At 31.8% G+C, this 136,100-nt stretch overlaps 3 protein-coding genes and 1 long non-coding RNA gene across 4 annotated transcripts; 1 reads left to right on the top strand and 3 right to left on the bottom strand.

Annotated features, from left to right (window-relative positions):
- Positions 1-21,828: 21,828 nt before the first annotated feature.
- On the bottom strand, positions 21,829-30,871 carry LOC143081983 (uncharacterized). The gene is made up of 5 exons (XR_012980194.1): positions 30,794-30,871; positions 27,781-28,057; positions 26,659-26,891; positions 26,192-26,408; positions 21,829-23,990 (listed from the first exon to the last, which is right to left on the bottom strand). It is a non-coding gene; the product is annotated as an uncharacterized LOC143081983 (long non-coding RNA).
- Positions 30,872-49,937: 19,066 nt separating this feature from the next.
- LOC143083728 (retinol dehydrogenase 7-like) lies at positions 49,938-57,949 on the bottom strand. Its single transcript, XM_076260014.1, has 6 exons — positions 57,537-57,949; positions 55,334-55,460; positions 54,346-54,431; positions 53,167-53,349; positions 51,766-51,903; positions 49,938-51,025 (listed from the first exon to the last, which is right to left on the bottom strand). Exons 1-6 carry the CDS (start codon positions 57,838-57,840, stop codon positions 50,691-50,693), a joined length of 1,173 nt encoding a protein of 390 aa, XP_076116129.1. The 5' UTR covers positions 57,841-57,949; the 3' UTR covers positions 49,938-50,690.
- An 82-nt stretch (positions 57,950-58,031) lies between these two features.
- On the top strand, positions 58,032-123,674 carry LOC143083727 (ER membrane protein complex subunit 10-like). The gene is made up of 7 exons (XM_076260013.1): positions 58,032-58,129; positions 62,731-62,788; positions 65,781-65,896; positions 66,650-66,745; positions 69,557-69,738; positions 75,454-75,550; positions 122,712-123,674. The coding sequence occupies exons 1-7, from the start codon at positions 58,061-58,063 to the stop codon at positions 122,799-122,801; spliced, it is 708 nt and encodes a 235-aa protein (XP_076116128.1). The 5' UTR covers positions 58,032-58,060; the 3' UTR covers positions 122,802-123,674.
- LOC143083726 (galanin receptor 2b-like) lies at positions 114,026-116,079 on the bottom strand. Its single transcript, XM_076260012.1, has one exon. It carries the CDS (start codon positions 115,571-115,573, stop codon positions 114,068-114,070), a length of 1,506 nt encoding a protein of 501 aa, XP_076116127.1. The 5' UTR covers positions 115,574-116,079; the 3' UTR covers positions 114,026-114,067.
- Positions 123,675-136,100: the final 12,426 nt, after the last annotated feature.

The raw sequence follows: 136,100 nt of genomic DNA, 5'->3' as shown, positions 1-136,100 counted from the left end.
AATGATGTTAAAAAATATTTAATTAGAAACCGAATTCATTTTTTCAAAGTACATAAATTGTACCTCTCCTTAACACCCCTAATTTCAGATAAAGATTTTTAAAACTCATTTAGAGACGTACGATGATGTCCCTTATAAAATTCTTTTATAATGATAAGATATGAATGTTAAAATATGAATACAAGCCAATTCTAAATATAAAAAGGGTTAATAAATCACTCAATATAGGTTTTTAGAAAGAAAAAAACACCTTTTTATTGGGATTATGATCATAGAAACTGATCAATAAAATGGTGTAACCGCCTGTGACACTGTTTTGAAGAAGTTATACACTTTCACAACATTTTATCAAACAGCACTTTTATCATTTATTAAAATGGTCATTTAAAGAATATGATTACAAATGCATTATTTCCAAACATCCGAAGGGTCGAGGACTGTAATGGACCGGGGCTGGTAAAACATCTGATGCATGAAAATGGTATGTTATATATAGATACCACAACTGCAATAAGTGTGTTACGATATTTCTCCACTCGAAATTTCAATATTTAAAGCGCGAGGCTTGCCGAGCTCTATCATAATTAAAATTTAACTGTTAAGAGTGGAGAAATATCGTAATACACGAGTAACAGTGGTGGAATCTGTTTCTCTACTGGTTTTATCCTTCCTTTTCAAAGATTTGAATAAAGTTGTTTACTTTTGAGGTGAAATCATCAGACTTGGTCGTTTTTTTCATGACGTCACAATAAGAAAATTCAGAAGAAAACAAGAAAATTTAAAGTCACAATTAAATTTCAACCAATCATTTGCCGAGAACAGATTTTTCACTAGTGAGGGAAAATATTTTTCTCACACTGGTCAGGAAATGTGAAAATAGCCCAAAAATAAGAGAAAATCTTTTTATCATTTTACTTTGATAAATATAATTATATAAGAATCATTATCTGAGTAAATCGCACTAACGCAATCAATTATGTAAGTCAATAACATTGATAGTTTTCAATATATAGATTTTAACTCCGGATCTAGTGTAATACGATTCTTTTCTATTCTACTGAAGATAGCATGTCGTGCCATACTACATTTTTAGAGACATGTCTTTTACTATATTGATTTGAACGGTATTTAATTTTAATTGGTGGTAACATTACCATTTACAGCGTTGCTTATTCAATTTACCATACACATTTAGTTTGCTGATTGGATGTAATTGAATATTTTAACTGGTTATATCAGATACATACAGTTATAAAGTCTTTAATTAACTGAAAAACGTTTTCGGTTGAAAGGATTTAAAGGTATATTTTCACAGGTTGTATTATTACAATTTATAAAGTCGCTTATATCCTATCCAACATTTATTTTGTTGAATGAATTTAAATGTTACGTTAAAATGTTTATCAGTTGCTATGTTTGCACATGCACTTTGAAAAACAGAATTGTAATTGTTGTTTATATAGTGCAAAAAGTTTTCTTTGTATATTTAGAAACCTAAATCACTAGATATTTCATCAATTATAAAGATCAGAACTGTATTTGTTTTTATAATTTGGATCGATAATTCATTAATCATATTATATTAATTTACTTACTTTCATATTTCTTCGTTAGTTTAAGACACGGTTTGTCGCGTTTATAATATAACAAAAATATACAGCACAGTGTCTTTTCTTAATGCGGGGTTCACACATTGCCGATTATTGCTCCCGTTTGAGATCAGACAACGATACGACACGAAAAGTGAAAAAGTCGGATTAGTATCCTCAATTATCTGGAATGTCCTGTTATTGTCTGAACGCAGTCGTTTCAGTTCGTAAAGCTGGGGTCACACATTCACGATTTTTACTGCCGTCCTTGACAGGACCATTCCCGATTAAAATTTGTCAAAAGTCTGTTCAAGATCCTGTGAATCGTGGATGGAAATTCGATTTGTATCTTTAGCCAGGTAAAATTCGACCGAGTCTGTCACGACTGCGTCCCGATTCTACCGAATGTAATCCGACAGAGATCAGATAGTGACAAGACAGTGAACCGACGCTGACGGAAGTTATCCGTTCGAAAACTGTCGGCATAATCGGGATGATCAGGTACTGTCGGAACGTAATCCTATCACGGTCCGCTCTATCGCATTGCAAACGGCTTTGTCTGGTCTCAGTCGTATTGTATTCTGTTATTGTCGAGACTTCTGCAGATCATTCCCGTTCCACAGGACACCGTCCCGAATACACAGAACATTGTTAGGAATTCGATCCGATACAGCAGAATCTGTCACGACATAGGCACGATTGTAATCCGACTAGACAAAATCGGCTGAGTTTCCCCGAATGTTACGGGACGCACCTAACTGTCGGGGTGCTTTGCCGAACTATTCGGACCCTTCCCGACCAGTAGGAATCTGTTACGAACTAAAACGACTGCGTTCAGACAATAATAGGACATTCCAGATAATTGAGGATACTAATCCGACTTTTTCACTTTTCGTGTCGTATCGCTGTCTGATCTCAAACGGAAGTAATAATCGGCAATGTGTGAACCCCGCATAACAGATTCCTTCTGGTCGGGAAGGGTCCGAATAGTTCGGCAAAGCACCCCGACAGTCAGGTGCGTCCCGTAACATTCGGGGAAACTCAGCCGATTTTGTCTAGTCGGATTACAATCGTGCCTATGTCGTGACAGATTCTGCTGTATCGGATCGAATTCCTAACAATGTTCTGTGTATTCGGGACGGTGTCCTGTGGAACGGGAATGATCTGGAGAAATTTTTCATTGCTGTTTTTCTGCCGATTGAGTCCAGATTGCATCCAGACCTTGTCGATTGCGAACCGTTTTTGCCGAAACCGTTCCGAAACAGTCCCGTTATAAATTCTAAATTCGTCAATGATACCCACGTCAGAGTCCCGACAATTACAGAACACAATACGACTGAGACCAGACAAAGCCGTTTGCAATACGATAGAGAGGACCGTGATAGGATTACGTTCCGACAGTACCTGATCATCCCGAGTATGCCGACAGTTTTCGAACGGATAACTTCCGTCAGCGTCGGTTCACTGTCTTGTCACTATCTGATCTCTGTCGGATTACATTCGGTAGAATCGGGACGCAGTCGTGACAGACTTGGTCGAATTTTACCTGGCGAAAGATACAAATCGGATTAGAAACGGATTTAGAACGGGATTATCGGGATAAATTCGCTTGGAAACGGTTGAATATCGACGCTTCCTGGACAATATCTGATTGTTGTCGTGATTAAATATTTTTTTTTACAAATTTTAATTTAAGTTTGAATTTCCATCCACGATTCATAGGATCTTGATCAGACTTTTAATAAATTTTAATCGGGAATGGTCCTGTCAAGGACGGCGGTAAAAATCGTGAATGTGTGACTCCAGCTTAATGTGAGATGTTTAAAAATGCGGTTTTTGTTATTGTTTTTTTTATTATGAGTAACTTGTCTCTACTACACATTCACTATTTTCATTTTCAATTTCAATTATCATAGATACCACAGGAACATTACAAAAAGTTTGTTATCAGTTCTTGTCAGTACTGAATCACTGATTAATAAACATTAAACATATCCTTGGTCGCATCACAATCTAACAAATTCGGCTGGAAATCAAAATAGAAAGAAGAAAAAGAATTAACAAGTGTGGTATTATCATACGATACAAATATTATAACCTTTTATTAATTCTCTTTTTCTATATGTGTGTAAAAATTTAAGAGGAAAAATTTAAAGGAGAATGAAAATAAAATTATATTCATCAAAATTATCTAACACAAGAAATTTAAAAACAAATTTTCATGGTCCAGTTATGATTATCAGTATTATTAACTATTAATTTTGATCAGAGAGTGAATCGTTTAATTGAAATTTTGTACTGCGTATGAAGAATCTTATGGATTCCTTACAACTTTCAATTTACTCAATAGTTTAAATGAACACGAAAAGCAGTCAATATATTAAAATGTAAGGTTATTGCGTTTTCAATAAATATTTACTAGTTGCTATTGAACACATGCATATTTAAAGAGAATTTAAATTAAAATAGGCCAAATATTCTTTAAAAGAAATCAAAATCAATAAAACTTTAAAAAAATTCATAAGATTCGAAATGTCATGTATTCATTTTATTTATGTGGACCAGATTTTCTTTACAAAAAATAAAATAAGTTAATGATTGTCAATGTGACAACAAAACTCAAATGACATACATGTTAGCAACTGAAGATTACCCTACGGGTTTTAACAATGTGCCAAACTTGTATCGTATAACAAATTATGAAAGGCCCTTGTATGTATAAACATAATGAAATTCAAATTAGATAACCAAAGGCCTGATTTTTTTATCCAAAAAATAATAAAAAATAAATATGAATACTATGGATTATATACTTTGAATATGATAGAAAGTTATCATTACTTTAGTATCCATTAATATAATTAATTCGTATATTTTAACAAATTTGATTGGTTTTGGGATAGTCACATGTTAAACTATATTTTCGAGATGCACGGTTATTTTTTTGAATATCTAAAAACCGATATACTTTGAGACGTCATGTAATGAATTACAGGATATTGTTTAACGTTTTAAAACACATGATATATGTGATCGATTATCTGACGAAAAAAATCTTCAAATACATAAGATGTCCAAAAAAAAAGTAAATGAAATAGCAACTAATATGTTTTTATTGTCAAGGAGACAATGTAATATCTATAAAATTCCAACAAACCTAAATGACGATTTTGATACAAATATGATCGGAAATTAATAATATAACAAATATAGCCTTTGTATGAGGTCAATACAGGATATATCGACGCAAAGAAGTATATCGACCTCGGACTTCGTCCTCGGTCAATATACATCTTTCAGGTCAATATATCTTTGTATCGACCTCATACAAAGGCTATATTTGTATAAGATTTAAATTGATATATACATATATACATTTCAGAAAAATTAAATCAGATTTAAAATTTAGATACGTTTATAAGAATATTCAATTATGACACCTTTGTCATGTTTGTGTTATATTTGTAATTTCGTACATAATTGACAAACCGGAAAATTTGACAGTTCATTGCAGCAGTATGCATTTGAAAGATGGATTAACGAGTATAATTTTATAAAGAACCATCAGTTCATAATGTAATTGCAATGCGTTAGATACCATAAACGCAATCTTCTACTGACCTGGTGTGTGTGTGTGGAAGAGGTAAACATATATAATGCTTGCAAGCATGTCCCTGCCCGTTATGTATTAGTATTTACTCTTCACCTCATCTCACCGGAAAAGTTACATTAGCGCAATATGTATAAATATCAAATTTTCACTCTATTCAAAAGAGACAACATTTTAAACTTAAAGGATATCTCATTCGAAGTTCAATAAGATCCATGTGCTCAAACAAACTTTTTTGCATTACCTCAGCAGCCAGAATGTTAAACAAAAATGCATGTTGTATCAACACATTTTCCCGTACAATGCCAAACAATAATTTTTACAAAATACTGCTAGGTCAACAGTGAATGGGAAAGCTTTTTCACTCTCCTTTTCCTGTGACATAACATAAAACCCTCAAAACAAGCCCATTAGTTAGCACTTCTGTGTTGACATGAGTTATTACTGATATGGTCATAATTATATATAACCTTATTACAAAACTTTGAATTTTTTAATGTTTGAAATACCAAGGTTTGTCTACCTCAGACATAGGTTAACTTAGCTATATTTACCGAAAGTTAAGGAATTGTTTGGCCTCAATGTTTTGTTTTAACTTTGTACTGTATTTGGCCTTTCCAAATTGTTTTGGATTCGAGCGTCACTAATGAGTCTTTTTGTAGACAAAACGTGCGTGAAGCGCAAACAGAAAATTTCAATCCTGGTATCTATGATCAGTTTATTTTCTTATTTTTAATCAACAACATGCTGGTCGAGGATATGGACATGTGGTGTTGATATAAACCAGATCAAAGTATATGATTATAATCGCTGCTTATACTGTTGAAGAAATAATACTGGTGCTTTCTATCATTTTAATATTAGTCAAAAGTAAAATCACAAAAATACTGAACTTAGAGGAAAATCAATTCAGAAAGTCCATAATCACATGGCAAAATCAAATAACAAAACGCATCAAAAACGAATGGACAAGAACTGTCATATTCCTGACTTGGTACAGGCATTTTCAAATGTAGAAAATGGTGGATTGAACCTGGTTCTATAGCGCTAACCCTCTCACTTTAATGACAATCTCATCAAATTCCGTTATATTTACATTGATGCGTTAAATAAACAGACACAATAAACAAAATAGTCAAAATATGGGTACATCAGTCATCATCGTATAACAATTTTAAAAGGGACAATTAAACAGAAAACAAAAACATCTACTTTCATTGATTTGAGTGTCTGACGTCAGAAAATTTTGTACGTCACATAAATTTGTTGTTCAATGTGCATACAAACAATTTTAAAATTTACATAGGCAATGTTAGCATACAGGGATAAAAAATCAAAAGTATGTAAGAATAAATTTCAGAAATAGACCGAGATCAATGTTCTGACGAATTTCTAAAAAAAAAAACAATTGCATATTGACAACAATCCAATGTCTACACTAATTCAATCTTTGCAAATACTTAAAAGTTTGTATAGATATAGTGAAAAGAAAAATATCAAAAAATATATTTAGAATGTTATATAAGTCAGTGTAGGAATATTCAACTGTTAGATTAACGGGATTCGATTTATTTAACAAGTTCCTGAAGTAAAATCTATCTTGATATGCATTGTAAAAAATTAGGGATTCGGTAAATAGCAAAATAAAGAGAAAAACAAATTTGAATGTTATATGCCATGAAATTAAGGGTGTTGCTTTTATTAGGATACGTAAAGAATAAAGCAGTTTAGAGGTTTTAATTTGAAAACGATCTGAAAGGTGAGGAAAAGTAATATATTTTTCCAATATTTTCAGAAAAATGAAATATGCGCATCCAGAAAAGATATTCATATAAATATAAATACCAATAAAAGTAAAGATGAATGGTAACAATAGTGACATCACTGAGAAATTGAATAGCATAACGGATATTTTTGACAAAAACATAACGTATAAAAAGCAAACATATATACTTAAAACTGGAATAATAGTATAGAAAATATGTAAAAACTTGAAGTAACCAGTAGAGAATATTAACAATCCTAGACTGTTACTTTTTCATATCCTAACACGGTTAGGTACATTAACAAAAATATAACGATCATGTATTTCAACACTATCAGTATTGACTGGGAAGGAAAACAGATGAACATTACATGCAAAAGCGTCGTCGTATGTACACCGATATACATATTTTCGAAAAAGCAATAGTGTCTCCATAGTAGTTTTTTTTACAGTTTTGCAAGAAGTATATCAAAACTTAAAACACATAAAATTGACAATAGGTGAAATATATATAAAAGTGGAAAGGAACCTTGTTTATTGTCTGCATTGGTTTGGTTAACGGCTAAAATATTGTACTGGATAAAATTGAAATCACTTTGTGAAGTTCTATTTGGATAATTGAATAAGATACAGGCAGTGGCAGTATCCATGTAATATGAATTGTTAAAAACATCATTATTTTCATAGCTTGAAAAAACGTAAAAAGGAACTAGACAAAGAAATATGACTAGAAGGAATGTTATGATTGACATTATAACTAGAACCCACATACTCCTTTTTGCTGCATGCATTGTATACATATCGAGGAAGCGTTTTACTTTGTACGAGCTTCGATTGAAGGCAACATCATTTGGCAGGTAACCGCTCGTGTTATAAAATAAGGGGTTAGCACCTCTTCCTAAAAGCATTTGTACATATTCTATGCTGTCATCTTCACTTTTAATCTTTGCAGCAGCATGAAGAAGTGTGTTACCTTTACTATCAGGTATATCAATTTTTTTTCACAACTTTACAATTGAAAATAATAAGAAAAGAAAATTCATACATGTAACATAGATTAACGAAATGACAGAGAGTTGCCAGTTCTTCATATTATCATGAACTTCTGTCACGAAATCATCGTCTTCATGTGAATGCCTTTCATTTTTAAATGTCTTGATGGATTCTTTACTGAACAGGTCTTTTGTACAATGGCTCTGTTTGAATAGAAAGCTAGCAATCCGTTTATTGCTGGCAAAATGAAAAGGTGTTTTTCCATCAAGGTCAACTAAATGAGCATCTGCACCTTTTCTCATTAGAAAATCCACAACTTCATATTTACACAAAGCAGATGCTAGATGAGGAGGAGTCCAGCCAAGTTTATCTCTAGTATTAATGGCATATATTATATCGGTAAACTTAAGAGTTTTCACAATACTTTGATGTAGGTTTTGACAGCATTTTATTGCATTTTCAATTATAATATCCATTATTGCGACGTCATTATTGTGTGCAGCAAAATGGAATACCGACCATTCGTTGTTTGAAACCAGTTTTATGCTTTCACTCCGTAGCAAATGTTTTGTTTTATGAATGTTTGAGTTATATACAGCTTCATGTAGTGGATTTTGCTTTGAATCTTTTTCAACAAAAAATGCAAGAATTTTCATATTCTTATATATTATTGCGTAAAAAAGCGGCGATTTCCTTTTAATAGTCTATAAAATTCATTCCTACTTCATTTCCTATCAAAAACTCAATTAATTCAGTATTTCTTTCATTTTTTATTAAATACTTTAAGGCATATTGACTCCCTGGAGACTTCACATCAGCACCTGATTCAAACATTTGTTTAATTATTTCTTTGCATCCGCTTAATAAAAAACAGAGGGAAGAGAGAATTATCTGCGCGAACAATCTTCTTTGTTGCTTTTTCGACATAGTTTTCCAAAAATAGTGAAAGAATTTATGGCACCCTGTGCATACGATCAAGTGAAGAAATGTTTGTTTCAGAAGGAAACACTACTAAGGTCGTTTCAACTCCATGTCTTATTACAGGAGTATAAAATCTCAAATCTGAAGCGTTTTCACAAGAGAATTCCGAATTCATGAGCTTCTGTTTTGTTATTATATGACCACTTTCGATTAATTTAATCATAACTTTTAAAAATTTGGCATGTCTGATTGGTTGACTCCATAGAATATGTAAAGAAAATCCTTTCTTGAGTTCGGCAATAAATCGGCTGGCTAAATAAAAGTAGAATTCCTTTTCTAAAACTATAACATTTTGGTCTTCGTTAACATTTGGCGAAATAACCCTTACTCGTTCCACAAGAAAGTTATTATCACAACATTCTAAAAGTACACTTGTATTTACTTTTGAGAAATGAAAACTTATTGCTTCTAGAAAAAAATCATGTAAAAACTTGATTTTTTTAAAAGACATGTTTACATAAACACCTTCAACAGAATGCAGACTGTCAAGTAATGTTTGTCTTGAAATATTTCGATGTAGGCCACATGCTTCGGCAATCATGCCTAGAATTCGTCCGCTCTTGTCGTGTTTCTCTCTTGAGTCTTCAGAAACAGAAAAGATATCTGTACTTAACTTCCCCGAATAAATCATGCACATAACTAATGAACAATATACTTTTTTGTTTCGTTTATGTAATTTTGCAATTTCATCATTTACATAACTTAGAGGCTTTCTAAAGAAACTGGATTTTCGTTTAAACAGTCCATCACTTGTTATAAAAATATGACATAAGAGTGGGAAGGCAAAGTTCGCTTTACAGCATTCTTTGCACACCTCGTCGCTAAGATCATTTTTTCTACCAGTGCAATTCAAATGATTTTTCAAAATTGACATTTTCTCCTCGAGAAGAAGACAGTTGTCTTCATGGTCTACATCTATGATAGAAGCTTTGTGACTCAAACACGTTTTGGCTGTCTTGAATTTTGTATCAATAGCCACAACTTTTCGTAATGTGCAAATTAGTTTCGCATTATTATCAATAAATATGGTCGTTAGTTTCGAATCTAGTCTTTCCCATTGATTAACATACGATCCATTTACTGAATATTTTCCAACTGCATCGTCTATCACAAAGATTTGTTTTGTTTCTTTACATCTATATTCCAATATTTGTCCAGCTGATTCCACTGGAACAACATCGTAACCGTATGTAATCCATCTTAAGGCTACATTTCGAGCAGTTGCAGATTTCCCAGAGCCTGATTGCCCAATAAGACGACAATATTGTCAGATTCTAACATATCGTATACCAGTTTTCCTGCTCTAGTGAAGAAAAATGGTTTGTCGTCTATTCTCCATTTGTTGATTAACTCATGAATGTTATCTAAAAATATTGAATTATAATTACTAGCCATAATTATGAGCATCGAGGACACAAAATCCCAAAAAGGTTTACCAAATATGGTTACTTAAGTTAATAGATGCCTGGGATAAGCAAATCCTTAGTTTTTCGAAAAAATCAGAGTTTTTTAATAGGAAATTTATTAAAATAACCATATAATTGAAATTCATGTCAACACCGAAGTGCAGACTACTGGGCTGGTGATACGTATACCCTCGGGGACGAAACGTCCACCAGCAGTGGTATCGACCCAGTGGTGTATATAGTTATCAAAGGTACCAGGATTATAATTTTTTACGCAAGAAAATAGTAACGTATTTTTGGAACACATAAGTTCATACATAGTTTATTTCATATTGCTAAATATTGAGTTATCAATGTTGTGATTTACTAAATTTGCGATTTACTACCTGTCTGATGTCTTTTGTTTAATTTTCGACGACTTGTCTTTTTTGATTGTCTTGATAATTTCTTAGTTTCCATTCAATTAATGTGTCGCTCTGTATTTTTGTTGTTAAACGAACGTAAGGTACCTCGATTACATGTTTTTTTTAATTTTAGAATTCAATATTAAATAGTCTTGCATAATAATTAAATCATACAGTTCAGATGCACAAAATGTTTAAAATAATACCTGAAATGTTTTTTGGCAAGTGTCAGATGCACAATATGTTTAAAATAATACCTGAAATATTTTTTGGCAAGTGACCATCCTTATAAAAGTGAAAGTCACTTTGAACATTCTCTAGTTGAAGTTCAGTTCTTTGGAGATCCCCTTCAACCAGTATGAAGTCTCGTTTAACAGCTTCGATCTCTGTCATTAAGCAAGTAACATTTACACCATTCCGCGAACCACCCAAGTCGCAATGCAAAATTTCCATAATTGCATTCGGACAATGCCCACCATTACAGAATGTTATTGCCTGAAATAGATAGCAAAATTCTATCTTATAGCACTAAGCAAAAATATTAAGAAAGTATTTCAGCGCAAACGAGTTATCCGATCTTATCGCATATGTCCAAAGTCCAAAATGATATACGCTTTTGAAATATCATTCCATTCGTAACAACTAAAAGAAGTATATACAAACCTCGCTGATTGTTTTCCACTTATCCTGGAAGTCCAAGGTGTTCAATTTGTTTTCAGTTGAATGTGCTATCTCATTTCGATAGTACTTTATTCTTGAAAGGTAGGCACCTGGCGTTGTCTCATTGATAGGTAAATTATTCAAACCCGGATGCAGGTTGATATATCCCTGGTAATGATATATTTCGCAGTAAACACACCATCAAGGTTACGTCAAAATCTGCCGAAGAAGAAGCTAGAAAATAAGACGCCCTGTGTAATATAAGTGGTTCTTTGTTTAGTTTAATTGATTGGTGGTGTATAAACACTCTATATAACCATTGTTTTAATTTGTTGAGTAAATCTGAGGAATAATGTGAGCCGATGAGCTCCTGCCATAACACTGGATATCCGTTGCAAAAATTAAACTAGCAGTACAACTAGTCATATCCGTTATACAAATGTATAGTAACATTCCTTTTGACTTTATCAAACAAGAAGTATAATGGGTCTAAACAATAAGCCTACGAACATATTTCAGACAGCAATTAACGACAACCATTGAATAAACTATTAAATTAGGTACCAGGGATTTTTTTAATGCAGAGGCATTTTAATTTTTAAAAGGTGATAGGCGTATTTAATCGACCTTGTTTAAACTATTCAACTTATGTAATACTCGATCAATCTGAAATTTATAAAAATAAGAATAAACTATTTATGCATATTGTGATTCATGTTTAAATTTACTTGGATTAACCAAACGAGGTCACATTAGGTATAAACAGACACAAATGGAGATAAATAAAATCAAAATAGCCATTTGCATAGTGATAAGGTTTTGGCTAACACAAAATCAATATTTATATGATTGAATGATTTGAATATACCAGTTGTACGAATTTTAGTATTTACCATTAGATCCAGTTGCTACGATAGGACATCTTAGTGGCTATAGTGTGCCAGGTATTCTCTGCAATATATCAAGCTGGGCTGAATTGATAACTCGTCTGTTAACAAGATAAACAATTGTCGTGGAGTTTTGGTTGATTGTGGTGGCCAGGCTAGTAGGTGGTATTAGACCGTCAAAGTACATACGAAGTGCATCTGGTACAACCCTGACATTAAGCATGCAAAATTTCCAGTAATTCTTTTCCTCAACAGTTAGTTTGAGTGTAGACACGGCCATTTTTCTGAGATAAGTTTAATAAATTCTGGTTTCAGTTGCAAATTAAAAGAAAGTTGAATACAAAAATATAAATTTTCAAGTAAGTTAATCTTGTCATTTGCAAATGACTTTAATTGATTTCAAAAGATTTATTTCGTTAAAAATCGGCTATCAACTAATTTCTAACCATTGAAGCAATCTACAAGTTAAATTATTAGAAGAAATAAAAAATACTCCTTTAAGATATTTAAATGTATTTCCCCTTAGTATATGGATTACTGATTGTAATAGCTCATTGATTTTTTTCAAGAATTATTTGGTATTCATCTCTATCATAACGGAAAGGGTTGAAACATGTACAAGATTCATCCCTAATCAAAACATGCATGATCTTGGTACAACGCCTTTTATATAAATGCCTTAGGTTACGGGAAAATTTCCACACGACCTCTATTCAAACATTGAAGTGACCTCAGGTGCTCAATACAAGTGTCCCTCATAAATAACAGAATTTTAGTTTTTCGGGTATCTGTTGATTTTTCAGGATTTAATTGTCAGTATTTTTCATCCTACTAGCTTAAGGAGGTTCGGGCCTATTCGAAGTTTCTATCAGAAGTGCCGTATTCTTTGTTATTTTATTCTTTACAGAAAGTGAATCAAATTGGTCGAAAAAATAGGGGGTCACGGACCATTTAAGCTGAACATTTTACTTTTAAACAGGTTTGTAAAAGGGATCATTTTCAATGAAATGATAGGGAAAATAGAGGTGTTGACATATTTTTTATCGAAATATCAAAAAAACGTTCTATGACACTTGGTCCAAAACTATAATATAAAAAGCTGAAATATAGCCTCAAAGATTGAAGAAATAAAAAACATAGGTCATCGATAAGGGAATTTGTTTTTTCAAAATGGGTGAAATGTCATTTTGACCCTTTAACAAATAGGGATAATAACGAAAATATGCTATTAGTGACATAACTATATTGATTTAACATTTCTAATCAATCAAATATTTAAAAAAAATTATATCGAATTTACGACAAATACTTTTGAAATTCATGCGTGAAATTATGCGCAGTCGAATAGTCCCGAGCCACCTTAATTGCAGTTTTTATTCGTACGAAACAAAATACAACAATTTCTTTCAAGTCAAACGAAAATATGATATAGAAAAATGTTGTTTCACACTTTAATAAAATAAAACGGCCTTTCATTTAATAATTATTCCTTTACCTCATACAAATCATAGAGCTTACATCTTTTTTTGAGTTACTTACGTAAGGACTATAATCTTTGACAACCACAATGAATTCACTCTTCCTTTTACCGTAGTCACTTCAGCTAGTATCTGTAGCTGAAATATGAGTCTACAACTGGCACACATATATCTAATCTGCTATAAACTGTATATGTTGAATGTCATTCAATAAAAAAACAGGCATTATAGTTTATCTTTTATCATTTCCATAGTCGTGAAAACAAATGAAATAATTCATATATAACACTTCATTCCTGAAGAACACCGCTTCTGATTTTATTGCATTTTCCAGTGCTCCCACGTCAATATTTAACACAAGTCTTTTCGTTTCTGGCCTTTTACCTTTCTATACGTGAAGGTTTGGACTTGAGTCCTTCGATACTGTATTCTTTAAATTATGTGCAATTCTATACTACTCTGAATACCTTTTGCCCAATACTCTCTTGTTTTTTATCAAATAATAGGACCCAATTATACATAATGCTTTATGTTTCTGCATAATTCTATCTTTTCTTTGATCTTTGAACGTTTTAAATTCTGAACTTTCAACTTAACTTTTAATTTTATAAACCCCACTCAGTCCCTTTTACTTAACTGATCATATTTGTACGATTAAATATTTATAAACACAAACCATGTATCCAATCGAGACACATTTCAATCACAAAAGAAATGTATATGTTTTAAATTTTCGTAATGTAAAATATAATCAATACATTTGTAAGTATATCATATGACGTACTAGCCAGTTTCAATCGATGATCGTGTATATTTTTAGACCTGCAATAGCATGCAACATATAAAAAAATATTTTTAAATGCATCTATTAATAATGCATATTAAACTCAGAATAATAAAATTAACGGTACCAATTTTCTTGCACCAGATGCGCATTTCGACAATACATGTCTCTTCAGTGATGCTCGTGGCCAACATATTTGAAATCCAAAGCTTATATAAAAGATGAAGAGCTATAATCCAAAAGGTACAAAAAGTTTAGCCAAATCCGTGAAAGGAATCAAAGCTTTGCATGAGGGAGATACATTCCTAATTTATAATAATTTCTACCATTTTGTAACAGTAAATTTTTATAACACAAAAAATCCGTATTTTCATGCCAGGACCGAAGTACTGGCTACTGGGGTGGTGATACCATCGGGGACTAATAGTCCACCAGCAGAGGCATCGACCCAGTGGTAGTAATAAAATTAACGGTACCAATTTTCTTGCACCAGATGCGCATTTCGACAATACATGTCTCTTCAGTGATGCTCGTGGCCAAAATATTTGAAATCCAAAGCTTATATAAAAGATGAAGAGCTATAATCCAAAAGGTCCAAAAAGTATAGCCAAATCCGTGAAAGGAATCAGAGCTTTGCATGAGGGAGATACATTCCTTAATTTATAATAATTTCTATCATTTTGTAACAGTAAATTTTAATAACACAAAAAATACGTATTTTCATGCCAGTACCGAAGTACTGGCTACTGGGGTGGTAATACCCTCGGGGACTTATAGTCCACCAGCAGAGGCATCGACCCAGTGGTAGTAATAAAATTAACGGTACCAATTTTCTTGCACCAGATGCGAATTTCGACAATACATGTCTCTTCAGTGATGCTCGTGGCCAAAATATTTGAAATCCAAAGCTTATATAAAAGACGAAGAGCTATAATCCAAAAGGTCCAAAAAGTATAGCCAAATCCGTGAAAGGAATCAGAGCTTTGCATGAGGGAGATACATTCCTTAATTTATAATAATTTCTATCATTTTGTAACAGTAAATTTTAATAACACAAAAAAATCCGTATTTTCATGCCAGTACCGAAGTACTGGCTACTGGGGTGGTGATACCCTCGGGGACTAATAGTCCACCAGCAGAGGCATTGACCCAGTGGTAGTAATAAAATTAACGGTACCAATTTTCTTGCACCAGATGCGCATTTCGACAATACATGTCTCTTCAGTGATGCTCGTGGCCAAAATATTTGAAATCCAAAGCTTATATAAAAGATGAAGAGCTATAAACCAAAAGGTCCAAAAAGTATAGCCAAATCCGTGAAAGGAATCAGAGCTTTGCATGAGGGAGATACATTCCTTAATTTATAATAATTTCTATCATTTTGTAACAGTAAATTTTAATAACACAAAAAAATCCGTATTTTCATGCCAGTACCGAAGTACTGGCTACTGGGGTGGTGATACCCTCGGGGACTAATAGTCCACCAGCAGAGGCATTGACCCAGTGGTAGTAATAAAATTAACGGTACCAATTTTCTTGCACCAGATGCGCATTTCGACAATACATGTCTCTTCAGTGATGCTCGTGGCCAAAATATTTGAAATCCAAAGCTTATATAAAAGATGAAGAGCTATAAACCAAAAGGTCCAAAAAGTATAGCCAAATCCGTGAAAGGAATCAGAGCTTTGCATGAGGGAGATACATTCCTTAATTTATAATAATTTCTATCATTTTGTAACAGTAAATTTTAATAACACAAAAAATCCGTATTTTCATGCCAGGACCGAAGTACTGGCTACTGGGGTGGTGATACCATCGGGGACTTATAGTCCACCAGCAGATACATCGACCCAGTGGTAGTAATAAAATTAACGGTACCAATTTTCTTGCACCAGATGCGCATTTCGACAATACATGTCTCTTCAGTGATGCTCGTGGCCAAAATATTTGAAATCCAAAGCTTATATAAAGATGAAGAGCTATAATCCGAAAGTTCCAAAAAGTATAGCCAAATCCGTGAAAGGAATCAGAGCTTTGCATGAGGGAGATACATTCCTTAATTTATAATAATTTCTATCATTTTGTAACAGTAAATTTTAATAACACAAAAATTCTGTATTTTCATGCCAGTACCGAAGTACTGGCTACTGGGGTGGTGATACCCTCAGTAATAGTCCACCAGAAGAGGCATCGACCCAGTGGTAGTAATAAAATTAACGGTACCAATTTCCTTGCACCAGATGCGCATTTCGACAATACATGTCTCTTCAGTGATGCTCGTGGCCAAAATATTTGAAATCCAAATAAGTTTGTTTATACAAGAATTATATATGTAACGCCTATGTCATGCTTTATATGATCAATGCAGAGTCTTTTACGGTTATTTAAAATGGAATAAAATGACACACTATCATAAAGTCTGCAAGTCAACAGTGTTTACAATGTTTGAACCCTTATATAATGTATACATAGTTGACATCGCGATGTATACAATGTTAAAACGATGTTGTGTTAACATCGTTTACATTGTTTGAACCCTTATATATTGTTTACATCGTTGACATCGTTAACATTGCGATGTTTACAATGTTAACACGATGTCGTGTCAACATCGTTTACATTGTTTGATCCCTTATATATTGTTTACATCGTTGACATCGTTAACATTGCGATGTATACAATGTAAATACGATGTCGTGTCAACATTGTTGACATTGTTTGAACTTTTATATATTGTTTACATCGTTGACATCGTTAACATCGTGATGTTTACAAGGTTAAAACGATGTCGTGTGAACATCGTTGACATTGTTTAAACTCTTATATATTGTTTACATCGTTGACATCGTTAACATCGCGATGTACTCAATATTAAACCGATATCTAGTCAACTTTGTTAACATTGTTTGAACTCTTATATATTGTTAACATAGTTGACATCGTTAACATAGCGATGTATACATATAAGAAGATGCGGTATAAGTTCAAATGAGACAACTTTTTATTCAAGTTACATCTTTTATAAGTATACCCCTATAGGTTTGACATTAATACGGAGTTTTGGTTTTTATCGAGTAGCAAGCTATGAAAGGCACAAAAAAAAAACACTAGTGTAAAACTATTTGAACAGGAAAAATAAAGGTCTAATGTAAAAAAAAACATGAAACCAGAAACACGTATGAACAATTCAACAAACGACAACTACTGAACGACAGATTCCTGACTAAGGACATGTGGAAACAAATGCAGTTAGTTTAACGTTTATATACGTACCATAGACTTAATATAAAATATAAACACGATTTTGACACAATATTGTTAGCATTGCTATGTGAACAATTTAAACAGAAAGGTATTTATAAAAAAAGAAGTGGTATGATTGCAAATAAGTAAAATTTCCAGCACATACATACTAACTGGAACATCTATAGATAACCGTATGGCCTTTAACATTGAGCAAAGTTTATATGGCATAGTTAACACTAAAAGACGCCGACATGAAAAATGGAAAACAATTTTAACTATATAACTAACTGTTTAACCATGTTAACTTATTTAAAAAAAAAAGAACGAAAAAAAATGTATATACAACAACAACAAGATGTTGACACTATATTGTTAACATTACGATGTATACGATGTGAACGATGTAAACAGAAAGGTGTAGACACTATATATACAATATAAAGACGATGTTGACACAATATTGTCAACATCGCGATGTATACGATGTGAACGATGTAAACAGAAAGGTATAGACTTTACATATATAAATACAATATTAACACGATGTTGACACGATATTGTCAACATCGCGATGTATACGATGTGAACGATGTAAACAGAAAGGTATAGACTCTATATATAGACGATGTTGACACAATATTGTCAACATCGCGATGTTTACGATGTGAACGATGTAAACAAAAAGGTATAGACTTTATATATATAAATACAATATAAACACGTTGTTGACACGATATTGTCAACATCGCGATGTATACGATGTGAACGATGTAAACAGAAAGGTATAGACTCTATATATATACAATATAAACACGATGTTGACACAATATTGTCAACATCGCGATGTATACGATGTGAACGATGTAAACAGAAAGGTATAGACTTTACATATATAAATACAATATTAACACGATGTTGACACGATATTGTCAACATCGCGATGTATACGATGTGAACGATGTAAACAGAAAGGTATAGACTCTATATATACACGATGTTGACACAATATTGTCAACATCGCGATGTTTACGATGTGAACGATGTAAACAAAAAGGTATAGACTTTATATATATATATATATACAATATAAACACGATGTTGATACAATATTGTCAACATCGCGATGTATACGATGTGAACGATGTAAACAGAAAGGTATAGACTCTATATATATAAATACAATATAAACACGATGTTGACACGATATTGTCAACATCGCGATGTATACGATGTGAACGATGTAAACAGAAAGGTAAAGACTCTATATATACACGATGTTGACACAATATTGTCAACATCGCGATGTATACGATGTGAACGATGTAAACAGAAAGCTATAGACTCTATATATATATACAATATAAACATGATGTCGAACCGATATTGTCAACATCCCGATGTATACGATGTGAACGATGTAAACAGAAAGGTATAGAACATATTGATAGGATACAATGTAAACACTATAACGACACTATAAAGTTGACATTGCGATGTTGACAATATCGACAAAACATCGTGCACTGGACATAGTTCATTTTGCGCGAGTACAACTGAAAAAAAATTAGTTGTCGAAATGAGCATCTGGTTAGTTAAGAATGGGACCATTAAAGTATTACAGTTATCGTGAAGTTCATACATATCATAGAATATTGTTATAATATAAATTAGTGGTGAAATAATAACCCAAAAGTCTTTTTATTTTTGTCTTTATTTATCTTTGTTGTTTGAAGAGATAATCAGTTATAATAAAATTGCCCACTTCATCATAATCATAAAAACACATCGAACATAACACATAATTAAGATAATATTTCATTCATACACGCAGTAAATAAATTATTTATATATGTACTGACGAACTAAAAGATAAATATATATATAAATTGAGAAAGGAAATGGGGAATGTGCCAAAGCGACAACAACCCGACCATAGAGTAGACAACAGCCGAAGGCCACCAATGGGTCTTCATTGTAGCGAGAAACTCCCGTACCCGGAGGCATCCTTCAGCTGGCCCATTAATTTTTTTTTATCAGGCAATGCGCTTTTCTATATATTTTATTCAGCATAGTCAGTATGGAAAGGCAAGGTATAGTGCCAAAACCAGTGAACTAAACTGGAAACAAAGCATCACTTCAACATTTTTGTTTAGCTGTATTGGATTCGCAAATAGATAGACAATAAACCACTTCTGACCACATCTATATTTCTTTTTACCTAGTAAAAATTGTTTCTCCGCTGAAAAAAAGAAGAACACCGTGCTTCGAAACCTGTAAGAAAATACTTTTCACATCATTCCTTTTTTGGCAGCAAAACTATATTCGAATGGATAATGTAAGTCCCAGTTATTAATTTTCGTGATCACAGAGGTGTTAAAATTGTATTTATATTTTGTTTACATATCGCCATATTCATATGGTTCGACCATTATCATCGTGTCGTTGACTCAAATTATAATTTGTACTTGTATCGTTCATGAATCTGTAATTAAGTAAAATTTCCTAATAACTTCTTAAGTGATAAGAAGGTCTGTTGTGAACATTATATATTTTTGCAATTTTTTCAATAGTCCTACTGCTAAAATAAAATGCAATATTTTAACTAAAAAATCTAAATAGGAAAATTGGTCAATTATGCTAAATATGACCATAATGTCAATGGGTTTCGTTTTATTCAAAAAGAAAAATCCTTCTTGGTATGTATCATAAAAAGCAATAGTTTCAATTATGAGCAAAATAAACAGAAGACAAAATTTGAAAATTATATGCCCCATACAACTTTTCATAAAAGGGAAGATATTAGTAATTATATGGAAAGTATTACGGGTTCTACAAAGACCTTGCATGTCCGTTATTTTTAGAAAAATCAAATATGCACAACTAGAAAAGACATTCATATAAATATACATACCAATAAAAGTTACGATGAATGTTGAAAAAAGTGACATCATTGAAAAATTGAACAGAGTTTCTAACATAAAGGATATTTTAGACAATAACACAACGAAAAAAAAGAGAAAAATTAAACTCAAAGCTGGAAAAATGATATAGCACATGATCTTGTAGAAAACAGTCGTCATAATATACCATCCTGCGTTGTATCTTTTGGTTAACATTACAAGTTTAGCAAACCCTAACCCGTATAGGTACATTACAAAGACAAAAACAATAAGGTCTTTAATCACTTTTCCTATTGACTGGAAAGGGAAACAGATAAACATTACACGTATAAGTGTTAACGAATGTACATAAATGTAAATGTTTTCAAAATGATATGTTTGTCTCAAAAGTAATTTTTTACCGATTGCCAGAATTATATCAAGACACAAAACACATAAAATTGTTATGAAATGAATTACATATAACAGTAGAAAGTTAGCATGCTGATTGTCTGCAGAGTTATTTTCGAGGGCTAAATTATCAAACTTGTACGAAATAAGATTAACATCACCATGTAAACTTCCATTTGAATAATCATATAAGTTACAGGTAGAAGCATCGTACGAATTGTTATTAACATCAACATTTACATTTACATAGCCAGGAGAAACGTAGATAGGAGCAAGACATAGAAATACTGCAAGAAGGAATATCAAAATTGAAATTATAACTAAAATCCACATACTTCTTTTAACTGCATTTCTTGAATATGTATCAAATAAAAATTTTACTTTATAAGGACTACGGTAGAATGAAACATCAGCTGGTAAGTCACCATTAATATTATAAAATAAGGGGTTAGCACCTCTTTTCAAAAGCATTTTTACACATACTATGATATCATCTTCATTTACCATAGTTGCAGCAGCATGAAGAGGTGTGTTACCTTTCCATTCTGGAATATCAATTTTCTTTCGAAACATTACAATAGAAAAACAGAAGAAAAGAATATTCATGAATGTTACATAGATCAACGAAAATAAGGTTGGCTCCCAGTTTTTCATATTTTCCGTATTTTCCTTCACGACATCTTCGACCACTAATGTACGCCTTTCGTCATTAACTGGATTGATGCATTCTTTAAGTGTATGTTGTTTTGCATGATTGTTTTTTTCTAATAAAGAGCGAGTTATCAGTCCATTACTAGACATATTTAATGATGTTTTTACATCGAGGTCAACGGAATGAGAAGTTGTGATTTTGTTTATAAGAAAATCAACAGCTTCGTATTTACACAAAACAATAGCGAGATGAAGAGGAGTCCATCCAATGTTGTCTCTTTTATCGACGGCAAACACAATATCAGTTTTTGAAATATTTCTATATAAAGTTTTACATCTTTTCAGTGCAGTTTTATATATAAGCTCCATCATTGGTATGTCATTATTGTATACAGCAAAATGAAACATTGACCAACCGTTATTTGAAACAAAACGTATGTTACGACTACAAAGATGATATTTTGTTTTGTGAATGTTTGAATTATAAACAGCTTCGTGCAGAGGATTTTGCTGTGAATCTTTTTCTACTAAAAACGCTTGAATTGTCAAATTCTTATTTGTTATTGCGTAATAAAGCGGAGATTTCCCATTATAGTCTTTAAAGTTCATTCCGATTCCATTTCTTCACAAAAGCTCCATTAATTCAGTATTTTGTTCATTGTTCAATAAATTTTGTAAGGCATACTGACTTGCAGGAGATTTGACATCAGCACCCGATTCCAGCATTAGTTTAATTATTTTTTTGCAACCACTCAATAATGATAGTGGGAAAATAGACTTATCTCCGCGAACATATCTATTTCGTGTCTTTTGTGACATGATTTTCCATAAATAATCAAAGAAATTATGACATCCTGCGCATATGACCCAATGAATTAATGTGTTATCTGCAGGAAAACGTACCATGGTTGTTCCAAATTGTTTTATACCATCGCTTTGTTTATTTACAGGAGCAAAAAAAGTCCCATCACAATTAGTGTGACAAGAAAGTTTCAAGAGCTTTTGCTTCGTTATTATGCGACCACAGTCAATAACATTACTCATAACTTTTATAAATCTGTCTTGTCTAATAGGTTGGCTCCATAGTATATCTGAAAAATAACCCTTCTTGAGTTCGGCAATGAATCGGCAGGCTAAATGGAAATACGATTCCTCTTCTAAAACTATAACATTTTGGTCATCATCAACATTAGGTGAAATAATCCTAATTCTTTCTCTAAGAAATTCAATATTACAGAATTCTAAAAGAATGCATATATTCACCTTTGAGAAATGAAAACTAACAGCTTCTAGAAAAGAATCATGTAAAAAATTAATATTTCCAGAACAAATTTTGATATAAACGCCTTCAACAGAAATCAAACTGTCAATTAATATCTGTCTTGAAATATTTCGATGTAAACCACACGCTTCGGAAATCATGCCTAAAATACGATCGATTTTGTCTTGTTCATCTCTAGATCTATCACAATCAGAAAATATATCTGTACTTAACTTCCCATAATAAATCATGCATATAACTAATGAACAATATGCTTCCTTATTTTGCTGATGTAATTTTGTAATCTCATCATTTAAAAAACTAAAAGGTTTTCGAAAGAAACTTGATTTGCGTTGAAACAATCCATCACTTGTTGTAAAAACATTGCATAAAAGTGGGAAGGCAAAATTAGATTTACAACATTCTCTGCATTCTTCGTCGCTAAGATCCCCTTGTCTGCCAGTGCAAGTTAAATGATTTATCAAAACTGACATTTTTTCCTCGCTTAAAAGATAATTGTTTTCATGGTCTAAATCAATAATATAAGCTTTTTCGCTCAATAGAGTTTTTGTTGCCCTGAACTTTGAATCAGTTGCCAAGACTTTTCGCAATGTACAAATTAATTTCGCATTATGATCAATAAATAATGCCTTTAGTTTCGAATCCAGTCTCTCCCACTGATATAAACACGACCCGTCTATGGAGTATTTTCCAACTGCATCGTCTATCACAAAAAATTGTTTTGTTAATTTGCATCGATAATCTAAAATTTTATCAACATATTCCACTGGAACAACATCGTAACCGCAAGAATGATATTTTAAGGCCGCATTTCGAGCAACTGCTGATTTACCTGATCCAGAATGACCAATTACCATGACAATGTTTTCAGATTCTAAAATGTCATATACCTGTTTTGTAGCTCTAGTCACAAAATAAGGTTCGTCATCTTTCCTCCATGTGTTGATTAAATCATTTATATTATCTGAAACATTAAACAATATTTGTAAACAATCCGTAAACTATTGAACATTTGTTGAATAATGTCATATTGGGGGTGAATTTGAAAAAGACTACAAACGTAGAAGCTTGTGTTTTTCGCTTTTTTGTCCATTAACTATATATAAAAACTGATGCATCGTCTCGCTACAATTATATTATTCTTCTTAATAGCTTATATAGATATAGGAAGATGTGGTGTGAGTGCCAATGAGACAACTCTCCATACAAATAACAATTTAAAAAGTAAACCATTATAGGTTAAAGTGCGGCCTTCAACATGGAGCCTTGGCTCACACCGAACAACAAGCTATAAAGGGCCCCAAAATTACTAGTGTAAAACCATTCAAACGGGAAAACCAACGGTCTAATCTATATAAACAAAACGAGAAAGCATATTTACGATGATATCATACCATTCAACATTTTCAGCATCCCCCCTTTAAAAAACAATAATATGATCAAATCAAATACCTTTATTTAAGGAAATAGATGTTTTGAATACTACTTTAATTGTAGAAATATTAAGTTCACGTCATACTCTTATTTTCAATACTTTCTTCTAACACATTATGTCAGTAAATTGTAATCATAGTTATTATATTATTGAGAGAAAACAGTGAAATAGATACTAATAAGTTAACGGTGCAACCTCTTTACAACTGACTTTTAATCTAGTGAATGCACGATTTACTTATTCAGAAATTATTTATTTTTTTGTTACCTGTTAATATTAGTCTTAACTTCGTTAACATTTCAGGTTTGTCACAAGAAGTACATTATGTTGAATACCTTTAAAGGGGCACTAGCTACAAGATATATAAAATATCAAAAATATGATTTTTATTATTCAATCATTAATGAATGTGAGAAAGTGAAATAATAATTTGCTTTTATCAGCTAAAATGGTTCAATTTTGTTAAATTAAGCTAATAAACTTTGATAATGAATTATTCACTTGCAAGTGAATAATTTGACCTCATTCAATTCTTGTGAACTCCTATTTAAACGCGTAGAAAGAGATAAAATAACGCATACATTGTCCGTGAACGAAAGAAAAGGAATGTCCCGTGGAAAGTGAAACAAAGGTAAATAATTTGATTTACTGATTCGATCCACACAAAATTATTCTTTTAAAAGTAAAAACTACCATAAACATACATTTTTAATCTATATTACAAAATTTAACAGACCTATAAAAATCCAATTGCACGAGTTGCTTAATCTATGTATATCTATGTTTATGTTTACATCGCTTATATTGTCATATACGGTCAACTCGATAGTTAATTAGATAGCGTCTTGGTTAAAATTTACACGAAACGAAGCTACATCTTATTGAGACCATGTGCTGTAAATTATTTAATTTATACTTTTGGTAGTTTAGAAAAATGTTTTACATTGTTATAAACAAAATATAAGAATTTGAGTTAAATCAGTGAACATGAATTTGGCAGCTAGTGCCCCTTTAAAGTTAACTTTAATACTGTGCTGATCTTTGAAATATCACTTTTAATTTACAATATAAAGTGATAACTATAACAAAGGTACTTATTAGTTAAAAGAGATATTTGTCTAAAAGATTTATTCTAATATGAATAATAAAATCTGAAAATGATTTTTATCATTACTTTTCAAAACAATGCCCAATATCTACAAAGCTGTGTTATTTTATTGAAAAAAAAGGTACGCATAATGGGCAGACAAATTTGTTTGAAATTGAAATCTGACTGAATAAAGGAGTTGTCTTCTTCTTGTTAAATAATGAAACTTTGCAAAGCTCTGAACAATAGCAATTTGCAAAATGATCACCAGAAGCACAAATTAAAGATTTCAAACATTGTGTACAATATCTCCCAGCTTCCCTGACAAAACGATATGGCATGCTTGCCAATGAGACAACTCACCACCAGAAACTTAGAATGTAAATGAATTAACGATTTGTTGTGTAGATCTAACATACTTTTAATCGGTTTCTCTGTACCCATAATTTATTTTAAGATGATAAGAGCACAATTAGATCACAAAATTATTAATACAGTGTAATGATGAAAAACAATTTACAGATTCAGCAATTTGAGTTTGCCTTGACACTTGTATACCGCTTTTTTTTCCAATGACGACCACATGTTCCTTTAAAAAGCGTTTTTTGTATTTAGTAGTATCTCAATTTTATTTTAAACCAACCTGAAATATTTTTTGGTATGTTCCCATCCTTGTAATAGTGAAAGTCACCTCGAATATTTTCTAGTTGTAATTCAGTTCGCTTGAGGTAATGTTTGATTTCATCGATCTCGGTAGACAAGGCTGCAACAACATCACCATTATGAGAGCCATCCAAGTCGCAATGCAAAATGTCTGTAATGTCAATAGGGCTATTTCCACCATAAACAAATTTTATTGCCTAAAAATTGCATGCAAAATTTAATTAAAAATTTCAAAATGATTATCGCAAATTGTTCTTAACATATTCATTACATTTACATTTGAAAGAAAGTTCAATAAATAATTCAAATATAAGGTTTTGGGATAATCATATGCATGTTAATAGCCTGTCTTTCAGATTCTTTGCCTGAATATATCGTTTTACCAACACAAAGAAAAATATTTAAAACACATTTTCGATAGCTCAGTTGTCTGTATAAAATACAAACCTCGCTCAATGCTTTCCATTTGTCCTGAAAATCCGAATAGTTCATGTTATGTTCAGTGGAATGTGCTATTTCATTGCGATAATACTTTATTCTTGCTAAATACGCCCCTGAACATTGATCATGAGGATAAGGGAGATTATCCCATCCTGTTACTGGTGCGGAAATCCCTGGTAATGGAATGTTCCGTAGTAAACACACCATTAAAGTCACATCAAAATGGGCTGAGGACGTATCTAAAAAGGAAACAATATGATATATTGCACATCTATTTTACCAATTATCAAATAAATGTGGAAGTGATATGAATTTCATGACATTAATTCATAAACCGCTATGGCATAATCAGCGATATTTCTAGGCACGCAAATTATGAATGTCGAAATGTAAGAGTCAAGCACTAAATGCATTCAGTCGTTAATTTTATTTTTCATTAACGTTCATTTTTAATCGGAACTCTAACATATCAAATATTTTCAGTTATTTGTCCATTCTCAATAAAATGGTGGAGAATTATTTCAATATCAAAATGAAAGTTAGAGGTAAGACATCACTTGATCATAACAAAAAAGAAGATGTGGTATGATTGCAAATGAGAAAACTATCCACAAAAGACCAAAATGACACAGACATTAACAACTATACGTCACCGTACGGCCTTCCACAATGAGCAAAGCCCATACCGCATAGTCAGCTATAAAAGGCCCCGCATGTTGTATCTACAAATGAGACATAAGGCGAGAGGACATTTTTCCAGTTTTAATGCAATACAAACATACCTGTTGATGAGGACAAGGGTAGTATATATACGATATTTTAAACACATAGTAATTGTAAAGGTACTAGATCTGATCGTTTGATAATTAATTTGTCCGATAAAGAGTGTAGTTTTTTTTTAGAATTGGGTGTTTGTCAAAGGGTCGAGTAAATATTCTTTTAAAATATTATGACAATGAAATGAGCCAAACGCATTCAAGTGTTTGTTACCACTTAAGTAACAGATGAAACATCCTGTTAAGGCTCCTAGTTTTTCTTTATTTTAATATAACTCACCAATTATACTAGACTTGGTAACAACACTTGGGAAACACGATATATAATACCAAGTTACATGAATATACATACCTGTAGATCCAATTGGTACTGGAGAGATTCTGGCTGGCCATATTGTTCCAGGTATTCTCTGAAGAATATTTAGTTGTGCAGCGTTGATAACTTTCCATGTTACAAGGTTTAGAATCGTAGATGAATATCTGTTGATTGTTGTAGCTAAGCTTGTAGGTGGTATAAGCCCGTCAAAGTAATTGCGAAGTGCATCTGGTACCACCCGTACATAAAGCATGCAAAATTTCCAGTAGTTTTTCTCCTCTACAGTTAGTCTCAGTGCAGACACTGCCATTTCCTATATAGAAAATATTAAGTCCTATATGATAGAAAGTAATGTATTGCTTATCAATAACCAGCTAGCGTAACGTTTCCCAAATTGCAACGAGTACCCAAATTGCACCTATTTAGCAAAAATAGCAGCGGCAATCTTACAAGATTTCCAAGAGACTAAACAATTTGGATTTTATGATTTGATACTATGCACGTCTTTCAACATAGGTAAAATTAGTTAGATATACACAAAACATTCATAGTATTTATCAACAGATGAAGTGTTTACTGAAAAAGCAAAATGTATGGAAACGTCACCATGTGACGTCATCAAAACGTCATATTTTTAAATAAGGAAATACAATATGTTACAAGTATCCATTTCTTAAAAATTGAAGAGTAAGCATGGACTATTATCCAATTGATCAAAATATTTGAAGAAATTAAACAAAAGCTCAGTTATTCAACTTTTGACGATGCGAATTTACACATGGATGCAACATTTGCAATTTGGGTACTTCTCATTACAGAATCATTCATGGTTTGGAGGTTACTTCAGACCAATTTTTCTATGATTCCGTATGGATTTAAAATTGTATTGGTGAAACCATATAGTAAATAATGATACATCTACAAAATAAACACATAATGAAAACTTTTGTCTGAAGCATAAATAAACATAGGTTAAAAACCCGTCAAAATAGGTGCAATTTGGGTATCCTCACGTTATGGAAACAAATATATATGGCAATATACTAAAGGTCGAATGCAACAGTGAATTAGAGGTCATATCTACAAATTACGACCAAAAGCATATTACTTATTATAACATGACGTCCTTTAAACGCTTTGAGTACACACCCGTGGTAAAATATGAATATATTGTTTGGGCTGTTCCGATCATACTCCAACGTCATATGCTTTTTTATGAATGAGCTTCCCGACTTCATAGAACCATGACGTTAAAATACAAGCAGTTTACGGGGAAATTCACGCTTGTGTAACCCAAAATCATCACAACAAGAAAACGTAAACAAACGATGCTAAAATGTGGTATAAGCCAATTTCTTTTAATACAAATATGACATATAAGTAAATTGTCATTTAAATTCATCCAAAACTATCTAAATACCTTAATGTAAATAGTTTAAGCATGTCACTGATTCAGTTTGCTCCGTTCTTTTACGCCAATTTAATAGTGCGTTTAATTATGGGAATGGCAAATATTTGCCTCCACCTAGAGCGTTTCGATCCAAAAGAATTGCCGTATTTGTCCTATTAGAATCGAAATAATTCATGGGGCGTGACTATATCGTGATTTTACCACGGGTTTTTCCTTTATGCCGATATTTTACCCCTCGCTATCGCTCAGGGTACAATATTTGTCATAACGGGCCAACCCGTGGTAAAATCACGATATTTTCAAGCCCCCATGAATTATTTCTTAAATAAAGTCGTGTGTCTTCAGATCTATTTGGATAAGGTGCCAAAGCTGGTATGCTAATATTAATGCATGTGAAAAACTGTCTATCTATAAATGCATGAAATGTTTCAAACTAGATTTTTGTATGGACAATTATTTACAATATGATTTTAATACCAATATACTTACAAAACTACGTAGTTATTTTTTGCCAAAGTATTATTGTTCATGGCCAAATACACGCAAATACACGAAAGCTAATTTTTCTGTTACAAGCTGGGTCAAAAAGCTTAACAAAAATACTATGTAATTATCTTAAAGCTGCATGGAAACTAAGATTGCAAATTATCAGTTAATATATTATCCATATCATTATAAGTTATCTCTGCATTATTTGATTTATTTAATTGTTCTCTGTATTCTGTCATCTTTGTCATATATGTATACTGTGGATTCATTTATTTTCGTGGGTACCAATTTTCGTGGTTTCCGGAAAACCTGTATATTCGTGGATATCTAATTTCGTGGTTTTGACAAAGTCTGCATACGTTCCTTAAGAATATTTGTAATTCGTTGAACATTTAAATTCGTGGTTCTCTTGTACCCACGAAATCCACGAAAATTGGTATCCAACGAATATTAATGAATCCACAGTATACCTTATATTATGCTAAAGCAATGTTGTTGCTAATGCAATAAAGATTCATTCAAAATATAAAAAAAAATAACAACAACTTTATGAGAGGTGAATTGAGAAGGTCGTCATTGTCTTACATGAACAAAAAGTTAAATATATATTAACAAGTTGAATATGGAATGATAAATCGATTGGGGTTTGCTATACTGATCTATGTAGCACTGTTTATTTGAAAATTATAACAAATAAATAATAAATAGTAAATGTTCTGCAAGATGGCACGACTGATACGAACCAACGATGCTCCTTTTCAAGTTCAGAACTACAAAATTCATACATATTAGGTTAAGGTAAATGTTTTTTTATTTAAATTGAGTGTATCGAAACATATATTTTAGTCTCAATTCATGTTTAGTCTCTATAGAATTGTTAGAAACATTTCTAGTCCGTTGTTTTTCAAATGTGCTTATTTTAATTCATTTCATATCTGACATTGTTCATGTTGTTGCACTAGTTTTGTCATCTCTTTGACTAGACACTTTCAACTTAGAAATGTCTTACACTAAACATGAAATCGAATTTTCTAATTGAATTGATGACAGTGAGCAAAATAGAATAGGATATGTTATAAAGTATCACTGTACCTACATGTTTAAACATTTGATCATTAAAAATTATCGTAAATTTAAAATGACGCTTACCTCACTTGAAATCAATTAATTGGAATCAGAATCTTGAACATATCAAAAAGTGCGTCCATTGTACAAGACATGGTTTAGAATGGCATTCGATTACATGTTCAACACAAATTGGAAGTTCAATGCGTTCTTTTCAAACTGTATATTCATCCGGAACGTCTCATATTTAATGCATTGTAGAATATACTAAATATAGTTTAAATTAACGTCATTTGAAATAAAATCAATAGAAAATTTGAACAGAATTAATGAACTGTGATAGACTGAACTTTGAGCTGACAGGTTATATCATATACGTTATCTTTTCTATCAAACATTTATTTTGTTGAATGGATTTAAATGCATATGATTCTTCAAAATAATTTCCAGTTGTTATGTAAGCACATGCACTTCACAAATTAAATATTTGTAGCTGTATAATATTTTATATAGTTCAAAATGTGTTTTCAGTCAAATCAAAATCAATAGATCTGTATTCAATTCTAAAGATCAGAACTGTCATTTTTTGAAGAAAAAAAAATGGATCGATAATTTATTGCATTAAATTACTTTTAAAGAGTTTAACAACACGCTATGTCACGATTTTATTACAAAAAAGTAAATTACAGAGTCGTATATTTATTTTTTTTAAATTTAAAACGTTCAACAAATTAAACCTTTTTAGTTTTATGTTTGTTTTAGGATGAAATACTTTCAAGCCAGAAAGTTGAAGCAAATTAGAAAATTTTAAACACTTAAAACTGCAAGTGTTAATCTTTTCAGTGTTGATTTTAATTTCAGGTTGTCATGAACATGAGAATGGTTTGGGGAATGAATGTAGGACATAAAGTGACAGGACAAAAAGTCTTAGACAAAAAGTCACGGACAAAAAGTCACAGAACAAAAGTCACAATTCATTTTCTCTGATAATTTTCTTTGAATAAAAGACGCTTATTTCTACAAAAATATTTTTGTATTTTTCTTGAACTATTGTATATAAACCAACTTTGTAAACAAAATTTATCAAAAAAATATCAAAGATGATCAAATAATTGTTAAAAAAAACATTTTTAAGTGGGTTGGCACTTAAATGGCTTCATGGTGCCAAGAACTCTTTTTTTTGCATGATTAAAATTAAATAAATCTTCATTTTTTAAGAATAATGACACATTTCCTTAATTTTAATATGAATATATGTGTTAAAAAGTAAATATTTCAAGATATTTCTCTTATATTCAAACAATTGTCAAGAGATTGTATGTAAAATTGAGAATGGAAATGGGGAGTGTGTCAAAGAGACAACAACCCGCCCAAATAAAAAACAACAGCAGAGGGTCACCAACAGGTCTTCAATGTAGCGAGAAATTCCCGCACCCGGAGGCGTCCTTCAGCTGGCCCCTAAACAAATATATACTAGTCCAGTGATAATGAACGCCATACTAATTTCCAAATTGTACACAAGAAACTAAAATTGAAATAATACAAGACTAACAAAGGCCAGAGGCTCCTGACTTGGGACAGGCGCAAAAATGCGGCGGGGTTAAACATGTTTGTGAGATCTCAACCCTCCCCCTATACCTCTAACCAATGTAGTAAAGTAAACGCATAACAATACGCACATTAAAATTCAGTTCAAGAGAAATCCGAGTCTGATGTCAGAAGAAGTAACCAAAGAAAATAAACAAAATGACAATAATACATAAATAACAACAGACTACTAGCAGTTAACTGACATGCCAGCTCCAGACTTCAACTAAACTGACTGAAAGATTATGATTTCATCATATGAACATCAGGCACAATCCTTCCCGTTAGGGGTTTAGTATCATACCATCATAACATATATGAGAAGAACATAACCCGTGTCATGCCAACAACTGTTTTTAGAATAAATGTGTTTAGTTCCGATGCAAAGACCTTATCAATGACTCAATATTAACGCCAAAATATGCAATCTTTAATGACTTGACAACAGTATCGTAATTATATCCCTTCTTAATAAGTCTATTCAAAGGTTTTGTAAGTTTCTGAGGTGAATACTGACACCTTTGTGCTTTATAAAGAATATTACCATAAAAAACTGGATGTGAAATACCTGAACGTATTAAAAGTCTGCATGTTGAGCTATATTTACGAATAATGTCTTTATACCGATGATAAAATTTAGTAAATGTTTTGACTAGTTTGTGATATCGAAAACCCTGGTGTAATAATTTTTCAGTAATACATAAATTTCTCTCGTTAAAATCTAAAACATTGTTACATACACGAGCGAATCGTACAAGTTGAGATATATAAACACCGTAAGATGGTGACAAGGGAACGTCACCATCTAAAAACGGATAATTAACGATAGGAAATGAAAAATCATCCCTTTTATCATAAATTTTAGTATTCAGCTTTCCATTAGTGATATAGATATCAAGATCGAGAAAAGGGCAGTGGTCATTGTTAGTATTAGCTTTATTTAAAGTAAGTTCAACAGGATAAATTTCATTAATATACATACTGAAGTCGTCATTATTGAGAGCCAAAATATCATCCAAATATCTAAAAGTATTATTAAATTTGTTTATCAGATGTTGTTTCGATGGGTCTTTGCTTATTTTTGTCATAAATTGTAACTCATAACAATACAAAAACAGGTCCGCAATAAGTGGTGCACAGTTAGTCCCCATTGGAATTCCGATAATCTGACGATATACGGAATTCCCAAAGCGAACAAAAATGTTATCTAGTAAAAATTCAAGGGCATATATAGTATCAAAGCATGTCCAATTAACATAGTTTTTTTGTTTATTGCTACTAAAAAATGACCTAAAAGAGTTTGAACATATATATTCACATTCTGATTTTTTGAATGCCCATTTAATTAGGTGTGTGAATTTTTTCTTAATGAGAATGTGAGGCAATGTGGTATACAGGGTAGAAAAATCAAAACTTTGAACAGATTCAAAATCACCAATATAAGCATGCAATTTATCAAGTACTTCCAACGAGTTCTTGACACTCCAAAAGTAATTTATTCCACTATTTTCGAAGGCCTTATTTGAACAATTTATTATCAGGTTTTTAATTGTACCAAGTGTGCTGGTAAGAAGAATAGACAATTTAGTAGTTGAACAATGGCTTGAAGACGAAATAAATCTATATTTGTAAGGGGTTTTGTGTAGCTTCGGAAGCCAATACATAGTTGGGACTTTCATTGTATTTGGCTATGCTTGTAAAGCGGTGCCTAAAAGTTTATGTTTGTTACAGATTTCGTTTTCTGAAAATGGAGTCAGTTGGAATGTTGGTGAATTGGTGATTTCCTTTTTCAGAACCTCAATGTAAAATTTACGTCAAACAATAATAATATTATTAGCAGCTTTATCTGCCGGGACAAAAACAAATTCCTTGGCTAGTTCTTTTAGTTTATGTTTGATACGAGAAATAGGTTTATTGTTGTAAGGGTTTATAGTAAAATGTTCTTTAAAATGTTGAATACGTATATCAACTATCTTCATTACTGAATTAAAAAAAGAGTCCAAAGATTTTTTGTCAGCTTTTTCCCGTTTTATCCATTTCATACAGTAAGTATGGAGTGAGTCGTGGATGATATGACGACACTCATTCCAATTAATAATTGACGGTGGACGATATTTAGGTCCTTTACTGAGGAATGATTTTAACTCTCGGTCTTGAACGATGTTAAGATCTCCTGTTATAACATGGGAAATGGGGCCATAAATATATTCGGAATTACTGCAATTACATGAAGTAGGTGTATTTTCACTGATATTAACATCTTTACACAATTGACTATAATTAAACACAAATTTCCGGGTAGATTTCTTGTAAATATAACAAATAAGAGGTAGCTCAGTATTGTCAAAATATCCAGGAATTTGTTCTTTAACAGAATGGTCGTTAAATATACCGGCAATATTTACAAAATCAAAGCCTTTATTGACATACCTAATTTTAATAAAATGTTTTTTATGATCTTCAGGGCGATCAATTTTGGGAAATAATTTAGAATAACAATATGCCATAATAATTTGAACAATTTCATACTTAGGACTGCTATATGAAATTGTGTTGCAATCCTCCAAAATTTTATTTAACTTATTAACCGGTAACGAACAGAGTTTTGTTAACAGATAATGTCTGCCATTGTTTTTTAAAATAGAAATTAGGTCCGAAATATTGGTATGATTGGCCCGAAATCTTCTTTGATTGCGATTTGTTCTACGACCGTGAGAACGTTTTTTACGAACAGTTTTAGAAACTATATCCAAAATGTTAACGGAATTGGTTCTAGATATATTACAAATTCCCATGATATTATCATTTAGACCGAGAGGGTAAACTGTCTGTAATTTTTTAATCCAATTTAATTCAATTATTTTCCGTGATCGTACAAACTTTGAATGCGATTCACCAGGCTGCTTATTTACTACTTCTAAAGGTTGAACTGCTAAATATTTAAAAGGATGGTTGTGCTTCTTAAGGTGTTGGTAAATGATACTTTTGAATTTATTGGGTCTTTTAAAACGATACAGATGTTCTTGAGTGCGTTTAGATAAATATCGTCCAGTTTCTCCTACGTACTGAATACCACACCCCGGTTTGTTTCATGTGAGTAAATAAATAATACTGTTTGTTTTTCAAGTTATATCAGTTTCAAAATTTAAAGAAAATGTGCGACCATTAAACGTGGACCTTACCGTATTGTTGGTTGAAAGACGGGGACATGTAAGTCATTTTTTGGCATGACACTTATCGATAGAAGAGGTAACCACGTTTTTTATTGTTAAAAATGTTAGCGATGGTAGTATTTTTAGATAACCGATTTTGAAGACTGAGACGTGTGGATACCCTTTGAACAAGTTTAGTATTTAGTAATTTTCCATTTCTAAGCTTCATAATTGTTTTGTTAGTGAATTATATAATAAAGGAGCAAAGATTGGCGTCCAGAATATGAACCAGCATACAATAATTGAAGTATATAAAATGGATAAATTGTTTGGCTAAAAATGTCAAACGCTATCAGTATTAAATAGTAGAATGGGGCTGAATATTGAAATACTACTTTTTGATAAATATTCCTAAAGTAATGAATTAGAGCAGTTCTCGCTCGGACACACACTCCATAATCTAGTATATTATATATTATGTGACTTTTTGCTCTACCAGATTTGTGACTTTATATCCTGTGACTTTCTGTCCGTTTACCTGGAGGAATATGTCAAAAATGCAACAACCCAACCAAAGATTATATAACAACCGAAGGCCACCAATGAGTTTTCAACGCAGATAGAAAATCACGCACGCAGAGGTGTTCCTCATGATCAGCTGGCCCCTAAATAAAAATGTGTGCTAGTTCCGTGAAGATGGACGTCATATAAATGATCCAAAATTTAAAAAACATATCAGTTATTTTGTAATGTCAAGTTAAATTGCACAATCTTCGCCTGAACTGTATTAAACCATCGATCATGTGTATCGACATCCACCGTTGTCGTGTCAATTTGTGATACTTTAATAAAGGATGATAACGAACGGCAATGATGATATCATGTTTTGTAACATAAAGGTTCACAAGGTAACAGACCACAAGAAGACATGTAATCATATCCGCAAACATAATTCTGACCTGCCTTTTTAATGGTGCATTTTTTCTCTCTAAGAGTAACGGCAATCACACATGTTCAGCCTTTACTTTAACCATAGCAATGATTGCACCCATCATCACCAAAACTCAAAGCTAGAAGGCTACCACAATCGAGCAGTTATGTGATGTTTTGAAGAAAAAAAAACGTTTATTGTAGTTGAAACTCTAAATATTCAAGTTTCAGGTGGTTATTACACTTTTAAGACTTGACCTGCGAATTTCATGAATGGGAAATTGGCGTCATTTGTTTTTTCCGAGTTCCATAATGAAATGACAATCTGTAATTTAACTATTGCGAGTAACTCATATACAAACAGAAGTATGGTTTGTTTCGAATGTTTTCTGTGTTTCAAATGTAGGATTTACAACAATTATTCCAGTTTCCAAATGACCTACCAATATTATGCCTTCATGATAAAAAAAAGATATTTAAACCCTCTGTAAATATCTGTTAATACTGAAGGCCAAATTCAATCAATTCTTCAAAATAAGTATTCAACCTAAAATTTGTTTTAATGATTAAAATATTGTACGAGTTCCGCAGAACCCATGCAGTGTCTCGCTTACTTTTGTTGTTAGTCGCAGGCTCAATAAAAATGGTAAAAAAACATCAAAGTTTTTCCTCTAGATACTATCTTTTGATTTCAAGGAGCTTCTGTCCTAGTTCGGTAAAATTCAAGGATAGCTTATGAATCTAATAAATAATTATTGTTTTTAAACTGCAGACTGTATGTAATGTTCACTGGAAGAATTTACTTCTGGATATTATCTTATGATCATAAACAAGCTTCTGTCCAAGTTTGGTACAAATCCAGGATATTTTGAGAAAGTTACTAAAAATTTTAAAACTTTTAACAACAAAGTGAATGTAATGTTAACTGGCAGAAAATAACAAACTTCTGTCCACGTTTGGTAAAAATCCAGGATAGTTAAGACAAGAGTGCACACGCTGAAATGTCTCGCCTTCTATACTAATCATTGATATTATGTTGATAGTCCTAAGTATAAAGCTTTATTACAACTGTCTCATAAACTTAACATTAACCAAGATAACTAAACAAAGACAAATGAACCATGAAAATGAGGTCAAGGTCAGATGAACCATGCCAGGCAGACATGTACAGCTAACAATGCTTCTATACAACATATATAGTTGACCTATTACTTATAGTTTAAGAAAAATAGACCAAAACACAAAAAAATTAACACTGTGCAATGAACCGTGAAAATGCGGTCATGGTCAAAAGAAACCTGCGCTACTGACATAAAGATCATAAAATATTTCCATACACCAAATATAGTTGACCTATGGCATATAGTATTAGATAAATAGACCAAAACTCAAAAACTTAACTTTGACCACTGAACTATGAAAATGAGGTCAAGGTCACATGACATCTGCCCGCTAGACATGTACACCTTACAATCATTCCTTAAAACAAATATAGTAGACCTATTGCATATAGTATGAAAAAAACAGACCAAAACACAAAAATTTAACTATAACCACTGAACCATGAAAATGAGGTCAAGGTCACATGTCATCTGCCCGCTAGACATGTACACCTTACAATCATTCCATACAACAAATACAGTAGACCTATTGCATATAGTATGAAAAAAACAGACCAAAACACAAAAATTTAACTATAACCACTGAACCATGAAAATGAGGTCAAGGTCAGATGACACCTGCCAGTTGGACATGTACACCTTACAGTCCTTCCATACACCGAATATACAAGCCCTATTGCTTATAGTATCTGAGATACGGACTTGACCACCAAAACTTAACCTTGTTCACTGATCCATGAAATGAGGTCGAGGTCAAGTGAAAACTGTCTGACAGACATGAGGACCTTGCAAGGTACGCACATATCAAATATAGTTATCCTATTACTTATAATAAGAGAGAATTCAACATTACAAAAAGTCTGAACTTTTTTTTCAAGTGGTCACTGAACCATGAAAATGAGGTCGAGGACATTGGACATGTGACTGACGGAAACTTCGTAAGATGAGGCATCTATATACAAAGTATGAAGCATCCAGGTCTTCCATCTTCTAAAATATAAAGCTTTTAAGAAGTTAGCTAACACCGCCGCCGCCGCCGGATCACTATCCCTATGTCGAGCTTTCTGCAACAAAAGTTGCAGGCTCGACAATAAAAACCATAATATGTTATATTTTTGAGCCAAAAATTTAAGCAGCTATTAATGATAAGAATCTAGCTCAGTGTCTTTAAAATGACACAAAACAATTTGGAACCCTAGTAATAGTGTATAGCGGGTTATTTTCGTGGGTGTAAAATTTCTCGATTTTCATTGAATAAGGTATACAAAATATTTTGGCAGTTATCATTTTGGTGGATTCAAAACTTTTGTCAATACCTTTGCATGTACACTTTTAATTTGGCAGAACTTATTTTAGAGATTTTGTTCTATCCGCAAAAATAACCCACTATGCGGTACTTATAGTTCAGTGTTGTACTACTACATTGGTTTTACTTTGTTCATTATATCTTACCAAGACATCTTGCTATGATCCACTGTATTCCTAATGCAAATGATCTCTCCTTTTGAGGCACACATCTGAAAACATATATGCAAACTTTTTTAAAAATTGTATGCTAAATCATTAAGTTTCCTTCTCTGTTCCTTTGTTACTAGGTTTTAGAGAATAAGTATTTATCCATACAAAAATACTTAATAGTACTATGAACAGTGTCAGATTGTGTTAAAGAGTATCTACTTTAAAGAAAGACAACTCTTGAAAAACAAATACAAAGAGCAGTAACTCTAGATAACAAGAGTGCACACGCTGAAATGTCTCGCCTTCTATACTAATCATTGATATTATGTTGATATACTAATCATTGATATTATGTTGATAGTCCTAAGTATAAAGCTAAGCTTTATAACAACTGTACCATAAACTTAACATTAACCAAGATAACTAAACAAAGACCAATGAACCTTGAAAATGAGGTCAAGGTCAGATGAACCATGCCAGGCAGACATGTACAGCTAACAATGCTTCTATACAACATATATAGTTGACCTATTACTTATAGTTTAAGAAAAATAGACCAAAACACAAAAACTTAACACTGTGAAGTGAAAATGAGGTCACAGTCAAATAAAACCTGCGCGACTGACATAAAGATCATAAAATATTTCCATACACCAAATATAGATGACCTATGGCATATAGTATTAGATAAAAAGACCAAAACTCAAAAACTTTACTTTGACCCCTGAACCATGAAAATGAGGTCAAGGTCACATGCCATCTGCCCGCTAGATAGGTACACCTTACAATCATTCCATACAAGAAATAAAGTAGACCTATTGCATATAGTATGAGAAAAACAGACCAAAACACAAAAATGTAACTATAACCACTGAACCATGAAAATGAGTTCAAGGTCAGATGACACCTGTCAGTTGGACATGTACACCTTACAGTCCTTCCATACACCGAATATACTAGCCCTATTGCTTGTAGTATCTGAGATATGGACTTGACCACCAAAACTTAACCTTGTTCACTGATCCATGAAATGAGGTTGAGGTCAAGTGAAAACTGTCTGACAGACATGAGGACCTTTCAAGGTACGCACATATCAAATATAGTTATCCTATTACTTATAATAAGAAAGATTTCAACATTACAAAAAATTTGAACTTTTATTTCAAATGGTCACTGAACCATGAAAATGAGGTCAAGGACATTGGACATGTGACTGACGGAAACTTCGTAAGATGAGGCATCTATATACAAAGTATGAAGCATCCAGGTCTTCCACCTTCTAAAATATAAAGCTTTTAAGAAGTTAGCTAACACCGCCGCCGCCGCCGGATCACTATCCCTATGTCGAGCTTTCTGCAACAAAAGTTGCAAGCTCGACAAAAATTATCATAATTTCAAAATCTTTAATCACAGATTGAACATTTGTGGCCACCGCCAGTACGACCACTGAATTTAAGATCGTTATGTGTTGCTTTTTCAATAAAAGTGGCAGGCTCGACAAAAAGCAGAAAGACAAAAATTAAAGACAGAAAGTCCATCATAATCAATAATCAGATTCAAAAGCTGAAACTGTTTCTCGTTTTTTATATAGATTAGACCGTTGATTTTCCCCGTTTGAATATTTCACACATATCACATCTTTTTATATCTAAAGATAAGAGATCAATTGAGCCGTGGTGTAGTGGTTAGTGCATCGGAATACTGACATAAAGGTTCCTGGTTCGATTCCATTTCCGGGATGAAAGTTTCAGGTACTGAATTTTCGGCTCTCCCTTGACACCATTTGCGAGTATAATCTTGAGGAAACGATGATAGTCCATCGGAAGTGGACGATAAATGGCTGACCCGAGTTAAAAGAGAGCCACATATCTTGCACGTTAAAGACACCCTTGTAGATTTCGAAAAAGAGCAAGCTAATGTCGCTACAAGGCAGCACTGGCCCCCGCAAAGTGGAAAGGGATTAAGATAAGTTACTAGATCGCAGTGATGAAAAAGTCAAGACATGAATAAATTAAAATCGTTCAGAATACAACTCTTTCTAAATTCTAGCAGTCTGGAAGTTGGCAAATTATAAAGAAATTTGTGCATGTAGATCTCTTCAAAAGATGAGTAAATCCTGTTTAGTAGATTATGACAATCACAACTAACTTATTAGTAAACTTGTTTTTTTTAAATGATTTCTGCGTTCACATACTCCTTGCTGATGAATTACAAATAGTACTATAGTCAGAAGTTTAGTAACTTTTAAGAACATTTGCTTTAAAATACTTGTCGTTAAATAGTCTGACAACATCCAGCTATCAAAACAGTAAACACAAACAACATTGTAAGTGCTTTGTTTATCTTTATTCCACAACACTATGATTGAAAATAACATTGTTTTCTTTTACAGTAGAAAAATAGGTCAGATTCCATTTTAAATCGTTTTTATGAGCATGGTATTAAGATTTAAAAATAACAAAAACAACAATAATAAAAAAAAAGAACAATGAGTTAAGAGATGCACCTTTTTTTAAGTCAGTTAATTACTGTTTTAATCTATAAATTACAATAATAGGTTTAAGCAATTCAGATACTAAACAACATAAAACATGATGCAATATAGATATATTGAAAAGGAAATATTTATTTTCAGCTTCAGAGTTATTTTACAATATATTATTTAACCTTATACCATTTCATTGTTTAAACAGATATCCCCTTGACATTGTCTGAGAAAAAATACAGTACTGTAAATTCAGTAATTATTGCAATGTAGTTATTATTGCAAACAAGAGTGCACATGTTGAAATGTCTCGCCTTCTATACTAATCAATGATATTATGTTGATAGTCCTAAGTATAAAGCTAAGCTTTATAACAACTGTACCATAAACTTAACATTAACCAAGATAACTAAACAAAGACCAATGAACCTTGAAAATGAGGTCAATGTCAGATAAACCATGCCAGGCAGACATGTACAGCTAACAATGCTTCTATACAACATATATAGTTGACCTATTACTTATAGTTTAAGAAAAATAGACCAAAACACAAAAACTTAACACTGTGCAATGAACCGTGAAAAAGAGGTCACAGTCAAATAAAACCTGTGCGACTGACATAAAGATCATAAAATATTTCCATACACCAAATATAGTTGACCTATAACATATAGTATTAGATAAAAAAACCAAAACTCAAAAACTTAACTTTGACCACTGAACCATGAAAATGAGGTCAAGGTCACATGCCATCTGCCCGCTAGACATGTACACCTAACAATCATTCCATACAACAAATATAGTAGACCTATTGTATATAGTATGAGAACAACTGACCAAAACACAAAAATTTAACTATAACCACTGAACCATGAAAACGAGGTCAAGGTCAGATGACACTTGCCAGTTGGACATGTACACCTTACAGTCCTTCCATACACCAAATATACTAGCCCTATTGCTTATAGTATCTGAGATATGGACTTGACCACCAAAACTTAACCTTGTTCACTGATCCATGAAATGAGGTCGAGGTCAAGTGAAAACTGTCTGACAGACATGAGGACCTTGCAAGGTAAGCACATATCAAATATAATTATCCTATAACTTATAATAAGAGAGAATTCAACATTACAAAAAATTTGAACTTTTATTTCAAGTGGTCACTGAACCATGAAAATGAGGTCAAGGACATTGGACATGTGACTGACGGAAACTTCGTAACATGAGGCATCTATATACAAAGTATGAAGCATCCAGGTCTTCCACCTTCTAAAATATAAAGCTTTTAAGAAGTTAGCTAACTCCGCCGCCGGATCACTATCCCTATGTCGAGCTTTTTGCAACAAAAATGAGTCAGGGTTATAATCGCAATAATTTCAACTCGCATTTAGAATTTTTTTATATCAAATAAACAGGATGTTTCTCAATGTCACAAAAATTAAAATTGCATTTACGTCGAAAAGGATAAAATGGCAATAATAAATGCATGCAATAATTTCTGAATTTACATTATACCTTCTGAATTATATGGATAGCACTTTAATTGCAGGATAAATTGTAAAATTGTCATTTCAATGTTAAATGTTAAAGATATTCTTTAATCTATAAACACAATCTGTATTTTAGATATACAAGATATAATATTATGTTAGTAAGCACAGTAGCACTGCATAAAGCATTTAACATACATGCATAACACAGCTGCAAGTGCTAAACAAATAATAATTATTTTTAAGACTTTCTATTAGAAAAAAACAAACTTCATTTAGAAGTATCTTAGTACATACATATAACTTATCTCCTAAGGCATTATCAATTGGAAATTGGAAGGATTAACATGTTTCATATAACTTTCATCTAGATATTCTAAATGAAATTAACTCTGAGTGCAATAATTAAATAAATAAATATGTGTTTTCTTTTCAAAACCATAACCTCTATATAAACTTATGGAAAGAATTTTAACTTTCAGAAAGTACAAAAATTAACACCATAACAATACATATTCATTAGACAAAATAAATAATGAGTGCAAATGTGTTCTCCATTCACCATTATTTCAAAAAGAAATAATGACTGGTAGAAACGTTTCATTGGAGATAAAAGTACCATATCACACTAGCCCAATTCAGACTACTACAATTGGTATATAACTGGTTTCCTGTCATTGATGAGACAATGGTCAATGGGTACCAGATTTTTTTTAACAATCTGTGGAACCTGCATAATGGAATGCACCCTAGACATTTTAAGAATCAAGCAAATTAAAAAATCTAAAAATACTCATTTTAATTGTAAAAAAAATACCCAAGTTGATATGATGACATACTGAAATGGTAAGGTTTTGATTTTGGCTGCAATAAAATAACCTTTTGTGAAACCTTGAAGATGAGTTCAAAGTCATATATCTGATGACCATATACACTTTACAACAAACAAACAGTTAAACAAAATATTGTCAATTTGTAAAATGCACTTAACATGATCACTGGAACAAGGAAATGAGGTCAAGGATAATATATCTATACTATTTTTTTTAGTCCAAATATTAGATGTTGAAGCACTTTTTTCTACATCAATTTGCTTGATAGCCCAGCATTTTTAAATACACCAAATTCACATTCATATCCATTTAATATTATATATGCAGTGTCTATTCTATTCCTACCACCAAAGAAAAATTAGAAACAAAAGATACACTTTCTGTGCACATGCACCTCATGTTTCTGACAAAAAAAATGTTGTGTATGCTTGTGACTAAAAGATAATAACTTTGTGGATTCAATACTATTCATGGCAAATCAATTTTCATTGATTACATGGAAAAAAGATAAACCACGAATTTAAATGTTCAAACAAGTACAAATTTTCTATAGCCTTTAATGTTTCTTAGGCAAACCCACATAATGTAAAATCCACAAAAAATACTTTTTTTCTTCAATCCAGGAAAATCTGATCACCACCAAAAAAATAGGTATCCACAGTATCATCATTTGAGAACATTCAAACCACAAGGACCTTACTAGACATGCTAAAGTGACCAAAATTGTCTAGGGTCAAGTTTGAATTTGTCAGTTTAGTTTAAGAACAATTTTATAATTTTTGCACTGAAAATTAACATACAAATAAGCTTTCACAGTCAATTCTCAACAAGGAACCTTAATATAATTCTGAAAGTACATTTCTGGACTTATACCAGTACAATTTTATTTCACAAATAATGTAATTTAAAATCTATCTTCCATCTCCTCTCACTGAGTAGACAGCTATACAGCCATTGACGAAGGCGACTTTGAGATTAAGAAATTGATCTACGCATAACAAATAACAAATATAAACATAAATATATATACACCCTCACTATCTGAATTAGTACACAGATAAAAAATAGAGGGTCTGGTTGGGGTTTCTAGAATAGAAAATAATTGTTAAAAGGTGCAGAATAAGAATCCAAAATAATAATTAATCAAAGAATATCTAATTGAAGAATTCGAATATCGAAAAATATTCAATGAGTGACCGAACAACATATTAACGTAGCGCATGAGTTATTTATCAGTGTTGTTTAGTCATGAGTTGAATATTATTCTATATTTGATTTGATTTAATAGTTATTCTTTTTATTACACTTGCAAATGTTTTTTATGAAATTAAAGTAAACAAGAATGTGTCCAAAGTACACTGATGCCCCACTCGCACTATCATTTTCCATGTTCAATGGACCATGAAATTGGATAAAAAATATAATTAGGCATTAAAATTAGAAAGATCATATCATAAGGAACATGTGTACTAAGTTTCAAGTTGATTGGACTTCAACTTCATCAAAAACTACCTTGACCAAAAACTTTAACCTGAAACATGCACTTTCATTTTCTATGTCCAGTGGACCGTGAAATTGGGGTCAAAAGTTTAATTTGGCTTTAAAATTAGAAAGATCATATCATAAGGAACATGTGTACTAAGTTTCAAGTTGATTGGACTTCAACTTCATCAAAAACTACCTTGACCAAAAACTTTAACCTGAAACATGCACTTTCATTTTCTATGTCCAGTGGACCGTGAAATTGGGGTCAAAAGTTTAATTTGGCTTTAAAATTAGAAAGATCATATCATAAGGAACATGTGTACTAAGTTTCAAGTTGATTGGACTTCAACTTCATCAAAAACTACCTTGACCAAAAACTTTAACCTCACTCGCACTATTATTTTCTATGTTCAGTGGACCGTGAAATTGGGGTAAAATCTCTAATTTGGCATTAAAATTAGAAAGATCATATCATAGGGAACATGTGTACCAAGTTTGAAGTTGATTGGACTTCAACTTCATCAAAAACTACTTCGACCAAAAACTTTAACCTGAAGCGGGACAGACGGACGAACGAACGGACGCATAGACCAGAAAACATAATGCCCCTCTACTATCGTAGGTGGGGCATAAAAATGTAAGGAACTATCTCTTTTTCTAGCCATTAACAATTTGTTTTGATCTTACGTAATTGACAAGGTCCTGACAACACCTAGTGTGGTGTGACGTGAGAGGAGTGAAATAACAATGTTTATTTCACATGTGAAATTATCTGTTTTTATTTCACTTGGAAATCAATGTAATTTGTATCAACCAATGTACTAATAGAGAATATTTGAGTGTTAAAAAATCAGAATTATGCAAGAAAAAGATAAAGATTAGGGAAAAATTATTCAATTTTTAAGTAAGAATAAAGCAATGAACGCCCAACCAGACCCTCATAAACAAAATAAAAAACACAATGTAAATCAACATTAGTTCAACTATTAACGAATATGACACAAAAAAGTTTGCATTGTTTGCATTGAATAAAATAAAATTGCATTGCAAGTTGGTATTTAAAAAAGCTTGTCAAATGATATGCCTTATTCTTATCGTAAACATCATGGCCTTGAAAGTGACTAAAGATTCTTAGCATGTCTAATCCTTTTCTAAACTTTTAAACATCAAAATATTATATTTTGATCATAAATATAAAAGCATAAGCACTTTCAAACATATGAATTAGTACTGAATAGCTCTTGCAAAAACATCAACAATATTTCATACATTTAACAAAATCTGAAAGATGAAAAAAATCTCATTCAAATTCAAGTGGAGAGCAAGATTTCAAACAAATCTAATCTCATACAACAAATAATCACATTTTGGCCTTTTTAAAGCAGCACTATTTACACATACATACACATTAACAAGCCAGGTAACAAAATAATAGTTTTTGAATACTTTTATAGTGCAAGATAAGAGCCGTCCAAAAATATTTGTTCATAGTACAATATGCCCTGCTCACATTGTCACCTGTCCATGTTTGGTGAACCAGAAAATATAGGTCAAAACTGTAATTCAACACCTCTTTTAAATAGGTCAACATCACAAAATTTACTTGTTTCTTATGTTTTAGAGTTGATGTGACTAAAACATTAGTCAAACAAAATTTAATCTGTAACAGGACGATCAAACAAACTTATGAATAAACTAACATGGACACATATACCAGGGCTAATTATCTTTTGCTAATATATTAGACAGGGCATAAAAAAGATGCCACAGCGTAGACAAAAAAATAAGCCAACAGAACAAATTGATAAGAGACATCTAGAGAACACCAAACAATTTTCTAGGTCACCTTACAGCAAAACCTTCTTCAAAACCTAAGTTATTTTTTTTCAAAATTTTTTGTTCATAAAAATGTATATATCACATACACATTGTACATAAATTACTTATCCTTTAAATTATAATACATCTGTATATTTACACAATTATAACTAAATAGTTGGATGAAAATGAAAACTAATATTAGGATGCTGAAAATTTTACTGTCTATAAATAATGAAAGACTATGTATTTTCAATTTATTTTTCAGAACAAGTAATCAAATTGGAACAACATTAGCACTTAAATTTTCATTTACATACAGATCACATATAGTTGCTGAAAATCTATGGAAAACAGTAAAAATAAACATTCAATCTGAATGGTTATTATCTTTTTCAAACTATATTTTTGAAGGTTTATTTTTTTTCACTCTTTTTTGGGTGAAATTGCAATGCTGAATAAGTCAAAAATTGTACATTATCCTTTATAAATCTGTTTTGATAGTAATTTGATTTCAAAAGATTCACCAAAGTCGAACAAAAACTTGTAAATATACTTACAACATATTAGAGTCTAGTTTCCCAAAAATACCACTTGCAATGTGAAATTAAATTGTTTGGATAATTTGAACACTTTTGGCGAAATTGCACAATGATAATTAAAATCTTATATCTTGCATTGTCGACATCATTAAAAGACTTCATAAGTGTATATTTCAGTCAGTACTATGATTAAAATGATAATCAGATAGTCTCATTAAGGTGGTACCTAACACTACAGGGAGATAACTCTGTAAAATCAGCTAAATTTTTTAATTACATTGTGTTGTTAAAGGAATATTAAGCTTCTCAATGATCAAAATTAGTGTTTGTCAAACTGCGATATAACCAGTGTAATTTTTCTGATAAAATGGTTGGTTCAAATTTTTGGAATTTTTTTATATTTTTGTCATAGGGTCAAAGTAAATCATTTGTCAAAATTTTATGAAAATTGAAACGAGCCAAATAAATTTCAGTGGATGTGTTGGGTACCACCTTAAATATCCAATTAAATGAAGTAAATAAAGCCATATACATGTAAAGCATTTAAAAAAATAAATGTGGAAAATTGTGATGAAAGGAGTACAAACAGGGACCATAGAAAACTGCTATGTAGGAGGAGAAAAAGAAGAGAAAAAAAATGTTACTGAAAATATACCATACAACCAAGTTTCAATGGTCAATTTCTGCTAATCTTTAAGAAAAAAACAAATACTGTGGATTTATTTTTATTCTCAGAATACCAATTTTCGTCGGTTTGTATGCAGAGACTGGCAAATCCACGAATATTCAATTTTTCTTCAAATCACGAAAATTGATACCAACGAAAATAAATGAATCCACAGTTACAAATCATAATAAAAAAATGTAAACATTCAGCTTGTTAGATTATCATTTTTAAACTTTCATCTAGAATTTTTTTTTAAACTTTTCAAGTAATATCAATGTGTAAATAGTTATGATGATTAAGCAGTGCTGTCACATTCTAAATAAAAAGATTAACAAAAATATTATGATTATGTCTTGAGCTTCCTAAATCATTCAGTTAATGCACCTCATAAAAAGCATTCATCATATAACAATTTCAGAAACACATACATGATATTCTACTGTATTTGATACATGTAAGTGAATTAACAAGTTTTTAAGAATTTTTAATATTTTTTTTTTTACTATCTAATGAACACATGTTATGCAGATCGACTGCTGAATATCAAATACAATAACATTCCATCTTATATAAGTTCATGATTATTCATTATAATTTAGATTATATACTTTACATCTAAAAACATTTAATTTCAAATTAATTAATAATGGACAAATGTTCAACAGCAGTTTTTTAATGGATCATGATATTTTGTACTCAATACCTATTTCAGAATTTTTTCTGGTTTAGATTGGGTTTTGGTTGGTATTTAAATGTACTTCTGACAGACTTCAGTCATCCAATCAGATTCAATCAAATTCTTAATTCATGCTTCATGTTGTACCAAAATATCATCAAAATTTTTATTTTTTTCAAGCATTTTCTTCAGTACATTGACAGTCATGGGTGATCTAATGCTGTCCTCTGCAGTTAAATTGATGATTGAAAAATTATTCAGTTTTAGAAATGAAATTTTACCTTTTTTTTTACAAAATTCTTCAACAACAATTTTTCACTAAAATATAACAATTTTAACTTTATGACACACATAAATTGTACATACGACTAAAGCTTGGGTGGATTTTGAAATAACCTGTCCATAGTGGGCATGCACAGACTCCCTATATTTATACCCAACTGGTTATGCCCCTACACACACACCCTCCTCCTTCTGAAAAACTTATATATATCTCTTTCTCTTTCATCATCACAGGAATCAAACCTTAAATAAACAGCTGTGCCATGAGCGCATGAAACGCCCGACGTCTTGTGTTGAAGTTTTATGCAATAATCATAAATAGTTTCTAAAGAAGTTTTAAGCAATAACCATTTATTGTTTTTGAGACACGGCGGGACATGTGAACCCCCCACCCCCACCCCCCACCCTGTTTTTTTTTTACAAATATCACTAAAATAAAATTTTGAATCAAACCAAAAAGTATACAGATCTTTAAATTAGTATAACAAAGAAGTGTGTACAGTTTCAAGCAATAATCATAAATTGTTTTTGAGATACGACTTGACATGTAAAAAAAACCCTCCCCTTTTTTACAAAATACTCAATAACACAAAAATATAAACTTTGAGTCATCACCAAAAAGTATACAGATCTTGAGATTAATATAACAAAGAAGTGTGTAAAGTTTTAAGCAATAATCATAAATCTTTTTTGAGATACATTTGTACCGCACGACATGTAAAAAAAAACCTCCCCCTTATTTACAAAATACTCAATAACTCAAAAATGAAATTTTGAATCATCACCAAAAAGTATACAGATCTTAAGATTAATATAACAAAGAAGTGTGTAAAGTTTTAAGCAATAATCATAAATCGTTTTTGAGATACAGCGCAACATGTAAAAAAAACCTCCCCCTTTTTTACAAAATACTCAAAAATGAAATTTTGAATCATCACCAAAAAGTATACAGATATTTAAGATTAATATAAATAAGAAGTGCGTAAAGTTTTAAGCAATAATCAAGAAACGTTTTTGAGATACGGTGCGACATGTGAAAAAAACCACACCCCTGTTTTAGTTACAAAGTGCCGTAACTCAAAAAGTTTAAATCTTATTTTCACCAAAAAGTATACAGATCATTTGACCATCATAAGAAACAACTATATCAAGTTTCATGAAATATGGATAGGTCGTTCTCAAGTTACGGTGCGACATATTTACGCCGGACGGACGGAAGGACAGACGGACGGACACCGACATTTGTATACCATAATACGTCCCGTCAAAATTTTGAGCGGCTTATAAAAAATTAGAAAAATAAACTTAATCTTTTGAAACTTTAAACAAAATGTGAATTCAAATTTGAGGAGATTGAAATGGACTGCCCACAATGTACAGGCAGAGATGACAAAATCTACCACAGCCTTAGTTTACCAGAAATATAACAATAATAATAAAATATAACATAATTTAATCCAGACCAGCAGGTCTTACATCTTTTGGCATTATACTAATAAGTGAAATTAATTTATCTGCCACCCACACTGGCAATAATGGATAAAGCATCATGATGAAGTCGGCTCCTGTTCCACAAGGGTAACGATTTCTTGGCCGCTTGGACAACAAGCCGCTTCTCATGGCTCTAATTACACAGGTCAGATCATCTGGGTAGCGATTAGAACCTTCAATGATGCTATCGTATATACTGTCAAAATATTTCTGTCCATACGTAACTTTTGTCTCTTCATCCATTGTATCCCATAATTCTGCTTTTCTACTGTTTATCACATGCTCTTTCATATTTTCTGGAAAACAGCATTATTTAAAATATTAATAAAGTTAAAAAAGGCAAAAATCTTCTATAATTGACTGTTTATGAAAAAAACATATATAATGTAACTTGTTAGTATATGAAATTGCATCAAATAGTGATAGTCTTTCAACTCAAAAATTTTTTGGGCTACAACTGATCTCAAGTTTTTCTTCCTTAGGTGAGATTTTAGCAGAATTACTCCCCCTTGTTTCTAATCCATATAATTGATAAATTAAACTGTGTGATTGCCAATGAGACAACTATCCAAAAAAAGACCAAATGACACAGAAATTAACAACTAAAGGTCACTGCATAGTCTTTAATAATGATCAAAGCTCAAAGTCAGTTCAAGACTCTGATAATTTGTGTTTTGTTTAACATTTAAATTTGAAGCTTACATACCCATGAATTTCTCTAAAAAAATTATATGATGTGATTAACACTAGTGTTTCAGGTAAGAGTGAAGGTTGGTACCTTTAAGATGTTTAAACTCGCTGCTTTTATTTGCAAATGTCTGAAGTCAGGACCCTGATTGCTAGCAGTTTACTTTTACAAAGTGAGACTTGGATGGAGATTTGTCTCATTGGCACTCATAGCACATCTATATTTATTTATAATTTACAGTATTGAATTCAAGATATTAAATATTAAGCTTGCAATTACAAATAATTTCAAGCAATTTAAAATATTTTGTTTGTCTACAGTAACCTTTAGTGCTTTATCAATAACTACCTGTATAAAATCCTGTCGGTTCTATTATTGATACATGTACTCCCCACTTCTTCATTTCTTGTCTAAGTGTGTCTGAGAAAGCCAGTAATGCATGTTTGGACATACTATAAGCACCATTGCCTTCCATCGTTAACCTTCCTGTAAAATTAAATTAACAGTATAAATATTTAGGAAAAAAACAAGCATTCTGCAAGTATTGCTGGGCAAAACATAGTCAGTTGCTGGTTAAAAATTGATTCTACTGGAACAAAATGCTTACTTGATCTATAACTTGTCATGGTGTAAACTATATAAAAAATATCTAGTCAATATCTTCAAGCATGAGAGAATATGTAGAAAAATTGTGATTATTTGAGTTAATTTTCTAAGTCCAAGGACCATAACTCTGCATAAAATTATTATACTGGAACAAAAATTCGAATTCCATCTGTAATGTGTCATGATTTAACAATGCACCATATATCAAATCAATATCTCTATGCATGACGAAAATAGTGTGAAAAACTGAATTGTCTGACTGACAGGCAGACAGACGGACGGAGTCCAAAACTGAAGTCCTCCCTACTTCGTTGGTAGGGGACTACTTACTAAGCACTATTTGGCAAACCAGGTCCAGCAAACTTTATACAGGGTAAGAAAAATTGAAATGTTATTTGCTCTATTGCTATTTCATTTTAAAGAAAATATTTCAATTTGTGAAAAAAAACTTTCTCAAAGATTGAGGTTTGAATCTTTTTATATTTTATTTTTTTACTTTTTACTCATTCTATCAGATTCTGTACATATATACTTTTGCATTTTCTCTCTTTACTCATTGGGTTGGCTGTCTTTTTTCTACTTGTGGCCATTATTTGTACCACATTTATACTTGACCCGAGATCACCCCAGGTTGGTGGTAGTTTAAACATATTCATTTATAGTGGATTGGGAAACAAGTTTTGCAACTTATATTAATCCCTTTCCACTTTGCGGGTGCGAGTGCTGCCTTGTAGCGGCATTAGCCTGCTCTTTTTTGAAATCTACAAGGGTGTCTTTAACGCGTAAGAGATATTGCTCTCTCTTAACACGGGTCAGCCATTTATCATCCCCTTCCGACGGACTATCATCGTTTCCTCGAGACCATACCCACAAATGGTGTCAAGGGAGAGCCGAAAATTCAGTTCCTGAAATTTTCATCCCAAACGGGAATCGAACCAGGAACCTTTGTGTTAGTAGTCCGATGGTAATGAGATCATAATAAAATCTTAGATATTGAAAATCTCAATATACATTTTTCTTTTTAGTGTGTGTTCATTTATGAAAAATTCACATCACTGTCCCCCAAATATTTCTGTTATTGTTTGTTTGTATATTGTGAAAATTACAAGAGGAGCACATGGTATATATCATCAAATAAATTACCCATTAAGCTGGAAACATTTACAATTCGTCCTTTTGATTTGCGTATAAGTGGCAGCAAGGCTTTTGTGAGTCTGATAGCACCAAACAAATTAATTTCTAAAACTTTACGGAATATGGTTTCGGATGTTGTTTCTAATTCAGAATAGTACCATACACCAGCGTTATTGACCAGTCCCCATAAACCTGTAAAATAAGTAAAAAATATAATAACCTGATATACACAATATATGTATATTGGATAATTTTATAAACTATAAAAGAATGCAATGTTACAGAGAACAAACAAGATTATTTCTGTCATATTCTTAAAAACTTCTAAACTTGACTTGAAGATATAACTGATAATGATGAATTAAGTTTCTCCCATTTTTGTATAATATTAAGGACTTCTAATCTATAACTCAAATCTAATGCACAAAAGCTCCCAAACAAGGATTCTTGTTATTCTGAAATGCAAATAAATGCATGGAGAATGAAACAGATGCAGATGTGCCTTTGGATGATAGAAAACAGACCAAAACTGATTTTTTCATTGAGTGACAATAAAGAGATATGTTGAGATACTACTGAATGATTTAGTAGTTTCTAAGATAAATGCACACAAACTATGCAATCTATAAGAGCAGCAATGAATGTATTGAAAATATAGTCAAAGTCGTTAAAAACTTCCATTTGTTGTTGATTTATTCACTGCCAGATGTGTTCTGCTCATTGTTGAATGCCCTACAGTGACCAACAGTTGTTAACTTTTATGTCATTTTGTCTTTTGGTTGAAAGGTCAAATTAGCAACCATACCACATCTTCTAATCATTGATTGATTGATGTTTAACACCACTTAAAACACTATTGTGCTATCTAGTGCAGTCAGTTTTTACTGGTGGAGGAAGCCAGCTGAGTGCCTGGAAAGAAACACCAAGCTTTGGTTGGAAAACTGACAACCCTAGTCAGTTAAGATTGGAGTCGAGTGCACCTGTCCTGTGTGGTATTTTAACTCCCAAGGTTGGAAAACTGACAACCCTAGTCAGTTAAGATTGGAGTCGAGTGCACCTTCCTTGTGTGGTATTTTAACTCCCAACCTCAGTGTTGACTGGCTAATGATACAGTAGTTTGCCTACTTAAACCACTCTGACACTGAGGCCCCATCTTTAAATTAAAGTTCTAAATTTACAGTATTATACCTTCTCCCCCTGTATGCTGTTTGACATATTCTACTGTTGTTTCAATGTCCTTCTGTGATGTAACATCTAGTTGTAATAAATGAACTCTATGAAATAGAAAAAATAAATTGATATATTATCTAAATATTTTGTAATGCATCTTTCATCAATTATGTCAATTTCATCAATTAAGTTTTATATTAAATGCATTATAATTAAAATTTCAAAATCTTTTGAAGCACTTTAGTTTTTCAACCCACTGACATATACCATGTATACAGCCTTTGCCACGTTGACAAAACAATTTTAGATTTTTCACTGTTCAATGTCATCATGGTCATGAATGCTTTTTAACTTCGATATTGATTTGGATTTATCTAGTTTCCATCTGTGTTGATCTCTTTGGCATGAAGGTCCTAAGTACGAGTCTGATTAAGGTCTTGAGTACATGTACTTTATCATAAGGTTTGTATATTTCATTGCGACTTATGGAGCAAAAGAAACTCAAATATTTTAATGCTCCATGTATTTTTAAAAGGATCGATTTATGCATTCACCCTTCAATGAAAATTCTACCCACAGGAGAAAGAGGCAACAAGATAAATATCTACATATCTACAGGTAACATGTTAAACATTATACATGTTATATGAATTGATGTCACCACAACTGCCAAATACAGTGATAAGTTTTATCTCAATTAAAATTTTTTTTTTTGTCAATGTATTATATTTCCCATTGAAACTATCCTCAACATCATGAACATGTCATTTTATTAAGTTTATACTCTTGGTATACACTTATCCTAATGGTACATGTATCATATATCTTTCTATTCTACCGTCAACCACTCATCAGTTAGGACTGACAGATTACATTTTTGTATCTGTCCATCAATTATAATGAATAAACATGATTAAAAGTACTGAATTTTAATCACAAGACATGTAGGAACAATTGTAAAATTAAATAATAATTTCAGTGGTATTTTCTAACTTGGTACAAGTACCTTCCTGAACAAGCTAACTGTAAAGACACAGCACCAGGACTATTTAAACTCAGGCATGTGGCAAACACCCTCATGCCAATACTGTCTAGTTTCTTTACTAAACTGTTACCAAAGCCACTGTCACATCCTGGAATACAAAAAAACAATCTCTATTTATATATCATGTATATTTTAGGAGATTTAAATTCAAATGTAATCATCTCCAGACCAGGAGATGATTCTTCAATGCTTTCTGTCAACTTTTTAATTGGAAATACATTGTGTATCAATTTGAAGCATAGAACATGTAGAATAAATTAAACAAGTGTGTGAAAAAATGTAATGATTGGCTTGCATGTGTGTTTATATTGCATGTATTGTGTTTAATCCATATAAATTGGTATTCAAACAAAAAGAATTTTAATTGTGAGTGAATGGCTTGTTTATAACAATTTCATGAATCTGTAATTCTTTATTAACAGTAATAAATGAATTCACCAATTTAAATGTTTAAACGTAGTGATCGGGAAGGACTTGCGCCCTGCGCCTATAGCGCATATCGACCATAAATGGTGCATAGAGTGACAAATGTAAGAGCCCACATGGCGAACGATATTTTTCACTTTGTTTCCAAATGTTTGTATATCGTCAAATGGATTTCCAATCGTGTTCCGTACCGCCATGTGTGTGTACACAACTGTGTAATGTTCCTCCAATGATAGGAGCACCTATATATTTTTGGGACGTCTCAGGTGTTTTCCTATGGTAATAGAACCGTCTTGGGTGGTTTCCTATGGTAATAGAACCGTCTCGGGTGGTTTCCTATGGTAATTATAGAACCATGCGGTTTAACTGATTACCCAAAAAACATAATTAACCATCATTCATTGTCATTCATGATATAACTTTTTATTAAAAACTTTAAATTTGTGAAATTTTGCTAGTACAGACGAGATTTATCTCTTATTATAATATTTTAAGTTAGTTTAGCTTGCTATTATTTACCCAAAAGCCTTTTTATGAAGATAGTCTCCATATAAGGCTTTAACTGTCCTTGTCATTTTTTGGTCTTTGGCTCGTTTTGACATTTTGTAAACATGACTTCAGCGAATTGCTGTGTTGTTCTATCAATTATTGATACTCTCTACTGTTATTCTTGTCATCGGGATGAAGTAATAATAATACAAGAAGTGCAGAGGAAATGCTAGAAATGTGCTCTGATATGTAACGTCTGGAATAAGTATGGTATCGACGAACACCCAAATTTAATGTACCAATTAATAAAACCATGAACATGAACAAGGCAACAGTACCAGTTTAAACATTGTAAATAAAGGTTGTCTTAAATATTGTCCGGTTTGGAAGAAGTTATGGTATCTTCATTGAAATTGAAATTACAAAATCACAGGAACAATATCCATGATATTATTTAAAATCATAAAGGTAAGTACCACCACCTCTTTGCACAAATATACTGATACTTTTTTTTTTTTTTTTTTACAGTAGTCAATTCAAATGGCCCACTCATTCATTTTGTCATTGGACAACCATTACAACATGGCCCATAATTTTTTTAAATGGCCCATTGAATTAATTTTTGGGGGGCCCTGGGCCCATAGTGAAAAAATCCTTCCAGATCACTGAACGTAATTACATATATACAAATGTATATAAGTGTATACAAATGTATATAAGTGGAGACATTACAGCATCCCAGCTACTTCCAGAGATATTGCAACATTCTTGGTTTTTGAACCGTATTTAGACTTCTATTGTCTATAGTGTTTGCTGTCTATGTTTATTCTTCTCTTTCATGTGCTTTGACAATGAAAATTTATTTTAGCATAGTTTCTTTAAGATATTAATTAAGATATAAAGATATATATGCCTCAGTGTTTTTTGTATATATTTTGTAATGTCGTAAATCTTGTAATACTTAGGTAGAATTTATATTGCTATGGATAATTCTGACAACAGCAGTAGGCATGTTATTCACCATCGAGAAGATAAATCAATATAGATTTAAGACATAACAAGTTTTAGTCAGGTTGACAGCTGAGAAATTGGCATATAACAGAATTTCGCAACTGGCTGACTTTTACCTAAATCGTGAGTTCAGTACCTTGTGTTATATAAAGGTATATAGGATTTTTTTTTCTGAGACGAGTACCTGTGATGATAATCTATAATTACATTATTTTTTAACAAAATACATTGTATCTACCTGTAACGAGTACAGCTTTATTTCCTACTGGAAGATGACTGGCAGGCAAGATAGAGTAGATAACCAGACAACACATTGCAAATGCAAACACACCGCTAGGTCCCTTAATGAAGAACTGACATAAGGGTTCTCCTAAAAACAGCACAGCTAAACTTAACACAGATCTAAATCCAAATCGAAATTCATTTGTCAAAAATTTTGACAGAACTGCCATAGCAAACAGAACAGTTACACTTGAATACAAGATAGAATAGAAAATAATGTCATCATCTAAATATTCGTCATAATCAATATTAGTATTCATGATTGAGTCAGTGGGAGAGAACTTAAAATTAAATATAATAGTCTGGAATTACGATAAAATTAGCATTATTTGGTTAAGCATATTGTTCATCCAGCATCCATTTTCAAACAATTTCCGAAACGTGTATACAACCAAAATTTTGATTGGTTTAATTATTTATAACGGTGGTAGCTGTTGGTTAAACCAAAATTTGACCTTACATGACCCTAATTCATTAAAGATGTCTGCGCCCATGGAAAATATCCTGCTGGCTCTTATTCTATTTCTGAGCACATTTATTGGTGTCATAGTGCGTAATTCTAAGCATTAAAAGTATCAGGTGTAGATACAGTATGATCCTCAAATGACATGCATTTAGTATTGTCACAATTGATATTTTGTCGTACAATCTAAGTTTTTTATTGGAAAATCATGATCAATCATCCCACATTTAATTTAAGGTTTATGTGGACATTTCGTTAAAATAGTAATAAACATAGTTTATTATATAGCCTCCTATTGGAGAGTATATTACAAAGCTGAGACAAAAATAAAAGAAGAGTGTAAATACACCCGAATATATTTTTTTTTACCTCAGTCATTTGTCAGTGTAGACAAACCTTTTATGAGGGTAATAATGCCCTTTATCGTCGGTGACATCCCATAAGTCTGACAACCATTATTCCTACAGCCCATTACTCCGACAGCCCATTACCCCGACAGCCCACTATTCCGACAGCCCATTACTCCGACTTCCCATTACCCCGACAGCCCACTATTCCGACAACCCATTACTCCGACAGCCCATTATTCCGACAATTCATTTTTCTTATGTGTATGGATAAATTTTCTCTAAAAAGACCAACTCCTTTCCCTATAATATTTGTGGTTGTCCGTTTTGATTCCAATTATTCTTTCCATGCGGGATATTTTTCTCAGTATATTGGAGTTAATACACATGCTTATTGCAACTGCTCAGTCCTTACCCTCATCCCTCTTTCGTTTTACGTGTCTGGGTATTTTATTTGTCTATATATTTCCTCGTTTGTGTGTCCACTGTCAGTCTGTGCTGTTCTAGTTCGCTGTTTATTTTTTTTGTGTCTTGATCTACCTTCTTTCACTAGATCTTCGGTTCCTCTTTCACGTATCAGGGGAGTGAGGTTTCACCACTTTTAACTACATAAATAAACATATCGGAGTTGGATAACACTACCCGCCCTCTTTGGTAGTAACACTTTCTATCCCTTGTTTCACTCATCTGAGTTTTATTTAAATTAATTTTGTCGCAGAAATAAGGGACTAATGTAGCGTCAGTCAAAATGCGAAAAACAAAGAGACAAATACATACCCAGATCCTTAAAAATAAGATGAAAAATAGGACGAAATATATATATATATATATGTGCTCAGAAAAGATGAGCAATAGGTATCATGTTCGGGATTGTGAATCCACGAAATACGGAGACAGTACACAGGACTTCCAATAGTGATCGATCAGACATAGTTTGAGAGATGACACTCAATATATTTGTAGGGATACCGATTTTATATCCCAAGCTTATTTTAAAATCTACAAAAATATGCCTCTTTTATATTGGTTGATGGAGATGCAGGAGTCAGCAGGACTGATGATTCACAACAAAACTTATTACAAAAAACAAATATGACGGACCTGAACATTTCGACAACTTCTATCTAAATATTCATAAGAAAAAATGATATCGGGTCGGTGACTGTATAATATGACATAGAAATATACAGTAAACGCATTTTGACTGCTTAAATAAACTCATAGATACCAGGACTAAATTTTGTATATATACGCCAGACGCGCTTTTCGTCTACAAAAGACTCATCGGTGACGCTCGAATCCAAAAAAGTTAAAAAAGCCAAATAAATTTTAGATGATGTAATCTGCTTTGTTGCAATAGAATTCTTTATAACAATATATGCAAATATGAACTCTCGCAAGATGTTCAAACAGGTAAATCAGAGATGATTTACATTCTAGTTTTGTTCTTCGTAATAATTAAGTTAGAAAATGACGTTATCGTTTTGCGTTACATTTCACAAGAAACAGAAGTCCAGTTATTTCCTTTTTTTTTATTAAAATGGTTTTTGTCGTTAAGTTCTAATCATTTCCGGTCATACATGAAACATGTGACTAACATGTGATCACGCCCTTACGGCCGGATATATGAAATACATGAAATACTAGGTCTAAACATTGTTTTTGTTTCCAACGGGATGTTAGCAAACATAATCTGTAGACTTGTTTCGTCTTGTTTAAAAAAGGAAAATACAATTTTCAAAAGATTGCGCTGGGGGTCTATTATTTTTTTTATGTGCATAATGTTACATACGATCTTGTGTGAAAATAAATGCCCAATGACTTGACAAAATCGATTTCAGATTTGACAGACGTTATAACACACTTCGTTTCCGGATAACGATGTAAAGGGTCCTTGGAAAATTCAATCGACATTACGTCTCTTATCATTGTGCCGATGCTCGTTGGATTGATTTTGCTTCAGCAGTAAATATTACTGGATATTTTAGTTGAATAAAGATAATTTAATAAAAAATACATGTTAATATACCGTTACACTTGGAATGTACAAAGTTGGTATCTTTGTCACAATTTTTAATTATTTTTTTTTTATTCATGTTCTGCAAACACTTTTCAGAAACGCAATAAACTTGTCAAAGGAGAAGTTAACTTTTACCATGCATGACTTGAAAGGAAGTACTTTATTGATTTTAGCCCACTTAAGTAGGTTAAAATGTGGAAACCATGTACATGTAGATGGTGTACAGGTCACAAATATCACATGGTGCCTATTTTAAAGATTTTAATTACAAGTTAAAAGTTTTTTTCTTTACTGGATTTAAAGAATTTTACATTGCCAATGATTTGGAATAAATTGTATATAACCATGATAACTGGAATTTCAAAAATTTGATAAAAATTTGATAAAAATAAAGGCATCTTTAGATGTAGTTACAACTTTTCTTGCAGTAATACACATTTTTATCACTTTTCTATCGTTATAGGAAACGAGCCCAATAGCAAATTATGGTCCATATATGTATAGTTAATATTGCTATACAAATCTATGAATATCCTTAAACTAATTTGTACAGTTATGAGCCAAGGTAGCTTTAATTGGATTTATCTTATGAAATCTGAAAGGTAATTTTATTTATCACTTCTTTAGTGCATCTAAACAGTGGTGCATTACATTTGCTCATGGTCATGCAAAGTCCATTTTCACAACACATCCTTGCACAGCCAAACTCAGTAGTCCAGTATTAAACTTAATAACTGTCCTCCAGAGTAATTGATTGAAATGAGGCAGTTGCACAATTTTTATATGAACATGATCAAGATTCTATAAGCTGAGTTTAAAGTGATAATTTTATTAAATAAAGGCAGCAGTAGTATAAGGCTGTTTGAAATTCGTAAATCGATTGAAAAGAAAATAAATCAGCGTTACAAACTTAAAATGAGGGAAACATCAAATATAAATGGAGAACAATGACACAACAGAAACGCACACAGAAACGAACTATAATAGAACAATGCCCTTATTATTATTCCTGACTTGGTACAGGACATTTTAAGAAAAAATGGTGGGTTGAACCTGGTTTTGTGGCTAGCCAAACCTTCCGCTTTTATGGCAATATAAAATATAACTGTCTGTCTTCAAAATGAATAACCTAATAGTTATATACATATCTTCATTTCTTACCAATAAGTATTAAAAAATGGTAAATGTATATTCAGTTTAATCCCTTTCCGTAACAGTTTCTTATACATGTATCTTAATAAGAGAGCCCTAAAAGTGTGGTCCTTTGCGCATGTTGCGTACAGGGTGCCCTTAAGGTAGATCATAAGTAAATGTTTTTTGAGACAGAATTTTCTTATATTTTGCTAAAATGAAGATTTAACTATGCTTTTTTTAAAAATATAATAAAAAGTGTGGGTCACCGTACTATTTTTCAAGCTATGAGTCGTTAAAAATTGCCTAAATTTGGTTAGTTTGTTCATGAAAAGCACATAAGAGTGCATAAAAAAATTCTATGAGATAGAATTTTGAAATAAATTGTGAGAAGAAAGGTTTCATAATATGTTTTAAGAAAATAAAAAGAAAAGATGGTGTCACCGAACTTGTTTTCTTGCCACAAGCAAAAATAAAAAATTTCCCTATTAGTCAAGTATAAATTTTGTACTTCAAGAGTTATCTCCCTTTAAATGGCTCATTTGAAAAAAATGGTTTTAAAAACCAAAAAGTTTTTTTATTTGTTAAAATATTTTGAATAATATAATAAATTAACAAGTTTTCTATATATTAATAAACAGTCTAACCATTAAATTGCAAATCTGTTTCCAAATTTGCTGATTTGGGCAAATAACTAGACCGATTTTTTACTGTGATTGTACAATCCAAGATAACGGTATACCATGAATCTACCTTAAAATATAGCCTATCTCACTAAGAGTGCTCTCTGAGAAAATATACCCTTCTCTTATCAAAAGCTGTAGAAAACAACTTAGCTTGATTATATTTGCTTTGAGGCCTTCCTACGTCAATGTGGGTTAAAAACTTAAAATCAAAAAATACTCACAGCATAATGCTTGATTATCTGATCTAGATACTTATTTAGTCCAAAGTAGGATAATATTGAAACATATAAAATATATTGAGTAATCTTAAAAATCATTTCATTAAATAAACAAGGTCATTTTGAACAATCTAATAATTATTTACCATGTTTACTGTAGAAAAATGGATAAAATATAGAAAGATCTTTTTCTAAATCCATCTATTAAATATAAATAGTTTCCAAACATGCCAAAATATATGTGTTAAATATGACGTTTTTTTATCAATATTTTATTTCTTTTAGACTGATGAAGAGTTTGAAGGATTGAGAACATTTACATTAGAGCACAGTTTTGACACAGGTGAGGTTAATTAAAAACAATAACCAATATAATTAGAAAATCATTAAATATTCTTATTCCAACATTCAGGAAAGGGGGATAACTCAGAAAAAATGTCTGTCTTCAAAATTTGTTCTTATTTTTCTAAGAATTATAATAACATGGACTATGCTAATCTCATTCATGTGTTATTTTGAAAATTCTGCCTACTTACAATCCCTTTAAATACTAGGGAACAACTTTAGAATTCTTTATGGCAGAATATATTGAACATAGTACATTAAGATTGTTTGCAGAGGATAGTATTATTTATAGGGAAATTAAAAAACCAGATGACACATATAAATTACAGTCTGACTTAGAAGCTGTAGGCAGATGGGAGCTGAACTGGCTCATGCATTTTCACCCTGATAAGTGCAACATTCTCAGTGTAACTAAAAAACGCAAACCTTTAGACTTCACTTATAAATTACACAATCACTCTCTAGAAAAAGTTGACTCTACAAAATAGCTCATGCATATAAAGCTCTTGTCCGACCAAAATTAGAGTACTGCTCAACAATTTGGGATCCACATCAAAAACAGCAAATTTCACAAATCGAAAAAGTTCTGAGAACAGAAGCACGCTTCTCATGCAACCGCTTCCATAACACTAGCTCAGTCACTGAAACGATGACAGACCTAAATTGGTACCACTTGAAATTAGGCATTTATGATACATACTTGTTTTCTTTTACAAAATTACTAGAACACACCCGCGAAATCGCGGGCATATACAGCTTGTGAAGTGTTGTTGGATGATTTTTTGTAAAAGATACTATGTATGGGGAATTTCATAAAAGGTACCAAAAGCCCTTTCCTTTTTTTCCAAAGTCCGATATTTGTTTCCTTTCTGTTAAATTTAATTATTTTCCTGTTTCTGGCCTCAGACCACAATTATTCTTCTCCTTTGCTACAACGCATCTTTTGGTAAAAGTCAAATTAAATTAAAAAATTTGCACCGCTTCAAACATGAAATAAATGTAGCTGCTTATATATAGACCATTATTAGTCTAATAAAATATGCTTCTAGGACAATCCATCAGTGTTTTTTTTCTTTTGAGAGCCTTATTAACATGCCAATGGTAGGATATGAATCTTGTATAAATGACTAAAACCATCTAAGGCTAATTTGAGGGAGTATCCGAGGGGTTCTGATCCAGAAATCCTGGAATTAAAATCATGAAATCCTGAGATGCAGTATTTAAAGAAATTCATATCCCGAAATCCTGAGATGCAGTATTTAAAGAAATTCATATCCCGAAATTCCGAAATCAAAAAATATATTCCCGGAACCCGTAAGGATCAATCCCCAAATCCCGAACTTAAAAACACCTGATCCCGACGTCCTGAAAAAGGTCACGGTCATGCCTCCCTCGAATGCCGGCGAATTATTTTCAATAATTGAAGGATCGCTAGAAACTTACAGAAGAAGAAGAGATACTTACTATTGTGCTTAGTAGAGTTTAGTTTTAACTTCTTGAGAATAAAATAGTACATCACTGTCATTCACTGTCAATGTCATGACTGTAGCATGCAAACAACATAATTTGATAAATATGTTTTACTGTTTCAAATTGTGACTTGGATGGAGTGTTGACTTCATGGCACTCATACCACATCTTCTTATATCTATTTAGACACATTTTCACCTAAAAAAACAGCACAAAAAAAAAGGAGAATTTCAGGGATTGTAAAACATGTAAAAAGAAATAACTTGACAGCTAAAAAGATAAATGTTGGAGCAGCATGAGGGGAGATAATCTAAAATTTGGAAAGAAATTCAAATATGATGTATTTATTTTATGTAAAGTAAAAAATACTTACACCTTCAATTTATTAAAGAACTTGTATACATATTACTTCTGCCTTCATGTAAAACCTTAATAATAAAAACATTATCAGACTAAAATAAAATTTTCACTGTGTTTTTTTACCTTTTTTTTTACCGGTAGATATTTTAAACTTTCCTATCCTTTTGTCTCTAGTTTTGAAAAATCAATAAACATATAAATCACATCATCATAGACTGTTTTGAAAAATAATAACAATATATAGCGCCTTTACATTCTCATAAAATAGTCTGGATGTCATGTTATAGGAAGATTTATCTTTCCTTTCACTTAATATTCAGCATATAATGCAATATATCAGTATACATATAGAATAACTGTGCATTGTCTCGAAATATCATTGTTATTTGTACAAGGCTTAGAAACAGGTAGAAAGCGAGGCTGTGCCGAGCATTTTTACCTGTTTCGAGCGGAGTACAAATTACATTTATATTTTGAGACAATGTATGGTTATTCTTTATATACTGCAACTCTTATAACTGTTTTATATTAAATATTTAGGGTAAAAACCATCATTTTTTAAATTTGAAGCGGACAACGTGAAATTTCCACGAACCTTATATTTTGTTGACGTCATAAATAAGACTCTACGGAAACACATTGTCAACGTCATAAACAAGGCGATATATGGTCAGTGACTGTATATCACATATGCATATATTATACGGTCAATGCAATTTGACTGCTCAAAAAGCACAGTTGCAGTATATATGTATATGTCTGCCAGTACCATTAGTTACTTGGAAACTTACATTAAAATTTTTATATACCCCTTTGTTTATATAATTTACATGTTCAATAGAATCAGCATATTTTGCATGAGCATACATGATATAACAGAAGCACAGAAATTGGACAATGATATATAGGGCCATAAAAAAAGAATATATTTGTTTTGCCTAACACCTCTAGCTACCTACCGAGAAAACAGTTGCCTACTCAAAATCTTTTATTTTCCAGATGTGAAGTTTTTTTTTCAATCAGATAGGCACTAAGACTAAAAAAACATCTGACACTTCAATTTCTCTTTTCCATAAAAGAGAAAATGCCTACCTACCTACCTATTTTTTCTACCTCTGGGTAGGGTTTGAAAAACTGAAACAGAATATTTTCATTCACAGGTTGCACTCCAGTATTTACAAAGAGGGGAACAATAGCTGTAAGATCTGTCAAAAGCAATAGAGCACACTTCTCACCAAATGCACCACTGTCTATAGAGGAAAGAAACAAATTGCAGGTAACTTAAGGATAAAGACACTAAACATTTACTATTTTTATTCAGACACCTCATTGGTCTGTACTTTACAAGGTTGGACCATAAATAGCGCTATTCTTCAGTATTGACCATTATTTACTATAACAACTTGTAAATGTAGAGGCTCGAGGTAACAAAAATTTCAGCAAAATTTGAAACATTTTTTTTTATAACAAATTAATTTCATTACACTTTTACTTGTTACTTTATGATATGGTACAAAAATCAACCAAAACAAATTAATTCAATTTGGCCCCAGATGACTTTTAAAATGTTCATATCAATGAAAAAGCTCCAATTATCTCCCTTTGTTTCAAAAATGCCATTTTTATGCCCCACCTACGATAGTAGAGGGGCATTATGTTTTCTGGTCTGTGCGTCCGTTCGTTCGTCCGTCCGTCTGTTCGTTCTTCTGTCCGTCCATCCGTTCGTTCGTCCGTCTGTCCCGCTTCAGGTTAAAGTTTTTGGTCAAGGTAGTTTTTGATGAAGCTGAAGTCCAATCAACTTGAAACTTAGTACATATGTTCCCTATGATATGATCTTTTTAATTTTAATGCCTAATTATATTTTTTACCCATTTTCACGGTCCATTGAACACGGAAAATGATAGTGCGAGTGGGGCATCCGTGTACTTTGGACACATTCTTGTTTTGCATTAAAATTGATATATTTTTTTTAACTCATCTGATTCTTGTTAATACTTTATGCAGTGCATTGCTTTATTTGTTTTTTCAGGTCTTAGCAGATAATAATGAAATATACAGACTTAGAATTTCTGTGAGAAACACTGGTAATTCTGATGAAGATTATGTTACCTCTTATACACCAGCAGTAAGTTAATAAATACACAAGTTTAATATTGTTATACAGGGTTTCCCCTGGGTCAATTATTTTTTTCGCCACCTCTTTCGCCAAAAAAATATATTTTTCGCCACTTTATTATTTTTTTCGCCAAGTAATTTTTCTTTTAAAATTTTCCTTTTTTTCCAGCCCCCCCCCCCCCCCCAAACAAGAAGTGGTTTTTACAACAAAACAAACTTATCCCTCGTGTTAGGTGTAGTCATTACATTGAAGGGTTACTCTCATGCCAACCTAACCTTTTGAATAGATTTCTTCATAACGACAGTTTTCTTTTCTAGACCATCGTAAATAAGTAAAACTATGCTTGAAACACGTGTGTCACTGAAACGACTTTAAAGTACCCACTCAAATCAATCATCTATATCAAAGTTAAATGATAAAGTTTTAAATCAGAGGCCTTTCTTGCTTTTGAAGATTTTTCTTCATAACAACAGTTTTCTTTTCTGGACTATCATTAAAAGAAGGATCGAGAGGAAGCGTCAACATTTTGCTTCAAACTCGTGCGTTGAAAGTGGTAAAATCCCTTTTGTGACATGTGACAGACACCATTTAACCATATCATTTTGTCATATAATACAATCAACACCTTTATTAATTAGTCCTTTGATGTTGATAGCTATAAATGCAATCAGCTGATTATTGATTTTCTGTCAAAATCTTAACGAGTTCAAGGTGAATTCCGAGTATTGTCTGATCGGGTAAAGTCCGAGAAACTCGAAAAAAAGTAAATAAACAAGATGGCTGAAAATAAATCGTTATATATATTTCTTTCGCCAAATTCTTTCGCCAATGACGAATTTTAATCGCCACAATTATTATTTTTTCGCAAATTGCGAAAATGGCGACCGCCAGCGGAAACCCTGTTGTTATATATATATATATATAAAGGAGATTTGTATGAATGCCAATGAGACAACTCTCCACAAGAGACCAATTGGCTTAGAAATTAACAACTATGTATGGTAAGGAATACCACTTATTCATGTCCCCAAGTTAAATTCCGCAATTTCAACCAGCTTTCATAGCCATATTGTTTAAATGATTTGGCAGTAGTTCATGTCAAAGTAAAACCTGACCCTGGATTGTGTGGAAAATATTCAACATGCCTTAAATCAGAGGTAGATTTAGGGAGGCCAGGGTGACCTCCCCCCTTTTGTGGGAAAAAAAAGTTGATTATTTAGGAAATCATAGAAGCATGACTGGAATGGTCCCCTAATTGGCAGGCAGTGGCCAAATTATGATATTCTGGATCTTATACAGTAAATTGCATATGAATTGACCCCTTTCAAAATCAAGTCTCAACGATGGTTCATCAGTGAGTTGTTTATTTCATGATTTCTAGCTTCAAGCCAGTATTCATGAAGTTTTATTTTCATGATTTTCTTTATAATTTATTATTGGACTCTGATCTTGAAATTTTAGGATTTTCAGTTTTCCTTCTGAAGGTCATTGTTCTCTCCAGGCACTCTGTCTTCTGTCACAATTAAAATCGGGCTGCCACGATATAGCAAATAGTGTTGACAGTAAAAAGACAGCAAAAATCATAAATATATCATCAGTACAACACCTCCTTTGTCATAAACAGCAGAAAGTAGTATTCTGTTGTTCAGTTTACATGAAAATATATTTTATTTGAGCTTAACCAGACGGAAACTGATAATTTTAGAATTACACTTTAAGATAAATATAAGAGGTAGAGTATTATAATTGACAAATTGCAGAATATCATATCTTAACAAAATTAATTTAGGTATTATTTTGTAGCATCCTTATCATTATGAATTTATCATATGTTCGTCTAATCATCACTTGTATCATTAGATATCTTAAAGTTCTTCATTAGAATTGCTTTATGTTTTGAAAACACATCCATTAAAATGTCATGGTTGTACTTTTCTGTTGGTATATATAGAAAGATGAAGTGTGACAAAAGGCATTATTTGGTCACTGAAAATGCAAATATTGTAAAAGTCATCAATTCTTAATATTATCTCAATTCTTTTGCTAAATGAATGTAATCATGGTAATGTTATCTTGGCATATCAGTGCAGAAATATCAATTGGTCATGGCCGTGTCAAACTTATTATGGCCATTTTATACAGAGCTTTTGGACAAATTGAATTTGAAGCACAGCCTTACCCCTAAAAAGAAAAGTGTGGTTGTACCTGTAGAAAACTATTTCTAAAGTAAAAAGATAGTACAATACATTAATTAGGCTGTTAGTTTTCTCCTTTGAATTGTTTTACATTCTCATTTTAAGGCCATTATAGCTGACTATTGGGCATGAGCTTTGCTCATTGTTGAAAGTAATACAGTGCCCTATAGTTATATGAATTATACACACTAGGCTTGACATGTTTGGTCAATGTCTTATAATGAGTAGGGGTCATGGTATGGAATGATATAGAACACAAATTTGTTTTGTACAGTGAAACCTATAATGAGTAGGGGTCATGATATGGAATGATATAGAACACAAATTTGTTTTGTACACTGAAACCTAGCTAAACCAAATCCTGCATAAACCGAAAACCTGTATAAACCAAACATGTTCCTAAGCACTGTCATATCAAATCGTGTGTGTTGTGAACCTGATAAAACCAAACATTGGTCAAAACGGAACATTGGTCAAAAATGAACAGAATCTTAAGTCCCAAAGATGTTCAGATTTAACAGGTTTCACTGTAATATATAATGAATGTTGTTTGAATATGAACACTCAAGTCTGGTTAAGTTACTATGTTTAATTTTACATTAACATGGCTGATATTTTGTTTTAGTGTGGAGTATATGAATCATCTCTATCAGACCATATATGGCTACATTTTGACCAATCAGGTGAACTTTTAGGAGTATCCATGGTTACAGAACCTTCTGAATGTCGTAATATAGAGGTCGATAGTTCAGATCTGATGCATTGGAATACAACAGTAGATATAACTCAAACAGTTCAAGGACCACAGTAAGTGATGTACAATATCTGAGGGTCTAGATGGGGGTTCTTCTATTCTATAATTTTTAAAGCTATTTTTATACGACCGCAAAAATTGAAAATATTTTGGTCGTATATTGGTTTCACGTCGTTGTCATCGTCCAAAGACATTTGGTTTTCACGCTCTAACTTTAGTAAAATTAAATAGAAATCTATGAAATTTAAACACAAGGTTTATGACCATAAAAGGAAGGTTGGGATTGATTTTGGGTGTTTTGGTCCCAACAGTTTAGGAATTAGGGGCCAAAAAGGGCCCAAATAAGCATTTTTCTTAGTGTTTGCACAATAACTTTAGTATAAGTAAACAGATATCTATGAAATTTTAAGATAAAGTCTATGACTACAAAAGGAAGGTTGGGATTGATTTTGGTAGTTTTAGACTCAAACAAATGTTATGAAACTTATGCACACAAAACACAGATCAAGTTTGAATTCTGGTGGTGTCACTTAAGTTGTTCAAGAGTTTTACAAATGGAAAAATTCAGCAATTTTTTTATTTCCGTTCTCTTACTCAAGTTTACCTCAACCAAAAGTTATGAAACTTATACACAATACTTATTACTACAAAACTCAGATCAATAACATAGTTGGGTAGCGTCACTTTTACAGTTATTTAGTTATGTCCCTTTAAAAATTTATATGATATGCAAGCATGTGCATCATCTGTGTCCTGTGGACACATTCACCATTTTTATACGACCGCAAAAATTTTAATTTTTTGGTCGTATATTGCTATCACGTTGGCGTCGTCGTCGTCGTCTGCGTTGTCGTCGTCGTCGTCGTCGTCCGAATACTTTTAGTTTTTGCACTCTAACTTTAGTAAAAGTGAATAGAAATCAATGAAATTTTAACACAAGATTTATAACCACAAAAGGAAGGTTGGGATTGATTTTGGGAGTTTTGGTTCCAACAGTTTAGGAATTAAGGGCCAAAAAAGGGCCCAAATAAGCATTATTCTTGGTTTTCGCACAATAACTTTAGTATAAGTAAATAGAAATCAATGAAATTTAAACACAAGGTTTATGACCACAAAAGGAAGGTTGGGATTGATTTTTGGAGTTGAGGTCACAACAGTTTATGAATTAGGGGCCAAAAACTGAAAAAGGGGCCCAAATAAGCATTATTTTTGGTTTTTGCACCATAACTTTAGTATAAGTAAATAGAAATCTATGAGATTTGAACACAAGGTTTATGACCATAAAAGGAAGGTTGGGTTTGATTTTGGGAGTTTTGGTCCCAACAGTTTAGTAACAAGGGGCCCAAAGGGTCCAAAATTGAACTTTGTGTGATTTCATCAAAAATTGAATAATTGGGGTTCTTTGATATGCCGAATCAAACTATGTATGTAGATTCTTAATTTTTGGTCCCGTTTTCAAATTGGTCTACATTAAGGTCCAAAGGGTCCAAAATTAATCTTAGTTTGATTTTAACAAAAATCGAATCCTTGGGGTTCTTTGATATGCTGAATTTAAAAATGTACTTAGATTTTTAATTATTGGCTTAGTTTTCAAGTTGGTCCAAATGGGGGTCCAAAATTAAACTTTGTTTGATTTCATCAAAAATTGAATAAATGGGTTCTTTGATATGCCAAATCTAACTGTGTATGTAGATTCTTAATTTTTGGTCCAGTTTTCAAATTGGTCTACATTAAGGTCTAAAGGGTCCAAAATTAAACTAAGTTTGATTTTAACAAAAATTAATTCTTGGGCTTATTTGATATGCTTTATCTAAACATGTACTTTGATTTTTGATAATGGGCCCAGTTTTCAAGTTGGTCCAAATCAGGATTCCATATCAAGTATTGTGCAATAGCAAGAAATTTTCAATTGCACAGTATTGCACAATAGCAAGAAATATCTAATTGCACAATATTGTGCAATAGCAATTAATTTTCAATTGGAGTTATCTTTCTTTGTATAGAAAAGTAGTTGATAATATGTGTTGGAAATTTGCCAGACATGACTATGATGTCATTTTCTATTTTTATTTGCCAATAACTTCACTGGAAATTTGCCAATATAAAATGTTGCTGATGAAGCTTTTTTTCCTTATCTTATCTAAAATGTTTTTAGATAATGTATGTTGGACATTTGCCAGACATGACTATGATGTCATTTTCTATTTTTATTTGCCAATAACTTTATGTAAATAACTTCATTGGAAATTTGACAATATCAAATGTTGCTGATGAAGTTTTTTTTATTGTTTTATACAATATAAACAATGTATATATATTCACTTTTACTACCAACCAATTTTTACCATTCAGTGATAACAAGCACTTTATTTTACATTTTAATATTTTATGATGTATTTAAAAGAGTAGTTATTGTTGCATACTCCATTAGAAATTTGAATTGATATCAGTTTTGGAAAAAGGGAAACGGGGATGTGAAAAAAAATGGGGGGGGGGTTAAATTTTTCTAATTTCAGATTTCATAAATAAAAAGAAAATTTCTTAAAACATTTTTTTGAGAGGATTAATATTCAACAGCATAGTGAATTGCTCAAAGGCAAAAAAATTTTTTTAAGTTCATTAGACCACATTCATTCTGTGTCAACTATTTAATTTTAGATTTAAATAAGTTTGAAGAAGAAATCTTTAATTGATTTGTAAAATCTTGACATTTGTTTTGTGTAAAAAACCCATGTAATGTCAAAAATTTGATCACAATCCAAATTCAGAGCTGTATCACGCTTGAATGTTTTGTCCATACTTGCCCCAACTGTTCAGGGTTCGACCTCTGCGGTCGTATAAAGCTGCGCCCTGCGGAGCATCTGGTTTTTATCTGCTTTTTTATTTTTTTCATTTTTTGTTTCATCATTTTGTAGTATTGGCCCATTATTCTTAATTCTGTAAACCCCATCCAGACACTCTTTTCTTCCATTTTTATACGACCGCAAAAAATGATTTTTTTTCGTATCACATTGTCCTCATCGTCGTCAGCGTCGTCCGAAGACGGATTGTGTCCGGATAATAACTTTTGAATAAGTAACAAGAAATCAATGAAATTTAAACACAATGTTTATAACCACAAATTGGGATTGATTTTGGGGGTTATGGTCCCAAAGAATTAGGAATTAGAGGCCCAAAGGGGCCAAAAACAGCATTTATCTAGTTTCAGAACAAAAAGTTGTGTATTAGTATTTCAAATCTTCTGAAATTGTACCACAATGTTTAATACCATAAGTAGAAGGTTGGGATTTATTTTAAGGGGTTATTGGGAAAACAGTCTAGGAATTAAGGGCCAAAAAGGGGTCAAAAACAAGCATTTTTCTAGTTTCAAGACAATTACTTGTGTGTAACTGTATGGATCTCTCTGACATTGTACAACAAGTTTCCATATAACACAGGAAAGGCTGGGATTCAGCTTAGGGTTAATTTTTTCGAATATGCAGGAATAAGGGGACAAAAAAGGGCCAAAAAGAAGCATTTTTCTAGTTTACAGACAATAACTTCTGTTTAAGTGTATGGATCTCTATAATATTTTACAAGAAGGTTTAATACCACTAAAGGTTCCATTCTCAATTTTATTAATACCACTAAAGGTATGTTGGGATTGATTTTGGGGGTTATGGTTCCTATAGTTTGATAAGGAATTAGGGGCCAAAAAGGGGGCCCAAAATAATCATTTTTGTAGTTTTCAAACAATAACTTATGCTTAAGTGCATGAATCTCTCTGAATTTAAATCACAGGTTTTCATACCATGAAGGGATGATTAGTATTGACTTTGGGGGGTTATGGCTCAAAATGTTTCTGACTTAGGTGCATAAAGGGGAAAAACTTGTAATTTCTGGTCAATGGACAATTTTGACAATTTAAAAGCAGTGTAAGGGAGGTAATTCTAAAACATGTAAGATACAATGTTGGGTATGTTCAGATTTACCTCCCCTACACTACTTGTATATTATGTATAAAGAAATGTCAAGTTTTGGAGTAATTGCTAAAAAAAGGGGGGTGGTAATTGTTTTCAATTTTCTTCCAATTTCTTAATTCCAAATTTTTGAAAAGTTAAAAGAAGAAATCTTTAATTGCACAATATTGCGCAATAGATTTGTAAGATCTTGACATTTGTTTTGTGTCAGAAACTCATATTATGTCAAAAATTTGATTGCAATCCAAATCTAGAGCTGTATCAAGCTTGAATGTTGTGTCCATACTTGCCCCAACTGTTCAAGGTTCGACTTCTTTGGTCGTATAAAGCTGCGCCCTGCGTAGCACCTGGTTGAGATTCTCAAACTTATCTCCCTTTGCATGGGTTTACGTGAGCTGATTTTCTTGAAAGGTGACTAAAGTATTATTTTGATTGAAAAAGTGTAAATGTTTTGATTTTAATTCAAGGGAAGCAAATATGGTATGACCTTTTTTCGACTGTGCAGGTATATGAGGATTACTGTAAATAAATGCACATTAATTTTTTCTTTTGAAAGTTGGTCGTACGTACAGCCTTTTCATTTATAATTTGTCTTTTTCATTAGTTTCTTGTTTGATCCATATTATATTTTCCACCTTTAAAGAATTATGATGTCAAAATTATCTTTGAGTAAAAGCATGACAAAAGTGTACATGGCCTTTGCATATACGTCATCAAATTTCATCAAGACAGGCGAACTGGAATGAACCTTGAAAAAATTTGATATATAAATAAATAAAACTGGAAATCTTGCCATTTACTAGTTTATTGATATTTGTAACCCTGCTCATGCTAATGACTCAGTCATTTCTGTCTGACTTCTTGAATGATTACTGTGACGACCATTAATGAACATATTCCCAATACATTTCAAGCAGTCCTTTAATGAATAATTTAAAACACTTAGGACATTGTTCATTAGTTACATTGATAAAACTGAAAACAAAACAATCATCTTATTTATGGAATATGAGATCTGATAAAATGTCTATTTATTGAAGGTCATCAACTTTTTCCAGCACTATAGTGGTAGCCTTAGGCTTCAGGATGTTCACTACTCCGTTTCAAAATACATGTAACAAGGTTTTCAAATGACTGTTCTTAAATTATAATATATATGAATAACAAAATAAGGGAACAAAAAAGCAGAAAAAAATGTAAGCCATTGAAAATATGACAGGAAATATTTCTCTCTAGATTTTTCAATATTTTAAATATTGTGGTATTTTTCAATATTATTGGCATCTTTTTTCTTTCAAAAACAATGAGGGGGATAGGACCTTTATCGGGACTCCGGGATCAGGTGTTTTTGAGCTTGGGATTTCAGGATTCAGGAATTCTTTTTTTCAAATTTCGGGATCCGGGATTTAACTTTATTTAAATTCGGGACTTCAGGATTTCGTGTTTTTAAGCCCGGGATTTCGGGATCAGGACCCCTCCTACCCCCCCTCAACAATGAAAAATAACAAGGATGCAGATTTTCAGATGTGGCTTTCTAATTATATAAATTACATGTAAGAAAATAATGGAAAAAGTAGGGCTAAGTGTGCAAATGTTTAATGGCACTACATGTATTAAACCAGAGGATTCCTGAATATCTGACAAAAAATTTGAAATAAGAGGAGCAAACATCCTTAAATTACATTAAAATGTCAAACAAAATCATAATACTTAGAAAACTATAAATATCAGGCAAGAATAGATTATAAGATCAATGAACCGTAATCCAATCAAGCAAACTGTAGATTTATTATTATTTATTTACAACAGACCTGATACTCAAACTTACATTGAGAAGTTGAAGAAAGAAGAAAGTGAGAAAAAGAAAGGACAACAGTCAGATAACAGATCCTTCTTTGCAAAATATGTAAGTAGATTTAAATTACTTTGAATCTGTTCTAGCTGATACTATTCAGTGGATTCATATGCCATTGTATTCCACATGTGAAGATCTGTTTACCCTTCCAGAGCACCTAACACAACCTCCAGTTTTTGGTTGATTTGAGTTGCTCATCCTGTGAACTATTGTATTTATTGTTTTTTTTTAGAAATGGCGTTGTCAGTTTCTTTTCTAATTATGAGTTTGAATGTCTCTCTGGTATTTTTCACTCCTCTTCTATAACCATAGCAAACATGTTCTGTGTTTTTTCCCCAATAGAACACCACCTTGAATGATGTATACCTTAAAAAAACCCAAAGTAAGCGACCCTTACATTATTTCACCTCATTAAAATACAACAACTCTTTGAGGGGTCATGAGGAGGCAAGGCTAAATTTCTGTCCTATCCAATATACCCTCATGTTCTTTGTGGCAGTCAAAATTCCTGTGACCTTCATCTCAGATGGCCTCTTTTACAGGCAAAGACCTACCTATGGTATTTATTCTTAATCTGTTCTTATCCTCAACATGCATGAAATATTTGTCACTGGATGTAATAAAACAACTCACAATCAATGAACGAATCTATTGTCAAATGATATAAAAAAAACATCTTATATTAATTAGTACTATTTTGATAATTTATCATGTTCGAAATTTCCAGTAAAATATCTTTCTAATTTTAATTGACAAAGAAAATAATCAGTGAATAATTTTAAATGTTGAAGAAATCTGCTGGGGATTGTGTTTTATATGAACATAGAATGTCAGGGAATTATCACTGGTACTTGTTCAGATTTCAAAGTGAGTGAATATTTAGTTCATGTATGCCTCTGTTGTGAGGAACAGAGGCTTTTTAAGTTATCCTAACAGTCCTACTGTCTTTCAATCTGTCCTTTCTGTCTTTCAGTCCATCCCATTTTCATTGGCAAGCTTTAGTTGAGGCATTCATGTCTTCTGACACCTTCTTCCTTTGTTTGTTTATAAATTCTTATTCAATTACATTAAAATAAGCTAATAGTAAAGAAGTAACATTTTGATTTATAAAATGGACATCCCTTTTTATGCCCCACCTACAATAGTAGAGGGGAGCATTATGTTTTCTGGTCTGTGCGTCTCTTTGTTGTTTGTCTGTCATTCTCTCCCGCTTTAGGTTCAAGATTTTGGTCAAGGTTGTTTTTGATGAAGTTGAAGTCCAATTAACTTGCAATAAAATTAACGGTACCAATTTTCTTGCACCAGATGCGCATTTCGACAATACATGTCTCTTCAGTGATGCTCGTGGCCAAAATATTTGAAATCCAAAGCTTATAAGCTTATATGCAACTTAGTACACATGTTCCCTATGATATGGTCTTTCTAATTTTAATGCCAAATTAGAGTTGTTACCCCAATTTCACAGTCCACTGAACATAAAATATGATTGTGCGAGTGGAGCATCCACATTCTTGTGATAATATGCATTAAGATGAAAGACACAGATTGTATAGACAGGATCGTACAGCTAATAAATGGGAAATGTAAGCTTTTCTTTCAGCTTTCATTATAGTGTGTTTTTTACATTAAGAAAGATACAAATATCAAAGGTATAACAATTTTAGCACAATGACCAAGTTTGAAGATAATTGATTGTGTTCTATGAAGAGCAGAAAGAATGATAAGATTGTGCCATTCATCTGGTTGGTTGGACCTCTGAAATTGGATTGAAAATTATCTGAAATAATAAAGAATTTACAATTAGTTTTAACTCTTTGATCTTGCAATGTAATCCTCCTTTTTCTTGCTAATTGAAGAATAAACGTGTATGCTATAATTGCATTAATTTTATTTTGCAAAATAACAGAAATACAGTAGATGATATTTATAAGATAAATAATATCCATAAATGCAGTAGCGATTTAAGACTCATTATAAGTGATTAGCGCTGTCTTAAGAGGATAAAAGATATAATCTTTCCTATTGTCATTTCCTTTAAATGGAGAACTCATGACAATTACAGAATTGTACAGATTAGCAACCTCATCATATTGTCATTGGCAATATATTTGCAATAAAGCTTAGTCAGCATCTATTAGGACATTTTTGTAGATATGAAATAAAAGAAGATTTGAGGTGAATGTCATTCTAAAGCCTAGTCATATATTATTATCATCTGTTAAAGCATTTTTATGCCCCACTTACGATAGTAGAGGGGCATTATGTTTTCTGGTCTGTCTGTCTGTTCGTCTGTCCGTCCGTTCGTCTGTCCGTCTGTTTGTCCCACTTCAGGTTAAAGTTTTTGGTCAAGGTAGTTTTTGATGAAGCTGAAGTCCAATCAACTTGAAACTTAGTACACATGTTCGTTATGATATGATCTTTCTTATTTTAAAACAAAATTAGACTTTTGACACCATTTTCATGGTCCACTGAACATAGAAATTAAAAGTATGAGTTTCAGGTTAAAGTTTTTGGTCAAGGTAGTTTTTGATGAAGTTAAAGTCCAATCAACTTGAAACTTAGTACACATGTTTCTTATGATATGATCTTTCATATTTTTAAACCAAATTAGACTTTTGACCCCATTTTCATGGTCCACTGAACATAGAAATTAAAAGTGTGAGTTTCAGGTTAAAGTTTTTGGTCAAGGTAGTTTTTGATGAAGCTGAAGTCCAATCAACTTGAAGCTTAGTACACATGTTCCTTATGATATGATCTTTCTTATTATTAAACAAAATTAGACTTTTGACACCATTTTCATGGTCCACTGAACATAGAAATTAAAAGTGTGAGTTTCAGGTTAAAGTTTTTGGTCAAGGTAGTTTTTGATGAAGCTGAACTCCAATCAACTTGAAACTTAGTACACATGTTCCTTATGATATGATCTTTCTTATTTTTAAACAAAATTAGACTTTTGACCCCATTTTCATGGTCCACTGAACATAGAAATTAAAAGTGTGAGTTTCAGGTTAAAGTTTTAGGTCAATGTAGTTTTTGATGAAGTTAAAGTCCAATCAACTTGAAACTTAGTACACATGTTCCTTATTAGTTAATCTTTTTACTTTTATGGCCAAATTAGATTTTTTACCCAATTTCACGATCCATTGAACATGGAAAATGATAATGCGAGTGGGGCATCCGTGTACTTAGGACACATTCTTGTTGAGTTATGAAATGAAAAGTATATCAGAGGAAACTTCATGTTGTTATTGACAATATTGTTGATAGAAAACTTAGTTAGAATCTGCTAAAGTAAATACGAAATAAAGGGAGATGTTAGTGAAATATCAATAGAAATGTATTTCTCGTTTCTTGTTTTATATAGATTAGATGTAAGTGATGACAGTAAGCTGTTTTTTATTAAGGATCTATTTCTTGATTATCTTATAAGAATTGAAAATTCTGAACAAATGCTGAAATGTATTATAATTATATATACCACCCTGGCATGCAATGGCTATATTAACTAACTAATAAGGAAATTAATAAAAGATGATATAAAAAGTCATTACATGTATCTGCTGTTGTCTGATCTATGGTCGGGTTGTTGTCTCTTTGGCACATTCCCCATTTCCATACTCAATTTTACTAATAGTTATACTAAAAACGTATTTTAATGGGCTTATGAACATAAATCAATACATCAGTTGTTTCTCTGAAAATAGAAGTTCAAATGGATCCCTTAGGCATTGCTTTATATGTTGTAGATCTAAATTTAGTTTTATAAAACCAAAAAGATTTAGTGTCCCGCTGGAGACAATAGTATACATACAGATTCAACCTTTGCAAATCATTTTTCCTCTAACACCATTTAAGCTTGTGATACATTTTTAGATTTATTTATTTTTAACTACATTTGAATCCCTAGGAAATATATTCATTCTGGTGGAAAATAGGTCATTATAGAATTCTAACTACCTGACCATATGTGAGCAAGACATATTAAACTAATTTAAACTGATAAGACAAAAAGTTTGAAACAAAAAAATAACCACATGTAGTTAACTATAAACTGAGGATCATGAACCCTACCAAAAATTGTGGGCAATTTCAGGTGCTCAAGAAAAGTAAGCAGATTTAGTGTTCCTGTTGTGTTCAAACCAGATGCTAAGAATCATTTTACTACTGACCTTAAACTATTGTTAGTTGATGCATCATTTATGTAAGAACAAAAAGGACTCATTGACCTGACATTATATATAATGATTTGAAGAATAACAAAACACATAAAGGATAGAGATAAACTGTAATTTATTAAGGATCTATTTCTTTATTATCTTATAATTATTTATATGTCTGAGATGAATTATTATTATTTATACCACCCTGGCATGCAATGGCTATATTAACAAACTAATAAGGAAATTGATTAAATAGGATATGAAAGGTAATCATCTCAACAGTATTACTAAACACATTTTTGATAGGATTTAAAAAAAAAACCCACAATACAGTTTTTATTTTTTATAACTAAGTTCAAACGGGTCCATGAGGCATTGTATTGTTGTATATTAAAAATTCAATAAAGATTCATTGTCACTCTTGAAACAATATTATTACAATGTAATACATAATTAATTTTTCAAAATCATTTTACCATCAAACACTACCTAATCCTATCTAAATATATCTACAGACTTATGGATATACCAGTTGATGGAAAATTATTCAATATAGATTAGAATACAAACTACCAGACCATATACAAGTTAGAAAGTTTACAATTCTTTTTTGTAAATTTAAATATAATATTGAGATGGAGTATGATTGCTTATAAAAAAAATCTATTCACAAGAGTTCAATTGAAGTAGTAGTAAGGAATTATAGACCACTGTTCAACATAGCATAAGATAGACTAAAATAGACCTCTAACAAAATAGGTGATAGCTTATTACAATTGCTATGTTTTTTTTTTGTAAATTACTTTGTCTTCGAAATGATAAACATATTTCTTTAAGCAGACAGAAGGCACCATTTTCAGTTCACATGTTTAATTTATTTCAACCATTGTTTTCTTTTGCAACACTCCCAACAATAGACCTATTAGCTAAATAGGCAAACAGGCTGTTAATAAACCAATTTTCAATATTTAGAAACAAAATCTCTTAAGGGTGATGTTCATGTTGAAATCTTAGAAGATAATTACAACTAAAGAATATTTTTTCGATATTTAAATGTCAAAAACGCCCAGTTCTTAAACATTTTCAAGGAAGTCTTTGTTTAGAGATATATATCCTTGACACAGAACCACCCAGTTTCTAATAAAATATGAAACATTTTACATTGATTAGATTGATCTAGTGTACAGTTATACCAATTATACAACACAAACCTGTTATTTAAATTAATTGCTCTATTAACAATGCATTATTAAGATTGGTTACTCAATATGTTAAAAGTAATTATTCCCTAAGGCCAAATGAAAAAAAAAAAGATATGGGTTTCCTATTTCCCTACCCTCCCTATTTTTAAAGGTAAAGAATAATAAATAAGCCTACCCTAAAGTTTTTTTGCAATTTTTCAGTAAGTGCTGTTTATAAAGTCAGAATGTTCCACCCATAGACTCAATATAAAAAAATCGCTACCTACTTACTCTATTTTTTTCAAAGATGTAAACACACCAATTAATGTGTTTGGCCTAAAAAAACAAACTACTTTAAAATCTATATGCACATGCTCTATCAGCATGACCAGTATTTCTGTTATTATTTTATTGTCACCTCCATCAGCACTTACTGAATTTTGCTTCCTCAGTACTCATCATCTACATACCATGTTTGGCCTTTTAAACTTTTTTATTGGAGTGTTACTGATGAGTCTTTTTTTTTTAGACAAAACACATGTCTGACATACAAAGTTCTTTTAGCCCTCAAATAAGAATGAAGACCATTTTCAGTAGAATAGCATTAAGTTAACATGGTTAACATGTTGTAGAATTGGATTATAATGGAAGAATCAGACATGGGAAATTATACTTTTGTTGGGGATATGAGTAGTTTTTCATTCTATATGAGTGCAGAAACTGCATACAAACATCATCAAATTTGAATACAGATCCGTTAGTAAAAGTTGACATGAGACATCTATATATATACAACTTTTATTATTTAAAAGTCTTGTAGTTTCTCATTTATTCTGGTATGCCAGCTGACATGCTTTGCGTTACAAAATAATAAGATTTTATCCAATGATTGTACTTAATTACTACCAATGTTATCTCATATAATCTCATTGTATCTTGTATTATCTGATGATGAAGTCTGATAATGGAAATCCAAATATATGAGAAATTATGCGCACCAAATACAACGCAATTATTATGATAGATAATATAAGAAAAAACCTAACTGGTTAATGCAAAAAGAAATAGACAGTTTTAATATACATGATATAATCATGATTTTAAATCTTACAGCTCACTATAATGGCCAATATTATTATCTTTGCAATGAGATAGACTGTTGCCTAATCCTGAGTATTCAATTTATTTTTGAGAAGACCTGTCATCGCTGATGTAGATGATATAGAACTATTTTTGTACTTTAAATCTGTTTTGTCTGAAACTGAATGACCAGCCCAGTGATTTAATATTGTAATTATAATTGATGACATAGAAGCTGGAGAAGATGTTCCTAGTGTATTAATAGGACATTGGTCTGGCTGGGAAAAGAGAAAGTTAACTTGATCATAAGTTAAAATGAATCTGATGTCAGCATCTATCAAAATAATATTGTTTAAGTTCAGGGAGCTGATTATATAGAGGTTCCTCTGCAACATAAGGTAAATTAGAATAAAAAGGAATCTAATCTGATATTATTAAGTCAGGTATATTTATCAAATATGAACATATATTAGTAGGACGTCCATTTACACTGAACTAGTACACAATTTTATTTAGGGGCCAGCTGAAATCAACCTCCTGGTGTGGAATTTAATACCTGCGTTGGAGACCCATTGGTGGTCTTCATTTATTGTCTGCTCTTTGGTAGGGTTGTTGTCTCTTTGACAATTTCCATTCTCAATTTTATGATAAGTTATTTCTTATTGAAGAATTAGCATCGATTGTGATTTTTCTGTCCCAGATACGACTCTATATATATTGCCATTGAATACAAAATTGTATCACTTTCAACCTGTAGCTCTTAAATATATATAGTTAAACATGGTTTATGTTTGTTATATTTTTACTTGAATTATTGCACTATGAGTTAGGCTGTTGGTTTTATTCTCCTTTATAACACATTCCTTTTAATCTTCTACCTATCTTCTACACTATCTTTTTAAGCAGAAACATGTATATACCAGTTCACATGCACCCTACAAAGTATGGTCAACCCGTATAGTTGAAATTTTACTTAATTTATTTTGAGTTATGGCATTAACTTATAATTAATAAAAAAACCATTGGCATAATCCTCATTGTTCACAATAAGTTGTGGCTTATGTTTAAGTTTAATTCGATCTATGAGTTTAAATGTCCCTCTGGTATCCCTTGCCCCTCGTTTAATTCAATACTTATAAGTGTGACTATACCACCTTTTTTGAACAAAATTATTACCAAACAGTTAATTTGCTGATAAAATTCTATAATCAGACATTGACTTATCATTGACATTTTAAGAAGAGTCAATATCCTTCATGCAGAACAAGTTTTAGAAACTTTAACTCATTTGATATATAAAAAATGCATGGCACGTAAATCCTAAAAATTTCAATTCTTTGTTGGAAATTGATAAAATAAATATTGCTGTCATCAAATCTTAAAATGGGAAATTTAATCAGCTAGAAATTATCACTGATATTACATACCATTTGCTGTTATATGATGCATTTCATGTAGTACTACATAAAAAATCTTTAATTTTCTAATAGGATTTAAGAGATTCAATGTATTGAATCTATTATAAGTACTGATGCACAGATAGTTTTGAGGCATATTGTTCTTTTGTGCACTTTACATTTTAAAAATAGACTATTTTGTCCGTATCTTTGCAGGCATCTTATTTTTATTTGAACAAAAATGTCTAATACTCATGTTTTTGTATTGAATATTATTTCACCATTAGATTTTGCAGGCAATTTGGCATTATATAAAAATTCAACATCATATTTTAGCTTTGGAATTTGGCTTATCATCCCAACCTCATTGGAATTATTACCTTCATTAGAAAGCAAAACAGAAAAGACTTATCATTGATGATACTACTTTCAGGATATTAATTCACTACTGTCTGAAAATATGCCAGTTTGGTCAAGTGTTATAGATGCTATTCTAATGTTGAGTTACAATTCTAAAAGTATATACTAGCTAGTATTCTTTTAAATTTGAGCATGCTTCAACAAGCTGAAATACAACCCCCATGCAGAAATAATAAGTTTTTTTTTTAATTCAAATTCTATAGGGTCCACTATCTTTTTGTTAGTTTCGTGTTACATATTTGTTAGTTTTCAATGTTGTGTTATGTGTTTTGTTGATTGTCATTTGATTGGTTTTTTTTATATTTAACGTGATATTACCTGTTTGTTTTTATGCCCCATTTATGGGCATTATGTTTTCTGGTCTGTGCGTCCGTTCGTCCGTCCGTTCGTTCGTCCGTTCGTCCGTCTGTCCCGCTTCAGGTTAAAGTTTTTGGTCAAGGTTGTTTTTGATGAAGTTGAAGTCCAATCAACTTGAAACTTAGTATACATGTGCCCTATGATATGATCTTTCTAATTTAAATGCCAAATTAGAGTTTTGACCCCAATTTTACGGTTCACTGATAGAAAATGATAGTGCAAATTTCAGGTTAAAGTTTTTGGCTTCAGGTTAAAGTTTTTGGTCAAGGTAGTTTTTGATGAAGTTGAAGTCCAATCAACTTGAAACTTAGTATACATGTGCCCTATGATATGATCTTTCTAATTTAAATGCCAAATTAGAGTTTTGACCCCAATTTTACGGTTCACTGAACATAGAAAATGATAGTGCAAATTTCAGGTTAAAGTTTTTGGCTTCAGGTTAAAGTTTTTGGTCAAGGTAGTTTTTGATGAAGTTGAAGTCCAATCAACTTGAAACTTAGTATACATGTGCCCTATGATATGATCTTTCTAATTTAAATGCCAAATTAGAGTTTTGACCCCAATTTTACGGTTCACTGAACATAGAAAATGATAGTGCAAATTTCAGGTTAAAGTTTTTGGCTTCAGGTTAAAGTTTTTGGTCAAGGTAGTTTTTGATGAAGTTGAAGTCCAATCAACTTGAAACTTAGTATACATGTGCCCTATGATATGATCTTTCTAATTTAAATGCCAAATTAGAGTTTTGACCCCAATTTTACGGTTCACTGAACATAGAAAATGACAGTGCAAATTTCAGGTTAAAGTTTTTGGTCAAGGTAGTTTTTGATAAAGTAGAAGTCCAATCAACTTGAAACTTAGTATACATGTTCCCTTTGATAAGATCATTCTAATTTTAATGCCAAATTAGAGAATTTATTCCAATTTCACAGTCCTTTAAACATAGAAAATGATAGTGTGAGTGGGGCATCCGTGTACTGTGGACACATTCTTGTTTACTTCTGAAGTTTGAATTTCCTTCTGGTAGTTATTGCCTCTATTAGTACTTAAAATATTTCTAAGTAGAGCAAACATAACATGATTAGACGAGGGTTGATTCCATTTTGTCTCATTGTTAGAGTCCTTCCTTTGGTCTTTTTTTTTCCTTTTTTTGTCCTCTCTTTTTTAATAACTGATGAAATTGGGAAAAAAACCTGTGAGTCTTTGACTTATCATTAACAGTTTTAAAATAATTAGTTGATATCTTTTATAGCAATGTTTGGAAACTGTACTAACTTTAACTCATTCAATATAAAAAAAAAAATGTATGGCAGGTTAATCCTAAAAATATCTATTCTTTATTGAAATTGATATGATAAATATTGCTGTCATCAAATCATAAAATGGAAAATTTAATCAGCCAGAAATTATCACTGATGTTGCATAACATTTTCTGATATATATTGCATTACACGTAGTACTACATAAAAAGTCTTTGATTTTACAATGTGATTGGTGATCCAACTTATTGATTCTGTTATAATTACTGATGCACAGCTTGTTTTTTTTTTGTGCACTTTACAATTCAAAAATAGACTATCCCTGTCTGTATCTTTGCAGGCATCTGATTTTTATTTGATCAAAAATGTCAGAGGACTAATACTTTTTCTTGTATATCATTTCATCGTTAGAGTTTGCAGTCAATTTGGTATTATATAAATTTCAACAGCATGTTTTAACTTCGGAATTTGGCTTATCATCTCAACCCCATTTCAATTATTACCTTCATTAGAAAGCAAAACAAAAAAAAGACTTATCATTGATGATACTACTTTCATGATATTAATTTACTACAATCTGAAAATATGCCAGTTTTTTCAAATGTAATAGATGCTTTTCTGATGTTGAGTAACAATTCAAAAGTATGAATATTATTTAATACAATTTATACTAGTAGATTTTTACAGAGCATAATTAATATGACTAGGCGCACCTGAGATCACCCCTAGTTTTTGGTGGGGTTCGTGTTGTTTATTCTTTAGTTTTGTATGTTGTGTCATGTGTACTATTGTTTTTCTGATTGTTTTTTTTTCATTTTTAGCCATGGCGTTGTCAGTTTATTTTTGATTTTTTAGTTTGACTGTCCCTCTGGTATCTTTCGTCCCTATTTTAGAGAAACCAATAATTTACATTTTTATGCCCCATTTATGGGCATTATGTTTTCTGGTCTGTGCGTCCGTTCGTCCGTCCGTTCGTTCGTCCGTTCGTCCGTCTGTCCCGCTTCAGGTTAAAGTTTTTGGTCGAGGTAGTTTTTGATGAAGTTGAAGTCTAATCAACTTGAAACTTAGTACATATGTTCTGTATGATATGATCTTTCTAATTTTAATTCCAAATTAGAGATTTAACCCCAATTTTACGGTTCACTGAACATAGAAAATGATAGTGCAAATTTCAGGTTAAACTTTTTGGCTTCAGGTTAAAGTTTTTGGTCAAGGTAGTTTTTGATGAAGTTGAAGTCCAATCAACTTGAAACTTAGTATACATGTGCCCTATGATATGATCTTTCTAATTTAAATGCCAAATTAGAGTTTTGACCCCAATTTTACGGTTCACTGAACATAGAAAATGATAGTGCAAATTTCAGGTTAAAGTTTTTGGTCAAGGTAGTTTTTGATGAAGTTGAAGTCCAATCAACTTGAAACTTAGTATACATGTGCCCTATGATATGATCTTTCTAATTTAAATGCCAAATTAGAGTTTTGACCCCAATTTTATGGTTCACTGAACATAGAAAATGATAGTGCAAATTTCAGGTTAAAGTTTTTGGCTTCAGGTTAAAGTTTTTGGTCAAGGTAGTTTTTGATGAAGTTGAAGTCCAATCAACTTGAAACTTAGTATACATGTGCCCTATGATATGATCTTTCTAATTGAAATGCCAAATTAGAGTTTTGACCCCAATTTTACAGTTCACTGAACATAGAAAATGATAGTGCAAATTTCAGGTTAAAGTTTTTGGTCAAGGTAGTTTTTGATAAAGTAGAAGTCCAATCAACTTGAAACTTAGTATACATGTTCCCTTTGATAAGATCATTCTAATTTTAATGCCAAATTAGAGAATTTATTCCAATTTCACAGTCCTTTAAACATAGAAAATGATAGTGCGAGTGGGGCATCCGTGTACTGTGGACACATTCTTGTTAAAGACTTTTGTAATAACAGATAATCTTAAATATGTCCATGCAGTGTGAATACTAAGTTTTTCGTGTTGCATTCTCAGTCTTGTTCAAGAAAACCGGTAGAGCTGAAAACAAAAGCCAAAAAAATAACAGAAAAAACTTTACTGCTCAGACATGTCAGATGCACATGTCGGTTTTAAATGTCTCTTCGATGACGACCTGTATAGGCCAAATGTTTGAAAATCCAAAACTTATTGAACAAAAATAAACAATGACAAAGAAGTTCTAAACCAAAAAGGACCCATACTATAGCTAACCCTGAACAAAGATCCAGAGCTTTGCATTAGTGAGATAAATATTATAAACTTATCCATTACAACATTTGTACAATAACATGTTTTATCATATCATCTTTTACTACAAACTGTTTGTTTTCAAAGACCAAAGTCGAAACAAGAGTAAATTAATTCCATTTTACCGTATTGATATAGTACACATATGTCTAAATCATATTAATTTCTTTAAAAAGTATGATTGGTTATTCATCTTTATTCTTTATTTGTTTAACTATGAAAGTAACTATATAAATGATCATATTTTGACGTAACACATGGTATTGGTGATGAATTTGTTTGACATTTTATGAAAACTGAAAATGAAAGGGAACAAGTAATGTTGTTTGTTGTGGCTTTTAATCAGAAACAGAATATTATTTATCAAATTTGAAATGAAATACTGTTAACTTTAAGTAGTTTCTGACAAATTTTGACGTCAATTTTCTTAACGTCAATTTTCTTAACGTATGATGTTCTCTGTTTGAAGTGTTATTTACTACTGAAAGTAAACAATTGAACATATAAAGGAGACACTTGGTGTAATGAAAATCATACTGAAAACTAACAAAAAATTTTGATTTACAAAAATACAATTCGCCAAGGTAATACATACAATTCGCCAAGGTAATACATAGTAATATGCTTTTTGGAATTGATAGAGTTTTAAAAAAAGATGTAGCGATCTTTAATAACCATTTTAAACATGGGATAGAAATAGAACAGACTATACCTCGAGAGAAGACAAGCATAAGTGCACAAAACACTGTACAAACTGAGATTCATTGAGTAATACCCATAAAGGGTGTGGAGAGAGTAAGCTGTTCCTGGACCATGAGAAGGACCTGATATGTTGCTCAATGCAAGTTATTATTATGTGAAAAGCTACATGTAGGATAAATAGGACAATGATGTAGGGGTTGTGGCTCAAAACAAGTTGTATCACTCTGCATTTCCTAACAACATAAACACCAGTTTTAATCAAGAATACTATCAATGTCATCAATATTGTAGTTGACAAAGTTGTCTACTTAGACATTTACAATATTCTTCCCACGGTCCATTTTGAAGTGTGAAAAAGGTTAGAAGTATGTTTGCATAGCCACCATATCAAATTTCTATCAGGTTCTATTACAATAAGAAAATGCTGCGCAATGTCCGGACAGAGATGACATTGCAGACAGTTAATTACTATACTCAATTCAAAGTGATCGTTGTTTCTAATGACTGTCAACACATCTCCTCCTTTATGTGTTTAATCCATATTTAATAACATGATTATGTGTATGACGTACCAGGAGCCTTGTATCCTTGATGAGTGCTTCCATCCATTGTGTTGATGGCACTGCTGATAGATTTGTTTTTTGTCCCCTAGGGTACCAGTAGCCCAGTTGTTTTGCTTATAACTGTTTTAATAGGAGCGTGTCTTGTGTAGAACAATCATACGCTTAGTCTAACTTAATTATAAACCTTGAATTATGATCAATTTGTTTTATTTACTTTCCCGAAAATTGATAAATGTATAAATTGCCTATTTGATAGGTACCCACCAACTATTTTCGTCCAGAGAATTAGAAATCAAGATCTTAACATGCTGAAATCAAAACTAAAATCAAATACATATGTGTTAATAAAGCATGTCTGAAAACTAAAACCTTGGCCAGGACAATTGCCAGTTAGCGTGACAGGTTTTTTCATTAATATGCTGACTGTTTTATATTACTGCAATATGTTCAAACGGAATTGATTGAAATAAACAACACTAAGAAATGAATTGTTTTTTCAAACCAGAAAGACAAAGTGACAGTAAAATGTCAAACTTCAATGTATAACACTCTGTTTGCAATGTTAAAAACATAGTAATTACAAAACAAACCATGCCAAGATGATTGGACTTTCATAAACCGTGGTCGCTATGGTGATTTTTATAACATACTTTAGTAGTGTAAACTAATGATTGACTTAATTTGATTTAAAACCAAAGATTAACATGACATTGTTTTGATTGACAAAAATATAAAGACATGATGAGTTGTAATATTAATAAACACTAGTCGAAGATTAGTTGTCTTTGCCAAGTTAATCCTGTTATTGTTACTTTTAACGTTATCCCCTCTTTGCCTTCCTGCATGTCCATATGTTATATTCTTCCGGGTTTTTAGAAATATGAAAAAGTTTCTCTGTTCCGACTCAAAAGTTCAAATTAAATATGAGTTCCCTATGAAACTCAGATGTGTTGTACACAATTGCAAATACATCTTGTGCTTTTAAAAAAAATTGCTTAAAGTGCAAACGTTTATAACTATACCTCAATCGTAGGTTTTATTTCCGATCGATTTCATCTGATATGTTTTGTATTGTCCTCTTGCACCTCTGTGCTAACCTAGTGTATGTTGAACTTTCATTCAATACTAAGTAAAGGAAATGTTACACATACTTCAGCACTGAATAATTTTCTAAAAATTTCCGTTTTGAAATCTTGAAATTATAAAGATACCAAGGTTTAAACCCCCTCAGGCAAATTTGTTTCATATAACTCTGTATCTGTTTTAGTTCTTATATATCCTTGTCTTTTAAATTTTCTCCTGATGAAGTTTAATTTAGAAAAGCGCTTCGGATGAATGATATTCATTATGTGTTATTTTCATTTTTTACGAATGTTAAAATGAAAGTCCGTGAAATAGGCTAGACAAAACCTGTGATCTACAAATCAACAAATGTGGACATTCATTGTTGAAGGCCGTACTGTGGCCTATAAGTGTTAACGTCTATGTCAGTTAATCTCTGGTGGATCGTACCATTCTTTGGTATTAAAACCCGTAACTTGCCTAATTGTTTTGTTCTATAATCAAGAAAAACAGGAACGCATTGTTTTTGTTGCAGAAAGCTCGACATAGGGATAGTGATCCGGCGGCGGCGGCGGCGGCGGCGGCGGTGTTAGCTAACTTCTTAAAAGCTTTATATTTTAGAAGGTGGAAGACCTGGATGCTTCATACTTTGTATATAGATGCCTCATGTTACGAAGTTTCCGTCAGTCACATGTCCAATGTCCTTGACCTCATTTTAATGGTTCAGTGACCACTTGAAAAAAAGTTCAAATTTTTTGTAATGTTGAATTCTCTCTTATTATAAGTAATAGGATAACTATATTTTATATGTGCGTACCTTGCAAGGTCCTCATGTCTGTCAGACAGTTTTCACTTGACCTCGACCTCATTTCATGGATCAGTGAACAAGGTTAAGTTTTGGTGGTCAAGTCCATATCTCAGATACTATAAGCAATAGGGCTAGTATATTCGGTGTATGGAAGGACTGTAAGGTGTACATGTCCAACTGGCAGGTGTCATCTGACCTTGACCTCATTTTCATGGTTCAATGGTTATAGTTAAATTTTTGTGTTTTGGTCTGTTTTTCTCATACTATATGCAATAGGTCTACTATATTTGTTGTATGGAATGATTGTAAGGTGTACATGTCTAGCGGGCAGATGTCATGTGACCTTGACCTCATTTTCATGGTTCAGTGGTCAATGTTAAGTTTTTGAGTTTTGGTCTTTTTATCTAATACTATATGCTATAGGTCAACTATATTTGGTGTATGGAAATATTTTATGATCTTTATTTCAGTCGCGCTGGTTTTATTTGACCGTGACCTCATTTTCACGGTTCATTGCACTGTGTTAAGTTTTTGTGTTTTGGTCTATTTTTCTTAAACTATAAGTAATAGGTCAACTATATATGTTGTATAGAAGCATTGCTAGCTGTACATGTCTGCCTGGCATGCTTCATCTGACCTTGACCTCATTTTCAAGGTTCATTGGTCTTTGTTTAGTTATCTTGGTTAATGTTAAGTTTATGTGACAGTTGTTATAAAGCTTAACTTTATACTTAGGACTATCAACATAATATCAATGATTAGTATAGAAGGCGAGACATTTCAGCGTGTGCTCTCTTGTCTTTAAAATATAAAGAAATAATCTTATATCAGATAATGACAGTAACATATCATAGTTAAAATTTAATTTCCTTTCATGTGGTTTATTTCAGTGTGTATGCATTGTTTAAGTGTCGTTTTTACAGACTCAAATCACGTCAACTTGATTGCACTTCACATATTTGATCATAAGGGTTATTTTAATCAGTCTGTTTGTTATAATGAACATGTAGGATTGACTAACTAAGAACAGATAATCCAATGAACAGAGAAAGTTAAAACATAACATTGGTATTTCTAATGATTGAACGTAAGTTACCCTATGCCTTATTGTCATCAAAGTAATGCTAATGTGATGTTTTGTTATCAAAATGTATAAAGTTTAAGGGTAGGATACACATTCTTTACATTTCTCTGCAAGTTAAAAGATACTGTTGACTATGATAACGGATGATGATTTTGCATGACATCTGTTTTATTAAATGAAAGAAAAAGGATGACCCATCCTTTTATACAACCACTGATATATTAAATCGATATTAGATAATAGTAAAGTGCGATTTTCTGTAAATGTCATTATTTGATTGAATTATTATGTCATTTTAATGGCTCTGAAAATGAATTATAGAAATCTATTTTGAAATGTTTTGATGTTTTAGCCTCCAGATGGCTGGAACCCTATAGTAGAGATGTTTTTTCGCAGTCGAATGATGCTTCGTATTTTTAGACTTGTACCAGCGTGGTGTGCAGTCTTATATTTTTAGACAAGCTTATAGAAAGGAATTTACTATTAATGTAAAACGAAAACAATTTTTTTGTTCTCCGGTATTGGTTTTAAAACGTAAAATGAAATTCTGACTCACAGAACTGTTATTTCATATGTATGTATATGTATGCATATCTAATTTATCTTATATTTCATGAAAATCATTCTAAAGAGGAGTATTCATTTGATTCGACAGGATATCAACAAGTGTAGGCATATCACTTCTCCAGGTTTAGGGTTTATTTGTTTTCTCATTATTAGATATGACATATCTTAAACTGGACGTCCTTGATATATACGAAGTATATATTTCTGTTGAAAATCAGTATCAAGTCCCTTTCCTTCATTCCATGATTACTTTTTTTGCTTATAACTGTCATAATTCTTATTTCCCATGAAAAGTGCATTCCTGTGCAAGGTTTTAGTATAGTGGCAAGCTCTCAATATATAGCCGTGAATAATTTTAAAAAGCGGTTTAAATAGAAGGAGAACAAATAACCATATGAGAATCTTGGATGTAAAACCCAACATAGTTATGTCTATATTAAATTGTTTGACAAAACCATAGAGCACATGTTTTGAAATATAATTTAATAGTTACATGTGCACATACTTAACACAAATATTATTCTCACGTGCAGTTCATGGGTACACATTAAATACATCAAACAAGTCCATTGTATGTTCTTAGTACTATCATTTACAAAAGGGTAATTTTGCTATATGTTGTTGATTGATCCCATTGTACAGAAATCATGCATTTGCTGTTTGTAGGTGTGTCCGCAACATATACATGCATTCCCAAACGACATAAAACGCAATCAATTATATTGGTTTCAATACAACCCGATTGTTTTTATGCCCCACCTACGATAGTAGAGGGGCATTATGTTTTCTGGTCTGTGCGTCCGTTCGTTCGTCCGTCCGTCCGTCCGTCCGTCCGTCTGTCCCGCTTCAGGTTAAAGTTTTTGGTCAAGGTAGTTTTTGATGAAGTTGAAGTCCAATCAACTTGAAACTTAGTATACATGTGCCCTATGATATGATCTTTCTAATTTAAATGCCAAATTAGAGTTTTGACCCCAATTTTACGGTTCACTGAACATAGAAAATGATAGTGCAAATTTCAGGTTAAAGTTTTTGGCTTCAGGTTAAAGTTTTTGGTCAAGGTAGTTTTTGATGAAGTTGAAGTCCAATCAACTTGAAACTTAGTATACATGTTCCCTTTGATAAGATCATTCTAATTTTAATGCCAAATTAGAGAATTTATTCCAATTTCACAGTCCTTTAAACATAGAAAATGATAGTGCGAGTGGGGCATCCGTGTACTGTGGACACATTCTTGTTATTTATGTAACGTGGCTGTTGTTTTTAAAAGTCATATTTTTCAAGGTATCTAACTTTTTAGAAGTATTTTTGTGATAACTTTTAGAAGAAAAACTTAGAAGTAATAGCTATTTCTTAAAGTTGTTTTGAAAATGGTCTTCATTTATCTTTATCTAATGATTACAAATATTGTGGATGGCATTTTGATGTAGAATTTGGCTTTGATAGGAGATATGAAAATACAACAAAACAAGAAACGTTATGTCTTTTTACTGCGGAAACTATTCCAGACTTGATTCTAAAAGACCTTGGGGAACGTTAGATACTGCGATTTAACATGTAATCAAGCATCCCCATCGGATTGACTTGTTAAATCGATTTGTCATTAATCTGAACAATCAGTCCTGTTTAATACGTCATTATCTCAAAAAGGATATATTTGTTAGTGTAAGACTGATTTTATACGAATATAATTGATGCTTGTCTTTTTCTGCAAATTTAATGTTTATTACATGTAAGAATTATATGGAATACAAAGGTTTATCTAACTAGCAAACAGATGACCATTACCATAACCATGATAACCAAAAGTAAAATAACAAAAATACCGAACTCCGAGAAAAAATCAAAATTGAAGTCCATGAAAATGAAAAAATCAAAAGCTCAAACACATCAAATGGATACCAACTGCCATTTCCTGACTTTTTTCTTATGTAGAAAATGGTGGATTAAATCTGGTTTTAAAGCTAGCTAAACCTCTCACTCACTTGTATGATCATGATGACAGTCACATATCGCATCGATGTGTGAACAAAACAAACAGACATAATAGGTAGAAATGACAAGAATAGGGTACATCAGTCAACATTGTTTTATAATTATGTTGACTGTATAAAACAAACAAGTATGTCAACAAAGAAAAACAAAACGACATACAGTCAAAGTACAAGTAAACAAAGTTTATTGTAGCCGTAAAAGCACTTCTAGCGTTCTGGATAATAATCCTTGTATCTTTGATAACTATTCGTGTAATATTTTAATACTACAATAGATAGCTATCGCTGCATCTTTCTGTGCTGATGATTTTTACAAATGTTTATACAATAATTCTTAAAGGTCAAAATTTAAGCCTTTGAGGTTTTCTTTTTTTTATGACGCTTTGATGTATCTATTTTTATCTTCCTAAAACGGTAGTAGTAGGAAAATGATACTGTTGTTTATTGCAAAGCAATGGGATGTACAAAGTTGTTTTCGTTTATATCAACGTCAATTAAATGTTTTGCTGGAATAATTGGCTATTGAATCGCAATTTATTTACAATGAATGCTTCATTCTGCATCATATTGATGCAATTGATTCGTTTCAAGTAGGGTTAAACCTATATCGTTTATCGTGGAGCTGAATGTTGAAAACATTGCCTGTGTCATCAAATCTTGTTATTGTTAATCTATAACATGTTTTCTAAGATTATCAAATACCAAAAAAAAAAAGGAATGGTTAATTAATGTCGCCCCTCGACAGAATCGAATGATTGTTTTGATGAGTAAAAATTAAAGTAATATTCAAATCCGAAAGATATGCAACTCATACCCTTTTTATGTTTTTCTCGTGGAACTTTGGTGTTTCACCATGAGCAAGTTGTCACGACAGCATAAGTACGTTAATGCTATTTTTTCTGTCTTTAAATTTGATATGAAAAAGAAATGAGCAACTGCTTTACCAAAAAAAAAAAAAAAAAAAAAAAAGATACTTTGCTTCGAAACAAATTTTTCAAATGTCTTTATGTGTTGGAACTAATTTTTTGGGTAAAGCTCATGTTTTCATGTATGAAATATTAATAGCCAACATGAAATATGTAAATTTTGACAGTCTTTATTAAATTATTTACAACGAGTCGTTACTTAACACAAACAATAAAGGGCTTGGTGTATGGTATAGGCATTTTTTTCAATTGGTGAACACATTTGATGTCTTGAAGATGTATTTTCTAGTTTTGTTTTCATAGACGGTTTTTACATTAATTATTGACATTATTTTCTATTCAAATAGGATATTTATCTTTTTTTTTATTTTTCGTGTCCGTTAGTTTAATAGAAATATAGTTTTTAACTAAAGTTTGTCCAGAAAAATAATCCCACCACATTCTATACATTAAAGGTGAATATATATATCATCTTAAATTATGGTGATTATTAATTGGTTTCATTGTTTTCTCACAGGGAATAGTATGGCATCGTTTCAAGTGTTGTTTTTATGATGATGAACAAAGAGTGTGTTTATATGTCGTACATATATCAGGTATAATGCATTATACACATTTTTACGCACTAGTTAATTGTTGGGTCTTAGGAAGATGAATGTAATAACAGCTCATTCTTTCTTTCTTCAATTATTGTTCATATTTACTTGTCATCATTATTTCATTTTGTAACGTATGCAAAGCCCACTATTTATGATTTATGTCTTTCAGGTTAAATGAAACGACATCTGAATATATGAAATTATGTGTTTTATATCTCTTTCGTTAACACCAGACTCACTCACAGACAAGTTGACGAAAGAAATTATAGAAAAACTTTTGTTTTCTGAATATATGACGAGGGATCACTGACTTTATTCTTGCCTATAGATTTCATCTTCCATGCTATAAATTTTTTTTTTAAACAAAAGTAGTTATTTTTCAAGCTTGTACTAGACTTAGACTTGGAGAAATGAAATAATCTTAACAACCAGAAGAAAAGACGTTTGCACTTCCGTAAATATCAACTAAATAACCGATTAGCATCGATGAAAACTTGAAAAATACAATTCAGTTACAAAAAAAACATCACAGTGAAACGAACCGTTTTCTCAATCTGTGAATTATTTTATGTGTATTTCAAAACGCTCGCACTTCGATGTTGACATATATATCAATTATATGGTCATTTTTATACCCCACGCAACGAAGTTGCGGAGGGTATAATGTTTTTGACCCGTCCGTCCGTCAGTCCGTCCGTCCGTCAGTCCGTAAGTCCTGTTTCTTGTCATCGCAACTCCTCTCAAACCACAAAACAGAATTTCACGAAACCTTTTCAGATAATAAGGACATACTATGTAGTTGTGCATATCGACGGGAAATTGCGATTCAATTTTTTTTCTAGGAGTTACGCCCCTTTGAACTTATTTACTTTAATGTACTACTGCAACAGTTTGTCATCGCAACTCCTCTCAAACCACACAACAGAATTTCACGAAACCTTTTCAGATAATAAGTACATACTATGTAGTTGTGCATATCGACGGGAAATTGCGATTCAATTTTTTTTCTAGGAGTTACGCCCTTTTGAACTTATTTACTTTAATGTATTAATGCAACAGTTTGTCATTGCAACTCCTCTCAAACCACACAACAAAATTACACGAAACCTTTTCAGATAATAAGGACATACTATGTAGTTGTGCATATCGACGGGAAATTGCGATTCAATTTTTTTTCTAGGAGTTACGCCCCTTTGAACTTATTTACTTTAATGTACTACTGCAACAGTATGTCATCGCAACTCCTCTCAAACCACACAACAGAATTTCATGAAACTTTGTAGATAATAAGGACATACTATGTAGATGTGCATATCAACAGGAAATTATGGTTCAATTTTTTTTCTAGGAGTTATGCCCCTTTGAACTTATTTGCTTCAATGTACTTCTGCAACAGTTTGTCATCTCAACTCCTCTGAAAACACACAACAGAATTTCATGAAATTTTGTAGATAATAAGGACATACTATGTATATTGACAGGAAATTATTATTCAATATTTTTTCTTATACAATTTTTTTTTCTTATACTTATTTAATTACTCCAATGACAATGTGGGGACGTGGGGTATGTGAGCGTGGTCACTAAGGTTCTTTAATATTAATTTCCTGTTTACCAAACTTTGAATTTTTCGAAAAACTAAGGATTTTTTATGCCCCAAATGTGGGCATTATGTCTTCTGGTTTGTGTGTCCGTTAGTCCGTCCGTTCGTCCGTCTGTCCCGCTTCAGGTTAAAATTATTGGTCGAGTTAGTTTTTGATGAAGTTGAATTTCCAAACAAATTGAATCTTAGTACACATGTTCCTTATAATATAATCTTTCTAATTTTAATGCCAAACTAGAGATTTCCCCCCATTTTCAAGGTCCATTGAACATTAAAAATGATAGTGCAGATGGGACATCCGTGTACTAAGGACACATTCTTGTTTATTCCAGGCATAGATTACCTTTAAAGTTAGTCGTCCTTGGCACAACTTTTTGGAATTTTGGGTCCTCAATGCTACTAATCTGAGCACCACTGATGAATCTTATGTAAATGAAACGCACGTCTGGCGTATTAAATTATAACCCTGTTACCTTTGATAAGTAATTAAGTCAACCTTATCTCAGTGGTTTTGGAATCTTAGTTCTCGGAAAAAAAGAACAAAGACCAAAAGAAAATAGCGAACATTGTATGAGGTCAACTTATCCTTAGAGAGTTGCCACCCAAGTTGAATATATGTATTTAAAAAAAGAATTAAAAGACAATGTTATCTTTAAATTTTGCCAATACCGTAGCGCTGGCTATTAGTAGTGTTCACTCTGGTTGTAACTAAAAATTACCTTTATTCACATCTTCCTATGGCATTGCGTTAAAATGTTTTAGTTCAATATACAACTTGTACAACGTTGCAGTTTTTTTAGATTTATTTATTTCAGAGGTTTGTTCTATATAATCTTACAGAAAAAAACTGATGGATAGTCTTTAGCAGAATACTAATGAATCTATGCATCTTTGTTTAGTTCATAATCAGGTAGTATCAATATATTATGAATGCCCCAACCCTCCCACAAAAATAAAAATAACGAAGTCGTCTTTACATTACTTTTTTGTTTTACTTAAATGTAAAAAATTTCTTCAAAAATGATATTTATTAATATGATAGATAATATTATATATACAAACCATTGTTTAAAAAATGAATCTACTTTGACCCGGTTTTATGACTCGCCAAGACTGGTTTCGAGAGTATCTTGCTTTACCAACCGTGGATTTTTCGTTTTAGAACTATCTGTTGGAGGTAGTCCCTGTAGAGTATTTGTCTTTTTATCAGAATCTCCTTTGACGTAACTGTCATACGTTGTACTGGTAAGTAATGGATATATTTCATTGACTTCATTACGGCCATTTTGATTGACAATTACGTTATCCTTTGAATGATTGATTGGGTATCTGGATGCTTCATATTCTTGACGTAAAATAATCATGTTTTGTGGTAATGGTTCCTCTGTATAAGAAACACTTGACTTCCGAGATATTGATATAGTAGATCTTTGATGAAAATCAGAAGACATTGTATCTCTTTTGAAAATTGCATGTTTCATGCATTGTTTTGTAGAGTAAAACACCTCTTTAAACACGTTTAAAAACTTATCACTCATTGCCATATATATTATAAAGTTAATGGCAGAGTTAAGTACTTCTAAGAAAAATGTTATATAAGATAGAAATTGTTGAAAGTTTTTCGATCTGCCTAATCGAGAATAACCTTTCCATGTTGTCTGAAGTAAGCTATTTATAGCTCCAGGTAATATGCAAATGAGGAATGCAAATGAAACAACAAGTAGCATAGTTGTTACTTTTCTTTGCTCTTGTTCCTGGTTGTGAGTTGGCTTCTTATCAGATCGCAAAGATTCTCTTTTTCTTGCTGTTCTCTTAACTGCCAACATAATCGAAATATTCAAAAGTAGAATCAGCAAAACTGGTAAAAATCTGAAAATCGAATTCATAATAATTCCATAGGTTCTGCAAAACTTTCCACTGATATCTGGATTTCTAGCAATAATTGCATATGAAGTATTGTCTTTGTTTGTATGGACAACATTATATTTGAAAATAAATGGAATGAATGCTACAATAGTAAATATGTAAATAATTGATATAGCAATACAAGTTGATTTTTTGCTGCATATAAGTTTTGCTCTCATTGGGAAATGAACAGCCACAAATCTTTCGATACTGATTAATGTAGTGATTAAAGAGGTTATCCGAGCAGTCACCAAACTTGTATACATTCCTAAGTAAGGGAAAAGATTGCTCCGAAAGTTGTTTCCATCAAATGGATCCACGTTGATGTAAATGATTATCGCAGAAAATAACACGGCATTAAGCAACAGTAGCAAATCCGAGATAGCCAACGCTAATAAGCAGTAAATGCTAGCTGTTTTCTTTTTCCAATGGCACAAAACTGATACACTTATCACATTACCAATTATTCCAAACACTGACACAGGTAGAAGTAAATATAACCCAAAAACGTTTTTAAAGATGTTTAGATTTTCGTCGGAAATAATCGAATCATATTTAGCTAGCAGTGAAACAGTAACATTATCGTCTGAACTAACTTTGCACATTTCATATTTGTTAATTTCTAATGGTTGAAGCATATGAACTGTCATATTAATTTCATATGGTCGTAATGTTTGAAATATAGTCCAATTCTCCATTGGCCTTTTATACAGCTATTAGGAGTATATATTTTTCATATGCTTTACAATTCCATCTGTCCAAATTGATCGTATACATATTAATGATTGTTATTAATTTCTAATGGTTGTAGCATATGAACTGTCAAATTGATTTCATATGGTCGTAATGGTTGAAATATAGTTCAATTCTCCATTTGCCTTTTTATACAATTATTAGTAGTATATTTCTCAAATTAATTGCATATGGTCGTTATATTTAAGATATAGTCCAATAATTCTCCTATGGCCTTTTTATACAATTATTAGAAGTATATTCCTCATATCATGCTTTACCATTCCATCTGTCCAAGTTGATCAATATATTTATGTAACAAATTAATTTCAATTGGTCGTAATGTTTAAAATCTAGTCCTATTCTCAATTGTCCTTCTATGAGAATATATTCATCATATCATACTTTACAATTCCATCTGTCCAAGGTGATCTGCAACATATTTATGTAACAAACATATCACTCTCCATTGGCCTTTTTATACAAATATTAGGAGTATATATTTCTCAAACAATGCTTTACAATTCCATCTGTCCAAGTTGTTCGTCAACATATTTATGTAACAAACATCGCACTCTCTCGTGAGAAGTTAACGTGATTTTATTGTTATGCTAATTACATCCACTGACCAGCTGCCAAGACATGAGTTTACAATTATATTTACATCAGTTATATCAATGTTTAATGGATCTAGATTATTCGCATCTTTGTAAACACGATTCACATATACTATCCCATTATAATCTCTGTAATGATGTCTTGTTTCTCCGGATTCATTTCCTTGGAGAAATTACTTTTAATCGTACTATACCACTTACAATGTTTATATTCATTTTTCCTTTTTGAAGTGAATCTCTTTGGGATTATTTCAGTTAATTATAGAATAGTTACTGATTTTAGACATTTAAACAACTCGTATTTATATTAAAGAAAAGTTCAAATTAGAATAAAAATTTATAAAACAGTTGGCATTATTCAGAAAATTGTTGAACACATTTCGGATGAGTTATTTGTTTTATTTGAAAAAGGATAAGGTGGAAAATTATAAGATATGTAGTGATATGAGACTTTAAAAGCATATTTTCAATTTGTCAAATATACCAGGAAAACTATTTAAAGGACATGAACCTCATACATAAGGGAGCAACTATTTAACTTTCTAAATATTGAATTAGGTTTGTTTATCAGTTTTAGAAATTTGTCTCAATGCAAATGTGGTTCCCGGAAGATATCTCTTTTTATTGGGAAATGGAGACAATAACCGTTATAGCAGAAAAATACAGAAAACGAAATATGCAAAACATGTCCGCTTTAAACTTTCCTTAACTAAGTAGCTAGCCTTACTCAAGTTGCTTGATTTGAAAAAAGATAAAGTTTATAAAAATGTTCAACTTGATTTACTTATTATCATTCGTATTGTGTCAAATTCTATCGCATTTGATTTCCTCGTCTGCAAAAATATGAATATTTAAATTAACCTTAGACAAATTACAATACTTTTAATGTTTTATGTTGTACTTTACACATTTTCAGTACATTCACATATATTACGATTAGGATGGAAAGGTTTAGATCTCAAAGGTCAATATCCCCCGACCCCCATGACATGTGCATACGATTGTCTGGTGTCTGGAACCTGATCATTGGTTGTCTTTGGTGTTCATACTACAGTTGTTTATCCTTTTGGAAGGTATATGTGCTGATAGAAGATATTAGTTACTCTGTCAAATGTATCTAAAAATGTTCCATGCTCTTTTTGGTTTGGCATTTGTTTTATTATCAAGGCATTAATATCTGCCGCTAGAAGCCAGCTAGTTATTCGCAACTTCTTGCTAGTCGGCTCAATTGGTAGATATTAGAATGTATGATTATATGGTCATTATGTACATCGTTCACCGATTTCTCATTAAATGCTTTCCAACTTATTTGTTTAACGTATCCGCACTAAGAGTAATCGATGTGTCACGTTTTATTGTATAGCAATATAATATTTCCCACAGAAAGTAACCAAAAGTTAGCCTGCAGTAAATTCCAATATTGCACTAGTGCAATAAATTTTGAAAATTCATGACGTGATCGACGACAAAATCTTAGTTTAAACAAATTTGTACTTTCAAATATTATATTTCTATACAATAAAAGGGTTATTGCATGAATATTGGAGAATATTATCCCTCGTAGGACATATATTGCACTCGCAAGCTAGTGCAATATAAAATTCTATTCCCCAATATTCATGCAATAACCCTATATTATTAGAAGTTGGAGGAAAACATGTTGGAAATTTATTTTTAAACGCGTACTCTGCTTTCAAAAATATATTTTGTCAATAAAACGAGACGGATGATACCAAGCGGTATTTAAATCAATGCCATGTTAATGACGACGCCAAAAGAAAAAGACAAACAAGAGCACAAAACACTATTAGATAACATGAGACTCTAGGTATTAACAATGGTGGTGATCTCTGATGTCCTGGCCTTGCGGTCATAAAACTTTCGAGTCAGTTTTTTGTACTCGTACTCAAAAATCAACCAATCAAAATGCTGGATTTCATGTTTCGAGCATGATTTTTGTTCTCCGAGCACTGAGCAAAGTTTTATGACTTCAACCTCTGGAAGGGCAAGGAGTAGTGCTATATTCCATATTGGTATTATTTAAGTAGTTTCCCCGATATCAATGGGATCTTCAACAATGTTCAATAGAAAAAGCAGGTTCACTTGGAAAAAAGTTTGATTCATCGCGCTACACGTCACTTGATTTGCCATGTTACCATATTGTAAACTGGTTTTAATAAAATACCTTGTTTTTTTTCTTGGAATATGGATTAAAACAATTACTGCTTTTTGTTTCTGTAAAAATGTGGTTGAATTGACTTTTGAAAAACTGATATTCGCATCGGGTGTCGGCCTCAGAGAATATCGGTCTTTTAGATGGCAATAAAACCGCATATTTACCAAATAGAAAGACAGTATGTAAAATATTTCTTTGATGCTTGAAGTGTAACATAAGATATTTTTTTTTTATCCTACATGCAAAATGTGAAATATGTGTGATATAAATATACTCGTATTCTAACAAATAACTGTTTTCAGAAAAACAAGAAAATTTGAGCAATTTTCTTATCACATGTTCAGTCAACTGAAGACAATTGATTTGATCTCCCTACGAACATTCAAAAGTGACAAATTATATACCAATAATGTAGACTAGCAATTATCTTTATTATCACTTAAGAAATTCCTGTTATTAAAGAAACTTCGCAACAACTATCAAGGTTGGGTAGTTTGTATTCTTAATCATTGATAAAATGTTATTGGATGATGATATCAGAGTTTCTTATAATTGGACGTTCTTATAAATTGATTTATTACTAAAATTAACTACCTCTAGATCGATACAGTTAACGTCGGTGCCTTGGTACTGACACATTTTATATTGTTTTTTCACTCCACCTTGGTTAACTTATATATTAAATTTTCATTTTTTAATATTTTTTTAGAGCAAGCTTATCGTATATGGTTAATATCGTAGTCCTTTTTAAACTTTTATTCGGTTCACTCATTTTCATATTTTTAAGTCTCCCAAACAAAGTTTGGAGACTTATTGTTTTTGCTCAGTTCTTATTATTTTTATTATTCTTCTTCTTCTTCTTTTTCTTCTTCTTTTTCTTCCGCCACTTTTAAAAATGAACTTGTCCGCAGCGTTTCTCCAAAACCGCTTGTCAGATTTACTTAGGGGTTCATAGAATGTTAGACTAATATGTCTAGGTGAGCCATCAATCTTTCGTTTGTGCATTTGGGTCTATTAAGGGGTATTTTGGGGGGGCAGAAAGAAGGGAGGGGTTTACTATAGAACCCTATGGGATTTTTTTTTTTATAAATTTTTCAAATGAATATAACTTGAAAACTGTAAGTGATAAACACACGCAATCTTCAGAAATGATCATAGGACAATAAAACAAATCACATGAAATATAGGGTGAGTCCCTGGGGGGTTATCCCCACGCCCTTCAATTTGAGAATATGCTATTATCTTGTAAACAGTCCTGATTCCCACCCCTAAACCATATATATTCTTGAATAGGACGACAAAACAAATCAAACGTAATTAAAGGGAAGTCCCTAGGGGTCACCCCACCCCGTTCAATTTGAGAATGTACTATTATCTTGTAAACAGTCCAGATCCCCACCCCTAAACCATATATATTCTTGAATGGGACGATAAAACAAATCAAATGAAATTAAATGGAAGTCCCCGGGGGTCATCCCCACCCCGTTCAATTTTAGAATGTGCTATTATCTTGTAAACGGTCCAGATCCCCACCCCTAAACCATATATATTCTTGTAGGGGACAATAAAACAAATGAAATGAAATAAAAGGAAAGTCCCTAGGGGTCGTCCCACCCCCTCTTGTTTGAAAACTTGTAAACGGTCAACATCCCCACCCCTAAACTATATATATTCTTGTAAGGGACAATAAAACTAATCAAATGAAATTAAATGGAAGTTCCTGGGGGTCACCCCCACCCCGTTCAATTTGAGAATGTACTATTATCTTGTAAACGGTCCAGATCCCCACCCCTAAACCATATATATTCTTGTAGGGGACAATAAAACAAATGAAATGAGATAAAAGGGAAGTCCTGAGGGGGTCATCCCACCCCCTCTTGTTTGAAAACTTGTAAACGGTCAACATCCCCACCCCTAAACCATATATATTCTTGTAGGGGACAATAAAACAAATAAAATGAAATAAAAGGGAAGTCCCTAGGGGGTCACCCCACCCCACTCTTGTATGAAAACTTGTTAATGGTCAACATCCCCACCCCTAAAACATATATATTCTTGTATGGGACAATAAAACAAATCAAATGAAATGTAGGTAAAGTCCCTGGGGTCACCACCACCCCCTCCTGTTTGAATACTTGTAAATGGTGGAGATCCCCACCAGTAAGCCATATATATTCTTGTATGGGACAAAAAATCAAATCAAATGAACATGGGACCATATGAATGGCGAGTTATAGGAGCTTTGTTTGGGAGACTTCGTAACAGCATCCTGTTACAATTACTTCTTGTTTTTCACTTGGTTTTAACCTTCTAAATGGTTTTATGAGAATTCAACATTAGTAAACTACTGTGCTGTCGCCATATTTCTTCGCAATTTTCAATGTTTTTATACTTTTGACTCCGAGCGTTTCCGCATCATGATAATTCAATAATTCGTAACAAAAGAATTTCCGGTCTGTTCTGATCTGCATTGTAGCTTAAACATGACAAAGGACCGTTCATGTCTTCCAGCAATCTAAATTCATTATTGGAAGTTCCTTATTTATTTACAGACTACAGATCACAACATACTCTTTGGCAAATCTTTCTCACCATTAGAATGAATCGTGTCAGATTGTATGTAATTCACTGATCATTATGGCTGTACCGCTTATTTTCTAATCAAAATATGAAGAATAGAAACTAACGAAGGAAGGAATTTGTAGATGCTCCAAGCTCTGTAATCTTAAACTATAAACATGATTTTTAACTCTCAGTTGTGTATTGAAATAACCCTGATTGGTATAACTGAATACAATTGTCACGCGACTCTCTACGAATTGGCTTGGTGGGTGGAATATTGTTTGATTTTGTTGACAGTAGGATACAATACAACTTAGTAAAGACGATACGCTATTAACAAAAGATAAAAAGAGAGCAATGGAAATTAAAGAAATTCATACAACTCAATGGTTTAATGCAACATTTTTGACGTTAACAAGCGTGTCATCAAGGATGTGAAGTTTTTTTTTTTATTTTCCAGTGTCACCCACTATCATTAGTAAATATATTTTAAACCAAAACGCTTATTTAGATCTAAATATTCTGAGCAATAAAACCACTTGACGTTAAAGCTTTCTTAGTATTAAAATGAAGTTTGTCATAGCATGGAAGTAATATTGAAAGGAATAACCACGTCGTCACTTCAAAGGTTTTATCTGCGTTACCGCCAAGTTTTCGATAACTCGCTTATTAGTTCCATATCTGGCATGGAAGTTGATTCTCCCCATGTGATCGATCAAATCACTGACAGTTTTCGGTTATTTTCGTGTTCACGGAGAATTACGAACAGACAAGTTTTTATCGTATATACGTGCGAAGTAACCTGAATAGTCCATTCGTTACATTCCATCGATGTACGCTGCCGAATATAGTCATTCGTTCTATTTTTATTTTAGTCCTATTTTTCTATTTCTGGTTATTCGATCTAAATAGTTTAAACCGACAGCTATCACATATGAAATTGGATAACAAAGCTGGGTCATTATCAATTCTAATATTTACAGACAGTTAAAAGTCCATTTCCGTAAGTTAAGAAGATGATTGTACATACAATACGTTTGGAATCTTGTTTATACTCAATTAAGATATTCGCAATTCTAAACAGTTCTCTTTTTTATTTATAGTTCTTGATACATAAACTAATTCGTGTAAAAATGAATTTGCCATAAGACAGATAGCGTCAAGCTCATTTTTGTCGGTTTGTTTTATTTTTTGCTGTAGCTTGTTATGGTAATACAAGTATTCCACAATAAACACTTTTAAAAGAAATATATATTTACGAACATATTATCCCCAGTTTAGTTGTCCAGTTTCAATAATGTAATCTATGACATTTATGGCATAAACATAAATATAGAATACTTGAATGTAAATATCCTTTTTTAAATCTAGATAAACTTTGCACATTTCAACAGTAAAAAAATCTATGCCTAGATTTGTCTACATTATTTTGTTAAACATCATGTGAAGCCTGATCGATTAATCGGTATTTAACTGTTTTACTCGGGATCCGCTTTTAACCGGAAAATACTTTTAAAACAGTTTAAAACAAACGGTAAAAAGCAAAAATATGCTTAATGAAATACAATTTTTCATGATAAACTGTTGTAGTTTGAACAATTCTCGTCCGTTTTTCAAGTTTTTTTTTTACATCATACGACTACTTTCTGAGGTGCTTTATTACTACCGTACTTGATAAAATCATGTGACCGATAAGAAATTCCAGATGCCATTTTACAACCGCGGTATCACAGATAGTAACCAAAGGAATCTTGCCGCTGCGACTATAATTGGATAAAATCATATGACGTTAGTACAGAGATCTGCAGACCGTTAATACATGCTAATTAGTCGTTGTTATTCCTTTTGAATATTACTTCCATGGTCATAGATATACGATATTGAGACCGCATCAAACACAAAAACAGACAATATGTATACATATCAGCTACGGTAAATTTGCAGACATCCTAACTACGGTCCAGACACACTTAGTCGCATATGAAGCTGGTTCCGTTCCTTTTTATGCCCCACCTACGATAGTAGAGGGGCATTATGTTTTCTGGTCTGTGCGTCCGTTCGTTCGTTCGTCCGTCCGTCCGTCTGTCCCGCTTCAGGTTAAAGTTTTTGGTCAAGGTAGTTTTTGATGAAGTTGAAGTCCAATCAACTTGAAACTTAGTATACATGTGCCCTATGATATGATCTTTCTAATTTAAATGCCAAATTAGAGTTTTGACCCCAATTTTACGGTTCACTGAACATAGAAAATGATAGTGCAAATTTCAGGTTAAAGTTTTTGGTCAAGGTAGTTTTTGATAAAGTAGAAGTCCAATCAACTTGAAACTTAGTATACATGTTCCCTTTGATAAGATCATTCTAATTTTAATGCCAAATTAGAGAATTTATTCCAATTTCACAGTCCTTTAAACATAGAAAATGATAGTGCGAGTGGGGCATCCGTGTACTGTGGACACATTCTTGTTGTTGAAAGCTTTGGTGTTTAATAGGTTTTAGAACAGTTCTTGTTTTTGCCTGGAAGAAACTCTTACGCATCTTAAGCAAGACAATGTCAAAAAACAAATCATATAACCCTTTTGTAAGATTTAACATCTTTATGTTTATACAATTCAGTTCATCGAAACGATAGTTTTGAACAAACTGCCATTATCTTAAGCGTTGTGATGTTTAAGATAAGAATGCAGTGACAAGTCAGAGTCAATGAGGTTATATATTTGTTTACTTCTAAAAACAGATTTTATTTAATCGATCACCTTGTAGCTGTATTTGGCACACCTTTTTGGAATTTTGGATCTTCAATGCTCTTTAAACGCACGTCTGGCGTACATCATTATAATCCTGGTACCTTTGATAACTATTGTATGTTGGTGTTTGATAAGATTACCATGGATATGTACGTTTCAATTATCGTATCAATTCTCCATCCTTATTTTCCAATTGCAATTGTGACATCAACGAATTTGTACTCCCTATGAGTGACCCAACGGATGCTTTTTTTTGTGAAGAATATGCTTTCATTTCTGCAGCATTTGATGTCATATGTTTTTTAATGGTTTTGTGTTGCTCAGATTTTTGCTTTTAATGTTTAGTTTTTTTGTGAAAATGTTTGGTCTCAGTGGCTTTTAAATTCCCTTTTTTATCAACCGCCTTATGCGTTCCAGGAGAAAAATATATAAATGATTTAACAACCAATCACAGGTAGCAAGCTATTTTCATCTCTATGTCGTGTTCCCTTCACGAATGACTGAGCCCATGTAACTTCATTTAGTAAATCGTAACCTTAAACAAAATAAACAAAAACTTCTCTATAATCAGCCTCTTCTGTTGATAAAAACTCTGGCAGGAAAGACAGGCCATTACTTAATGTATTAAAATGCATAAATATTATTAATTCAACGAAACTATGTAATGTATAAGCACGAAGAGTTTCTCTATGCATTTAAAATATACTGTCTAAAAGATAGTTTGCATTCGTATAGAGTGATAATCGTTTTCTTAAGTTTATCCCGTTATTTATTGCTTAAATTACTTAGCAGTAATTGCTATCACCGCAAAAGTGATGCTCTGTGCAACATAAAATGATTTAGCTTTAATTGTATGCCAAATGTTAAATGTTTATAAGAGCAATAAATTCTTTTATTTTTTTTTTTTTTTTATTTTTTAAGATTAACTAGGAATCAATTAAACCTTATAACAGTAAGAACAGCTAAGAAAACTTTGCACATTATAAAATTAATCGCAAATTATTGGAAGCATGTGTGACATAATTGCATTTACAAAAATGTACTAAAAAATGTTTCTATATCAAAGTTGTTTTGATGCATAAGTATGGAATAGTTATAAATAGGAGTCACCAGTGATTTTAAAAGCATATTTATTAGCTTTAATCGTTTGAAAAATACGTTTGACTATTACAATAAAGAAGTTGGTTTCTGTTTTGTTAGAAATATGTGGCCGCTATTTTCTTGCAATTTACTTTTATGTTTTTGTTTAAAAAAAAGTAAAGTGTTTTATACTTTTTTCTATGGTAGCAGATTTGCACCATTTTTCCCAATTTTTATTTTATTATCATAAAAAATCACATACGCAAAAACTAGACTGAACACACTGGTGCACTAGATTGTATTTCTGAAAATCCGATTTGATAACAATCTTTAATAAAAATGTTATATAATTTTCATGAAGTTTATTAGCTATCTTTTGCAATTCTATATGCATGGATGTGAACTTTGCTGATGACCTCTTATATTTATGAACTCTGTTGTGTAATTGTATTACTTAGACCCCGTTTGCACTGACAAAAAAGATCGATATTTACTAAGATCGGTCTTTATAAGATCGATTTCGGTCAAGTGTAAACGGGTGAGATCGATCTTCAATCGGACTTGAAAAGTCTACCTCTAGAGGTGGGTTTAAAAAGATCGATCTTATTTGAATCAATCTCTTTTTTTTTTTGGTGCAAACGCTTTGATCGATTGCGATCGATTTTTTTTTTCTCAAGTGAATGTAATATTTAGATATGTGTGCTACGGTCATTGGAAATTACTATTCTATTTCATCTGTGTTTTATGTTAATAGAATTAAAAATGTTTGAAAGATATAACGAACTTGTCTTTATATAGAAAAAAATAATGGTATTATTGCCCATGAGACAACTATCCATTGAAGTTCAAATTTAAGCAATTATAGATAAATATAGAATAAATATAGCGCCTTCAATAATGAAAAGAATCCATACTTTGTAGTTGACTATACTACTCTACGATGTATTTATCACACAAATCATTTGAGGACAGCTCAACATATAAGAACAAACTATGAAAATGGCTTAACCTTTTAAATCGATTCAAAGCAGTAAACATATAACAAAACCATATGCTGGTTTCACCCAAAAGTAAGATTTTATTTAATTGTTTCAATTCTACAGATGTACTGATATATATATTTTATAAAAGCCACTGGCAAGCAATCTTCGAACACCTGATATCGATACAATATTTGTATTTAAGATCAACACATGCGTCTTCATCTCATAATTGTAGTCAACAATAGTTTACCGCTCTTAAATTTCACGCAAAGACCCATATAACACGAAATTGAAAGACGAGTATTACTTCAATGAACGTTTACGATGTTTGTGGTATCATTAAATGAACTGGGCAATTGTCTCAATCTGAAACTACAATGCACAGCTTGAACATAAAAGCTTTAATTAATCATTGAATTACAAACACTTTAAGTTGGAGGACAAGATAGTTCTTTCGAATTATACTTCTGACAGATACGTTCGGAAGAAACAAATCAAACTTAAACAGAAATAACATATGGCATGAAGAGGCAACAGTAAAAACTGTAAGTTGAGGAAAATATAAAATAAGACAAAAGCATAAATATAATAATGGCAAACAGGCACCTCTCCTCGAAATTGATGATATGAAGTCCGTTGAGGGGAAAGCAGATAATTGTTAAAGCAAACACAGTCTGTTGGTCCTTTTACATGTTTAAAGAATAAACAAATACCCTTTGCCTTCATTTTTTTCAATATTGTAAACAACGATATTCGAAGATTGATTGAAGCAAACCCTCTATCTTCTACTCCGATATAATAGATAAATACGAATGTATAGGAAAACGTATAATTAGGCAGTTAAGCTGCCTTATGCGAGCACCCTGGATTTGGGTTCCCCCCAGGAAATTTTTGAAAAAGTGCCATTGCTCTGATCTGGCGGGTCTGGTAGATTCTTTATAACTAATTAGACATTTTTTTCACACTTTTTGTTATAAAAAACAATAAATATAAAAAAGATTACCTTAAATGATCGTCGATTTTCCCAAAACAATTGATGTTCCCCATTTGAAAAAGTGCTAATTAAAAAGTTAAGCATAGCTTTTTATCGTCTGTGCTTTTGATGAAGATGTAAGTGAACTATTGTAAGAATAATTTCATCGCCGAAAATGTTTGTAATGAAGGCATTAAAATTTTCCAAATGACATGAATGGCGCATGAATATTATTTTGCGGCTATTACGCCGTTGAATTTGGTGGATTCCATCCTACTAAAGGTAAATATTTAAAAGCATCGTCTTACTTCCTCTCTGTATAAGTCTTGAATTTGTAAGAATACTTGATTATTTTATTTCTACATTGTATGAAGATATGTATTTTATTTAATTATTTAATGCAAGCTGATGTTATTTGTCATCGTGTCTCTCCGTACTTGCTATGTATCGTGTAAACCCCCACACATTATACTCGATCAGGGCCATTGCAATGTCAATCGGGACCTCATTTGAATACGTATTTATAGATTTTGTCGATGTCAATTAAGGTCATTTCAAGATGGTTTCCTTTATCGTGTTTTAGTTAAAAGTAAAATCACAAAAATACTGAACACAGACGAAAATCTAAAGTTGACATGGTTAATTAATTGCTTTACACACAAACCTGTAAACTCATTCATGTAAGGCTATACACCTGTACAATGTGACCTTTCACCTGGAAATATAGTTTCGTATACAAAATTCCACTTCTTTCAGGTTTACACTTTCAGTATTAATGGTTACGATTTACAATTAAAAAATGTGAAGTCTTGATTTATTTAAGTCGATAAGTTAAGAGTTAAACACAAAAAGTCGGAATACGAAAATTTTGATACTTTAATCACACATATTTAAAATGGCGCATCGTTGTTTACTTTGTACACACGTGAATAACATTAAACGAAATCGATCTTGGGAAGATTTCATTAGGTTTTATCTTGACTATAATGGTTTTACCATTGAAGGGTTCATCTTTTATTGATATTCAGGATTCATGTACACTGTTAAGATGCAATGAGACAAATTTTACCAAATCCGAAACAAAGCGGACATTCGATCAAAGGCTGATTTTTATGCAAATTACTAAGTCAACACTGTTAGATTGTTTATTTTATCTAAAAATAATAACAAAGAGTAGTCAAGAATATTTTTATTTCTAAATAATACAAAGAGTTGTCAAGAATACATTATAACATTGACAACCTGTTTACTTGGCCAAACCTCGTTCAACATCGTATCCCAACTCTGGAAAAAAAAATGTCATGAAATCCTATAGTACTGCATAGTCCGCACCCCTTCCATCAATTTCATTCCCAGGGTAAAAAACCGCGGACTATACACCCCTTTCAACTGTATGTAACACATAAACAAACGACAGCTACTGAATTACAGGCTCCTGACTTGGGACAGGAACATACATAAATAATGTAGTATATATCTCATTACCAGAATATTTAGCCCACCCCCTTTGTCATGGTCTATTGACTAATATGCACAGGCACTTGTCTCAAAATTTTTTTTCCCTATATACCTTAATATAACGTTATATGAAGGTATATAGGGGAAACAAATTTTGAGACGAGTGCCTGTGCTAATATGTATTAGTTTTTGATTAGGTCAGTTATTGAGGAACCACTAGTGAATGGTCAATGATATTTGGTGTGCAGTTGGATAAACTTTGTCACTTTTAATTTCTTGGCTCACACCGAACAACAAGCTATAAAGGGCCCAGAAATTACTAGTCATTCAAACTAGAAAACCAAAGGTTTGTTCAAAAAGGACAACTTATGAAAAGTCAATGGTATTTGGTAAGCAGTTGTATATTCCTCCATGCAGCTTGTAACTATTAGCAAAACCTACATGTATACTGCATAGTAAGCTTTTAAAGACCAGGAATTACAAATGTAAAACAATAAACTAATAAAAATGTTAAAATAAATAATTGGACATAACTTTTGAAAGTGGCGGGATTGGATAGTGAAAATTTTAGGGTACAAACATTATTCAATACTTGAGAAATAGCGGAGATAATATTTTCACCAATTTTTCAACAATATTCGTCTTAACTTCTGCCAAGTTTGCCTCTGCTTAACTGCCTACAGCGCCTTTGGTGCTTTGATTTTGAATTATATTTGTTATTTGATTAATTGTTTTGATTGCTAAACATTCCATGAGACATTTTTGTTGCATGTTCTGGACGAGAACAGGTTTTCATTTTTTTACCATGTATAGGTCCTGTATTAGGGGTCGACTTGGAGGATGGGCATGAAAATGAAAATCGCTTGAAAAATGTGAGTAAAATGTAAATGGGATTAATCCTTGTCACTCTATTGCAGAAATAGATTCAAGGTCTCCATTTTGGCTGAAAACCAACAGAAAAATTTGCAGTGATTACATTCTTTTTGTAGAATTGTAAAAATGTTGAAAAATAAGTTTTGACTTAATGCATGCTTAATGCATGTAGTAGACATTATGTGAATAAGGAATGCTGCTCTTCTGTTATTTCTAATGTTTTATTTTCATTTTGCCTCATGTATCTCTATATTAAAACCCTTTTGTTCACACTTGGTCTTTACATTTGTATTCGGTAAAGCAAATAGAAATAGTTCGAATTTGTTGCAACCAAAGCCCTCAATTCATCTTACCCAATAATGCTCTATTCCAAGAGTGTTTAAACCAATAATGTGAAAGGTTTTAAATAAAAATACCAACCTTTAATGTTACAATATATTTTATTCTCTTGGTATACATTATATTATGGATCTATATTTGTTTCAAGTGTGTCTTGTTTGACTAATGGAGGTAGTTTGATATTGTCGGACTCACTTTCTGATTGATCTAATATAAAGTATTTCCGCGACGAAGAACTGTCAGCAGCTTTTAATGACGTTTTGCTCTTTTCAGACAATTCATACAGAGTTCCATTAGGTGGTTGATTGATTTTAGTTGAATTCCTTCCTTTGGAACATTGTCCATTTCCTGAGTGTTGCAGAAGGCTTTTATACGAGTCATTTCTGTAATTTGTAATTTTATTTGTTAGTCTTTGATTGGCCGGATCTTCGCTATATGTGAAACTTGATTGTGAGTCACATTTTTTGTGAATGGCAAACGATGATTTACCACGACTGAAACTATGAACGCTGACTTGACGAATAAAAGCTTTTGCAGAAAAGAATATTTCTTTGTATTTCGCGTAAAATCGCGCACTTAGCGCCATATAGATTACAAAATTAAGGGCAGAATTGGTCGCTTCTAATAGGAATGTTATATATGACAACAATTGTTGAAAGTTTCTTGACTTACCAAGACGAGAATACCCTTTCCACGCTAGTTGTAAAAGGCTATTTATAGCTCCTGGTAATATACAGATAATAAATGTAAATGTCACAACTAGTAACATAATAGTAATTTTTCTCTGCTCTTGTGATTGTCCTTCGTTTTGTAAACTAATAGACTCCCTGATCCGTCGTGTTTTCCAAACAATGTTCATAATTTTAAAATTCAATAAAAGTATGACGATGATTGGTGTAAATCGGAATATTATGTTCATTGCAAGTCCGTACAACGCACAGAAGTTGTCGCTGAGGTTTCGATTTCTGACAACGAGTGTATACGAAATATTGTTTTTCACTCGGTAGACGATATTATATTTAAATGGAAACGGTAGAAACAATACAATTGTAATTAGATATATAATAATGATTGCAACTAATGTCGTTTTCTTGTTGCATATAAATTTGGCTTTCATTGGAAAATGTACAGCAACGAATCTTTCAACACTCAACAGCGTAGTCATCAATGAAGTAATTCTTGCTGTTACTAATGTAAAATAAATTCCATAAGTTGGAAAAAGACTGTTTTTGAAATTTGTACCCTTGATTGGACTGTTGTAAATGTATATATTTAACACAGAAAAAAAGAAAGCATTCGCGAGAAGAAGTAAGTCCGATATAGCCAAAGCCATCAGGCAATAATTTGTTGCTTTTTTACCTTTTTGTTGACATAGCACAATGAGACTTATAGCATTTCCGAATATTCCCAAAGCTGAAACTGGAAATAGAAGTATTATCCCAAAGACGAGTTTCATAGTTTGTAGAGTTTCTTTTGAAATTATTACATCATGAAAAGATACTTCGGTTCTAAATCCAGCTGTTAAATTTGTCGTATTCTGTGATGATATTGATGAATTAAACATGCTTCTCTCATCTAAATGTCCATAACTATCTGATGAATGTAGAATATAAAAACTTGAATTTTCCATACTTTCTCTTTCATATTTTTCAAACTATTAATGTATGTCCATTAGGAAGTCACGTTTATAAACTCGTCAATAATAATGACAAATATTGACTAATGGCAGTTGACCAGTATTTTTCAATTATTCCTCATTTAACGAAACCTTTGAAAAGACCAAATGAAACGTGCAGAATAAATTCCTGTTCATCCATAAAATCACATTATATTCGAAATATCTTTGAAATAAAACTTTTCAAATTCTAAGACGTTTTTGTTCAAAGGATTATTAATAAAGGTAATTTTATTCCACCTGTTTTCGAAAACGTTTATACAAGTATGCAAGATTAGAACTGCTCGAGGTAAACATGCAGTGATGTTAAGTTCGCTGCTGGTGATTATAATGTAAAAATCAAAGTTCTGAACATTGTATCTTATAGTATTCTTCTATCTGCACATTTGATAATGTATTTTAATGATAAAATCAATAAATCACACCAGTAATCATTATCAGAAGTCAATTGAATGGTAAATGTTTTGATTGTTATTATGGGCAACCTTTTTGCTAGTCGCAATTACCAAAAGTGCTTAACTCGATAATAAGTATAATGATAAATAGAAAATATTGTTCATTGTTTTTACTGAAAATTGATTATTGGTTATCATATTTTATCTATATTATTATCATACAAACACCTTCGTCATGAGTTCTCGGGATCTACAGAAGAGGAAGGATGATAATGGATATAAGACCGCCCATTTTGAATTACATTTAATGATAAACTTAAGCTACGTGCAATATTAAACGCTTACTACGTTTAAATAGGGCTCTGTTATCAGAAGTGGGAATGGAACTTAATGTCTTATTGAACTGTTAATGATTCTTATCAAGGTACAACTTTCTCTAAACGAATTCCTCTGTAATAGCATTTACTCGTCTTTGGTCGTTGCATTTCGCAATTGTTATATATATCCTTGAAGATAGTAAAAGAGTTGTACTATTGTCAAATCGAATATTCGATTTGCTGCTAGAGTGTATGCACAAACTGTTCTATGAAGATATAAAAACTTGGCCCTGAAATAAACGATTTGTCATTTTTGCTGTCTTCTTCTGTCTAAATATGACTATAGTAAATGTAACTACAATGACATACACAGATTGTGTTGAAATAAGCTTATTTTCAATTGGTAAAATGATCTGAAATTTTAATATGTACTCCGGTCAATGAAAATGCAATGTTTTTTTTTAATATTATCTGTAAGTTTAAATGAAACAAAATTATTAAACATGCATGCAAAAATAAATAAACAAATTAAAAACAATCCTCTTGGAATTTTGATACAATTCAATTTAATATTTTATTTTATTTTGATTATCATCTCTCAATAATAATACACAATATGAACATTTCATTAAGCGTAAAATAATATCTAAATATTATTAAGAGAGCCAGTTTGTACGGGTCAGCAGACAGAAAATATTATTAGATAGATAACAAACGAATAAACTTCAGATTTCATTTAAACTGAATACTCTAATTATTAAATGTCTTTATCTCTCCTCCTGAATTGACGTGAAATAGGCGCCTTAATTATTTTACAGTAACTTTTCAATTCATAAGACGATTCTTAAGACTGGTTTATGCAGTTGATACTGAGAAATATTTAAAGATATAAATTTCTTATCTCATAATTTTTTATATTCCAATGACAGAAATGAGGTTTCAGCAGGTCGTTTAATGCACTTACATAAGTATGTCGTATATAATTACATACTATTTTGATTTCCTGTATGTAAAGACACACGAAAAATAGACAAGCTAGATTAAGGAATAATTCTAAAGCTTTTTTTTTTTTTCGTCTTTTAAATTTTTAGCAATATTATTTAATTTGATCTAACTTATATACATTATTCTTTAAGATATGTTTATTCTATAAACTATTAAATCTTGCAATGTTATCTTAGATTTTGTGATACCCCTTTGACAGACACATATTTGAGGGTATTTATTATCTGATGCACTTACATTGGAAGTCGTAGGTTAACAAACATATCATTTGACATTCTGGAAGTTGAAGCATGAACATTAGAACAAAGGAAATTTATAGCTAAGTTTAATCCACCATTTTTTACATATGAAAATGCCCGTACCAAGTCAGGAATATGACAGTTGTTATTCATTCGTTTGATGTGTTAGAGCTTTTGAATTTGCCATCGGAGTTCAGTATTTTTGTGATTTTACTTTTTAATGACTTTTCTCCGGTTTTATCAGACATTCAAATTTGTAGATACTGGTTTTTTTTAACTATTACCTATATGAAGTATACTTACATACTTGTTCATATCTATATTCTATATTGATGAATCTGTCACTGTAATTTTTTTTTATCTCAGACCTCGTGATATCGCGAAGACAGATGAGAATTCCATGTCATATGATGCACTAAACTAAATATTTTGTATGTTTACATATACTTTCTTCTGAACGCTAAACCAAAGAATCACTTTAATGTATGGTATCTTTAATTTGATCTTAAATTTATATTATCTTTATTAAAAAGAAATAAACAAATAATAGTATTATAAACGACATTATTATAGTAAAAAGTAAAATCACAAAATACTGAACTCCGAGGAAAATTCAAAACGGAAAGTCCCTTATCAAATGGCAAAATCAAATGATAAAACACATCAAACGAATGGACAACTGTCATATACTTGACTTGGTACAGGCATTTTCAAATGTAGAAAATGGTGGATTAAACCAGGTTTTATAGCGCTAAACCTCTCACTTGTATGACAGTCGCATCACATTCCGTTATATTTACAATGATGCGTTAACAAAACAGACATAATAGGTAAAGTAGTAAAAATATGGTTACAGCAGTCCTCACTGTCTTATAATCTCAAAACAAACAAACAAACAATTACAATAAAGCACAAAAAGTATATATCAAATAAAAAAAATCATTCATATTCTATACTGCAACTCTTCCCATGTTAATGTTTTATCTCAGACCTTGTGATATTTCGGAGACATATATGAGGTGTTAAGAGTTCATCTGATGAACTAAATTAAGTATTTCGTACGTTTACATATCATGGATATCTTGATGTGGAGGCATGTAAACTACACTAATTGATCATTTGCAGGTTTTTCGTTGCATCCGACTTTTAAATTTTCAGATATCATTTTATTAATTATAACTTTAATGAAATATTATAAAAGACCAGATAATATGTCATTGATTTATACTGAAATTTTTATGATACTAACAATGTCTTTTCTGAGATTTTGTGATTTTCCGATGACAAATATAAGGTTTTAGCAGTTCATCTGATGCACTTTAAATTTAGTTTGAATTTTATTGCATGTTTTATCATTGCTCCCTGTAATAATTTTACCAAGAATGCCATTGCAACTTTGGGGTATACTTTTCAATGTAATGTATATTGATAAATCAACGGAGTACCATTCTATAACATGAGTTTTTCTTAGGAATCAAGATTGTCCATTTGTTCTGTTTTTTTTTGTGTGTGTAAATTTTGATATTGGGACGAGAGGTGAAAAAACCCGACATATTCTGGTACTGTGATTTGACTACCATTAGATTATTATGCACTTTTGATGTAATTTTTATGTGTTTTGGTTGATGTACATACACTTTTCGAAGTCAGCAATATGACCCGGTGTTTTCCACTCGTGCCGTTGGTTGAAACCGTTTAATTTTGTCAGTTTTTATGGACCTCCCCTTTTGTAATTTTTCTCAGAGTTCTGTATATTTGTTATAGTTTTCCCCTTTAAGGTGGTACCTAACACTACAGGGAGATAACTCTGTAAAATCAGCAGACCGTTTTAATGACGTTGTGTTCTTAAGGGGATATAAAAGCTTCTCAATGATAAAAATGAGTGTTTGTCAAACTGCTATATAACCAGTGTAATTTTTCTGATAAAAAAAATTTTTGAAATTTTTGTATTTTTGTTAAAGGGTCAAAGTAAATACTTAATCAAAATTTTATGAAAATTAAACGAGCCAAATTAATTTTAGTTAAAGTGTTAGGTACCACCTTAATTCGTATGTTTAGCAAATTGATTGGAAAACCCGAATGGACCTGCTGCTATTGAGGTTATCGAGTTTTTTGCAAAGTATATATAACTTAACGAGTACTTAAACTTGAGCTGACGTTAATTAAACCATAAATGCTATATTATGGTGTTTTCCTTCTAACATTTCCTGCTGTCATTATATGGCATTAAACTCCCATTTTCTATGTGAAAAGATAAAATAAATACAAGTTAGTGCGCACTTATAGTATATGGCATGAAGCCTTAAAGAATCACGTTTTTATTGAAATGTGGGTAATTTTACAATCCTTAGCAATCTGATATATTTGACTTTGAGAACCTGTGTTTTTAATATTGTAGGCGGATTATTTCTCTTAAAAACATGCTAGAGGTCACATATATAGTGGCAAAGGTAAAAAAAGACAAGCAAAAATAAATAACAAAAACCAAAATACGTTAAAAGAAGCCACGAAACCTAGTCTTAAGCTTAAACGAAACTTGAATGGTTTTGAAATAAACTTAATGTCTTCTCAAGTTTTTAAGTCAATATCATTAAACAAATTATGTTAAACAAAAAGTTTCATTGTTATATAAATCTATAAAATTTAACAAACTTTAAAGATCATTGAACTCCAAAAATTAAGGTTCATCTAAAGACATTAGATATACCCCCCCCCCCCCACCCCCCAAAAAAAAAGATTACCAAGATGGTTTGATAATAGTAAACAAAGTAACAAGGCAATGTTTCATTGATACATAAATGATTATAATGTAAAAAAGACAGACTTCAAAAATAATTGATATTCAGGAAAAAAATTGATATTTAAAGCATAGTATCTCCAAATAAAGTATGTTCAACATATTTTGTCTGAGTCTATTAAGAAATGACAGTTATTAAGTTAAGACATGTTATCCTGTCTAAATCTGTGGTTTATATGAAATTATATACTGATCTCATTTCGTTTCTGTTGTCTAGTCATTAAATCATTCTCTATATATTAACGTAGAGAAATAAATACTTATAAAGATTGGAAATGAGACATGTTGAAAATCATTTAAGAAATAAAGTTATATGAACTCGTGTATTGTCTAAGTAAAGTCTTGTACTTTTTTTAAAGTAAGAGCTTGAGACTTAAACTGTGATATGAAAAGTACACATATATTGGAGTTTGATATGCTAGCGTCAGTTTTGTTTTCCAAGAGAACAAGAAATTCTACTCTTGAACATTTTTTGTGGCTGCTTTAATGCAGTAAGAGTAACTATTCTAAAAAATATTTATTAAAACAATGAAATAAATGTGTTATCAAAAGAAATGAGTAACGAAGACATGTCTGTTGATTTTGATATAGTTTGCTCATAATTATATTTATTTTTCCCCCAAGGGTAAATGCGGTCCCTTATATCTTCTAAAGACCCGTCCGGTAGAATAAACCTTGTGAAAGTGTGGCGTCCAATTGAGTGTCATAGATGTACAAGTACGCAGCCACGACCAGTCGCAGTATGTGCCTCGTGTAGAGAATGTTGTGCGCTCACTGCGTGTATTGAACCATTTTGATAACTCTTGGAGGGGTCCATAGGTGTCCTGATGCAAGACAAAATTTTATCCAATTTAATTATGTCCAATCTTAATTTTCCAATGTCAGTCCACATATTCCCGACCTTCATCCCGGACGGCCTCATTTTGGATCTGTATATTGTACTTATATTTTTTCCCATCCTTATCATGCATGATATATTTGCCAGTGGACGTTCATTAACCAACAAGCACTCGTAATTTTTGTATTGCGGCATTCTTGGCTTTCAAGCGATCACGTGTTCAATTAATCTAAATGTTTCTTAAGAGCATTAATTTTATGATTTATAAAAAAAAGTAACAAGACTGTTAACTCTGATTTTTTAAAGAGGGTTCCGGTCTTTAATATTTTTAATGAATCGCTGATGATTAACCGTTGCTGTTGATTTCTTGACATCAATAATGCTTCACGCGAAATTAGAAAAAAAAATGATTTGTTAATACATTTGTAATAAGCTTAGTTATTAAAGAATCCGATTTATCAAATATATGAAAGATTGTTATAGGTAACTGGTGTTCTAGAACAGCTGTTAGTAGTCGGGGTTGATTTGATAAATGCTGTCTATTAGTTTCGGATTTTGACATCATTCTCCTTTTTTTGCTCTTTATTTTTTATGATTTACGAAACATTTCATTGCTTACCTCGAAAACAAAGATAAATACTTTGTAATCATGTTATAATGTCAGTGTAATATTCATTGTTCATGCACTTTTCGACATATAGTGAAATTTATCTTGTATGAATTGCGTCTTTGTGGTTTTCAATAAAATTTTATCATTGTAAAGAATTTTACTATTTTTTCGTTCACGCATGTTATTGAGTGTACATTTAGAATAAATATAACTGAGATCACCCCTAGTTTTTGGTGGGGTTCGTGTTGTTTATTCTTTGGTTTTCTGTGTTGTGTCATGTGTACTATTGTTTGTCTGTTTGTCTTTTTCATTTTTAGCCATGGCGTTGTCAGTTTGTTTTAGATTTAGGAGTTTGACTGTCCCTTTGGTGTCTTTCGTCCCTCTTTTAGGTCTACAGGTAAAAATTACTGTTTTTTTAAAAGTAATTGTTATGTTAAATGTACAAGTCCTTCCATCTAGAAGTCCTCACGATATTTAGACATAAACGAAGACAACTGTATTTGCGTATAATAAATCGATTTCGGTAACAAGACTTCACGAACAAACTTTATATAAAAAAAGTATGAAGACAACAACCAATTTTTAAAAAGGGAGATACTAAATTTCAGATGTGGATTTTTGTCCCGCTGGCGCAAACACGACCCTGACAGTTCATCTGAGTATGTTTGTGTGATTATTTTTCCTAGTGTTGTATACAGATCGACACTTTTAGAAATTGTTTTGTTCGGTATAATAAAACACTTAGTGTCAGCCTCGAGTTGGTATATTAGTGACAACAAACTTGCTATTACCCTCATAACTAGTCTTCGATTAATTATATTTTTTGATTGAATAATTAGAAAAATTCTTTAAAGTTTTTATGGATAAACATTTATGTTTTTTTTATTTGCAGTGGATGTATATAGTACCGTTTGTGTTGGTGATGATGTTAGCAGGGAATGCTGATCCTAATGCACAAGGCGGAGGCGGAGGAGGACGATAACATGATGTTTTTGTTATGTCACCGTCATATTTTTTTAGTGAACAAATTTCTTTTTCTAATATTCAAGTATCAAAACCTTAATTCTGAATACAAAATATTTCCTGTAAAAAGTGTAATACAATGAGATTTTTTATATAGCCTTTTATATCCAAGTAATTTATTAAAATACAACATCAACGATAAATTAAATGCTTACTCGAAGTCATTTTTGACTTTTTATTATAAATATGGAGAAGAAGGAAAATGCTAAAAAACTGCCACAAATTTTGCACAACGGGTAAGATTTCGCTCTAATGAATGGAGTACTTCAGAAAGTGCGATGCATCACGGGAATGCCATTATTTGGACGTTTTTGATTGGTTCATTCTTTGATCTCTAGGACTTTAAGACTGCAATATAATTTATGTAGAAGTTATTGTTCATAATACTTTTATCTGTATTTTCATTTGAAATAGCCAGTGAGAGAGTGCATGGTTAGAATGTAATTGCCCAGTATTCGTTAATCGCCCTGTAAAGTAATTTTTTTTTTGAAGAACGTTGCGTATGTTCCATTTTTCTTTAGAATAAAATCTATCAATTAAAAAAAAATGATGTGGCTTAAGATAGTTAAGTAATGGTTACACTACGTTGATTAATCTGATGTAAAACAGGTACGAATAAATTTTACAAAAGTTTATGTGGTCAATCGTTTTATTAATTTAACTCTTTGATATTTTAATTAATGAGATGTAAAATTGTTGGAGAGTTCATACATGTGTATGCGTGAGACATCTTTGTATGAGTGGCATGTTTAAACTATTTCTATTTTGTCAATCTTTGAAAGATATTCCATTGTTTTTTACGAACCATTGTAATAAAAGAAAAGATAAATGAGTCTGTTTTGTTCCTTACTTCCAATGTCATAGATTTATTTTACTTCTGATGAATCAACCCTATGTCACCTGTTTTTATCTCTGCGACCTTTGTCGCAGAATACAAGATGTTGATTCGGCGACGACCGGATGTTGGCGGTGACAGTGTAAAATATAAGCAAAACGAAAATATAACAGTTTTCGTTAAGTACATACACATTAATCAATTCATTCATACACAAAAAGTGCATAACTATCGTTTTATTTATATTCCTAGTTCAGGAAATTGTATACCTTGGATTCTAACTTATATTGCTTGATTAATGATGATCAGAGATTTCCCAGGTGCACACTTGAATAAAGCAGAAAAGAATGTTTGAATTAATTTACGAATCTCTAGAACTTTCAAATTTCATAGATATAGGAAGATGTGGTATGATTGCCAATGAGACAACTCTCCACAAGCTTAAGAGACACAGAAATTCTCAACTATAGTTTACTGTACGGCCTTTAACAAGGAGCAAATTAAAGCCAATACCCTATAGTCAGGTATAAAAGGCGCCGAAATGACAATGTAAAACAATTCAAACGAGAAAACTAACGGCCTTATATATGTTAAAAAACAAATGAAAGAAAAACAAATATGTAACACATAAACAAACGACAACCACTGAAATACAGGCTCCTGACTTGGGACAGGCACATACACACAGAATGTGGCGGGGTTAAACATGTCAGCGGGATCCTAACCTTAGACAGTGGTATAACAGTGCAACATAAAAACGAACTATAAAAACCAGTTGAAAAAGGCTTAACTCATCCGATGGACAAAAATACAAGTGGACGTGGCCGAGTACTTGTACATCTCAACAACAAATAGAACTGAGAGTACTCTCAGTTGTACATTTATTTCGAAAAATAAAAATACTAACTTATGGCGAGAATGAAGCTTAAAGATATAAGATGAGGTATGAGTGCCAATGAGAAAACTCTCCTTCCAAGTTTATATATTACTGTAATATGAGTGGTTGAAAACGACATGAATAGATCTGTAATAAAATACTGTATATGTAACATCACACATATAAACGATGCCACATCGTATCATTTGCTCAACAGTCATATGTAAATATTGTGAAAAGGCGTCGTCAGATCAGGTCCGTTTTGTATATATACAATGTATATTCCATATGAGAATCGAAATCAAGAACGTTGTGAGGTCGTGGAATTATTAAATTTTACCACGCATTTTAATAAATGCCATCGCAACCCCTCATGTCTCCGACGAAAAACTAGCAAAAAAAAAAAATGAAAAATGACTAAAACTGAGCAACATGAACCGCACCAAAAACTGAGGGTAATTTCGAGTGCTCTGCAGAAGATAAGCAAATCCTGTTCCACTTGTGACACCCTCGTAATGCTTATAGATATATAAATTTGAAAAATGAACGCGCAATTTTCAATGCTTACAATTTATTGTACTTCTGGTTATGATACATATTATTCAATATTTTTTTCATTCTTGCTTAATGTCCGCAAGCAAACACCAGAAAAAAAAGTAATTTGTTTACTTCTTTCACAATTAGTCGCCGTTTGTGGTAGAACTAACAATTATTAAACGATCCAAATATTTTTTTTACTGAATGACATATTTAAAATGTTCATGAAAAATTTAAAATAGATTTGCTTCTGGATTTCCTCCAAATGGGTCTCTGGTCGTTTGATGTAGGAAGAATGCAGTTTTATGGGGGTTTAAAAATTCATAAAATGAATCATTACTTGAGCATCACTGGTTTATATATTACCCTTTTCAATATTATATTTGGCATTCATATCGGCATATAAATGTTTATTTTATGGGAAAAAAGAGTTATTGTTAAGAATGTTTACGTTGTTTGTCATAGAATATCATAAGAAACAGGCACAATTTCCTATAAAAGCGTAATGTCTGGCAGAATGGAAATGAAAGACTATCGAGTATCCATTCATTATATGTAAACCCATTAACGCACATGAGAAAAAACAACAAATAGCAGAGAAAAAACGAATGTTTTGTCTTCTTCATCTCAAAGTCACGCTGGGACATTAAACCTGAAAAAACAAGTCTCAACACCCGAAATAGTGTACAATAAGCGTTTCTGGCCTTTGTTATTTTTGCATGATTTTTTCAATCCAAGTTCATTGATATGTTTTGGAGTTTAGTATGACGTCCATTTTTACTGAACTAGTACACCTATTTGTCTAGGAGCCATCTGAAGTCCGAGAATTTCTCGCTGTATTGAAGACCCATTGGTGGCCTTCTGCTGTTGCTGCTCTTTGGTCGGTTTGTTGTCTCTTTTGACATATTTCCAATTTCCGTTCTCAATTTTATCCTATAAATATAAATGTATAAAACGTTTAAATGATAATTCTATTTCGTACTGTTAATGGAAATTTGCTGTTCTGTATGTTTTATGAGTATAATTTAGCTTATATAATTCCTATTCGAATTTTCGTAAAAGTCATTACACCAATTAAAGACATTTAAAATGATATCACAAGAAGTTTTATCTTATTAATAAAAATAATAAAAAAGAGTTACATCTGGTGTAAATATTCATGACATAATACATTTGATGAAACTGCAAACAACACTTTCAGAAATTACCAAGGCTACAGTGAAGCAAAAACTTACTCTTTTTGGTAATTCAACGGTCCATTGCAACAGCTGAAGGATTTAAGTTCCATTTGTTTTGACTCGGGGTTTTATCGATGTATTGCCATTAAAAAAATGGTCTGTAATCCCTAATTTTCTTTTCATAATTTTGTTACAATTATAGCTTTTTTTCTAGAAAAAAATCCAATTTTCTCTACATTTCCAGACCTACTTTTTATGAACTATCAATTCATAACAGTCTTTTAAACAGCTTGCGGACATCATTTAGGGGAATTCTATTCTTTACGTTAAATCTGTGTTTTTACAATACAAATAAGAATGCTGATTGGACTTATAACATAAAACAATTAAAGAGGCAAAGACATCGCAACCTAGACATTCTACTGAAACATAATCAATATATGCAGATTTCTTGTTTTCATTAAAGCTCTAATTTTATATATCTGTTTTATTTTTATTTTTCTCGTTGTTTACTACCTCATTAATGTTTATTCTATAAGCAGCTGTTTATACATTGTACTTATACGACCTCAATGTTAAACACCTCTTATATAAATAAAGAAATCATGTATTGGGCTATCCGGAAAATAATCAACGTCAAATACATCTACCGGAAGTCTTCTCGACCAATCATATTAACGTATTTCCTAATATACAAATCCTCTTATAATTCTACGTAAATATTTCAATCGTTCATATCTCGTGCTGTGACAAATATGAAAACAGCTTGTGGAAATTTAGAAATTATCCGGGAACTTAAAGTTCAAGAAAAAAAAGAGAAACCTGTTAATATTTTTTATGCATACAGTTCACGAGATCAAGAAAACAGTATAAATTTAAGTTAATCATATGCTATAAATGATGGCCCTTTGACTTAAAAAGGAGGAGTATTATTTCTATTTCATTTAGTTTTTCAAGTTCATCCAATCTGTCAATCGTTAAAGCCCCAGCCACACTGTCATCTTTTACTACGTTTTAAAATTCTACGTTTCAACTACATTTTGAACAAAAGTGTTACATTATTTTGAACACTAGGTTTTTCTAAGTTTCTGCTACGTTCTTATCACGTTTTAACCACGCTTTGATACGTTTCGATACGTAATAAGCACGTTTTGTTGCGTCCCGCTAAGCTGTGATACGTATTTACTAGGTTTCTACTTCGTTTCAATTTTCGCTACGGTACTTTTGTTGAATTTACAAAGCATACGGGGTAGGTCTAGTTTTGAACAAAGGATCACTACGTTTCGATACGCTTCGTTACGTATATTCCCGTTTCGCTACGCTTTCCAAGCGTGGTACAACGTAGCTCTTGAAACGTGACAGTGTGACTGGGGCTTAAAGATACGTTTATATCGACCCGTTTTATAACAATTTGGATCATAGTCGGAACAAAATCTATATACTATGTTTTTTCTCACCATTTGAAATATAAAATCTAGAGGTAAATAAAAAGAATCGTTGTATTTTTTTTTTTTTTTTTTTGTCTAGTGCAATTGCTTAAAAAATCTTTTCAATACATTTAACCTAAACAAATGGGCTTTTAGTATATATCAATAACGTTCTTTTGTGTATCATTAAATCTGATAGTAATATTTTTGGAATTTAAACTTTTTTTGCTGAATCATTATTTTTAATGGTATTCTTTGAATTTTGAAAAAAATGCTGCTGTTCCCTTTCAACAACTTGAGAAATTTATCGATAGCTTTCGTAAAAACAAACAGGTAATCGGAACTATTGGCTATTCACCCCTCATTTATCTTCGATACATCTCATCTTTTACCCTTTACACCTAGAAATTGATACCTGAACCGTGTCCTAACTGTCATGAATCAATCTACAAGATCTTTGACTGTTCTTTAGAAATAAGAATAATATTGATTTAGACGAATAACTGATTTTATTTTTAAACGTTGAATATAAAAAAATATCAGGATAGGACCACACATCAATATTTTTTATTCGATATAAACATGACTCATTGTTCTACTTCAGAAAAGACTTATTGTATGACGTTGAACATGTTGAAAACGTGATTTCTTTAACATACGATACACAAGTCATATCCATAATCAAGCAACCTCTCCTTTGTACTCATTTACCTTGCTGAACCACTCAAATAAGGGCTGGCATTTAATATTAGTATGTGTATACCTTGCATTGGCGGATCCAGGTGGGGGGGGGGGGGGGTCCGGGGGTTGGAACCCCCTTTTTTTTTGGCCGATCAATGCATTTGAATGGGAGCATATAGCTGGAACCCCCCCCCCCCCCGTCCCCTTTACTCTGGGTTGAGAACCTCCCTTTTTAAAATGTCTGGATCCGTCCCTTGGCTTGCAATCTCCCTTCCGACAGAAACACACTAAGACACATACCACTATAAAAATACGCAGTCAAGTTTCTCTCGATCAATTTCGATCCCAAACACAAGTTCGTACAGTACTTCTACCAACAATCAATCAAACCATGACAAAATATGATTCTACTTTTTGGAGTGACAAACAAAATCCAGGTAGTTCAACCTATATCTAGTTTTTAAATACCATCTTCTTCTGAAGAAACAATGAAATGTTTTTCTAGGCTGAAGGCGTCACACAAACTTGGTTAATAATATAAGAATTCACAAGTTAACGTAACAGTCTGCTCGAAAGCTAGTCTCCCGTTTCGCACACACTAACCGGACCTGTAGACTTAACTCTTGCTTTGAAAAGACGTATAAACTATTTGCTTTCAATGTCTATGATATGATATTGTTTCAAATAAGGGTGAAGGTTGGTTCCTATTAAATGTTTAAACCCTCTGCATTTGTTTGCACCTGTCCTTAGTCAGGAATCTGATGTTCAGTAGTTGTCGTCTATTGATGTAGTTCATACGTGTTTCTCGTTTCTCGTTTCTCGTTTTATATACAGATTAGACCGCTAATTTTTGCGTTTGAATTGTTATACACTAGTCATTTTGGGGGACCTTAATAGCTTGCTGTTCGATGTGAGCCAAATTTGGTCTCCTGTGAAGAGTTGTCATTAACAATCATATCACATCTTCTTTTTTCGAAAAAAAAAAAAAATCAGAAATTTACTTTCCTCTTTTTATATAAGCAAAATCGTGTATCTCTTATTTTTATTGTTTATTGTCCAGATTTTTTAGATTTATACTAGTCAAAATTGAACTAGTTTTGTAAAAGAGTGACCAACTCAAGAAATAATTAATGAAGATGAACATGTGAGTTTATATGCGCAATTTATAACGTGTACAAAATAGTTGTATAATTATATCTAAACGCAGGTGTTAAGACAAATCCTCACCGACCTAATCAATTTTCGTTTTAACTACACCATTATATTTACTCACCAAAAAGTATAACTTCTTACTCTACAGTCACCTGCCGCAGTTAAAAATCGTTCCAGTTTAAGCCAACTTAGAACAATTGACAAAACAAGACAAAGAGGTCGGACAATACCATCATTTCAGTTTTATTTTATTTAGCAGATGTCATCTCTAATAAATCTACTTACCATGCAATCAGTAAAGTAATTGCATTCAGATTTAGGAAACGACGTAAACCCATTATTATATCCTTCAATAAGTTTTTGTTAAGTTTGTAAGTACTGTATTGTGGATATGACGTTAGTCTAGAATCAATAAGACAAAAAGCCATTGTAATGCCAGAGAAAACGACATTGTGTCAGTCAAACATTGTTTCCTTATATAAATGTTAATCGCTCTATACCGCTGGAGATACTAAATGTCAATTAAATGATCAAGAGAAAATTGATTGCTGGTAGGTTTTATATGGTTTGAGATAAACATAATATTAAGGTGGTACCTAACACTACAGGGAGATAACTCTATAAAGTCATCTAAGCGTTTTAACTACGTTGTGAGGTAAAAGGGATATTAAGCTTCTCAATGATCAAAATTGTAGTTTGTCAAACTGCTATATAACCAGTGTAATTTTTCTGAAAAAAAAAAACGGTTGGTTCAATGTTTTTGAAATTTTTATATTTTTGTTAAAGGATCAAAGTAAATACTTTGACAAAATTTAATGAAAATTAAACTAGACAAATTAATTTTAGTTAAAGTGTTGGGTACCACCTTAAATGCATAACTATGATTTTGTATGTGTTGTCTAGCTGGTAGTGTTGTAAATGTTTTCTGATGAAAAAAAAACTAATACAACGACTTCGGGAAAGATCGCATAGCCGACATCCCTGCTGCCTTATGAGAACAAACATGACTTTGAAATTAGAAGACTGTTTGTTTTATCTTCTCCAAAAAAGTTTTATAATGTTAACTATGCAAGAACTGTTTGTAAGCGCCACATTCTGTATTAGCCTTTTCGAAGTCAGTGTTGCCGTTAACCATATTTATTTTTCGTTTATAATTTGATCATAAATCAGGCTGTTAGTTTTTTCGCTTGAATTGTTTTACATTTGTCATTTCAGGGCCTTTTAACATGAACTATGCGGTATGAGTATTTCTCATTGTTATGGGTTTTGGGGTTATCCATAGTAACTGTTGCTGCTATCATCTACCGTATTAGGTCTCTGGGAGACCGCTGGCTCATTAAACATTATACTAAATCTTATTTTAAGATAGAAAATATATAACATGAATAATAATTGTGTGTGGGTTTTATCCCTGTCTGGGTGGTATGTTTTAGAAATTAACTTGTTGACAAAAACAATAACAAAACAAACAATGGAAGAACAGATATGACATAACCATGAGCATGCTGCTGTGGTGTACTTGTGCTTTCTCACCGAGAATGAAAAAATGGCTGTTCATCTGTTTTAAAGACCTTTGTAAATTATGACTTAAAAGTGAAATACACTAATATACATGTAAACCTTTGGTTTATAATTTCATATAGTCTTATCATGGCAACAATTGTATGTTTGTTAGCGCTTCATGTCACTTTGCTGTACACATTATTCTAAAAACGAGACGACAAGTAACTGCCGTTACTCCTTAACCGCGTGTGCGTAGCGAGTAGCAAAAACAAATTATGCGGTTTTGGTTTAACAAGTAAAACATACGATCACCACTCGAGGCTAGTGATACAACACGATACCAAAGAGGATGCATCCCTACCAATGAGGATGCATCCCTACCAATGAGGATTTCCACCGGTTGTGGCAAGACAGGAGAGGCGAAATATACCCAAACCCGGGACATTGATACTCAGAAGTAAAACAAAATAACAACGCCATGGCGAAAAAAGACCAACCACATCAGCGTTAGCTAGAGTTTAGTGTAGACGAACTACTAAGACCGCTCGACCATATATTTTGTTTAAAAAAACGGAACGTTTATTAGTAAATTACTTGATATGATACAACAACTAGATTTAACAGGAGTAATAAGACGGTAATCACTAATGAAGCAGGAACTGTTGGTCTCTTAAGAGAAAAAAAGTTCAAGACCAGATTTTAGATTGTTTTTCCTTCATTTATTTACCTTTGACAAAGGTATTGCCATTTTGTTTCTCTGACTTGTGGGATTTGATTATAATTTTCTTTTGATACCTTCTCACTTTGAAAAAAAAAAGGAAAATAACAAAAATACTGAACTCCGAAAAAAATTCAAGACGGAAAGTCCCTAATCAAATGTCAAAATCATACGACAAAACACATCAAACGAATGGACAATAACTGTCATATTCCTGACTCGGTACAGACATTTTCAAATGTAGAAAATGGTGGATTGAACCTGGTTTCATAGCACTAAACCTCTCACGTGTACGACAGTCGCATCACCTTCCATTATATTGACAAAGATGCGTGAACAAAGTGTCACACATGGGATCAGGAACCCCACCAAAAAACTGGGGTTTATTTCAGGTTGTCCGGAAGGGAAAGCAGACCCTGCTCCACATGTGGCACACGTCTTGTTCATGCTATCACACAGCCGGTAAATAGTCTAATTCGATAGGTCACATGTATACGTGAAAAGGAAACGGAGTTGTAGTTACGACATAAGGAACATATCCGATATCATCTGTATAACAGATATACCATACGGTCAACCAACTAGGGATGGCGTCCGTAAAATATATATATACGAAGTAATGACTTCAACTTCATCATTCTCGGAACTCTTGGTTAAAAAATGAAAAGATCAAAATTTACTTTGTTTATAAATACACAACACAGATGTTAGAAATGAAATCAGTCACATAAAGACCATGAATTTTCTGTTAGTAAAACACACAAAATACAGGAAAACATGTGTTCTCTGTGACAACGGCACGACACAGGATTGAAATACAAAAAATAAAGAAATAATGAACAACTCTAGCGCATTAAAACAAATATTCTGCTATTTCAATAGCATTTTAAAAGTACTTTGTTATGCATGTGAAATCATGGTTAAAATCATTAGATGACATTCATCTTTAACCTTAATACCATGTTAAATTGAAACTGATCAATGTAAAGTAAATCAATTAATAAAAAAATTTCAGAATCTGAACAACAATATAAGTTTTCAATTAACTATCAGGTGCATGGTTATACGTCATTTGTATTATTAATTTAAACGAGACGGATTAATCATATTTATCATTTAATTAATGATTTTCTGGAGTACTATTGTCATGCAATATCGTAATTAAACTGCTTATCATTGTATGTTGATAACATTCGTATTACTGACGCAAACTGAAGAAACATATTTGTCTGGTAAAATCCGTATTTTGAACTTTGGAACTGTAATCATAAATAGAACATCAAAACTGCTTCATTATGCAGGTCTTGCTAACTATAGATCTATGGCAAGCAATTTTACTATTTATTCGAACTACAAGATATCGCATATAACATATAAGATAGCTTAAATAACTTTAAGATATCTAGATATCCTATATATCTTAAAAATTTGGTAAGATATATGATTATATCTAAAAATGATCTTGTATTCTTAGTAAGATATCTGCCTAAGTTTAACAGATAGCTTTAAAAGTATATACATTACCTAATACATATTTCTATATAAGATATCTTATATACTTTATTTAGATATCTCATATAGTTTATAAGGTATTTCATATAATTTATAAAAACAAAATCGTATAAAGAAAACTACATAAGATATCTTATAATCTATAGAAGATATCTAACAAACTTTATACGATATCTTAAATATATATTTTTTTCTCACCATTTGAAATATAAAATCTAGAGGTAAATAAATAGAATCGTTGTATTTTTTGTTTTTTTTTGTCTAGTGCAATTGTTTAAAAAATCTTTTCAATACATTTAAGGGAGCTGGCTTCTCAGTTTCAAAGTAATTAACTTTTCAAAACACTAGCATATATTGAGAGGGGATTAATGAAGGAATCAAAAGAGCAAAAAAAAAAAAAATATATATAGGTCACCGTGCTTGTTTTCGAGATATTGGCCATTGAAATTTTGGCGGGAAAATGTTCTCTCTTGACTTTTCATAGCTTTATCATTGACAAGTTAAAGTCCTCAAAAACTATTTAAAAGTAATTAAAATTGTATAAGACTTTAAAAGACAGCTTATCATTATACGTATAAAAGAATTATAAGAAGAAAAATGGGGGTCACCGGGCAAATTTTGTTAATGCGTTCAAATGGATAAAACCAGAGGATTCCGAAAATCTTACCAAAATTTCAAAACATGACAAGCGAGCTTCCTTAACCTAAACAAATGGGTTTTTAGTATATATCAATAACGTTCTTTTGTGTATCATTAAATCTGATAGTAATATTTTGGGAATTTTAACTTTTTGTTGCCGAATCATTATTTTTAATGGTATTCTTTGAATTTTGAAATAAATACTGCTGTTCCCTTTCAACAACTTGAGAAATTTATCGATAAATTTCGTAAAAACAAACAGGTAATCGGAACTATTGGCTATTCACCCCTAATTTATCTTCGATACATCTCATCTTTTACCCTTTACACCTAGTGATTGATACTTGGTCCGTGTCCTAACTGTCATGAATCAATCTACAAGATCTTTGACTGTTCTTTAGAAATAAGAATAATATTGATTTAGACGAACAACTGATTTTATTTTTAAACGTTGAATATAAAAAAAAATATCAGGATAGGACCACACATCAATATTTTTTTATTCGATATAAACATGACGTCATTGTTCTACTTCAGAAAAGACTTATTGTATGACGTTGAATATGTTGAAAACGTGATTTCCTTAACATACGATACACAAGTCATATCCATAATCAAGCAACCTCTCCTTTGTACTCATTTACCTTGCTGAACCACTCAGTTAGGGACTGGCGTTTAATCAAACTCCGAAACAGCGGATACGTCCTCTTTACTACGCTACGTTGACTTAATGATACTTAGCGAAGTAACGTCACCACTGTTTCGGAGTTTGGCATTTAATGTTAGTATGTGTATACCTTGCAATCTCCCTTCCGACAGAAACACACTAAGACACATACCACTATAAAAATACGCAGTCAAGTTTCTCTCGATCAATTTCGATCCCAAACACAAGTTCGTACAGTACTTCTACCAACAATCAATCAAACCATGACAAAATATGATTCTACTTTTTTGAGTGACAAACAAAATCCAGGTAGTTCAACCTATATCTAGTTTTTAAATACCATCTTCTTCTGAAGAAACAATGAAATGTTTTTCTAGGCTGAAGGCGTCACACAAACTTGGTTAATAATATAAGAATTCACAAGTTAACGTAACAGTCTGCTCGAAAGCTAGTCTCCCGTTTTGCACACACTAACCGGACCTGTAGACTTAACTCTTGCTTTGAAAAGACGTATAAACTATTTACTTTAAATGTCTTTGATATGATATTGTATGATATGATATTTTGATACAAAATAGTTGTATAATATCTAAACGCAGGTGTTAAGACAAATCCTAACCGACCGAATCAATTTTCGTTTTAACTACACCATTATATTTGCTCACTAAAAAGTATAACTTCTTACTCTACAGTCACCTGACGCAGTTAGAAATTATCTATACTATTAAACGAGAAGACCTCATTTTTGGTGTCGCTTCTCTTCTTTCCACAATAAATTAATCAACACGACTCTGTGTCCTATATGTACAGTGCATAGTCGCATTTGTCATCCATTCATATGATTATTCAGATTGAGTTATTTTTGGAGAAAAACGAGAAAAAAGGCATCCGGATATTGTCCCGTCATTGGACGAAATTTTAAGTCAGATTCTACTTCCGGTTTGCGTTTTTCTGTATACTTTGAACAAACAAATAGTACGAATAAAGTGTATTTTAATTCTGTTCAGAGTTTATTAAATGGAGAGGGTCTGTATACTATGTCAATTGACCACCATGGATCGATTACTAAACTAATAATTGAAAGTAAATACACTTTATTTATATAGTAATATACAGATAAGCGCTAAAATTATTCATGTGAACTTTTGATACCTTTTCTGAAATTCTCCATTCATTAAATATTTTACAAAATTCATTGATTACAAAAATAAAGATGTGGTATGATTGCCATGTTGAGACAACTCTCCACAAGAGACCAAAATGACACAGAAATTAACGACTATAGGTCACCGTACGGCCTTCAACAACGAGCAAAGCCCATACCGCATACTCGGCTTTAAAAGGCCCCGAAATGACGATGTAAAAAAATTCAAACGAGAAAACTAGCGGCCTTATTTATGTACAAAAAAGGAACGAAAAACAAATATGTAACACACAAACAAACGACAACCACTGAACTACAGGCTCCTTACTTAAATGTTCATAACATACTAAATGTATGTTCATATTGAAATTGATAGAAAACCAAAAAT

The sequence above is a fragment of the Mytilus galloprovincialis genome, chromosome 7, assembly GCF_965363235.1.
Source record: "Mytilus galloprovincialis chromosome 7, xbMytGall1.hap1.1, whole genome shotgun sequence".
NCBI classification, from domain to species: Eukaryota; Metazoa; Mollusca; class Bivalvia; order Mytilida; family Mytilidae; genus Mytilus; species Mytilus galloprovincialis.
Note: the sequence above shows the minus strand (reverse complement) of the source record. Positions and strands in the feature narration are given on the sequence as shown.

Coding starts and splice junctions, on each gene's coding strand:
- LOC143083728 (XM_076260014.1), bottom strand. CDS start 57,840: ATGAATACTAATATTGATTATGACGAATATTTAGATGATGACATTATT. Junction 55,461..57,536: donor TAAAGCTGTACTCGTTACAG/GTAGATACAATG, acceptor TTTGTATTCCAG/GATGTGACAGTGGCTTTGGT. Junction 51,026..51,765: donor ACCGACAGGATTTTATACAG/GTAGTTATTGAT, acceptor GCTGTTTTCCAG/AAAATATGAAAGAGCATGTG.
- LOC143083727 (XM_076260013.1), top strand. CDS start 58,061: ATGTCTGCGCCCATGGAAAATATCCTGCTGGCTCTTATTCTATTTCTG. Junction 58,130..62,730: donor GCACATTTATTGGTGTCATA/GTGCGTAATTCT, acceptor TATTTCTTTTAG/ACTGATGAAGAGTTTGAAGG. Junction 69,739..75,453: donor CAAACAGTTCAAGGACCACA/GTAAGTGATGTA, acceptor TATTTACAACAG/ACCTGATACTCAAACTTACA.
- LOC143083726 (XM_076260012.1), bottom strand. CDS start 115,573: ATGGAAAATTCAAGTTTTTATATTCTACATTCATCAGATAGTTATGGA.